This window comes from Aythya marila, assembly GCF_965140915.1.
Source record: "Aythya marila genome assembly, chromosome: 3".
NCBI lineage: Eukaryota > Metazoa > Chordata > Aves > Anseriformes > Anatidae > Aythya > Aythya marila.
The window spans coordinates 1,422,239-1,544,134 of NC_139044.1; the positions used below are offsets into that span (position 1 = coordinate 1,422,239).

General features: G+C 38.8%; 1 protein-coding gene across 1 annotated transcript; it reads left to right on the plus strand.

The window, feature by feature from the left end:
• Positions 1 to 30,169: 30,169 nt before the first annotated feature.
• Positions 30,170 to 118,027, plus strand: SPTLC3 (serine palmitoyltransferase long chain base subunit 3). Its single transcript, XM_082758063.1, has 13 exons — positions 30,170 to 30,248; positions 32,496 to 32,664; positions 63,902 to 64,093; positions 65,317 to 65,471; positions 66,200 to 66,348; positions 77,196 to 77,320; positions 78,804 to 78,897; positions 89,515 to 89,620; positions 96,978 to 97,197; positions 99,362 to 99,488; positions 114,124 to 114,259; positions 115,222 to 115,351; positions 117,729 to 118,027. The coding sequence occupies exons 2-13, from the start codon at positions 32,545 to 32,547 to the stop codon at positions 117,840 to 117,842; spliced, it is 1,668 nt and encodes a 555-aa protein (XP_082614189.1). The 5' UTR covers positions 30,170 to 30,248; positions 32,496 to 32,544; the 3' UTR covers positions 117,843 to 118,027.
• The last annotated feature ends 3,869 nt before the right edge of the window (positions 118,028 to 121,896 follow it).

Here is a 121,896-nt window from a genome sequence, read left to right on the forward strand (position 1 = left end):
TTTGTAGATGTCTAAATTGATGGTTTCTCTGCAACTGTAGGAAATGAGATGGCTCCCAGAGCAATGTCTGATAGCTGCCCTGTTAGCTTGAACTTAGGCAGCATTTTTACTTGGTGCTTGTCTCATTAGTTTTAGGCTCGTTCCTTTGTTTTTCATTGCATATGAGAATACTTCATGGTCACAGTGTGTTTCTACAGGTGTGGTGCTGAGGAAGGTAGGAGATGGGGATCAATCTTCTTTAGCCCTATTTAGACAAAGACTGAAAGTCAAGGAAGGGAAGGATACTTCCCTCCATTTCTGATACTCTGATACAACTCTGATACAGAGGAATTATGTGACTTTTTTTTTTTTTCCAGTCATCCAGGAACTTTAAGGCCAAACCTGGAGATCAATCTAGATCTTTTGCATCCCTGACTAGGTCTGCAATGTAAAACTGTCCTTTGTTTTTCAATATGTATGAGCAGTAATTGATATGTTTGCTAAAGAACAGTGCTATAGCCCAGTTTTCTCTGCTCTGCTGCAGTCAATATGTACTGTACTACTGCCTCTAGAAGAAATAGAGTGCACATTCAACCATTAAAAGCACAGGAATTGATAACTTTATATTGATCTAAAGAATAAGCTTCTTTAGGGTTGTACCTCACCTTCTAACTGGGAATATCTCTAGATTTAATCTTAACCCCATTTCTTCTAAAAGGGGCTAAAGGGTGCTGGTTGAGATGAAGAGCATGGGATTCCTACCTCCTTGGAACCATTTCTGAACTCAGCAAATTTTTTTAATACAAACAGATCTCCTGTGGAGATGATTTTGATGCCTATGATTAGAGGCTGGATGTAAACCAGAAACTCATAGAGTCAAGAACCTCTGTTTTCTGGTCAGCCTCCTGACTGAATAAACTGGGAACGTTCATTTATAAACTTTCCTGTCAAGTGGTAGGATGAAGAAGGATATTCATGATGTTTTCAAAGGACAGCTGATGTTCTTTTATTTCTTTGATTTTTGTCTTTTGTCCATATTCTGACCTAAGCAACAAAATACAGGGTCTTAAGTAGGGAGGATCAAGTAATTTTAATAACACCATGCTACCATCCCTCATTATCCTTTTATTGTCTGGCTTAATAACCACTGTGTTAATGAACCCCAAACCATCCCAGTCTCTGAAACAAGTCTGAAGGTTGTTTTTCCAGATGAACCAATTTAAGCCTGATAAGATCACAGCAGGCCTGGGAATAAGGACATGCTACATTTTCAGGAACAAAAGCCTCAAGAGAACATGGATTACATGAGAGAATATTTTTAGACCTCTATCAGTGTACGTGGAAGTGCACAGAATGATAGGAGAGCAGGATCCTATCTGATCGGCTGCATACAAGCATGCTCTATTAGGAGGCTGGGAATAATTCATGTTTATAATGAATCTGTCATACCAGTGAAGCATATACCTTCTTACAATCACAGTCAATTTCTTATTGTTCATAGCCTTACGTGGAAGAATGCGTAGTGAGGTTTTAATGTTCACTTCACCTTCCCATTTATGAGACAATCCTCAGACAAGGGGACAGCCCGCAAGCTCTTTGTATGTCAGGTGTGTGAGGTTCTTTCCTTTTTGTTTTTGTTTATTTGATTTTTGCTTCCATACCATTTTTCTTCCCTCCCCAACACCACCCCAATGTGCAAGAGTGTTTCATACCAACATTTTTTTTTTAAGGTATGACTTGCTTCAAAATATTTTTATGAACATATTCAAGTTAGAAAATAAGATGTTTTCTCCAGATATGTTTACAGCCTTTTCTTTGGTCATCTAGTGGTTCCTCCAGGGTCAATCTTACTCTCCAGGAGTGTGGAGGGAGACATCCAGAATGGTTCTACTATTTAAGGAAAGGTAAGGGTTTTGTGAAGCTAACCTAAAGTCTGTTTGGTCTTCATGCACCTCTTCAGAAAGAGAAAGGGACTACTTCTTCCTGTGACACCAGTCTCTAGGAGAAATCTCATTCACACAGACCCTCTATGTGACCAAATTCTGGGGGCGGGGGAAGTAATCTTCACCCAGGTAGGTTTCACTGAAGAACCGGCCGGGGTGTAACCACCATGAGAATCTTCCAAGATCACATGGTGCCCAGGAATGGGATTCTTGTGCTTTCTCAATTAATCTGAAATAGTTGTGTGAGGACAGATAAAGCAGAAAAAAAAATCTATTTATAGCAACCTAATATTAACAGCACAATTACAACAAGCATAGAGATAAGTGTACAGAATGATGGAAAGCCACAATTGCCTCTCCTTTACCATTTTAAATCAGCTTCAGTGACAATGCTCTGCTGAAGCTGCATATTATCTCCACACATCAAAAACCGTGAGGAATTTCTTAAAAGGTAAGCGAATGCCTGGGCTAGACTCTGAGTGACTGTAGAAATTCAAGAGCTTGGGGACTGAGGAGGACTCTTTTGAATTTGCTGTGGCATTAAATGCTCTCTCCATCTGTAGAAATGCAGCAGTAGTCTGTTCACTTTCCAGATTGGCAAGTCTCACTGGATTCAACTCAGAACACAGCTGAAATATTATGAAGCAGGAAGAAATTAGGTAAAAGAAGAAATAAAGATGGCAGGGGAAAATCTCCAAATTCAGCCAAACTGATGCAAAAGCAAATTAAAGTGTAACAGTGATTTTAAGAAAGGATTGATGTTTCCATTATGAATATAAATATGAAATGCAGCCTACATTGAAGGAGTTATTGATAATGTCCACCAAAACTGGAATGAATAAGTATTCATATTGATTCCTTTTATTGGCCATATGACCATCCAGGTCCTCGCGACATCCCACAGTGTTCCTCTCCATAGTGTTCATCCTTCAACACAACTATAGAGAAGGCTTATGGAATGTTGGTCTCCTCTGTAGACAATGCTAGAAGTTATTTTTGATTGTCAGGTATTTTAAATTTCATCTAGGTACCAAGATAACCTTGGAGTATGTTAAGGAGATCTGGCTGTGATCATTCATCTAGAGTGATAGCCTGTTTGTGATGACAGGCTATGAATCATATCAGCCAGAGACGCAGATGAGTCTCTCTGAAGATGTCATGGAGCTTCAGCAGAACCCAGCAGTATGGATGATTCCCAGCATCCTGTCTCTAGGTGGTGTGGGGGGGAATTCATCTTTTTAAAGTCATCCTTTTTGTTTGATTTGTTTGGGTTTTTAATTTTCTTAGTAAGCCACAAAATCATGCACTACAGAAAGAAGCCTGCTGCATGCAAGACCATGAAAACATGGATTGCAAGACATGTTGAAAACCTGAAAAGAAATTGGTTCTCAGCACAGATAGTGTTGGTATTCGTTTTGTGAGTCCTTATGTGCAGGGTCTTAGCGAAAACATAAAAGTGACCCTTAGACTATGAGTTGTCAGCTACTGGACTAGAAACAATTTACCTGTGTAAATTTACTTCACAAATATAATGTTTTTAATATACTCAGCTGTCATATAAATATGGGCTAGATATTTTTTCCAGTAAAACCTTGCCCATTGGTTTCTTTTAAATGCCACACAAATATTTGGCCATTGACTATAGCAGATGAAAAATCTGCTGCATAGTAGATGCTTTCAAAAAATACTCATGGTTATCACAGTAAAAGCAAGATTGTCTTCCTTCCATTTTCAGAAGAAATGTAGTTCTGCTCAGGGTACCATAAGATTATAAAAATAGCTATACTAATTCAACCCAGGGGCTGATTATGCACTTTTTTGTTTCCAGTTGTTGCTGAAGGCTGATGTATCAGGATGCATGGAACAAACAGACTTTGTGGGATTTTGACTGCAATCACTGGCACATCCCCTGTCCTCTGCCTGTTCTTTTTCACCACCATGCTGCAAGCAGCAGACCTCCACAGGGAGACTGACCATCCTGGTGGGCTGCTGAGGTCTTCATCCTCTCCCTCGTGCTCTTTAGCAACTTAGTAAACATAGGTGAAAGACTCCAGGCAAAGACATTCTGCCAAATCATTAAGTTTTTCTTCTTTTTTTTTTTTTTTTTTTGTTTTGATTCTGGCCTTCACTGGTCTTACGTTCACATTTGGCCTCTACTATGTCAAAGAAAGATTCTCTGTTAAAAGTGAGTAAAAAGGTAAGAGAAATTGATACCTTGTCACCCCACCGCAGAGAAAGCCTCCTTACTGCAAGTTTGGACTAGGACTCTTAGCTTTCCAATAACACAGTAGCTTTAAAAGAAAAATAAATAACTGTACCCAGCAGCAGCTGCCCATGGAAGGGGAAGAAGTAGAATAGCATGTATGAGAGTACACATGAGAACTGTCCTAGACTCCAGTTATTTTCATATCAAGGGATATCCTGTACCCAGTGTGTCTGACTGTTTAGTAATCTTCAATGGATCTCTTTAATGACTTGAGTGTGAAAAGCAGTTTTTTAATTGTTTAGACAGTTGTGGTTTTTTGGTTTTTGTTTTTTTTTAATTGCAGGGACCTGGCTTCCTTTAGCTTCTCTTGAGGGTCCCAAGTTCTTGCATTAGAAAAGAAAATGAATACTTACTGAATCATCCCAGTAGTTCATCTGCTGCACAGAGTTGTCGGTGAAAATCTGAACCCTCTAAGGTAAGTGACTCTGCAACTTTATTCCTGAGATCCCCCAGGAAGAATGCAATAATTTAAAGGGCATTGAACTTAGAGAAAAAAAAAAAAAAAAAATATATATATATATATATATATATATATATATATATATATATATATATATAAAGTAACACTCCTTACATTTTGATTTCCTACTGTTCATCTAAGCATATGTCACAGATCCTTCATATGGGATTTAAAATAAGCACTATTATGGAATTTTCTTTGGCTCAGTTTATAACTACATCTTTGGTCCTTAACCTGTGAACTTCACAGGTTAGCGCTTATAATCAAAGCAAACAAAAAATTGCTGTAGCTATTCTATGTGGAGCCAAGTTTTCAGGTAGCCACTAGTTATTACAAGTGTGTTAGTTTGTGAATGCAAGAGGCTGTCACATTTTTTGTAAGAAAACTTTTGATTCCAAATGAGGAAATTCACTTTTTTTTTCTGTAGAAATATTTTTAAGTAACTCTAGATTTTTTTTTCTTTTATGACAAGAACAAACGATATTTTTTGCTTTGCTTCATCATCATCATTCTCTTTCACCTTACAGCACTTTTGTATGACCAACAGCTACACGCTGAAGAAGAACAACTATGTGTTGTGATAACGGCAGAAAAATTATTTGATAAATGTTAATTTTGCTTTCTGGTTTTGAATTAGTGGTATTTTTTTCTGAATGTATTTGTTCTTGAGAATGTTTAGCTGAATAACTTTGAGCTATAAGGTCATTCTGAAAACTCTTCAGAGGTGGTAATAGTTTGATGTGATATCTTAGACATCTGATAGTGTTTCTCTTTTCTTAGTGGCTGAGCCATAAAAATTTAAATTATGATTCTAGATTTTATCCCAGAATTCTGCCTATTCTGCCTTTGAATCTATTTTTTGTATGTAAACTGATTCCTATTTTTCATTAAAAAAAAAAAAAATCTTAATGCAAAACAATCTACTTTCCAAGAAAGACTAAGCTTGTGTACAAATAAATAACTGAAAAAGGAATTAAGACCCCTAACTGCTTTTCAGTTTTCATCAAATAATCTCACCAAAACTATAAGCACATTAATGACAAAATGCTATCATGTTGTCCTATATTGTTTTTCTACCTGGGTTCTCAAAGTCAACATTTCATATTGCACTGAATGTATTTCCTAAGAGTGGAATGCTATTTTTTGAATCCCTCCCCTAAAGCAGTGCAAATTCCATGAAACACAGAGAATGTGCTACAAATCCAATATACTATTGCTTTTGGCTAAAACATTTAGAATGGTGAAGTTAGGATTCTTCCATACAGTTTTCTGTGGGCAGAGGGTAATGAAGAAATGTTGATATGTTTTGAAGAAACTACCACAGAAATACTTGTATATTTCTAACATGTATGTTTTCTATGGAATGCCAGTTGCAAACATGAATGCAGTGAAATTTGAATTTGCATCCATGCAAATATCTGTAAGTTTAGTTCTTCTGTCCATTAATCTGTACTAAATACTCTTTCAGGTTGTGTTTTTTATGTTTGTTCAGTAATGGAGTTGTCCAGAATACAGTCTAATTTATTTTAAATCCTAAAGAACACGGGGAATTTGACTCTGACGGTGCTGATTAATTGTAAATCTTTAAGTCCATTATGGACTAGAAGTGTTCAAATTATTCTTGATGAACTATTGAATTGATTAATCTTTTTTTTCCTTTCCTTCTGTTCCTGAACTGATCAGGTGTGCTATGAATGTGTTAATTGCTCAAAAATTCATCTAATGCTTGCTGAAAAAAGAAAACGATTTTAAAGATTTTTTAATGAGCTATTCCCTGCTACTGTTTCTTTAAGTATAGAATATTTTTTCAGGCATCTGATTTGTCTCCTTAGTTGTTTTTTCTTTCTAAATTATGGTTAGATAATTCAATCTGTTAAAATGAGAATAAAACCAAAAACATCTAACCCATGATGACTTGCAATATTATTTTCAGTATGGATGATTATTCACTGACTATTTGTGAATCATTTAAACTCATAAATATCTTCAGGACTAAAAACGTTTCTCATGCAGATATGCATATGGAGTTAATAATAAGTCATAAATAATGCGTGAATGAGCCTACAGTGCTTATCAAAAATTATTCATTTTTTTAACCACATCTACTTAGGTTGTATAAATAACCACTGACTTAAAGATTCTGAAGACCAGGTGGATCTGCTGGATATTTTTTCTGACCTCCTAGGTAGTGTAAGTCGGATACTTTTAACTAGTTGTACTGTACATCTGTCTGCATTTATTCTTGTAATTATGAGTGTAGAAGAGATATAATTTAAAGTAGACAAAAAGCTGGCATAGTAACTGGGAAGGCTTACTGATTAAAAAATAATAATAATAAAAATAAAAAAGTGTAACAGTCTTATATTTAAAGACTGCAGCAGTCATATCACAGTTAAAATTTCCTCCCTATACAAGGTGTGGAAGGGTTTGGGGAGTTTCTTATTCCCTCTTCTTGTAAGATTATGTAGAACCATGATGGGAAGTAGATTCCAGAGAATAGCAACAGTTGTTTCTCTACAGCAAATCTGATTGTTAATGGAAAGAAATGCAAGACAGCCATCTGTTGGATTGCCCAGCAACAAACTTGGCTTCCAGGTCCCGGTGTGGGCAGCCGGTAGCTCGGAAAGGAACAAGTACTGTACTTAGTGCAAGGGCAGATGGTGTTTGTGGCCAGTCTAAATTCAGGCTGAGCAGAACTCCATGAAATGGAAATGTGTGCATATGAATTTTGGTCCTAGAACTAGTGCAGACCTCTGAGATGCGGGCAAGGTGGTGTCATCAGGATGTTTCTGGTTATAGAGAGGTGTTCTGCATCTTTTCACAAGTTACAATCCTGCGGTTCAAGACTACGTGGCTAGCTGCCATCAAAAATGATGGATTCAGCACTAGCCTCTGCTTGGGGAGAGCAAACATGCAGATGATCTCAAAGCACATGTTAGTGCTTAACAGGAGACTAGTGTGTCCCTGGAGTCATATGACACCTGCCAGTATATATTGTAAAGCACTAGTGAAGATCACAATGATATTTCCTTTTAAAATGATGGGTTTAGTGTAAGATTTGGATAGACACCTTGGATTCTCATGTTTTGTGCATCACTGGCTTTTGTTACAAACTTTTTCCAATGTATTGATTACTAAGTGACACAGTCAATAATTGGGTCTTCGGTTGTCCCAGGATAACTTAGCCAAGCTGCATGCCACAGCCATTCATGCTAGGGTCCACGCCAGTATATCTTCTCTCCTACTTGAGATATTGTGCCATACTGTTATTTTAAACTGATTTTTTTATACCTGTTCTGTGGCCACTTAGGTACACTTAGCTCCCCATGTAAAGGAGTTAAGTTCACCCTGCTGTCTCTAGATCTTTTCAGTAAATATAGACAACACAGTGGATATACTGATCCAACCTCAAGTCACAGTCTTCAGTGTAATACTTGAGCATGTTATCACTCCTCTAGGTGACCAAAGAAAGGAGAACTCCTGATATGTTGCCATGGCCTGGGTGTATGGGAAGGCATTTTGTCATGCCTTTCCCATATAGCTGTTGTCACTAGCCATTACAGCTGCATGTTGATACTCAGGACCAAGCCCCAAACCTCTGTGAATTTGATGGAAATATCAGTGTTTGGTTGTTGTTGTTGTTTTAATCTGAAATCTTATCTGAAAGTGATTTATTCTGAGAGTTCCCTGGCTTGCCTGTTTTATGTTCTTGTCCCTGCTGAGGCCAATTATACTTAAAGCTGAAAAAATTGAGCCAGTGTTGAAAATCACACCCTACATGTTCCTCTGAGAACAAAGAGATTGAGTTTCAATTAAAAATTAGAGAGAAGTAAAAGGTCACTTGTTAATGCCAATGTAATATAAGATGGCTGTAAATTAATTAAGTTTGTTTTGCTGTGTTTTTGTTGTTTGTTTGTTGTTTTTTTTTTTAAAGTTCTGTCACATGTTCTTTTGTAGGTCAGTGAAATCACCAGAACTGGTAACGTCCACTGGTTGTAAAAGTTAAAGGGGAGAGGGACAAGGTGTTTGAACCTTAAGAAAGGTATCTGAATAAGTGGCTAGGCTAAATAATGGAGTAGAGAGCTATACTGTTTGGTCTGCACTAACCATTTGTTTGCAACATTTTGTGGCAGAGCTCCATTGTGAATATTTGATACATGTGATTGATTTGGTGGAGATATTCAAACTGTTTGCAAACACAAGGATTTGGTTATTGCATTCCACGTGATCATCATGAGTCTTGCATTCTGAGTTCTTGTTTGTTTTTTGATTTGTTTGTGCTTTGGGGTGTTTTTCTATTTGGTTGGCTTGGGGATAATTTTGTTTAGACTATGACAGCTTCTGCACATAGATTGTGGTGCCTCTATCCAATGTGTTATCATCAGAAAATTAGTATTATGTTCTGAAGGAAGGTTTAGCTGATACTGAACTAATACAGCTGGAAGGATAAGGCTACCAGCTGGGGTGGGCCAGCTCATTAACCCAGAGGTTGCAAATTTTGAGAATTGTAAATTATAAATTTTGTAGCTGCTAGCAGAGAATCCAATTTACTCTTTGATATATGTCCTTGATACCCTGAAATATTCACAATATGTATTGGAGGTAAATCTCATGGTCTCAGGCCAAACTGTTCATAATTTGGTTGGAAAGGCATTCCAGGCTCAGTATATGCAATAGTCAGAGTGGAAGTAATTAGTGTTTCCCACTTGCAAATGACAAGTCTTCTCACCTGAGCACAGGGCCCCAGGAGAATGTAAGAAAAAGGTTATGGAGTTTCAGAGGAGATACCTGGCAGATTGTGTGCTGTTTTGAAGAAAGGCTGGCCTTTCTGCTATGTAAGGTTTATTTTTGCTTAGTCAGCAAACTGTAATGCAATGGTCTAGTCTGGTTCTGATTTTATGTTATATTTAATATAAATTTCATGACTTTGCTTCCATTATAATCTATAAAGCGTGTTGGGTTTTTTTGTTGTTTTTTTGTTTGTTTGTTTGTTTTTTGTTTGGTTTGGTTTTTTGCTTTAATTTAAATGACCTGGTTTTGAAATTGCTGACTACTGCTGTTTGGAGATGCTTACAGAATCTCCTGGGGAACTTCAGAGGAAGGCACAGGTTGTATCTTACATAAAAATTTCAGTCTCTGAAGTAATCTGGAATGGGATATGTAAATGGGAACTGATGTATCGGTTTGTGTTAAAGGCAAGGGAAAGGTATCAGATTCAATAGAAGGAGGTAAAATCTCTGGTATGTGTACTGAAAGCAAAAGAAAACCCCTCAGAAATTTGGAAGCAAAGCAAACCCTTTTTTAAATGGGACAGAACAATTTCCCAGCAATTCCTAATATATTGGATCATTTTAAAACCTTCTGCAGGCTTTGCCTTTGACCCCAAAACTGAAATAGAGGAAGGTTTTGCCTTCATTGCTCAAGACAGATGAGTTCATTAGAGCACGATGACAAATGTGGATTATGTCACTACAAATGTGAAAGAGGAAGATTCAGGCAAGCATTTCAGGTGCTTGCCTCTGGCTAGATATGTAAGGCCAGTGCCTTATTCTTATCTAGGTACAGCCTCGCTGCTTACCTTGCATTAAATTAAACTGACTGCTTGTCCTCACTATGACTGAAATAGCTTTTTTGTGTGTGTGTGTTAGTTACCCTGAGGTGTAAAAAAAAAAAAAAAAAAAAAAAAAAAAGTCAGGGTAACTAAGACACCTTAGCTTTCCTGAAATAAAGCCTAGTGACCTAGTGAAGGCAAAACACAAAACACTTTGCGTTGAGATCAGCGCTATTCATCTGCCTAAGGTTGGCTTAGCTGAATTTATCTCACAGTAAAACTGAAGTACACTGGCATTATTTTTTTTGTTGTTCGTTTTGACTGTTTTTTGTTTTGTGGGTTTTTTCCTTCACACAACTTCATGTGTGTGCTGATTACCCCAGCAGAAATGTAATACTTCTTGAATACTGATTAAATTGTTTTAACCACAGAATTCCTAAGTTATGCTAGCATGGCGATCACAAAGTTGATGGTACAGTACTTATCTTAGAAGTAATTTATCTTTTCCCATAGGCAAGCAATCTTCCTCCTTTTCCTGGCTCATAACTCAATTGTGTATTTCAACGTGACTCACTGGTATGTGGCATTCTGCTGTTCTCCTGACCAGATGCTGAGGCTTAGTTACTTCTAAAGCACTCATCTAGCTGTGGGCTTCCTGTGCCACTGTCAGCTGCTCTCCACTGAAGCAGGAGTACGTAGGAACTGTATTTGAAATTTCTGCACAATTCTTCCACCCCAGAGTGGCAGCCTGAGATTTTTTGATTTTCTTACTCTTAAATAGGACTCAATAACCAGTGATTCTTGTTTGTTTCTATTCCCTGTCAAATGTAAGTTTACAGTAGACGAGGCTCCTGATACTATTCCTGTGCAACTCAGGGTCTTCATTTTGCTGTGTATTGGCAAAAAGTCTGAATAATATTTTTGCACGTCCATGGAAAATAATTTAATTCTTCTTCCATTCCCATAGCACCCAGAATTTCCTAACTATACTGATAAAGAAGTTATAGCAGGATATTTTAGGTGCTAATGTTGATTGATTTATCTTGATGTATTGTGCTTTCCTAACTTGGAAACATCTCTCTCACATGTTTTCCTAAAAATTCAGCTGTGTACTCATTCTTTGATCCCGGTCTTTGAAATGTTCCAATGATTTCAGTTAAGTTGCTTCAAATGCCCTTAAGGGAGCTACAGAATTATAAAATTTTCTAGCATATACATGTAGATTCACTCTATAATATCACAAGGATGACTGTAATTTTGAGGTCAACAAAATACACGAGCTTTTTCTGCTCAAACAACGTTATGGTATTTCTAGAGAACATCTTACCTGTAAGGTTTTTCTCTTTACTAAGGAGGGTGGGGAAGTTTGAGTTTCCAATCCTGTCCAATACAGATTAGAAAGAAAAAAAAAAAAAAAAAAAAAAAAGTGAAAATCTTATGTAAGTATGAAGTGAGTTGTACTTCCTACACTTAAAAGTAAAAACAAAATTTATCTTCTTTCAAAAAGTTTTGTGTATAGATTTGATTAGATGTACTCTTGCAGTAGCATCAATCTGTGGAAAAAAATGGTAGTTCGGCTTCTGCTTGCCTGAATTTTGGTTTCCGGGTTAAGCATGTGCTTGCAAAAACATAACCACATTTTTTTTTAATAAATTGGCCCAATTTCCTGCTAATTGTGTGATTACCCCAGAAAATGAACTGTGATTTGTATGTTCTGTGATAGATTTGTGACACTTTGCTGCTAAAGGCATTCAAACAGTCAATAATTTGACCCAAGATATTTATTTATTTATTATGTTCTATAAATCATTCAGTATTAAGGATGCTCCAGTAATTGAAGACATATGCTTGAATTACTAGTATCAAATCACAGTGTTCAAAATTAATCCACCTTCCAGCTGGCACAATCCATGCCAAGGTAGAAGTTAAAGCCAACATAAAAGATTGTGTGCACATGCGTGTGTCCTTTAATTTTAAAATATCTAGGTGCATTTATGTTACGCTGTCTATTTTCAGGCCACTTTAAACTGCAATTACTATTAAAGTATGAACTGAAACGGGTACACTTTTGGCTGTTGAAGCGTGTCTATGTGTGAACAGGCTGTAATTCAAAGATTTGCTAGCCACTGATGCTTGCTGTCTGTGCAGCAGCAGATCTGCAGTTGCCACCCCGACACCACTTTTCACCACTTCTCTGGCAAAAGGAATTGTGACTCAAGTCACTCCGGATATTATGTTTCTTCACCTGCAAATGAATACTTCCTCTGATTTTAGATTTCACCCAACTGCTGTGCTGAGCCAGCTGTATTTTCTCACTCAATTTATAGTACATAATGTGATCCGCATTTCAAAGCTAAGCAATGTAAGCTAAGATCATGTTCTTTCATGTCTGCTTTGCTCTATCCTTTCTCACACAGAACTCCACCTGCCTGTGTTCAAAATTTGCAAACAGCAGTATTTTAGCATGCTACATAAGTCTGATAGATCATACAAGCAAGGTTCTCAGTTTCAGTACTGCCCAATTTCACTGGCAGTATAAAAAAAAGCCTCAAAGAAGATGGAAATATGTGTGGGGAGTATGATGCAAATTTCCTGAGAGACTTTTCTCAATGGTGGCTTTTTCTCAGTGGCTACTTTAGGTTTAATTTCTTTTGAGTAAAAGTGTTTTATTTGGTATCGGGTTCCATCTAGCCGTGATTAGCAAGAGCTTTTCTGAATGATTCAGATTCTGTGTTCACCCTTTAGAGTCCCTGTCCTCATATGCAGTCAGATTATGCAGTATTGAGACTCCTCAAATTTAAATCAAACACTGAAACAGTCTCCAAATGGCCTTGCATTATCAACAAGAAGTTGACATAAATCCCTTTTGCCCCTTCCCTGCAGAGGAACTGAACATCTGTAACTCAAGAAAGGCTTTTGGCAATGCCTAGGGTATCAGGGTTGCTGTGCCAAGACTGCTGTGACTGCTGCCTTTGTTTCCTTTTGGAAAATTGTAGTTTCATCAAAATAGTAATTTCTCTGCAGATCTATTACCATCACAAATATACTGTTGACAGATATGTTTGTAGAAGTTTCCAAAATCAATGAATTGATTTGTTTGCATTTTCTGGCTTACTTCTGACTTTCTCATTTCCTTTTCTTTTATTTTGACAGCATACTATGCCATATTTTCAGCTTTAATATCATCAAATTATTAAAGTCATTTAATAAAGCATTACTGGTCTGTTTAGTATATCGAGATATTGATTTTTTTCCTAAAATTTAGGGGGGAAAAAAATGTGTAAAGTCAGACTATCCAACAAGATGGAAATTCTGTAGCTGCTTTAATGTTTCCATCTGTGCTTTTGAGCTTCAAGGGCCTGATTCAGTGCCCACACAAATAAATGGGAGTCTTTCTGTGGAATTAAATGATTTGGGCTCAAATTTAAGACCAAGGAGTTTTCAAACCAATTATAGAGGCCAAGAGTTTTTGTCTTTCTCTTTTAATTTAAAATATTCCTGGTGCTGTGTTTTATGAAAGCCCAACTGGCAGGAGGAAATCTATGTTGAACATCCACATTTAATTTAACGTGAAAATGTGAGGGCTCCTGGTTTATACGTTGACTCCTAATTATGTCAGATTATTAGTTCAGTGAAATCTGCCATGAGCTACTAGGCTATAAGGCTCCAATGCCTTATTACTGGATCTCCACAAACAGTGAACTCCCGATTCTATTGAGGGAGAAAAACTCTCATCATCCACCGCTTTCTGAAGTTGTTCCTTCTGCAAATGACATACTTTGCAGTGAGATTCGGAGATCAGGTTACTGTCAGCTAAATGCAGTTCTGTTTATCACTTCTGAAGAATATTGAACCAGTGTCTGGTAGGAAGCTTTGGTGCATATAGAATTGAGATGGAGCACAGATGTGACATACTGGTCACACATTAAGATTCAAGTCTGGCTGTTCTGGTGGCTTTGTGTGTGTGATGCCATTGTCAGTTCTGAGCGCTCCAACAAGTTCAGGTTGCCACCACAAATGCTTCAGGACAGGAGGCCAGCTTACCTACTTTACTACACCTTCATGAACCTGTCTATTGAAAGTACCACGCATAGGAGTGAGCAGAAATTCTGCTGTACAAAGTGCTGCTCCTGTGTCCATTGCTTATGCCCCATCCTGTGCAGCTGTAATGGGGGCCTGTTGTTTGCTCGGCTGTGCCTCACTCTGTGACACCATGAACCAAGAGGGAATAAAGCCTGTCGCTCCTCGACCATTCAAGATAAGCACAGAGAATCAAGCTTCATCTTTTACTTTATATCTTATGTCACCTGAGTCAACAAATGTTACTATGGATGTAGAAAAGGGAGCTGATGGCCCCCAAACAGAAGTTTTTCAGAAAGGTACTACACACAACCCATTTTCTTGCAAACCCATTGGTACATTGTTGAAAAAGGCACAAGAGATTTTGACGATTCACACTGTATTCCATGGCTGCCATTGCACTGTATGTAGGTAGAGTTGCTTTTCTACAGTCTCTGGTAGATACTCGAGTAGATTTTTGGGTTGCCAGCTTCTTTCTGCAGATAGGGAAACTAGGCACTTGTTTCTTTCATTCTCAAAGCCCATTAGCCCTGAGCACAGTTCTCAGGGTTGTTTAGGCTATTTTCACAAGACCCAGGTGGTTTTCTTTGGTTGGTTGGTTGGTTTGTTTTTATCAGTTTATTTTTTAAATAACAAAGAATGGTATTTCCACTTAAGATGCTCTCAGAGTTGCTGCTAATAAGACTCCTAGATAAAGATGGAAGAATTTTCAGAGTTTGCCTTAGGCGCAAACCCTTGGGAGAAAATGTTGCTGGACTGAAAACACTTTTTTTTCTCTCCTGTCCCACCTCTTTTTTTCTTTTTTCCCCTCTGTGGCCCAGGTTGGCACATTCAAAAGATTTCAAATCATTTTCATTTTCTACCCTACTGATGAAGATTTAAGTTCATGTGCTCCCCACACCTTAGGAATCATGTATTTTAGGTGGTTTATTGTGAACTTGGCAGCCATAAACTTTTTGACAGTAGTTTTTTCCTGTTTCAAACGTTTTCTGCTCTATGATCATAAATGATATTTCATTTATAAAGATAGATTGAGGTGAAGGTTTTGTGCTTTTTTTTTTTTTTTTTTTTTTTTTTTTTTTAATAAAATCTGGAGACATTTCTGAAGAGCTGTAAGATAGAAACAGGATTTCCATTGGAAATAACATTTTCTGCAAGCACTTACCTTGGCTTGTACGCATTTTCACCTCACCTTCAAAAGAGAATGGTGGTACAAAGCAAAAATTATCCCAGGACACCCTTAGAAATTATTTGGTTTACATCTTGAAAGAGCCCGTTTCTTGTCATGTCAACATTTATTGTTTCAGAGCACTAGAGCTTCTAGGCACGATTTCAGGACTGTCATACACATTTAAAGCCATCAGAGGTCAGTACAAGCTCGTTCATCTGAGCACTTCTAAAGTATTTTATTCCTCCAATCATAACAGGTTTTTGGTAAAGATGAAAATGAGCCTTCATGTCTGTATCATCTTACTAAATAAAAAGATTCTTGGGAACTGGAAAAGGCTAATAAACACGAAGTGTACACTTACGCTAATATCTTGATGCCATACAGTGTGTCAGAAAATGTTCCATTTCCAGTTTCTACTGGTTTGAGGAATATAACTTAGTAAGTGCCAGAAGACCGGAATAAGTGAAAAAGCTATACCAAGTGCTTTTCCAGACTTTGTTTAATGTTTATGCCTTAATGAGATCTGCTTGTCATTAACCCTACTGGATATGAAGTTTAAGTTTAAGAGTGAGCACCAGGACAGCTACAGCAAAGAGCCTACACTACGTGGTGTGGTGTGCTGTTTTAGTATATATTACTTGGATGCATTGGGAGGGGGTGAGGGGAAGCACTATATTTTATCTAAATAATTTTCAGATAAAGAGAATGAATTTTTGAAGCTTATATCCTCTGAATTTATAACTGATTTTACTGTATGCTATATTTATTTCAACAGATATGCTATGAACTGCTAAAAATGAGAAATATAACAAAACTCTGAGGAGCAAAACTCTGAGGAGCAGAAGATTCAGGAAGTTCAGAAGTTATTTTCCAAAAACAATACTTAATTCTGTATCCTTCTGCATCTGTTTCACTATATTTTTTTTCCTCAGAGGAACATGAATAAAATTGTATTTGGCTGTACTGTGGGAGAGTGAAAGACAGACAATGAACCTGGTGGCTTCAGTCCCTGCTGCATGTAAGGTTTGAGACGCTCTGTAATGAGTCTGGCAGAGAATGAATTTGAAATTGTCTCCCACTGTAAAAATGGGCTATCGATTATGGAATCTTCTCTCTCTGGAGCCAAACTTAAAATATAAACAAAAATTGATAACTACAATGGGTATAAGTGTTTGTTTAGAAAAAAAAAAAAAAAAAAAAAAAAAAAAAAGAAGAAGAAGAAACTTCGAAATGAATTTGGTTTTGGCCCAAAAGAAATATTGAAACAGAGAAAAACTCTGAAAATACGATTATAGTTCCCTGGACAGTAGAAATTATAATGTGAACTGCTTCCTATCTACAACTAAGCTATGAAAATAAAATGCAAGTGTAGAAGGTCAGTTGTAAATGAAAAATGTGATTTATTATCTTGATCGTACTGGGGGAGGAAAAAAAAAAATTACCAAATGCTGCACACCCAGAATTGCCAAGGCTTTGGGTTCAACATAGATCTCACAGTACTGGTTGTTTAATCTGTGAAGTTCCCACAGCCATTTGTCATCTGAAAATCTGTTTTCATTAAGAGAACGTGTTGTTGCCTTTGGGCCATGAACATATGAAAATACAAAAAGCTCTAACTCAACTATTCCTATACTGTCACAAAACAAACAAAAAAGTATAAAGCTAGGTTTACAAAGTCCCAGTGTTTCAGCAGGAATGGCTACAGGGAAGGAAGGAAAAAAATATCATGAATCTATCAATAAAACTGTGACAGTTGACAATGCTGAGTGCAGAAAGAATCCACTCAAAATATCTAGCTCAAATGGGGGTCCAGTAAACAGGAGTCATTTTAAGAGTGCCAGCTTTGAACTGACTAGGCAATCTTCGTAGTCCTGGTGAATGATTTAGCAAATCCTGGTATTGCCCATCAGGACCATCATCATGTCTGCCCTGAGGTCTAAACAAAAATTTAAACAAGGTAGCATCCTGACTTCTGTCTCTACACCAGCTAGTGTTCTGTATGAACAGTATTGGTGTTATCTCAGTAATAATTAGCTCTTATATTATTACAAGATAGCAAAGCAACTTGGATTTTATTGAAGGGGATGCTCAGGGACAGAGGCACTCTGTGAGTTCTTCCGGAGGCTGACAAACCTAGAAAGAAGACTCTCTAGAACCCAAGCTCTAACTATGTTTAATGACCATGATTTGAAATAGGAGAAGATAAAGAGAAATATTATAAGAATGGGCAGGAATTTTACTGTGTCTTACAAAAGCTGTTCTCAGCCTTACAGTTATGTTATGAGCAGCTGTATTGATCTGAATGGAAATACTTGAAGTAGTATAGCTAAGTATGCAACTGTGGGAAGGCTGTGATATTTGCAAGAAGAGCTTTTGGTATTCTGGAAATGACTACAGTTAGATAAAAAAGACTCAATGCAAAGGTGGTTTGTGTTATTGAAAAGTCATGATTGTAAAGTCTACTAACAGCTCTAATTGAGCACATATGTAAAAGACTAATTATATTAATGATTTGCTTGCTGTTCTATGCTACATGGAATCCTGTATTTCTCTTTATTTATGCTACTTCCTAAAGTTCTTTAAAGCATTGCCCTAACAACCATGTGGAAGGTTAGTCTGAAATATTCTGTTTTTGACATCTGGATGGCTGTGTAATTTTCTTGTCTGGTTTCAGAAAGACACGGTGAATTCAGCTAGAGAGAATACAAGCAATCTCTAACTAGGCCTAAATAGATTCTGGTCTGAGTCTTTAAAAAGTGTAAGTCTGAGTCTGGACAGAGTGCCAAAAGCCAACAGAGCTCTGTATATGTCATCCCAGGGCAAGGGTTATGCCTTCCTGCAGAGTTATCACAGATTTTTTTTCATTTTTTTCCCTTGAGTTTGTTTTTACATGGGAAAACCTAGCTTTATGTGTTTGTGGCTTTGTCTTAAACATCAAACTCTGGACATGGGCAATCCTGAATGCTTGCTGTAGCAGTACGTTATGTTTTCCACTCTTGAGGAATTGTGGTTAAGTCAGGGAACTTTTCAGAGAGGTCCTTTAGTCAAACCCAACTCCATAAGAGAGTGCATGCTAGAAGAACCCCGACCTCTCTGAATAAAACTGTACTTATCTAAGATCTGATGATTTAAGATTAGTGGTGTCTCCAGGTCTCAGAAATCTAGTAATAAGGATGTCATTTTTACACTGTTTTAAAAAGGGGTAAAAACAGTATCAGAACTTGGTAATTCTTATGCAACAGGGAGTAGCACATACTCTACTACTGATTTGTTGAAGAACTGCCTTAAATTCTATGATTCTATAAATAACATGAAGCAGAGGCAGTAAGCTAGGGCAAGTGGCACCTGGGACAGTAAAATGGCAATGGCTTGGCTTGGCTTGGTTGTCTGCACTACCAGAGCAAGACATTTGGGGAGCTAAATGGGCCGCTAGAAGCTAAGAGGGCCTGGAGCACCACAGTTGCTGTGGGAAGGAAAGAAGGGTAAGGCCACTCTCCTATTTATTTCACAGAAGTAGAATAGTGCAACCCATTCTCCAGAATGCCAGTTCTTTATCCCTGCTCCATCCCTTTCTACACACCTTTTTTTCAGTGAAAACGGATTCTAGCACCCTTCCCTGCTGAGTATTCAGTTTTGCCTGTCCTGATGAGAAATATTGAGTCATCTCTGTTCTATTTCTAGCATGTTTTCATCCACTGAAGAGATGGAAATGATATGCAAAAAAAACTGCATTAATGCTGCGCTAAATCCATGATGTCAGCTGCTGTTTGCCAGCTTAGTGAACAGCAGGTGAGGAAAGAAACTTTTAAAATAAAACACCGTCTTAGATGTCTGTTAGCTGTAGAGAAAACTCTGGAACTGAGGGACATGTACCAGTGTCAGAGCAAGCTATAGCTGATCATTTACTAGCTTGAAATTTAAGCAACTTTTATTTTATTTTATTTTATTTTATTTTATTTTATTTTATTTTATTTTATTTTATTTTATTTTATTTTAATTTAATTTATTTTAATTTATTTTTATTTTATTTTATTTTATTTTATTTTATTTTATAAGTGTCACATACTGAAAAGGTTGCTTGGAGATCCAAGCTGCAAAAGATAGCTGGAGAAGTCATTTCCCAAGCTAAGGGATGAATGCACGTAGCTGGTGAATGGAATGAGGCCTGGTTAAAAGTGCTCTAAGGCCCCACTTGTTTAGCCTTCTCCAGTGATATTATAATACATGCTTCTTTGTTTGACACGGGGACTTGTTTCAAACGAACCATAGTGACTAGAAAACGCAACACTTGATTCCAGTTCTTTCTTGAGGTCTGTCAAACTTACCTTGCATAATGTAACAATTAAAGGTCACATGGAATATAGGAATGAATGAATGAATGCCATAGGACAGAAGCTTTGTTTTTTCAGTGTCTTTGTGCAACATACAAAAGGCTCCAATCATAAATTTGCTTCCTGTAAAAATGTACACATATTTAATGAAAAAGCCATGACTGAAGTTAATATATTGAAAGAGAACTTGCTGTTTTGGAATTCCTTCAGATGATTTTATTCTCTGGTTTATGTACTGGCTTTGAGCTGAATCTTGGAGTCCTAGCTCCTGAAAAATGGCAGTATTTTTGAAACAACAGGGTTTGTTCAGCTTCCTAAAGCTTCTGTAACAAATTCAGGGTGTTTCAGACTTGTGCAGTAAATCTGAAAAACGCATAACCCCAAGTCAAGAACTGAAACATATTTTTGTTGTTTTTGTTTAAATAAAGTTACAGTGCAATTAAATGCAAGGATTAAATGAATCTCTAAAACCATCTTTTGCAGAACTTTGTGGATTTAAAAGATTTTGGGATCATTTTGCAATATTGCCCCATCTACAAATTGAGACCAGTTTCTAGGATGAATTTGTAAATTCTCATTCGACTCTTATCCTCCCATCTATCCCATGATACCTCTTCAGAGCTTCATTGACTTGAGAGAAGCACAAAATTGGGAAAGGACTACAGTTAAAATAGCAACTAAGTCACAAAGCCATGGATGGAGCAAAACTCTCAAAGTTCAAAAGAATTTCTGCCAAAGTGAAAATATACCAAATTATATTTAAAAAACCTTTTGAAATTTTATAGTAGGTAAGTAAGATGAACAGTAACTTGATTTCTTCTGTCTGTTTGAAATAACTGTCAACAGTAGTAAACTATCATCAGACTGCTGAAGGACAAAATCTTAGTTTTCATAAGGCAACCTACCTACTGGCTCTTTACCATTATGATTGATAAGCAACACAGACATTTTTTTCTCTCTTAACATGTATTTCCCTAAGAGAGAATGGACAGAACTGAAATAATGAATAGCAAAAATACAGGCAATAGAAACAGGAAATGAGACTAAATTTAATCCGTGTATGGAGTCACGTTTAACACAGTCTAATTCTATGCTACGTCTTGAAATGATTTGTTCAATGGCAATGGGGAAGGCAAGTAATTTATCATGTCACTAAGTTTAGTAATGCTAATAAAGAGGTGTTGGAGCATAACAACTATTTGGGTAAGTAGCTCTATTGACTTCACTAGGTCTAATCACATGAAGTGCTTCATTGAATGAGTAAGAATTGCAAAACGTAGCTATTTGTTGTTAGATCAAAAAATATATTTTGGATATTTCACAATGCTACTTTCTTTTAAACTGGGTAGCATTACTAGTCCTCATCTGAGCCTGTATAAATCTCACACTTCTGGAAGCACTGAACAATTACATTATGAGAACAATGAACAATAACCTCTAGGCTTTGTGTGAAATCCCTTTGTAATTTCCTGCTCAGAAACTAGGCTTTGTGTGAAATCCCTTTGTAATTTCCTGCTCAGAAACTGAAATTTCATCATTAAATATATGTTAATGCTACGTCTTTTGGATGAGTTTTGTTACTAATACTGAGGAGATTTGTGTTCCTGGTCCAGTATCAGTTATCTTAAAGTTTCAGATGTTTGTAGCTAAGAATAACTTACCTAGATCGATTCGGTGATGACCCAGAGAAGGAACAGATGGCATAGAGCAGTCCTTGCTCCTTTCATTACATCAGCAACTGGAAATGATGACGATACCACCCTGGCTTATTCCAAATTACGGAGACCAGTGAACAGACTAGCCTGACTGGCAGGAGATCTCGGAAAAAGAGACTCAAGTCTGCCTTGGACAGCTACAGAGGTTAAATGCCTCTGGATCACGTTGCTGATGAAAGAGGTCAGTAGAGAAATGGCCCAAGAAAGAAGTTTTGCAATCACCTTGGTGTTTGTAAAGTTCTTTCACCCTTTGGCTTGGGTGAGTAACTCTATTGACTTCACTGTGTCTAATCACGTGAAGTGCTTCATTTAAGGAGTAAGAATTGCAGATTTGACTTTATGATCATTATGATCAAGTACTAGGTAAGAATGTAGTAGTGGCATGATACTTGTATGTGGAAGAAGCTAGAGCAGAAGGATATACTAGACTTCCTGGTGCTTACTGCTGTATTTTTGCAGTAGAATTCTGGTTACTGCGATATTCTTTTTGTCTTGGTCAGGTTTTCTGTATTACTGTTGATTTTGGCTGACTATGACGTTCCAGTAAGTTTGGTTTTTTTCTTTTTGTACAGTGGGATAGAGACAGAACTGTATCCACTCTGCAATTTATGAAGTCTTAATCCTTACAAAGATTAAATTGTCAGGTGCCGCAACATTTCTTTGGTTTATGTACAGATTCCTACGCAGATATGTGTGCCATATAAAAAAGAAATTCCAGCAATTGCCTAATGTTATGAGAAGTCACAGCTGATTGACATCTCAATACATACAGAGAACAAAATCTGGTAATGTTGCTTAAGGAACCAGGGAGACAGTATTTTCATGTGCATATGGCTTGCAACCATTTTCATTTTGTCTTATTGTACGTAATGAGAGAATAAAGAAGGGCACAATTTGTAACTAAGGAAAAACAAATTTTGTTCCAAAAGAAAGGAAACTTGTTGGGATTTTTTTTATTTGGGCCTGCAGTACAGATTGTTATAGACCACCAAACACAAATTTTTGGTATGAGTTATTTATTGGTATGAGTCTTTATGAAGTTTCTTCTGTGGCTTGGTGAACATGTTTTTTATAAGGGCATACTTACAGTTTGGAAGGAATGAAAGTATTTACAATGCTGAGATTTCAAAAAAGCAAAATGAAAAGAAGCTTTAAAATGTGTAAAAATTGTTTGTTTGGTAAATAAAAAGTGAATAATATTTATTTATTTTTTTTTTCAGACTGGAAAGTGAGATTTGGATAAACTTCAGATCACCCGCTTTCCAAGTGTTTTACTCTTGACTGCTCTATCAGCCTTGAGGTAATTTGCCAGAAGACCACTTGCCTGATGAGTGGAAGAAGGTAAGCTCATAATTCTTGTGCTTCTAGAGGACTCTACTTCATCGTTGTATTTAGCCTAGATTGCTAACGTGAGCACTATTTAATATGCTTGCTACTAAGTGTATGAACAAATCCCCAAATATTAGAGTTTAACCCTTTACCCAACATAGTAATTTCCAATACTTTTTCCCCACAAGTACAGAAGCTTACATGTATATTGTATTTCTTCTTATTACTTGAGGAAAGTTCCATCGGCCCATCTGCAAGGATCTTAGTTTATATGAGCCACTCCCTGATCTCAATAGTTAGCAGAATTCTTTGAAAACTTAAATTCAGAAAAAATATCACTCCTGAAAATTCTAAAGTAGTGCTTGAAAAATATTGCAACAAGATCTGTGCTGCTAAGTATGATTTTGGGGGTGATGGGACTTAAATTTTGGTCAGGAGGTTCCAAGCTTTCAGTAACAAGAGAATATTAAGCGCTAATGGGTTTTGCATTAGTGCTTGAAAATGCAACCCAGTTGCACCTGAAATTTTTGGACTAAAAATCATTATTATTTTAAACATACTTTATGATATTTCCATCGTTAATGTTGGCTGTATCCAGTAATTCAATACAACCAATGGTAAAATAATTTTTAAATCAACATAACTACTGAAAATGGTAAAGCTAAGTAGGTGTTTTCAGAGGAAAGTACAAATGTACTGGATTTCCATTGATCAGGCTATGATAATGGCAGGCTTTTAATACAGAAAACAGGTGGTCTGAGATTTTGGTTTTATGTTAAAAATAATAAAAAGGGAAATAAAAGAATTTAGAAGCTTCATTTCTCAAAGGAAATATTCAAAATCTGTGGGTACGTATGAACTTTTAGAGCATATTAAAGATATTATATACTATTCATCTTATGAACACTGGAAAAAAAAAAAAAAAAAAAGAGATTATGGAAATAATGGTAACAACAGCAAAAAAGCAGAGGTCTTTATCATCAATTTTGATAGATCAAAACAGTTCAGGCAGATGTATCACCCCAAGATTAATTGACATCCAAAATTATCCATAAGCTTCACTTGGCTACCTGGATGCCTGATGTTTTTTCTATGCAAAACTTAGTCTTCAGTATTTAAATGACCAAGTTAGTGCAGACGTAGGCTATTTAAGGTGTGCACTGCTGATTATAAACTGAAAAACTGGGTGTACTTTATAAATTTTATCTAAACCCTGTCTTGAATGGTAGGTTTAATCATTGATGGTGCTGGAATAGAAATTGAACATTTTAAATGTATGATTTCTTTATCAATTCAAGAACAACATCCAAAATGATGTGCACATGCTAATACATGAAATTTAGGTCTGGTTATAGTGTGCCTGTTTGTCATCTTTTACTGATCTACAATAAATCATCTATGGATTTATTAATCTCTTTTTTCACAAGTCCACTACATTAGTAGTTAGAAATTGAATATGTTGGCCATGACTGGCAATTTATTTACACTGCTGTAACTCCACTGATATGTAGCAACTTAAGCAAATAATGTATTACTACAGTGCAAGAGAAGAATGAGATTTTTAACCCTAACTGAAGAAGGAATCACATCTGAAAGTAACAAGAAATATGCTGAATTTATCTAACAGTTATGCATTAAGTGGTAAAATTAAAAAAAAAAAAAAGAGAGAGAGACAGTACACCTAAGCAAAGATCTAGCCATCCAACAATAAGGTGATCTGACATCTGGACATATAATAGTGTTCTGCATAACTCATGTGCATAAAACAGCTGGAATTAGTTCATGTATCACCATTTTACCCCACTGTATACTAAGGTTTCAGCACATCTCCCTGTAGCAACTGGAACATTCAATCAAGTGTGGGTTTTACAGAATGCAATATTAAAATGAGAAATACTATGTATAACATGTTTACTTTGGGATTTTTAGGTATGTCCATTGCAACTTGGGAGTACTTGGGTCATCAGAGTGACGGTCTGGCAATCCATGAGGTAATGTTTGCTTTAAATTAACTTAATTAGTACATACAGCTAGCATAATTCTGGTTGCACTGATATCAACAGCAAAAATCCCTGCTGCAGTCTATTCTGTTTTTCAATTAAAGGTAATTTTTAGTGTTACATAAGCACGTGGAGGTGTGATTGGATCTCCACTATGTTCCATATGTAAAATGGTCTGGAGAGCCTACAACAAATTTGAAACATAAGACATAGAGCTGGTGGGAAGCCAAATTCAGAATATGTTCTGCGCCAGGGGTGTGCAAAGAGCATAAACAGAGCATCTGCTCTAGTCAGCAATGTTTGAGCTTCCCTTTGAAAACAAGTACTTTCGTGTAGGTGCGAAAAACTTTTCCTCCTTTCTCCTCAAAGTGCGCAGTTGCTAGAAACGTATCTTCATTTATTAGCACTTCATCACTTTCAAAAGCAGTTTTTGAAAAATTCTTCAGTTTCATTGCCCCTTCAGTTTCTGAGATAAGAAGGATCGTTTGGTTTTAAAATGTTTTCTGATCCCTTCATGAACCTGGTTAGTGTAATCAAGCTGTTAAACTGAATTCATCCTTGTCTTCATAGGAGTTATAGTCTTAAAGAAAAGTTTTTGAAAGCTTATGAAACTGCCAGTTTGTGTGGTCTAACAAGTGTTCACACAGGGTGCCTAGTTCTCCACATTGTTTCAATGGGTGTATTGGTTTATAACTGTGTACTGTAGATTTCCAGCTCGGATCAGTTCAGTAACTTTACTTACATCAAAGGAAACCCTTGATTCCCAATAAATACTTGTATGTATCATTGCTTTACTGCCAGCCTGCGATCATAACTGGAACTCTCTTCCCTTACTCATTCTCATGCAAACATTTTTTATTATCAACATCTAGTAAGAATTCTCAGAATTTTCTGTGGTTACTCTGCCGTGTTTTTGTTTTTTTTTTTCCTGAAGATTTTGCAGGCAGGCAGAATGGATGAAGGCCAAAAGCTCTTTGTGCTTTACTGAGAGCTTATCCACAAAAATCTGTTGAAAGGAAGAGAAGATAGAAATAATAGATTGTGATAATAAAACAGCACAGATGAAATTCAGATAGTGTAAAAGATCAAGTCCCTGCCTGCTCCATGCTGTTTCCCAAGAGCTTCCCTTGAGCCATCCAGCACAGAATTGGAGAGGATTAATGAGGTGTGTCTAATTATAAAGGTGATATCTGTTCTGGACTGCCCAGAGCTGTTTTGGGGGTTTAAAGATATTATTTTTAAAATTTTCCTTTTAGAGAGAGGGAATCAGATGGGAGGGAAAGAATACAAAAGAGTAGTTCAGTTGGAAGAGGCCCTTGAAGATCCTCTAGTCCAGATAAAGAGGAGGAAGAAAATGCTGACTGCTTGGAAAAAAAAAAAAAAAAAAAAAAAAAAAAAAAAAAAAGAGGAATCTCCTATTTGCTTTGTGGAAGTCCTTTCTACATGCACTTGTGTGCATGTGACTTCCCACAGAATTATGTTATTGTGCCACTTCTCAATCTATGAGCCTGAAAGCAGGTTAGTAACGGTCCACCTCTGCAATAAAAATCAACATATCTTTCTGGGCTGTCACTATACTAAATAACAAAAAATTTGCAAGGGCCCATTTGGGAAAAAAGAAAAGAAAGTCAATTAAAACCTTTTCCTTCCCAGCCTCCTTTGCCAGAGTTGAAAAATTAAAGTTGCAGGGTTGTAGAAACCTCATGAATGAAATTCACAGTTGCAGCATAAGGAATGAAATTAAATATTCAGTCTTTGGTACAGCCTTCAAGTTTGTGGATCTCTGCATAAGGACTGTAAGTTTTCACAATACACCTTCTTTCATTAGGTACATATATCCATGATCCCTAAGAAGTTCTTGTACCCTAGTAGCACACAGGTGAGAGTGAAATTGCTAAAAATGTCTCTTAGGGAAAACCAATGCTGTTCAGAAGCCTGGAGTCATGTTTCCAGCTATGAAGTAACATTTCTCTATGCATTAACCCTTAGAGAGGCCCCCACTCCCCTAAGGATTGAGCTGCAGTCTGAGGTGAGAAGGACAAACTTCTGCCCCCAGAATGGCAACCTCCACGTCCCTTAGAACAGGAGCAATGTTGAGGAACCTGTCAAGACTTGGTATGCACATGGAGGGCAAAAGTTAAATAAAGATGTTTACATAAACAGGAAAAAATGTTCTTCTATCCACACAATAGTCGTTTATTTGTATATGCTGACAGGATAAAGCTGCTAAACCACTGTTCTTGCTTCACCCAGGGAAGTTTTTATAACATACCTTTGTTTTTTTGGCTTCCCAGCCCTTAGTCATGCTTCCACTGGCCTTTTAGACAGGCCTGGAACAGCCTCATCTCCTCTCAGTCTTGAGCTTGGCTCAGCCTGACTTCAGATCCTGACTCCCAGCCAGGGATAGCTCAGCTTTCACAGCTGGACATGGCTTTGTGCTCCAGTGCCCACAGTGCTGGCTGTGCTTTTATAGTCAGAGCACAAACATTTTGTGGTGAATTCAGGGAATTTTATTTTTTAAGTGATGCAGGATTACCTTGTTTGTAGGAGCTTCCTGCTCTGGAGATCTCACAGCCTGTCTTCTGGAATTTCATATAAACCAGCTAAGCTGTAAAACATGCAATTTTTTCCCTGTGGTTGATCTTCCCAAGCAGCCTCCCACTTAGGTAGTCTATGCTACTCCAACCCACCCTTGCCCTTTTGCCCCTGCCTGATATTTCAAGCTGCCAGTAACAATTCCGTCTGAATTGCATGCAGAGAGCATGTCCCAGCCCTCTCAAATGCTTTGGGAGAGGATCTCTTAAAGCTGGTGGAGCTGCATCATCTCTGCAGGACTCTGGAAGACGGCAGTCCTGCAGCTGATCCAGCCCAGCCTGCATACAGCTGGCCTCCAGGTTGAGCAAGGCTGGGTGGGAGTGTTGCCGTAGCAGAGCCCTGCCTGTTGTACCATGTCCTCTCTGTTGCACTGCTGCTTGGGTGCATCTGCCTATGCCATGGGTCTTTGTTCTAAGATGCTCTGGGATTATTTCCTGACCAAATTTTGTATATCCTTCAGGGGGCAGTTGTGCAAGGGCACTTGAGCTGATCCATCAGCAGTTGTGTGCAGTTTTACACCCAGGTTTAGGGTAACATCTCTACCCTTTCCCACAGATGTGTTGGCTAGACAAGGTTTAAAGCAGCAAACATGGAGTAGGGGTTCTTCCACGTGAAAGTTCAGGAAGTTTAGCCTATACCCAGTGCTGGGGAAGTCTGGATGAATCTGGAAAGACACCCAAGAAGATGACTGACCAGCAGATACATGATACTTGCTATTGCTTATTTTGCTTTGTTGCTATAATTCCCCTCTGTCCATTTATTTCAGCCTCACTGATGACTACATGATGACTTTATGATCATGTCTGAGGCAGGAAATGTCTCAGATATCCACATCTCCACAGGTGCCAAACATACTGGGATCCTAATCAGAGAGTAAGTCTTCAGTGGTGCTCAGAATTAATAATATGGACTTCTGTTGTAAGAGAAGTGATCAGGAGAGCAGGAGGACTTCTTAGCTCTGTTCTCCACCACTGGGACATGCTCTGCTGCTAATTTAACTATTACGAAAACTATGGCATTTAACAAATTGAATTGGGTGTTCCAGTTTTTTCAGTCCCTGTTTGCCATTGGTATCTGCCCTGCACAAATAAGCATAAAGCTAGCAGGTGCCTCTGCATAGGTCCTTACTGCTTCTTGTGGCATGTAAATTTGCACCTGTCATGAACTGAAATGATGAGGATCTTGCAGATAGATTGCAAGACCATTTCACAACTATATCATAACTAACTGTTCTCTGGGATAAACAGGAATCCTGTGGAAATCATTCTGGATTACGACATTACAGTTTTCTGGGGATCAGCTCTCACACTTTCTTGCAACACTGCACTTTTGTAATGGTAGATAATCCAGTAGTGCTATTACAGCTGGGGACCCTGTGGCTGCTCTCATGACACCAAATGGTTGGTCTGAGCCAAAACTCTATTGGAAGGTTGAATATTTGTGTCCCCATTTCTTAAATGTATCAGCAGAGGTCAACCGTCTTACCCATCCTGTGTAACAATGGTAGTGCACGACAGAAACGTTTTCCTACAGAACTGAGAGACTGCTTAGACAGAGCCCTGCCCTGTCATTTCTCTCCTCTTTGCTCTTAAACCTTGGCTAAATAACTGCATCTATCTTACTTTTAGTACCATGCTCCTCTGCAATTCATCTCCAAGCATTTTGCAAAGGCTTTTTATCCTCATTTCAAGAGGTGAGTCAGCCAAAACCCAGTGGTGTATGATAACGATAAAACAAGGAGTAATACCTAGATCCTGGGAAATGACTGGTGGCTTTCCTACAGATTTACTGTGATTGTAGCCACATCTTATAAACTTTGTGGTCTGCTAATAACCTTAGGAATTCTCCACCTTCTTACCGGTGTACAAAAATCAACTTTGTTCCTTCTGACTAGTGCCCAACCTACCTGAAGTGAAGCACATGTATGATTTTAATAGGGTTGGGGTCCCCTGCTCTTAAAACACACACAGTTCTTTTACAGTCAGCATAATAAGTTTTTCCTCCCATTTTCCAGAATGGTAAAAAGAGAAAGTGTATTTCTGTTTGTGGTTTTGGTGTTGTACAGCCCACAATTATTGGATCTCTCCTCCAGTGCCCATGCAGGGTAGACCCTCATGCATTTAAATAATTGATTTGTATGCAGCTAATAGGTAGCATGATAGATATGGATGTAAAAGCCTGAATAACAGATGGCTTTGAGTAAGATGGGGCTCTAAAGGGCACAATTCAACATTTTCTTCTCCAGGAGCAATACCACATCCTGTTTACAGATTATCTATGTTTATCTGGCCAGACACAGATGCTATAAATCATTTGCTCCAAATGGAGTCAGGGCAGGAATTTTACTCATCCCCTAGTGGTGCTTGTTTTGTGAGCTTTGGCTTTTAGGGTATGGTTAAAAGAAAACCAAAAGGACAGATGTTCTCTGGGGTTTTTAAAACTGCTTATTTAAATTTGAATTTAAATGTAATCCCCTCTTTTTAGTGCTGCTTGTTTGTGATCTTAAATGTGTTAGACATATTGAAAACTAAGGTTAATATAACATTTTATTCCTGTAAGGGCAGTGTGATTTCATGGGCCTTGAAGCAGATAACAAGTATAGACTGTGACAGTCTGGGACTAGAGAGAGAATTTGCATCATCTGAACTGTTATCTAATCAGAGATTCCCCTCACCCACAAACCTGAATGAAAAAAAATGTAATGCATACATGAGATGTTAATTATATTCCTTTGTGCCCTGGAAGCTACTCAGTCTCCTGGGAAGTGTACCTGGCAGAGGTGTTAGCTGAGTCACTGGAAGCTGCCGAGAGGAAGAACCACTACTGTAGTAAGTTTTCTTGTTTTATCTTTATCACAGCGCAGTCAAGATGATCAGTAAATGACTGAGCAAATTGAATGTTTTGTCATGAAAGACAAAAAAAAGAAATAATGATTTCCAGAAGAATGCTTCTTGGTGGGCATGGGTTGTCAGGTGCAGAGAATATTCTCCTACATCACCTCGTTTGATTTATCAGGGTCTCATAAGTGATAGATACACAGAAAAGTGTTACTTTGACTGTTCATTCCACCTACTTCTGCATTGTCCTCATCTCAGTCTTTTCCTTGCAAACTCCTGGACAATAATTATGACTAGCAATAGATCTTCTCACTACGTATTCACAATTCATCTATGACTGAGTTATACTCACCAATACATTACTGAAGCCTACAAAAGATTGATTCATACAGAAATGAGGCATTCTTCCCTAGGAAAAACACCAAAAAGAACAAAAACTAGGAAATCCGAGTTCTGGTGCTGAATCTGGTGTAACTGTGAAGTTACATAACTATGAAAACATGTCGGTGTTTTACTCTTGCTGTGTCAGTTTTAGTCAGATAGGGAGATGTTGCTTTGGGGTTGTTGGTTGTTTTTTGGTTTTTGTGTTGTTTTTTGTTGTTTTTGTTTTGTTTTTATTTTTTTGACCAAAACTGTTACTGTCTTATTAATTTGAATATGTAGGTAAAAGGTTTCTTTCCAAGGATATCAAAATCAAACCTTATTAAGGATGGGTTTCTTCTTTGGTGGTTCTACTCTGTAGTGTATTATGGATTTTTTCTACAGATCTTACTGGAAGTCTCTGCAAACAACCAAGTGGTATGAAATGAATCGAAATGCAGAAGGAAAAACACACATATGTTTCTTTTAAATACAGTTCATTTCAGGTCTCCCTTGTGTTTGTAAACTTTTGGTCCCTACCTATTAAAGGCATCCCACTTTGCAAATCACTTTAAAAGAGAAAATACATTTTAGCAATTCAGTAGGTGGCTAAGAAGTTTTCAAAATCAATATAATGTGTTTTTCTTATGTATTTTCATAGTAGCTCATTTAACATTTAATCTCCTCCATTCCATATATTCCAGTTGTAGGCTGCATTTTCTGTATATTGCTACTTTTCATTGGCAAGATGAAATCATTATTTTTTCTAATTAAAATACTCAAAGACTTTTACTTTCCCAGCCTTTCATCCTTACTGCTTTCCAAAATGGATAGTATAATACAGCTTTCCTTTAATGTGTCTCTACACTAATTTTAATCATTTTGGGAAGAAGAAATTCCATCACGTGTGGCCAAGAACGTATACACTATTATGTTTTTCAACTAAAATCTAAAACACAAGTGTTCTGTCCAGAAAAGAAGATATATGTGCAAGTATTTCCATAGTCAATTAACTCTTCTAAGCAGAATATATGTTTGCTTTTTAGTTTCACATTTGATCGAAGTCTAGCTGGTTTATACCCCCATTTAATCAACTTTATAAAAGCCCGTTTCTCGTTGATGAAAATATCATGCAATTTAACCCATTATTAGCCAAGGTGAGTTTTAAAGGGACAGTTCACTCTGGTAAGCACCCACGTGCATGTGTCAGTAGGATGGGGCCAAATATATACTTTCTGGTTATAGGTAAATATTTCATTTTAATACTAGAATGCTTTCCAGTTCTTTAAGGGGAGGGGAGTTAATGTTGCATCTACCACTGCCTATATAAAAAGAGATTTAAAAAAATGAAAATGTTCTGTTTTACTCAGCAAAATCCTTTCTTCAGCCAGTATACTCTTCATAAAATGGAGCATGTAATTTTAAAGATTACTTTATTTAAGTTTTCAAAACATTTTATTACTCTCCTCTAAATGGAGTAAAATAGCTCCACATGGAATGTAATTGAGAGAAAAAAAATGTAATGCTCCTCCCTGGGAGGTATTTAAGAGGTAATGTATCTTTAAGTGTCTCCGCCTCTGAATCCACCCACTTCTTGATAGCTGCAGCAGTCTTGTTGACTCATAAAAGCTGTGTTCATACAATAGCTAGCAATGAGCAGTATTTTTCAGAGATTTTAAGAGCACACCTCCTGCTATGTATTTCGCATTCTAGTTTGCTGGGGCTGAAGGTGTATGAAAGAAACAGTTTTAAGTTTCTTAGATATTGCAAAAGATAGTTCCTCCTCTCATCCTGGAAAATCCTGACAGACCAGTTGGATACCTTTCAGGCCTTAACTAAGAAGTTTATCTGCTCATCCCACTGTCTTTTTTACTGTAGAAAGACCTGAGACACCCTTACGAACTGAGAATCTGACTAATTTAAACAGATGGCTAATCCCAGTGCTGTCTGCAATGGACATCTACATCATCATCATCATCATCAGAAACAGAATAACCTCTTAAAAAGTGGAGTCTGTAAGAAAAATGGAATTACCAAAGGAATGAAGGTAAGGCTTAATTGTTTACCACAATTGTCTCAATAGTGAAAACAAATAGTTGCAACATTGCTTATTAAGCTAGTTTTACGAAGGTCTCAGTCTTCATTGAACAGGTGGTATGGCATTGGCTTGTGTGTTAAGTTTTATAATCTCAGAATGTGCTGCTGCATTGTTTTCTGTCATCCTAAACTGCAGTAAGAGTTGTGGATGCTCGCGAACATACTGTTTGTGTACTAACGAGGCTCTAGTTCATATCAAGCTCAGCAAACGCATGCACCTTGAAGGACAGTAGTTTCCTTTTAAAGCTTAACCAACTGTGGAGTTGACTCTGTGTTGTATGAATCACTGGTGGAAAGCAGTTTTATCAACCTGAAGTGTGTGTGGAGTGAGTTTCAATGTATGATTTATTGCTGTACAAATATAACAACAACAACAACAACAACAAAACGTAGGCAGGAGAAGCTGTCTTTTCCTGATGCTTACATTAGTGCAAGGTTAGCTTGATACCTACTTCACTGATGCCTGCTTTCCAGCCTTGAACAGCTTAAAATCCACGTCAGTTTACTTACCATTTTCTCAAGCTGTTCTCTGTCAAACCAACACTTCTCATTTATGTGAACATTTTGTAAAGTAGTTGAAGTGCAGCATGCCAAAGAACAAACCACAAAACCAAAGGTGTTCTTTTGCCAGAAGAGACAAAGTCTTAAATGTTGTCTGTCTGCAATACCTGTTCTGCTTGGGAACGTACTGTCTGTCTTAAAGTATCCTAATTCTGGATCTTAGTGTGGTCATTAGTAGAACCTCTTATAGTGACTAGGAGAAGGCTGGCTTTACAGCATGGTGCCATGGTGAGAGGGGGATGGAGAAGTTGCTTCAGGAGCCTGAGCTCTCACCTGACTGTGTCTCTTTGGAGCCTGTTGAAAGCTTTAGACAAGCATGGCAAGGGCTCCACTGCTTTACAAGTAAACTGCTATCTTAAATCTTTTTTAAATGGAGCTGTCATGCACCTAGCACTCTAATGAAGGCACGCCCAGTGTCAAGCTTAATGATTGTCTGGCTTTAGGTGTCTCCCTTGGTATGGGTGTTTCCTGATCGCTGGCTTGCGTAGGATGAGGAGAGCACAAAAGCTTGTGCAATGACTGAAAAGGCCTTTCCTGAGATTTGCTTCCAGAAACCTAATTTAGCATCCTTTAATATATTACATGTATTTCCTCATCATTTTATATATGAACTATTTGCCACTATGGTATCTGAAATCTTTTCTTTTGGATTGAATAGCAAATTTCAAGGACTAAACCTTGCCACTTGTTCGTTGCTAACTTGCTACAAATGAGCAGTTTTCAAGCAGTAAGCTCCCAGGAGAGTATTAATTAGAATTTCCTTTCTAAATCAGAAAGATATGGCCAGAGAAGTGAAGTAGAATATTACTAAAGGTAAGCAAAAGGGTAGCAAAGGCTGGGCTGAAAGGGATGGTAAAGAAATGAAGTGTTAGTAGAGATAGTGCCCATAGCACTTCACTAATCCAGCAGCTATGCAGTTGGAGGAGAAAGGGAGAGAAGTACTGAACCATTGGTAAATACTTTTTGTGGCTGAGGAAGAGTTGAGGATGTAAAGCCTTAGAAAGTTCAGGAGGGTTATCAAAGACAGATTTGGGAAATCCGGGTCTGGCACTGTGTTATGAATTACATGCCATTTCCCCTGTCTTCCTGCTTCAAATGCAGGTTGAGAAAGAAGGAAACAATAACAGACAAGAGCTCTGTACGAAACAGGAATCTCATTCCCGGTAGGAATCTCCCCATTCCTGTCTGGTCTGTTTCCCCACCCCAGCTGCCTCACCCTGTACAGTACTTATGCTTTATCCTATTTTGAAGGAATAGATATTGTTCCTTTCTACCTGGTCTGTTTACATGGCTTACTGCTGTAGGTGTGCAACATCACCCAGTCTTATACTCACAACACCTTGCTGAGGTGTGCTCCCACCTTTTACAGCTGGGATCTGAAGAGCAAGGAAAATGGCAGCTGGGTGCACAAGGAAACCTGTGCAGGAACCAGACACAAGTTCAGCATGATTCCAGTCGTCATCCTTTTCTCCTCTTTTGTCCTTTCTCCATATTGCCCTGATGTCCCTAATACTGTGTCATGTGCTCACACGCATGTATATATCAATGGTCTCTTCAACAGATTGATTCATAATTAAGCACCTTACACAGGAGAGGAAATAGTGCTAGAATGTTCAGGATGTGGCTGATGATACTGCTTCTAGTACCTGAGACTTGTGGCAGTTCTGAGGTCTTGAGCTTTATAACAGCTGTGTTACTTGCAAGGACAGAGCGATGCTCTGGTTTGAGAGAGTGAGCTGATGTTGCTGAGGCTGCAGTAAGGGCACAGCACGGTGAAGGTTTCTAAGCCAGGAATATGTAGCAATATCTGCACACAATTGGCTGATTGGAACATCAGGCTTTGCAAAACTCAGCTCCATAAACCTCTTTTCTAAGAAGCCCACAGGAAGCACTGCCTTTGGAAGTACTGCCTTTGAAAACACTGGTTCAGGAACAACGTATTTTGCATCTTTATGATGTAAGAACGTTTGTGTGTGTATGTGCGTGACAAGAGAGAGAGAAACAATTCTAATAAAGCAAAGCCTCCTGTTTTCTGAACTAAAGATTTTGTTTAACGGGTTGGGGAGGGTAATTAGGGATGATCAAATGCAGGGGAGCAGGAAGGGAGGCTCTCTTCACTTCTAGCAGTCTGTGGCACACCAAGGGCAGGAAAGGAGGTAGCTAAGCAATAAAGAAGCAGTGAAGCATCCTGCCAGAAGAGATGCTGTTGCTTCTGGCAAAGAGATATGCTTTGCCATGGTGGAGAGGGGACTGCTCATTTGAATAGCTTCTGTGATTATTTGAAGTCTAACTCTCTTGGAAGCTGGACCACAGTTAGACCTTAGCTTTGGGAGGTGGGTCATGGGCCATCTCTTCCATTTAATTACTGCTTGTAACATAGGCATATGCTTCATATTCTTCCAGAACTTAAAACCTGGACTGATCTTCATGTAAGGCGCATTTCAATAGTTAACCTATTTTGTTATCTAACTGCAGTAGACAGGAGAAGGTATTTTCCTAGCTGTGGTTTCTTTTGCTATGTACTGCCGCTGGTTGGGTGTCACCTGTAGGGGACATTGTATTTTAAATCAATAGGTGTTTTTCCCATGGGAACAATATTTTTTCCTGTGGTAAACATTCAACGATTTTATTTCTTTGATGGATCACTTCATTGGATGCCTTAGAAAGCCTCCAAGACAATATCAATCTATTCATGAATTCGTTTTTTCTTGCCTACACTATAATGGCAGTAGCTTGGAAGATACTTGCAGTGAACAGACTATAGCCTTTTCCAGGAGTTCCAAACTTTTTTCTGAAAAAGAAAAGAACATGGAAGGATACCAGACTCAGTAACCTCTGTCTTGCTTTTTTGATGGTCAGAAGACATGATGACCTCTGGCTTTGGGGGCCCTAAAATTCAGAAGCTGATTGTATTTGCCTTCTGTCCTCCAACATCTGGTCCTCCTCCTAACTTTTCTACTCTGCTATTGATTCAATACTCCAGCAGCCACCTTCCATCCCTTCCATGCTTTTTCTTACCCTGCTTTTCTTCCTCTCTTTTCTGCACTACAGCATCACTGCCAAATGAAGATTTTAAAGAAAACATTAAAAAAAAAAAAAAAAGTTATGAAAAGAATATGCCATGCAGCTGGTCTCACTGGATTCATTTTCTTGTATGTTGTAAATGCCTTCTCGAATTGCTTTGTGCTGTGTCTTCTCACACATTTACTTCATGTGCTTTTGCAGTAATTAGTGTAACTGGGGCATTCTGGATGCAAGCTCAATATAAATGTTAATGAGTCCTGTGGGGAAAAAAAATAAGCTAATTCCTGCAATTAGGGTGATGTGATAAGGCTATTAATAAGAGAAGAGAACGGAGGGAGTGCTTAAGGCTGATCAGACTACAGTTTTTCCAAGTTTGTAACCTCATCTGTGCAACAGTAATGATCATAATAACATTTTTTTTCCTCCAAAATATCTTTTGTTGTTGTTGTTGCTTTGTATAAAAAAAAAAAGTGAAAACTGACATTGTTGGCCCCAGCATGGTTCATTTCCAACACCTAAGCCTTTTGGACCTGTTCAATTATGCGTGTTTTAGTCGAAAGTGGAATACCCATATGAGTTTTATAGCTGTAGTGACAGCAGGAAAGTATTAAGAGTTGGTTTCCAGTCTGCATTCCCTACTGATTACTTTACCTGTTGCTTCAGCTGCAGCATAGACATGATCTCCTCATCCTCAGTTCCTGCCTTCTTCTCTCCTCAGTTTCGGGCCCCGGAAATTTGTTGCTTTGTACCAGCACTCTCAGCTATTAATCACAGGTCTCAGATCCACACCCTTGTTTCTGTCATTTGCCCTGCTATGTGATGAGCTCAATGCATTGGAAGCAGGAAATGTCGAAGGCTACCTTCAGCAAACTGAGATGTGACTAGAGTGTGGGCACATGTAACAGTCAAGGACTCGTGTAGCAATGTTTAAAGTATGTTACATGAGATTTTACATACAAGACTGGAGATTGTTTGCATAGTACACTAAGTTTCCAGTAACACTGTAGTCCCACTTCTGTTAATGGCTGGAAATCTCTAAATTCAAGTAATTAATTTTTGGTGGTGATTGGGAATAGCAAGCATGGATTTACCAAAGGTAAATGATGTTTGACTGACTGTCTTCTATGATGAAGTGACTAGCCAAAACAGCATGTAAATATTTGCTTTGGATTGACAGGCCTAGCAAACAGAAAAGCAGATGATAATTCGGGGGGACAAAGGAACTCAAGAAAGATGTCGGGTGTTTCAGTACAACCTCCTCCTAGCACAAGAACAGTTCATCGCTGTATTCGTGAAAACAAGTAAAACATTAGGAGGCTGGCTTAGTTAACCAGGTAACCCATGATTGACCTCCAGTGCAGCCAGGCAGTATAATAAGAGGTGGAAACAGGAATGGGCTACAAAAAAAAGTACGTAGGAGTGGTGTTAGGAAAGCCAAAGCCCACCTAGAGTTGACATTTACAAAGGATATCAAGGGGAGCAAGAAGAGCTCTTACTGCTATATTACTAGTAAATGAATTAACACAGAAAATAAGGCTAGTTTCTGAATGGGGTGGGTGACTTAGTGATGGCAGACACAGGTAAAGCTGAGGTACTTCATGCTGGTTTTGCCTCAGTTTTCACTAATAAATTCTCCTCTGTTGCCTCAAACCACCAGATTTGAGGAGGAGAGGAACTACCAGTAGTGGAAGAAGTTTTAGTCATGGATCTCTTGAGAAATTTCAAACCTAATAAGTGAATGGGACCAGAAGGGGTGCATCCAAGTATGCTGGCTAATGTCATAGCGAGATCTCACCCTATCCATGACCTTCCAAAGATGGTATCAAAGAAGATCCCTAATAACTTTAGACAGGCAAATGTTCCACCTCTCTTCAAGATGTATATAACTTCTAGCAAAGATCATTACTGAAAGCATAAAGGTGGTGGTGATTGGGAATAGGAAGCATGGATTTGCCAGAGGTAAATGATGTTTGACTGATTGTCTTCTACGATGAAGTGAACACATCTGTGAATGAGAGCAGTGATGGGTGTCACCTACCTTGTCTTTATCAATGCAGTCCTTGTATGCTAGTTGGGACATTACGGTCTTGATGGGTAGAGTAGTGTATGGGTTAATAACTGACTGGATCATTGGGCTCCAAGGGTAGTGGTTAGTGGTGCATGATTTGCCTGGAGGCTCGTTACAAGCAGAGTTCTCAGGGGTCTGTCCTGGGATTTTTCCTGTTTAATGATTTTATCAACAAAATGGAGAAAGGAGACAGAACGCCTGCTCGCCAGTTTTGGCGACAACATCAGACAACATGCTCAAGAACAGGGCCATCATTTAGAGAGATCTAGACAGGCTGGAGGAATGTATCAGCAGAAGCATCATGTAAGTCAACAAGCACAAATGCAAAGCTGCAATACATTGGTACAGGCTGGGGACTGACCGACTTGGGAGCAGTTTTGCCAAGAAAGTCTGTGAGTCTTGGCAGACAGCCCACTACATATGAAACAGCAGTGCAGCGTGGCAGGGAGGAAGACTGTCGGTATCCTGGGCTATATTAAAAGGAGCATAGCCAGTGTATTGATCCACTCTTACCTGGCACTTTTCACATGACAATCTAGGATGCTGCACTCAGCTTTGGGTCCACCAATACAAGAAGCTGGAGTGACTCCTGTAGTATAAGGAGGCAGCATTTCTCTGACACTATAGTGATGGACAGAATGATGATGATGATAAAAAAGTCCCGTGGGGCTCCTGCAGGTAATTAATTACCTGGTAAGATAGTTGTATGTGCCATTCAGGCTTCCACATTCTGGAAAATCACTCTTCACTGTCAAATGTCAGAGGGGCTGCCAGCGTTAAAAAACAACAAGGAAATCTCATTCAGTTTCACTAGTCCTATGAACAAAGCTAGTGGAATTTGTCTCCATCTTTTAGCAATTTTTGATCAAATGGAGGTTTTTCAGAGGGTGAAGATTCAGCCAGCTTTGGTAATGATTTCAAAAGAACAGCCAAAGGATTAACCCTCCTGCAGAATTTCAAGTCCTTCCTTCAAAGAATGAATACATTGAACTTGCTCAGTAAAAATATAGTGTGCAATTTTTAGTTGAACTGAAAGAAAATGTGGGTGTGTTTTGTTTGTTTGCTGGGCTTCCCCAATCCTTATTGCTTTAACCAAGCTTTAAAAAATAAATCTGAGGCAGACACTTGGTCTGCAACGTGTCATCCAGAAGGGCTAAAATCTGGGAAATCACTTGCAACCATTACTGTGTATGTACCTGAACTGCACGGCCTGTGAGTGCTTCCAAGCTCCTGAGTTTTGCTTTGACACTGGTGTGAACAGGAGACCAGAACTCCAGAAGGTGCCACAGCACATGCTGGTGCTTCTCTGGACAGTGACTATGTGCCCCGTTACCTTCATATTGCACAAAAACTGTATTACCCCTATCTCCTAGATGGCTGTGGTACACTCATTACAAAAAGCACTGCTGTGCATTCTGTGCTTTTTTGCTGTATTCTCCTGGAGCTCCTTTCTCACTAACTATGTATTAAACTCCCAGATCAGGATTATATTTTCTCCTTGGGTAAAAGACCGCTTTTTTCACAGCAGCTTGTTATTGCTCAGTAGAGGTAACGAGTAAAAAGAAGGCCATGAAGTGGCTAGTCCCATTGCCTGCATACTAATGCCCCTCCAGCGTGAGAATTAATTACCTTTGCAAGTTGTAAGTAGCAGTCTGGCTTTCAGAAACAAGCAAGGTAATACACGTTTTCTACCTGCTGTGTCGGCGAGGGATGTAGCTGGCTGCCTTCCATTGCAGGAGCAAGTTCATGAATATAATGGGCACAATGATAAGGTAATGGTTGCTTAGGGACTGTTCTAGGTGTCTGTAAAACCTGACTTTAGCCAGAATAATGGTTAACATCATGTTGTTTCTCACAGCTTGCTGCTTGCAAGTGTGCAGTGGTGATTCAAATCCTGGTTTATTGTGTACTAGACACTATAAAGAGCCCTTAATTTATCACTGTACACGGGTCTGTTTCTGCTGCCAACAGAATTATGAACTCTCTCAAGGATTATTATTTTTTAATTTCTTTTTGAAGAAAATTAACATTTGTTGTGGCTAAGACTGTGGCACCGAGCAGCAAAACAGGAAATTAAATTTCCTTACAATGACCATTGGCTCAGCCAGAGAATTCCTGCCATTCCTGGCAGCTAACTTTTCCACAGAAAACACTTTCTGAAAGCAACCAAGCCAGAAGTTTTGTGAGGCCATTGTCTGAGAGAGCTGTCATTGTGGGATGGATGTTGAATTGGGAAGAAAAACAGAGCGTAAGGAGCAGAGCAGGCAGGAATAAACAGTTTTCTGGGCCAGACCAGAGTACCAAGGGGGTTTCACACTTTGGGATGCATTAATTCAGCCAGATAGCTAGAGCAACAAGATGCCTTCGGTATGAAACTGTGAGGTGAGCAGCTGAATTCCCAGGGCAGCAATCATCGACGTACACCCATGTTTTCAGCACCAAGGTAATGCTTAACCTGTTCGGGCCAGGTGACTTTCTCCCTTCCCTGTTTCTACAAAGGGGCCCAACACCAGTTTGAGAGGGACCCATGTCTGCCTTCAGTCTGAGGAAGAAGATGCTCCTGCTGCAATTGATCTGAGACTGAAAGCTTTTTGAATTCCTGGGAGATCATCTGGTGTAGATGTAATGCAGCAAAGATTTGTCTGTTCTGATCATCTCAGTCTTTTTGGAAATCATTCAGCTGTATCCTTTTTTTTCGCTCCTTCAGCCAAGCACAGCCTTTGGCATCTGCTATGCTATTTCCCCCTCTTCCATAAAAATCTATTTCCACCCCACTCAGCCTACCAAGAATCGAGGATTTATCGACTGAGCAACAGGAATATGGAAAGGGATATCTGCGGTGGGAAGCTGAGACCTGCAGTCACATCACGCTGCGCTCTGCTTCCTCCAGGAACTTCCATTTGAGTTGCTGCTTTCTTGTCGCTGCTGCTGATTCCTGTGGGCTGAAGGGCTGCCATCCAGCCCTCCCCGTGACTCATGTAGCTATCTGAGACTTCATCCTGGCCGATCTTCACAATCTGTTGGCCTGCGCTTGGAGTCACAGCGGCCATTTGTACGCTCCTGAGCTTCTTGGGGTGTTCTGTGAGAGTGACTCAGCCTGTCTCCATCTTCAAGCTTCTGTCTCTGCCTTGTGCCTTCACAAAACTTTCCGTATTTCTTTTGAAGGGAACATTCTTCCCTTAGTTTGGCCCCTTTAGGTTACCTGCAAGAAGTGCAAAAGCAGCTAGGATCAGGATGTTGTACATGCTGCTGTGGGGCAGATTCATGAAGATCACCCAAACCACTGCCTAGAGAGGGCAGAACACAGATGTTTCCACCCAGTCCTCAGCAGCCGTGAGTCAGTGACTGTAGTGATTTGATACAGGAACCACGGAGGCTGGGGAATATAACTTGAGAAATAAATTAAAGACTGTCAGTGAATGTCAGCTCTTACCTCATTGTCAGCTGCTCCCAGAAAGAATCCCAGCCCTGTGATCTGATCAGACGTATCTCCTGCTCAGGCCACATGCTGAGCAGCCTCACTGCTAGCACTTCAGGTGCTGCACAGAAACCAACACCAAGCAATGAAACAATTCACAGGCACAATTCAACATTAATGAGATTTTGTGGAAGACATTTCATGGTCCAAGAGAATGTTTGAAAAATAAGCATGTTTTTTCAGTTCTTTAAGATCATATTCACATAAATTCAACTGTTTGAGCTTTTGGACTTCTGGCAATCTCTTTACACCAGGCATGCTCAAAAGGATCATTTTATTTATTTTATTTATTTTTGACTGCATGTCTGTTGATGTCGTCTCTTCTTTATATAAGGCATTACTCTCCTGTGTTGTCACTGTACAATTTTTCCTTGCATCATTGTTTTATATAAACAGCTTTTTGGTTTGCATATGTGGGTGGTGAAATTGTATGGGAGGTTCTAGCAGGTACCAGGGAGTGTTAATACCCAAGGGGGAAGTTTTGTTGCTTTTTGTTGTTTTGTTTTAATCACAAAGGAAACAAAACTGTGATTTGATGAAATCGTCACCCCTCTTCCTCTCTTCTAATCATAGTTGTCTCTCACCTAGGAGCTATCATCCTCGGTTGCTTTTCACTTGCTTTAGGTTATGTCAGAACCGATAGTGAAGTTTTTATGAGCCTTTAAGTAGTGAATTGTTGCATCTGTAAGTGAATATATCAGGGGCATTACAAACTGGTTCTGGTTGGTGTGTGTGTGTGTGTGTGTTACAGCACAGTGTAATCCCAGGTTGAGAAATGCAAAATTACTTTATCAAATAATGTATGAAGAATGCCACATGGGTGGAATTGTTTATTAGTCATTTTTGGCTTTAGATACATTTCGTAATAGCATCTCTTTAAGTTGAACTCAGAACCTTTGAGTCTGGTATCTGATTCTTACTCATAAGCAAGCAGGAATAATTAAAGATTCCAAAACAAAGCACAAACATTTGCCACAATCTACAACTTTTAAAGGAAAAAGTTAATGTTTTGTTCATTTGTTGCATTCTGTGACAATTATACTGTTAATACATGTTAAGCCTAATTGTTCTTAAAGTCTGCATTTGTTTTCGAGAGACAGCCTATTAATTCCGTCATCCGACTTAATTTTGAGATGTATACAAATTGAACTGGTATGTTGATATGCATAGTGTGAAACATTGGATATTTTGTGTGTATTTATAAGATTTGGCAAAATAACTATGGGCTGGTTTTCTGTCTTGAGACAGAATACATGGACTTTGGGAACTGAGCATCTTTAACCCAAGATGAAACTGAATTTTAGTAAACCTTTTGTACTAGGAGAAGTATAAGTTGCTGCATTCCTTGAAAAGGAATTAATTGGCCTTCTCATGTGTCATATTCGCTAGCTAAAGAATGAAAATTCTGCAAAAAGATAAGTCTTTAACCTGAAATGCACCGGACCAAGAAGGCCTGCAGTGAGGCTGCCATCTTTTTGTTTGTTTTGTGAGCATGGATGGGTGAGCTGGCAGGCCCCGAAGTCTTGGCTTCTGGGCAGTGGTGCTCAGTGTGCAAACCCAGCAGAGGACTTGTTTTTTCAGCAAAAACTGATGTCTAGAAGATCCTTCTGTTTTCCTTCATGACAAAGTATTCCCAAGCATGCAGGTTCACCTGTTTCCAGCAAGTTTTTCTCTGTACTTCATTGGTGTCTTGGCTCTCCTAAATTTCTCTTCTGTTGAGAAATTTATTCTGTTTACTGACTTACTGGATAAGGGAAGTCCTGCCATCACTTTTTTGATTTCAGAAAGAAATTACCATGTTGGGTTTTTTTTTGGTTTTTTTTTTTCATTAGAGATACATCTTTAGAGGTTATGCAAGAGTGAAAGTCACCAGACTCTTTGCCAGTAATGAACAAGACCATGTAACCAAGAATGACAGATCAAAAATGGAACTCTATCAACTTACGTTCCCCCACACACACTTCCAACCCAAAGTATTGATTAACTGATATATTTGAAAATGTTGACATGGACTTCTACGCTGTTAGGACAACAGAAATTAAGCAAAGGAAGGTAAAAACCATCTTTACTTATCTATAGGTGGAAAACATTCTAATGCTTGCCTAGAAAAGGTACTATTAGTAGTTTTTATATCTGATGTTCAGTATAACTGGAGACCTGTTGAGAACTTCTCATGCACATGGGCTGAGAACTATGTTTTTATGAAACTGAGGTAAAGCATATATTTTTATTTAATTCTTTTATTATTATTAGCAGAAACTCTGGCTTTTTTGGCTGTTACAGTATGTAGCTGATGAGAAACATAGTGCTGCAATCCTCTAATTATGTTGCAGAAATGTTAATGTTTACAGGAAACAATTTAATTCGACAAGTTATTCAGATTCTTAAAGCATGCCTATGCTTATAGGTGTCAAAAATATGTGTGTTTGGGGATATTGTATGGGGGGGGGAAACTACATAGTTTCATAAATAGTATTATACAAACTGTGCCGAAAGTTAATAATCTTAGTTCATTTTGACCTAGTTTTCTATAGAAGCAGGGCATATGTAGCAGCAGTAGCTGTCTGTCAACTCCTTAATAACTTGTGAACCTCTTAGCCATTTTCAGCGGGATTTGACAAAGTCATGTCATCCTTTCTTTCCTTAAAGCAGGCAGCTGGGCACAGGAGAAAAAGCTCTGCATATTCCTTGTTTAAAGAGGAGCTGCTGTGTGAACTCATTTCTCCTGTACCCTTTCTAGTAGAAAGGAGATTTGATCTATGTCCCAAGTAAGAAGGAAGTTTCCATTGGTGTGTTTCTTAATTTGATAGCAAAGTCAGTCTACGTGACACATCTACAGAAACCCAGAATTTATTATTCCCCAGGTCTGCAGATCTCTGTTTACTTCTGCTCTAGCTTATTTCTGTGTGGCATGTACTTTATTGCTTTTCTGTGGAATTTTTTTGGACTGTAAACTTTCTGACTCTGTTTTCTGTTCGAGTAAAATACTTGGTACACATAGGAGTGGTATCTATTAAGTGCCTTTTCAGAGGGCTTTTTCATCAGCCTTCCCATGTTTTGCAAATATCAGTAGCCTATCATCCATACTGTGTAATGTAGTTGAGCTATCTCCTTCTCTAGTTGCTGCAGTTAAGCCAGGATAGGAAAATGGACTTTGGTCTCATTTCTCACAGGACACTTCTCCTCTGCCAGTCTATCTACAGGTGGAACTTGAGTTTAAATTAAATGTACTAAATCACAGTTACTGATTTGCAGTAATTCAATTCTCATTCAGTCATCCATTAGTTCTTCATCTTTAGAGACTGGGTCCAAAGGTAAGCATGTTCGAAGTCATCATTGTCATCTAACTGGCGCTTCCCCAATTCACAAAGGCTGTATGATTTCAGTTTACCTCCTGCTGATCACATATTGCACCTACTCAGCAACAGCATTCTCTAGTGAAGATGTATTTTGAGACATCAGCATAAAGACAGAAATGCAATGGAAACAAAACTCTCACCCTGTGACAGGTAGTTTTTGTAAGCTTGGTCAGAAGTTCGGTAGTTAGGCATTTTGGAGAGCTTTAACTACTTTCCTGAGATTTAGGGGATCATAATTAGAAGATTTTTCTGAGCTACTCACACAATAACTTGATAGGGTGGAAAGTCTGTCAGAGAGCTTTTAACCAGATGCAAGAAAGGCTTCTCCTTAGAAACAAAGTTTGGAAGACTGTCAGAATAGGTATTAAGTGTTCCTTAGTTTTCTTCTTGTTTTGGGTGATGATTTGTTGGCATGGCAATCAAAATATCTCAGCACTGTGACACTTCTCAGTAAATAATCAATGGCTGACTGACAGTAATTTGTCTGCGGACTTTGCTGTTTGCCACTTACTCCTATTCCCCCTTCCTCCAGCTTTTGCATCATCCTGACTTATGGCTAGCATTTCCAGACTGCATTTAGTCACTGTTGCATTTGTGGCTGTGCTACGTGTCCTTTTTTTCCATTTGAATGAAAAAAAAAATTATATTCATTTTCCTCAAGACTCACTCAGGGTTTGCAATGCAACGTTTCCACAAAGGTATGGCAGATGGGCACGTATCATGTTTTGGCAACTGTATTTGCCAACCATACTTTCTTGGAATAGGAAACATTTACGTATCAGATGATGATGGTGATAGCCAGAGTTACAACTCTGATGATAAATCTTCTGGCACAATTTCCTGAAACTTGTAGTAGAAGCACATAAGCCAGTAATACTTTCTATACTATTGGACAAGGCTTTTTTCTTACCTTGATAGAACTGCTAGCTTCTTGTTTCTCTCTTAGATCCATTCAGCCATGGTTAAAACAAGCAATCACACCCATGTTTTGTCCATTTACACATTCTGGTAGGTCATTGCAAATTAGAACAAGAATTAGTGATTTTGGGGCCATATCATTCAGCATGTAGGATGTAGCAGAGCTCATAAACAACATTATTTAAACAACTGAATGGGTAAGAACACTGCCAGAGCTTAGAAATATTCTGTATTTTGAAAATATAGTTAAATCTCTCTCATTTAAAAAAATAAAATAAAATAAAAAAATAATCAAATGACAAGACATTGAAGGAGAAGGATATCCCTAAAGCTGACAGAAGTAGTTTTTACATACTGGTCACTTCTGGAATAGGAAAATTCATTATTGAGCTGCAGGATATCTAATTTATTTAACATTGGTCAGTTCACATATTCAGATTACTGATCAGCTACATATAAAGCTTTGCATGTCATAAACCAGGCAGGTTAGAATTATAATGAGTTGCTTTAGGTCCCACTTTCACATCTGTTATGAGAAAAACGTGCTTGGGAGAAAGACATACCTACTTGGTACAACTTCTAAGTATTCACAAAGCAGTATTATGGACAAGGAATCACACGAGGATAAAGCATGAACTTCTGTAACTTCTTCTCGCTTTCGAGTCAAGTTCAGTAAAATCTGTATTAGTCAATGCAAGGGACAGGTGACAAGTTGCCATGCAGGGTGGAAATTGGGGGGTGAGATAAAGCACTGGTTGAACTGGAGAGTCTGGCTTGTTCGGTTGTCCTGAGGAGCGAGCTCTGTTCAGCAGTGTGGTAGTGCTCCGATGGAGTGAGGTGGAGCTGCCCGAGGCAGCAAAATGCACTGTGAGAACTAGGTCAGGGGTGTGCCGAGCTCCTGGGGTGCCGGCGTAGCCAGAGGCTAGAGAGGGAAAGCCAGGAGGAGGTGAAAGGTGTATGGGTTGAGCCTGTGGCAGGTGATCTCAGCCAGGATGAAGGCAAGGAACCGAGGGGAAGGAATGGTGCAATGACAGGAAGATGTAGGTCAGTGAGCAGCTGCAGTCTTAAAAGGAGGAGGTGATTCTTTTTCACTCCTTTTTGCAAAATAGCAAAGAAGTACCATTACTGAGTAGGATTCATGGGGATGGCTACCAAAACATAAATCATTTGACAGCCATCATATTACTAATGTGTAGTTCTCTGAAAGGAAAAACTTCAGTGTTGACTGAATATTTTTATCTGAGCATCAGTTATAACAAAAGCAGTCTTGCTTACTGTGGCTGCCACAGCCAGCTTTTTACCATATTCCCATTAGGAGAGTTCTAGGATGACCTTTTTGTAACTGTTTGCAACACCTTTGTTCAGTTCTCTTTGTCTGGGTTAGTAAGCATACCATAATCTTCTTTTGTATAAATTCTTCAAGAGTATACTTACATTTTACAATTTTATTTCCAAATCCAAAGTTGAGCCATAGTATTCCAGAGCAAATGTGTTCACCTCTGCAGGATGTCTCTTAAAAGACTAAAAACAGATTTGAGGGCTGCACAGAGAGGGGATGGTGGGGGAAACAGGGATGGATCATAGGAGATGAGGATAGAGTTGCAGGTTTTTGTGTAGAAAAGCAAACCTTCCATGTTCCTTGACTGAGGTGTGCAACACTGGAAAAAGTCAGCAATGCTTAGCTCTTGTGCACTACAGAGACTGAGGGACATGGATGGAATTTCAAAATAATTCAGTTTTGCTTTGCAAACTAAGTGGCCAGATTTTTGGAATGACTCCTACTGAAAATAAAAATCTTTGGAAATTCTGTGGTCTGTGATCCTGTCTCCTGGCACTGTCAGAATGTTCGTGTCAAATATTTTCCATTCTTTGCATGAATTTACCCTTTCCAAGTTTGTGTTCTGTTCTAATGCAAATAATCTGGGTACTTTAAAGATTGGATATTTTCATTCAGTCAAGACAAATGTAATAATTTGAACCTGAAGCATAACTATATTTTTATTTTCTGTACCTTCCTGTATATCTTCACTTACAACTGCATATAACTGAGCTAAACCTGATTACAAAGCCACCACCTCTCACTGAAGCAAGGTGCAACATCTAGCTTACATAAAGCTCTGTGCCAGGAAGAGGTTGGCAGGCTTGCTCAGAAGACAGTACAGATGATCTCCTGCCAATGCGGAGCACTGCTGGTTAAAGTGAGGAATATGAAACATCATTGGAAACATCATGTTCTCCCATAATTCAAGCAATTATATGAAAAGGTAACTCAGGCTACTTACACAGCCTTTGCAGCTGGAAGTTCTGTTTTTCTGGAGGAAAGATTTGTCCTTTTTAGAAGTTTCTCTAGCATTTTGTGCTCCTGCCTCTAGCTGTTTTGTGAGTACTGAGCTTTGCCTTCTTTAGAGCTCAATAAAAGGTGAGTTCCCTAGTCATATTTCCCCACTGTTAGACCCTAGATTCTGCCTTGTAAGTCCTTGCTGTTGGGCAGTTCTACCAGAGTTTTGTTCTTAGAGCTTCAACCTTCCTCCAACTGAGCAGAAAGGGGAGTGGAGGGGGGGAACACACAACATATAAGTACTGCAAATTGTGTTTTATTGCATGTGTTATCTTCCAGAAATTGGTGTGCTTTAAGAGAGTAGCTTTGATCCATGGGAGGGGAAAAAAAAAAAAGAAAAAAAAAAAAGACAACCATACTACCTGGTATGAATTGTTCTCCAGAAGCGGGGCTATATTCTTGAATTGTGATGGTTATTCACCATGTCGCTGTTTTCATCCTTGATTTTGTACCTATTGATCTTTTACACAGATTGAAGTTATTCCATTTGTCCATAAGTGAGATGTCAGGCACATAAAAATTCTTAATTCAGCTTAGGACAATTAATTTCCTGAGTGAGAAGGGGGGGGGGGGGGGGGGGCGGATACAGAACTTTTTTACCCCATGGAATAAGAAGCAATATAAAAGCAGAAGCAGTTACCAGCGTATGTTAGTGTTGTTTCAGAACTCACTATAAAGCATTGTGTCTCACGCATCTAAATACTTAGAAGAGCATCTCCTTAGTTTTTGTGAGGAGGTTATGTGTGAGACCTCAGATAAGTATTTTATTCCCCACTGTAACTGAGCTTTATTAATTCTGTGTCTTGGGACATGATATTGAGATCGTGCTACTTTGCACACATGGACATTAATCAGAAGTAAATGATATTTTTCTCTGTTAGATGGTAGGATGTAAGTATAAACTTCACCCTGACACAGGAGTTACTGGATGAGCTAAAGCCAGAACAAATGGGACACCTCTCTCTACTACAGCTGGAACACCATCTTATTTATCATTGGTTTATCTGCCACATTGCACGAATACATTAGTTGCAGCCACTACAGGAGGGTATGGCCTTAATCTTATATTCAGGTTTGCAATTTTTGTTTGCAGTATAAATTTTGTTTTTTACTACAGTACAAATTTTGTTAAAGATCTTGACAATATGAAACATATCTTCTGAAAATGTGTCTTTTATAGGATTTAAAACCAATTTATGCAAAATCTTACATCTCTTTGAATAGTGATTTACTTGATTATATGACATAGTCAGAATGAAGGAGTTACTCTGCTTGTAGCTGATTTTATCTCCTTATGAGTTCCAGCGTTGGTGTTAATTTTAAGGGGACATTTTGGAAATCTAAGTTAAGCTAAGGGGAAAAGAGACACTGACTTTAGATACAGGATGCAGGAAGATGGTTTGGAATGCTACATCAAAGCATAGTAGCTTTTGTTAAAGTCTTAGATTTCTGCAGGTCATGTTCAGCTTCTATCATTTCCCAAATCATGTTCATGGAAAGATTTATCTTCTGTGTTAAGTTTTACTTTGACCGATGTTTTTACTTATCATGTACACCTTTAAGCAACTTTTTTTTTTTATGTGAAAGTGTTCTTGAGGTAGGAGTAACAGGTTTTCTGTGCCCACAAAATAAATCTGTACAGTCTTTATTAGGTATAACTTTGTTCGCTGATCCGTAAAGTGTACTGAACACATTTAAATTTTCCAAATACAGAGTTGCCAAGAGCCAGGGTCATTTTAATTTATTTTTGTTTTAAACAAAAACTATATATTCGCTTCCTTCTTCTAGCATCCATGGCTTGAAGGTTATCTCTGTCTACTTGCATTTGACTCTTTGGAAAATATATTGGCTATTTTCTGAGTGTTCATTCTTTTCTGTTCCACATTCCACGTCACAGTGAGGTTTTTGAACATAAGGTAAATCTAAATGATGAAATTAACATGATCTAACTTAATGTTTGATTGATTTTTTCAGTAGAAAGTTTTTTCTCATGTCTGATCTAAGCCACCTTGACCGTCATTTTACAATGCTGTATCTTGTCCAGAACATAATTCATTCCCTTCCTCTTGCAGTTACCTGTTACATGTTTTAAGACTCTCAAACCACCAGTCCTCAGGGCTTTCTCTTCCCTTTAGAGTAAACAGTTCAAATTCTTTCATTCGTTTCTCAGAACTTTATTTCCAGTCTTTATCTTTCTCTTCCCAGATCTCTACAGTTAGTTCAAATCTCTGTTCTGTATTGCCCAAAGCTGGATGGAGGACTTCAGCAGAGATCTGTATAGTGCTTTGTAACATTAGAGTGCTTTGTCCTTTTGCCCTTAACATTGTTCTCTTGAAGGATGGCTGTTTTTAACAACTCATTTTAATATCCCTTCCTATGGAGTTGCATGCTATTTCCAAGTACAGTTGTGCTTTCTTGAAATCTGTTATTCTGCTGTTCCATTTCCTGCTTTTCCCAAGTCCCTTGATTTCTACCATTTTATGAGCTTATGATCAGTATAAATGAAAACTTTGAGTTAAGATGCCCTAATGTCTACTTAAACTACTTCCAAGTAATGTTTTCAGTATTATTTTTTAATTTGCCTCACCGCAACAGAGGAAGAAGAAATAATCTTAGAGGTAAGAGAGAGAGAGGCTTGTGAAGTGTCCACAACTGTTTTTTGTGTTTGTTTTTTTTGTTTGTTTGTTTTGTTTTGTTTTCCCATGAGTGATAGAACTACTCATCTTGTGTGTACAGAAACTTCTACTCCAGAAAATTGCAATTTGACTACCATGTCTCTTACTTTCCAGATAGGCAAGAGAAAGCACTTATCAAGGCTTGGCATATTCTATGCAGGTGCTGACTGGTGGGTCGTTACATGTCTATGTGTAATTTACTCCAAGAACCTTCAAAGAGATGAGTTATTACTGTCTTTCCTTCTGTCTGTCGGTTTGGACCAGTTTAAATTATCAAGGTCAGATTTTCCTGAAGCTTTCAGAAAAGTTCATGTCTTGGAAGACCTCAATTCTTCTGTCAGGTTGAAATTGGTCTAACTCAAAAACTCTTAGGGGGGTACTTGCAAACAGAGGGGCAACATGATAACATAACCCATTGTTTTCTTTGAAAAGTTTAAAATTTTTCACATTGAAAAGCTTAATTCAGATGAGTTTTTGCTGCTTGTCATGCATTTGAAAAGACACTTTCCTTTGAACCAAGCAAAACATGCTTCTGTCACTCCTTTCTTTCAGTGTGCTTACACCTGACTTCTGTCTTTTGAATTCCTGGTGTTCTTTTTCTTACTTCTTCTGTCTTCAGCCAAGAACCACAACTCCCAGATGTTTGCCTCTGGCTAGATGTGTATCTACTAATGAAAATTAGTACCACATGTTGGGATGAGGACTTTCCTTGTTGTATATACCTAGACTTCTATAAAACCTGAGGAGAGCATTTATTTAAGTATAATTTCTGCAAATGTAGAGGAGGAAGGTTCAGATGAGAGAATGCAAGCCATTCTGATCTTCAGTGTTTCATAATTACTGGAACAGCTTATAAAAATAATTTTATTGCATGATGTACTGAAAATAACCATGTACAATTTATTTCTAGATTATTTTTTATTAATCTTAAAGTAATTGAAGTAGAATACATTTGACTGTGAGCTCTAAGATTGAGTTAGCCAATTTAATAATGGTTAATGAATGTCATTACAATTAAATAGGCATTAAGCAGTCGTCAAGGAATGGATCATCTTTTCCAATTATACCAGGAAGAAATTGAAATTAGTGGGAATAGAGTGCCTCTTGGAGGACTTATTGTACCACCTCTGGGATCTTGGAGGAGTCCTGTGAGTTCCTCACAAGTATAGAGGTGGAGATCGCTCAATCATAGCAGATTGAAATCACCTTTTCTTAATATTTAAAAAATAAATCAAAATAGAGAAGGGTGTTACTGTTTCTGCTGTTTTTTAGAAAGAAAAAAATATCCGAAGAAAGCAATTCATTGTAATTTGTGAAAATACACAGCTTTTCTGCAATTGGGCACGAGTGTAAAAGAAATATCAGACTGTATTTGTGTTTTAAATGGATGTAAAGATTCTGCAGAATCATGTCAAATTTCTCACCTGGACTTTTTGCAGTATTGTGATAATCTTATATCATTTATTGCTCAGGTACCTCTATTAAGATAGTTTAATTGCTTACTTTCTCATATTTAGCTGTCTCACTCAGCTTTTCAGCATGTAACCAATGTATTTGTACCTTATAAGAAGCTGCAAGTGTAGAATTTGTTATGGTATGTTTCTTCTCACTACTCTTGTGTTATGAACTGCGGGATTTAAATATAGTCGGTGCTAATGTAAACTTCACAGTTTTTTCTGTAGTTCTGTCTCTCATTCAAAAAAAAAAAAAAAAAAAAAAAAAAAAAGGAATCTACCTCCAGTTAAGAGGTTGACATTTCTCTGAAATACACATTTTATTCTACAGAATATTCTCCACAGTCTACAGAAATGTTTATTTCCATTTTTGTAGTACTGAGTTGTTCCGTATCACACTCATCTTAATTAGTCATGAATTCTGTTTCTGATGGGATTTCTTGCTGTAGTCTTGAAAGCAACATATGAAGAGCTTGTGTAAGCTTTCTATAATTATATTGCTTTTTCTGTATTGCTTACAATTCAATCTATTTTTTTATGCAGTGGTACTCAAGTGTTTGATTGTTTTCTAGATCATTCTTCCTCCCAGATATTTTACAGCAATGCTTGATGCTTAGCCTTGCAGCCTCTAAGAATCAATTACATTGGGACTGGTATTATATACCATCTTGTTCAGATTTTTTTTTCCCAAATATGTACTGATTTGAGTTCCTTAGCAATGAATTTCAACTGTAATCCACCTTTGGTGTTGTTCACAATTTATTCAAGTATTTATAGACTAATAAAAATTAGCCAGTTTTCTATACATGTTGCATCTGGGCAGCCCTGATCAGGGAAGAAGAAGAAGAAAAAAAGTACGTGTGGGTGCCTTCACAATAGCACAAGCCAGATTGTTTAATCATGACACTTTAGGCCAGATTGTGGTGCTCAGTTAATTCTAGTCACTTCTCTTGCAAAGAAATCAAGAGGCTATCATAGGATGTGTGGGGGGAAAAAAAAAAAAAGTGTAATGAGTAATTTGGAACAATTTAATTTAGGAAGTATATTTAAAGTATGTAAAGGAGTAAACAGGCTTTAACTTGCATAATTGAAATGGTGGAACCCATTCCTATAAGACTTAAATATCCATGTGAAATATAGCAAGTTGAAAAATTTTTATGGTTGGTATTAGTATTATTTTAAAAACAAAATAGGAGTTTTGAAAGAAAATGTCAGACCTTCAACAAAATCTCACTAGTTGGTGGATCCAGGTTACTCTGTAAACTTCTTCTGGGCTTCTTGCAACATAACTTGGACTGCAACCTATCTATCCTCATGTCATGTTGTTATAGTAGATGGTACACTGATGCGATCAGGTATGCCAGTTCTGATGCTGGCTTTGGTATGATCCATCCCAGTTTAATTATGCCATGAGCTCTACTGCCAAGTTGCCTAACTATTGTTTAAATGAATTCCTTTCATCTTGCTTAAGACAGTTTCTCTTGTGTTTTAAGGTGTCAAGATATTCATTTTCTCAACTTTTGTCACTTCGTGATATAATGTGAGACTATAGCCACCTTTAGTAATGGTTGTCTCTCATCTTCCTCAAATTCTTCTATCCTAAAGTTCTGTTCTTTATTATAAAAATGAAAAGGCTTTTTTGAACTTTTTTCTTTTTCTTTTTTCTTTTACCAGTTTTGCTTTGTTTTCCTACTGAGCTTTTAATTACCCTACATGAGAAGTTAGCAGCACGTCCTGGTTGCCTCTTTTTGTTCTTGAGAAAAATTGTTTTTCCCCATCATTAAATCTGTAACTTTTTGATTCTGGTATTTCATCTCTTTCTTTGTCAGTGGTATGCTAGGAGATTCATATTTAAATACCGTTACAAAAGAAATTAATTACCTTGGAGGATATAGAATAAATAGTAAAATTTGTCTGATTTCATTAAGAAAATTGGCAATGATTTTCTGTCTTCACTTTTCTGAGATATGATAGATAACTCATTGCAATAACAGGAATGTCTTGCAGAGCACGTTTTCCACTTAACTTGTGCATTACACTCAAAATAAGTGGAATAACGTACAAATTATTCTAATGATACACAACTCTGAGGTAGGAAATGTGAATGCTGTAAATTCTGTTCATGATACTTTCACAAAGGACCCAGTGTTCAGTGCCTTCCAAAAGTCTTCATCAAAACTGGTGCTGTCATCTTGGGAGCGAAGGGTGGCCTGAGGCTTTCTGAAGCATTAACACATTAAGACTGAATCTTGTCATGTATTTAGCATGGGAAGTCCAGGGACACGTCCATCCTGATAGGAAATGAGTCTCATTATTAAGCTGTTTCCTTTTGTCTCCTGTACAGAATCCTGGTCCTGTTTGAAGCCACTGTAGTTTATAATGGGAAAGCACTAGGATCCAACGCTGATCCAGTCATGCAAGTTACTGCGCAGCATCTGTCTGTTCACCTGTAATGTTTTCCTCACAAGGGAATTTTGTGGAGAGAACAATCTGATGTTAGTTAAAACACTTTCTGGTGTTCTTTGCAAAGTCTGTACGTGGGAAGCTGAGCTGGTGGATTGCTTCATATAGATTTTATAATAGAGCCTGCACTGGGCAAAATCACTAAGAGTCTGGTTAGATAATATCAAGTATCTTTCTATTCAATTACATTTTCAGTCACAAAAATGTGTAGAGACTCCACTGAATGACTTCCTAAATGATAAATCATTTCTGGAAGAAATTTCATATGTTAGGAGATCACCACTAGTGTCACACAGAAATGGAAACCATTTCAAGTAGTACTACTTTGACCCTTGTTTGTTTTCTGCCATTCATTCTTAAAGCCAAAGCCATGGGATATGAATGATAGGGAAGAGATCCTGATGTGGCCAGGCAGTGTGACTCTTGTAGTTCACTATGAGCTTTGGAAATAATAGCAAACACTTGCTGCAACTTGACGCCAGGAACTGTGCCAGAATTCCTGTAACCTAGGCGTCTCATCTCGTTCTTTTGTCTGATTCAACGTGTCTGGCTTTCTACTCTGTAATTGCTGTAAGGTTAGGAAATACCTTCTGGTATGCGTAACTATCTCCCTGGTTAGTGAACTTCACTGTTATGTCTCTAGTAATTTAAAATTATTAAACTTCATCTTTGCCTTCCCAGTTATATCTTTGCCATCCCTTCTTTCATCTTTGCCATCCCTTCCCATTTATACTGAGTCCCCTTTGAATTCTCCAGCAACAATGGAAAGCAGAATAATAGCTATATCAGGCCTTTTACATACTCCTTTTTCATTTTAATGTTTCTTGCTATTGCTTGTAATGTACAGATGTAAAGTCATTAGAAGAATGTACTATGTGATTTTTTTTCCCTGTGTACTGTTTATGTGTCTTAGTTGGTACTGGATTTTATCTGTTTATACAGCAATTTCGGAAATCTACAGTTCAAAGCAGTGTTTGCTACTGGCGTGAAAGCTCTCCAAAGAAATTCTTCCTGTGTGTCCCAAGTCGGTGTGAATGCATCTAAATTTCTCTGCTATACAGAGATGTATGTGGTTTTTATTTTGACAAATACTATAGTGCAACCATTCTGCAATGTGTAATTCAGCTTACTGGACTAAATTCATTACAGATGAAAATGTACATATCCATAGATTTTGGGAAAACTGCACACAGACAATTTACTTCGTTGCAAATAACCATTCACTGATGCCAGAATGCACAGTGTCTGTGATGTGTGCAGGGATGGAAACACATATCCTGACACACCAGGATAAGAGGCAACTTGAATAAGGATGTCTGCATAAAACTTATAAAAGATGATGAAACATTCATCTTCTAAGTTCATCTCTGCTCTAGCTTAGACTTTTTATGACTGTTGTCTCTGGACTTCTGCCAATTTTTTTTCCTTCCTGAACCTTGTGAGTAAGAAGTCTGTCTTCCAGCTTCCCATGTTGCATTCAAAAGTATTATTTTGTCTCTTTTTATTCCTTATACTGTACAAGGAAGCTGTTTCTAAAATGCTTCATAGTGCCCAATACTAGCTCTACTTTGTGATAGTGTTCAAGGGAAGGTCACTAGTGACATAAAAGGTGAAATTCCAATTTGTTTTGTTGAGAAAAGGTTCAAGTCACACTGAGTATTAATATGCTATGAGATTTTTCTTCTGATGTTAAGTAGCATGTATTCTTCATGTAGGTTATTGTTCTTTCTACAGGCAATATATCTGATAGAAAGGGGATTGTAAAATTGAATATGGAGCAAGTGTTTGTCACAGCAATGTACTTAGTCTAATATCTGCGTAGTAAGGATTTTTTTTATTTTATAACAATGCTTTTTATTTAACAGTATGTTTTGAATGATCTTGTCTTTCACAACAGTAGTTGTCATTGCAGGACTCCATTATTTTGTGCTGTAAAATCTGTTACAAGGTGGATGTCTTGGAGCTCCATTTCTGCTTAACTGAAAAAAAAAAAAAATGGTGCAAGTGTGGGAAATGAAAACCCCATCTTCTCATCTGCTTTTTTTGCTATTTGTCCATACTATGCTGCCATGAATTTGTACAAGGAAGCTGGAAGTTCTCGGTTAGTCATTAGATTTAGATTACAGGTGGTTGTTGGTTAGTTGGTTGTGTTTCAAAGTGATTTCGCTGGTGAGTATGAAAAGTAAGGTGAAAGGACCCAAGCTTCACAAAAGCACAAAGTGACAGAGCAGAACAAGCAGCAGCTCGTACAGCTTATAAGGGAGCAAACTTCTCACTTTCTGAGTTGTTAGATTCTAAACCTCTAGGAAGTTCAATAGCACATGGATTCTCAAGTTACTGTGAAGGTTTCTTAAATTTCCTAAGTCTTCTGAACAGTCCTGGACATTTTGCTCTGTTTTTAGCAATTGCTTCACTACCAGGTGTATTTTTTTTCTCAAAATTTCAGTGGAAATCAATAACCAGTCTAAACAAGGGTTCTGCAGACACAGGAGTAATAGCACACGTGTTTTTTTGTTTTGTTTCTATTTACAGTTCGTGCTGTGTGAAAATTACACTTTCTTCTGGCTTGGTCACATTTTAAGAGGCTGTGGCCTACATTTTAGCACCTTCTAGACATCAGTTTCACAATTATTTTTAATTTAAGACTTGTATGTATAGCTCAGTAAGCTACGAACTCACTGTGTAGCCATTTTTGGTTTGTATTTTCAGGATTTACAGGCTCAGACCTCTCAATGTGTTGTAACAGAGAAGAAACAATATACTTGCAATAAAGGATATCATTGCCAATAACTGCAGAGATTTGTGAAGTGATCTCAGTCTGTTGATCTTATATTCATTATAGGAAACTTCTGATTTTTGTAATCTTATATTTTCCTTTCCGTAACCCTTTTCTTTTCCTGAGGACTTCATGCAATCATTAAGAATTCTAGTCTCTAATGGATACTGAGGGACGGTGTTTCTGTGAGAAAGCACTAGTTGTAGCAGGCTTGTATAGAACAGTTTTATTCTTTGAGACCCAGTCTTCTCATGACAATGTTCCCTAGAGGACAGAGTTGCATATCAGCCACTTCAAAATCTGACTATCCAGTGGCAAGCTCTTGGGGGGGATTTAGGCTGACCATACCCTTCTTATGGCTGAAATGGGACCCCGTATTATCCCATCTTCAGCTTCTGCTCCAGGAGGGTACAAGCCTCTAAAGGTCCTGTGTACTGCCTGCCATCACCATGTAGCTGTCTCACACATTCTAGGACATCTAAAATCACCTGCATTTAGGGTCTTTCCCCAGATTTTTCCTCCACCCCCAATGTTAGAAAGGAAATGTCTGTTTAGAACCAAACCATCTGCAAGCAACCAGATGGTGCATCCGTGATTACCAGTCTGTGCTCCCATCAGTTCTTGGCTGTAGCAATGCACTGTCACAATTTGCTCAGGATTTCAGTGGGTACTTGAAATCTGGCAGGTACTGAGCAAAGGTGTCTTTCATTTGTTTCACAGATTTCAACATCTACCCCTTTCATATTCATATCTGTCACAGAAGTTTTATGTGGATCACTCAGCTTGTGTTGCCTTTTTTTTTTTTTTTTTTATAGGTTTTATGCAACAATGTGATAACATCTGATCCAGACACAGATTAAACTTTCTTCTTAAACTGAGTGAGAGTAAAATAAAGTTTCACCTGTTTCTGGATCACTTTTTGTTTGTTGTGGAGAATTTATATTAAAAGACAGACTTTTTCTTTATTCTCCTAGTAGTTTTGCTTCAAAGATATAGCTATTTGTACTTACTACTGCTGTATTGGAAGTGACCATAGTAGGGCGCACTTTTTTTTTTTTTTTTTTTTTTTTGAGAGGGCTTTCAAAAAGCAGATCAGTTTCTGGATTTCTTTACAGTGTACATGTATATTGCCTCTACAGAACAGACTTGTGTGAAAACATGAGCTCTTGGGTCCTCATAGCTCCAGTCATGTGGGTTTACTCCTAACTCATGCTGGTGTAAGTGGTTACCTCTTTGCCAGCAAATTAGTCACAGTCAGCACACAGATTCAGTAGTGTCACACTATGCCCATGTTGTTCAGCCCTAGCTCTCCACTTCGACATGATTCTGGCTCATGTTGACTAGCACTCTCCCAGAGGCTGCATGACCTAAATGAAATGAAAATGTCTTTCCTCACTTTCTGGGTAGTATAAACAAATATTTAAGTACTATTCACACTATTGCACAGATATATTTTATTTTTCTTTGCTAATGGAAATCTCATGTTTTGTAACTCCTCCTTTGAAAAGTGTTGCCAGAAGTCTGCTTAGACTTTCAGATTAGTTTACATGATTCTAATAGCACTGTTAGATTTGTTGTTAGTGTTAATTTCTCCATTTTAAACCTGAGGGGGTTAAGAGGATATTCCTCATGATGGAAAAGATAGAAATTGTTTCAAAATCATTTTGCTAACTGCAGAATATGGGGATATAAGGTGTATTGCATTTAAAGCTGGTTTTATTGACTGTATTGGCATCGCTCCTGTTGACTTCAATGGCATTAAAATCTTTCCCAGGAATTCTCTTGCTGTGAGTATCTTACTGGAAACCACTTTGCAACTGTGGTTTAAAGCTGCTGCCAAATCTGTCGACATGGATTCTGTATAACTGTGTGCTGCACACAGAGTTATGAGCTGGAGCTGCCAGTACGACCTTCGGTTGAAAGAGAGCAAAAGGCAGCATGTTCTAGTAAACTAAACAGACTCAGCGCAAGAAAGTTGCATATTATAGTCCTGATTGTGCTGTTGGTTTCTGTGAAGCTGATGAAATCCTAGATTTGTCTATCAGAGCGGTAAAATATCTGTTTACTTTGAATTTCTTCTATAGCCTGTCTGCCTTGAGTGTCTTTATAACTTGCATTGGTGGATTCATTGCATTTGTGCCTAGAAAGTACCCTTTCTCTGTAGCAGACTAGTGAGTGACTATTGTGATTTGGAATACTGGCAGAATTTTTTAAACAAGCCAAGAAAATGTGGATTAGCATATCACAAAGCATGTTTACTCAAAATTTGTAAAGGAATCCAAAAATAAAGTTGCTGAATAACTCTGGGCTGCTGCTTAAGATGGCATTTTCACCACAGAAATGGAGTGTTATAAATAAGATACAAATTTTAAAAATGTGACCAAGTAGGTGCAGGGAATGAACTCCTCCTGGGACTGGAGCTGTGCTTTCACAATTTTTACTAACAGTCTGGGAAAAAAAGGGGTGAGGAGAAATAGGTGACAATAGGTGTTGACAGTACAGAATTTTTCAGAGTAGTGGAAGATTAATTCTGGATAACAACACAATGTTCTCATAGTAACATTTGATAAAATGGTAGAAAAAATTACGTGTCACTAATTAAAAAGCAATACATGAATTGGAAGAGGAAAATGATCCTAACATGCAAAAATAGCAGTGTGCTCTAAAAGGTGTTTATTGCAGCTAAGGAAGGATATACTGTAATCACTAGGGATATTTCTGGAACTGTGAACTGTTGCAAAAAGGCAGACAGAATGTCAGAGATATTGACAAAATCAACAGAAAACAAGCCAAAGCATCATTTCCCGGAGTGTAAATTGACACTGTGCCCTCCAGTATTGTATGTAATTTTAATTCCCTTATCCTGCATTACAAAAAGGTATTATTGAACTAGGCAGACTGAAGAGAAAGTTGAACATTATAATATAGATTATTCATTTTTTCCTGTGCAAGAAGAAAGAGACTAATCTAGTCTTAAATAGATTAAGGTTCTTCAGTTTGAAAAGGACAAGTGGAGAAGCAGAAGTCATTTGAGTAAAGAGAACGACAAGTAGCATAATTTCTCAAGCAGAAAAATTGAATAGAGGGCAGTGGTCAGAAAGTAAATTATCAAGTGAAATTTATCAGTTGTATAATAAATAAATATATTTTTTTTACAGATGAAATCAATTATTGAAATTCACAGTTTGTATCCACATCAGTTGCAGGTTCAAAAGTGATGAACAAATTCATAGTTATCCCCTGATGATGCAATTAATTAAATGTGATGACAGAGTCTTGGGTTCATGAAACATCCAAGCCACAAATTGTTGGAAGTTAGGAGAATATACTCAAGAAAGCATCATTCTCTATTTTTGCTTCTAGAACCTTTGTTTTATCTGCTAGGATTGGTACAGGCAGGGGGCTAGAAATCTCCTATTCCCTACAGATGTTCTTATGGATAGTTGTAAGTGTACAATTCAGCAAAGCACCCAGTGTGTAACTAGTGATCTCTGAGTCACTGCAGGTGTTTGTAAGAGATATGTTGTATTAGACTCCGGTGCCAGTAACAACCCAACTACATCAGCCTTTGCAGTCTAGGTGCTTAAAATTCACTGTCTCTGATTCCACCTCTTTCTTTATGATTACACATAGAAATCTAACAGTAACATAATGCAAAATGTCAATTCAGTATTCATCCACTGATCATTTAGGTTGACTGGAATTGTTGATCATGATCAGTCAGTCCTACCTTTACCCCAGTGCTTGGATTTGAAGTGCTGCTCAAAAGCATCCCAATAATCTACTCTCCAGAAGCAGCAAATCTACTTACTTATGTTATTCCAGTGTTTGTACTCTTTTTTTCTTTTTTTTTTTTTCTTTTTTTCCCCCTGGGACTCCAAGGATGGGTGAAATGCCCTCTGTTTTCCCCACTTTAGTTTTTAGATGTCACTGTTTTTCTGAATTTGTTTTCCCAGCCTTGTACTGACCTTGTGCTATCTGAAGACTGTTGGTTTTCATTGTTCATAGACTGTCACGTGTTAGAAAATTTGGGTCACCATTTAACGTTGTGTTCAGTGTTTTACTCCTGTTGATGTGCCATTTACCACTAGCTGTTTGTATTAAGAATAGAAGGGGATGGTGGTTGCATCTTTAAATATATATACCATACCGACTGTATAAACCAGGAGCAGCTGAATGCAGAGCATTTTGTTGCAGAAGAGAGCTTTGCAATGCAGGACTCTGATATAAGCCAAAGCTTCTCTGCTCCTTTACAAATAAAACATATAACTGTAAAGTGTTTATTAATAAAATTGCTAAACATCATGCTAATTCTCTCCTCTGGACTAAGGTTCATTATCACATCGGCACAGCTTGCCAAACTACAACGTCAATGGAATTGCCATAGATGACCATAAGTATGCTCTTAGCCTGTGGCAAACATATGGTAATGGGGCTTAGCTTAGTCCTTGATGGAATAGAGCATTGTGTCGTAGCGTACACACAGCTCTTGTGGCTTACCTGAAATATGACTGGACCAGGTATTTAACTCACTCTCATAGAATGTTTTTCATGGTAAATGGGTTGGCCTAAAAGAATAATTAGCTTTAGGTAGAGGTGCCTATGCAGAATTGCTTCAAAGGTCTACACTCGCATGGGGAGAACCAGCTCTCTATTCCTTCTCCTTCACAAGGTAGTAAGTCTTCCCAAAGGCTAGATGAATTTCTGTTCACCATCACCCTGGAATTTCTTCCTTTTTTGGGTTTCTACAAAATCTTTACATTCTATCCTGTATCCTGCATTTTTTTTTTCTTTTGGGAAAGCACTGTAAATCCAAGATTGGACAGTAAGCTACAATTGAAATCAAAATCATCTGAAGATAAAGGCAACTTAATGCAGTATGCTAGGTCTAGCAAGTGCAGTGAATTTGTGGTTGTTCTTAATGTAATTATTGTATTTCAGCTTGCTGTGTTGCATAAATAATCTTTTATTTTGGCTCATCCATCCCACAGGCAGTAATGGATTAATGCAATTTTTTCATATGGTTGTAGGCTTTGCTTTAGAATAAGCTCAAAAATGGTCCTTTTTTAACAGAAGGATTACATTTTTTAATTATTTTTTGAATTGGCAAGTTGAACGTTACTAGAAAGTAACCGGAAATGCTGTCCTATTTTGTGGAAATGAGGGGTTACTTCTATTTTAAAGAACAATCTGATAAACATTCTGAATATAGGTTGGTCTGAAAAGATTGCAGTTGAAAACTTGAGCTTCTTTCACTTGTGAACTCCCAAAGTTTTAGAATATTTTAAAGACAAATTAATTTTGTCCACGCATGATTGTAAGTTTCTAGGAGTCGGTCACAATAGCATGACGAATTCCAGCAAACAAAGGGTGTGCATTTGTCCATGTGTATTGCCTTTTGTTTCTTTTTTTTTTTCTGTTTTGTAATACCTTTAGAAGTATGGAAGAGGTAATTGGAAGTATAATTAAAGGCATTTTTGAAATTGGAACAGAAATGGAAGGCTGGGATTATTGCTGTTTTGGGTACTTCCTCAGATCTGAAGAACAGCATGGCAAAGGTGCCCTATTTTAGGCAGGATTTCCTGTTTATGGGTTAGCTGCTGTAGCGGGTTACACAAGCGTTTCAGAAGCAGCGTCAGGCCCAGTGTAGGTGAGTTTTCAATGCCGCCCTTCCCTTTTTATAGTTTGGTCTTGCAAGAACAGAGTATTGTGGTTTGCATTTAATCACCTTTGAAATAATTGTCCAATTAAACAGTAATATGTTGCCAGTCTTTCATAAGTTTCCAGTGTTTCAAAATAGACAAGGGAGTGGTGTTGAAGACGCCTGCAATTGAAGACATTGGTGGAGAGGAGAGAAAATTGAATATATTTGCAGTGATCAGTAGCACCAGCAGTGTTAGAAGCCCCCTCCTCCAAGTATAAATTGCATTATCTGATATGGTGAGAGGTCTAAATGCCTCTCCTGCTTTGTTGTATATTAGAGGAAAAGATTTACTTCAAGGTTTAAGGTTTTGGTATAAACTTTGATCATTTGAAGAGTTATTAATCCCAAGTTTCTGTTCTATATTTTCAGAAGAATGGTGTATCAAATGGAACTCTCTACAAAAAAACATTTATTGAGCACTTTGAACAGGCACCAATGTATGTTGCAGTTCTTACTTTCGTGGGTTTTGGAGTGGGCACAATATTTGGCTACCTGCGGGATTTTATGAGAGCCTGGGGACTAGAAAAACGTAACATTGCTGAAGAGAGAGAACAACAAAAAGTACGTATAAAAAAGTATGTATGTATCCACAGCTGAGTTTTCCACTGTCAGCAGAATAGAATCTCAATGTCTTAGGTCAATTCAAAGAAAAAGAAAACTCATAAACCCTTTATTGTTAACTATATCATCTAGCTATATCTCTTCAACCCCTGTCTTTCCATATGCTACCTTATCCTTTCTAGCAATAGGCAGAACTAACATCTTTGTGATTGCTCACTTATGTTTGTCAAACTGCTAGTCACAAAGCACCTCAGCAAGTTCAATTGCATTGTAACTTCATTTAGATTTTTTGCTGCTCCACCTCCTCTGCGCAGTTTGAACTGTGACTTACTATAGCACCTGGCATAATGGAGTAAAACTGTAAATAGTATTACTGTTCCTCTTACAAATAAAATTCCCAAAATAATGTTTTCTGATTTGGCTTCTCAAAGATGCTTGCACTACAAAATGAAATACAATGGTGTAATCTTTATATGAGCATTCTCTTGGAATAACTTTTTTCAATTCACTTATTTTGGCCATTCATGCACTATTTTGATTTCAGATATGCTAGTTAAATCTTGACACCATCCACAATGTATCTACATGGTCAGTTAATTCTCCAGTCTTCTACATATGTAATTACATGCCATGTTATTTTATCAGTCCATTGAATCCAATATCTAACATGGCTATATTTCTGTTTCATATAAAACTTTATTTTGATTCTGTACCTTTCTTTTAGTTTAATTTTCAAATTAAAATCCATAGATAGAAACTAATCATCAGCCAAACTCATTGTCTTAACTGTTTGGATGTCCAGTCTAGACCAATAATGCCCAGATCATTTGGACTAACTTTAATCTAGCATGGCCAATATTTAATGAAATACGGTGAGTTATTTCTCTGTTTTCAATCTGCTCTGCACGTAGCAAAATGTTCAATTTGAAACGTTTAGATTCTCCAAGTGGAAATAGTGGAAATATCATGAATTCATTTTGAACGTTCCAAATATTGGAGTGGAGAGTTAGGCCAACTTGTGGACCATGTGAAGTTTAAGAAAAAAAAAATGTAGTTCAAAGTAATTAAACATATTTGTCGATTGGAATTGTGACATAGGAATATGTGGTTGTTGTAACCCTCTGTTTACTAATGAATCAATTTTTCCTTTGTAATGGGAATGACTTGGGTTCCCTAGCAGAGATTTTCCTAGCAACATAACCCTGTGCATGTTTTCAAACCAGGATTTTGTGCCACTTTATCAAGATTTTGAGAACTTTTACACCAGAAACCTCTATATGAGAATACGTGATAACTGGAATCGTCCAATTTGCAGTGTCCCAGGGCCGCAGTTTGACCTTATGGAACGCGTTACAGATGATTACAACTGGACATTTAGGTGAGTCAGCTTACATTCTGCAGGTGTCAGTTTCTTAAGAATTAATCCTGATACATCTGCAAAGCACAGAAAGGTGCGTCTAGCCCATTATACCTAATCCCCAGATATATCCGTTAGCACTTTTTTTCCGAAATCAGTACAGTTCTGACAATTTGTCCTCTTTCTTCTGAATATTGTTTGGCAATGCAATGTGGAAGACACTGAACTCTATCAGAAGTGAGATTTGTTTGGCAATGTCAGCACACGTAGAACAGCTTATGCTTCATTTATAATAGATCTTTAGTCAGAATATTGCAACTAAGTTTGTTGTATCCCTTGGTTAGGGTTTAAATAATAATTTCTTGCATTGCATAAGTACTCCTTCTAACTTGCATAGTGAGTCTCTGGCAGTGAGTTTTAAGCAGTTTACAGCTTGAAGGTTTCAGTATATCACAACTGTTATTGAGTTAAATGATATGAAAATTTACCATATAGATAATGTGCAGGTTGGCTACACTAACAATAATTTTTTTGGTTTGGTTGGTTGGGTTTTGGTCCTTGAAATTGCCATTTCACCTGGCAAAAAAAGGGAAAGGCTGGAAAAACTTGTAGGATGTTAATTATATAAGGATTGTCAATTCCAAATATGAATCCAAGAGTGGAACAAGATTTGGGATTTTTTTCTTCTGTTTTCATTTAGTGTGCGTGGGAGGGTTGCAGCATTCTTTAAAAATTTTTTTGATTTATAGGTTTACAGGAAGAACTATCAAGAACGTAATCAATATGGGTTCTTATAACTACCTCGGCTTTGCAGAAACAGAACCTAATGCTTTGAAAACTGTAACCAAAGAGTTACAAAAGTATGGAACAGGAATCTGCAGTACCAGACAAGAAATGGGTGAGTAAACAGCTAGATGGCCACCAGTGTTTCTGTAACTATATGATTTTTCATACAGGTATCTTGAAGAAACTGGAAACTTAGAGAATTTTAATCATATCAACAAGTACTTGTTTGACTATTAACAATGATATTTTATTAATTATAATGTAAGGACTTTTTTCAAAGGAGAAAATATTACTCTTAAATATTACTCAAAAAATATTACTATTTTTTTAGAAAAGTAAAAATTTCCAGTGTGCATGTAAGGAAGAGATTCAGGAAGGTTTCGTCTCACTTTTTTGAGTTGATATGTCCTTTAAGAAATAAATGTGTTTTCACTTTCTGGGCTGCATGTGGTGTTATCTTCAATCCTATATTTTTATACAAATCCTTTTACCAAACCATTATTAAATGTGGATATAATTATGCATTTCTAATAGTGCAATCAGCCTGCATTTCAGAGAAAGCAATTTCCATCCAAACTGAGGAGGAGGTGTTCCTCTAAGCTTTAACTTTCTTGGGAGCTGTCAAAAGGGAAAAGTAGGCTTCACAGCATGGAGAAGTCCTTTATAGACTTTTTTTATCCAACAACCTGATTTTTTTTTCGTTTTGTATCTCTCGTAGCAAATTTTTTTCCTCCCAAAATCTCATGAAAAACAAAAACTTTATTATTTAATTTCTTTCATTTTTCATTTCTTTCATTTCTTTCATTTTAAGTCTCATTTCCAGGGAGAAGAAAATAATAATAAAATAAAAATAAACCTTGTCATTACTTATCTTGTCATCATGGTTTGATTTTCAGTAATAAAATTGTCATTGACGACACACTGAGAGGGTTTACAGGTTGACCCTACTTTCTTTTTGTAGGTGACCCATGTGGTGACTGCAATATATTGTTTAACCTGAATTGCATGCATGCTTGAAAGTTGTCACCACTACTAGTCATCTAAGGTATTCAAGGAACATTTCTCTGTCTTTTTGCCTTGAATTCTATTTTGTCTGAGAATGCGTTGGGTTGTTTTCAGTACTTCAAAGAATATGTCTGGTGTTTGTCGGTCTTTATCTTTTGCCTTTGGAATTCTTTAATTTGGAAGACTTGCAATGGCTTTTAGTTTATTAAAAAAAAAAAAAAAAAAAAAAAAGTCTTCAAATATTAAGTCATAGAATCATTTCTGTTGAAAAAGACCTTTAAGATCATCAAGCCCAACCATCCACCTAACGCTTCAAGTCCACTGCTAAACCATGTACCTGTGCACCACATCTCTGTGTCTTTTAGATGTTACTGGTCATCTCCATCTAGTCTGTTTCAACAGCCACAGTGTGCAGATTTCTAGGACTTTCTCTTTATCTGAATTCCTGTTCAATAATCCTGAAGTGAATTTCAGGGAGCAGATGAGCTGGGAGGATTTATTAAAATAGAGAAGCATAGTGTTAAGACCTGGCTTAAGTCACATAGAGGAGCAGTCATAGCATTTTCTCCCAGGCAGCTAGTAGAGGTCCTGTGCTTCTGTGGTCAGTGGAGATACAAAAGCTGCTGTGTGGAGCAGTTCTGCACAATGGTTACTTCCTATCTAGAACCTATCTACCTTAAATTTATAAAACAACTTAAGGAAAATAGCTGCTTGTTACCAGTGTGGATGCCCTCTTTTCTTTTTCTGTTCCCCACATGTGCGCTTCTCCTTCACATTCAAGCAGATTTGAAAAGTTATGTTTAAATTTCTTTGTTTGCTTGTATTATATAATATACTTTTTCAGAAGAAAGGGAAAGGTCTGCTCTCTGGAAGGTTTCTTCTTTAAGTAAGTGGCATCTTCATCTTAGTAAAATAGAACAGAATGATTTTGTTATTGGGCAGATAACATTTCAAAACTTTAACTTGGCCACACAAAAATAACTGAAGTGGTGTGAAGTATGAATACAGTGAGCTGTAGGAGCCTGTAGATTGTAAATTGACTATCCTAATTCAAGGAAGCACTTAAACGTATTAGTAATTTCAAACTAATTGGCTCTAAATGTGCTGTTCTGCTTACGTGCATTTAAGGGTCTGGCATGCTCAGGGCTTTACCAAGATTTCTTTCAGAGCAGTGGTAGATTTCTTTTTATAAGAAGGATCATTCCACTGCTTTGAGAAGATTTCAGAGAGAGGGGAAAATAAAAAAAATAAAAAAATAAATAAATAAAAGGAAAAGAAAAGAAACACAGTGATTACGAGTGATGTTTGAAAGAATACATGATGGTAAAACTGTCCTCTGTGGTCTAAACTCCCCCTTTCCTAACTGTGCAGATTGTGGAATGTTGTCACATCAGAACGTTGTTGCAGGCCATTTGCTCTCAGAATAAGTTAATATAAAAGTTTTAACATATCATATTTATATTTACAAAACACTATTTTATTAAGGAAATGTAGTGAATGTGAAACAGTTACCGTCTCGGAAAAGTAACTTCAGACTGTGTCTAAACATAGTTCAGAAATTAACTTCAGTGAGAACTGTGAAGCCCTGCTCATGTTTTCTCTAAAATAATAGTCCATACGTCAATTGAACAGACATTCCTGATTAAGTACAAAAGCATAGGAACCTGATAAAAATAGCATCTGACCTTCTAGATTTGCTCTCCATAAGAAGATTCTAGGCTTTTTTCACCATTTTTAATCCTGTGTTCTTTTTTAATTATAATAATAGTAAATCACTTTCTTAGCATAACAGTGTCATTTAAGACACATTCCTGAGGCTTTTGTGGGACTTGCAATCTGAAAGAAAAATATTTTTCTTTTTTTTTTTTTTTTTTTTTTTTTTTTTTAGCCCAAGCAAACTATCATCCCTTAGGAACAAAAGATCTTAGGCTTATAAGTAGTAGTTCTGTGAAAGCATTAGCTGCTTGTTTGATGGTCAGAAAGCAAACCAAATCATAGAATCATAGAATCATAGAATATCCTGAGTTGGAAGGGACCCTTAAGGATCATCAAGTCCAACTCTTGACACCGCACAGGTCTACCCAAAAGTTCAGACCGTGTGCCTAAGTGCACAGTCCAATCTCTTCTTAAATTCAGACAGGCTCGGTGCAGTGACCACTTCCCTGGGGAGCCTGTTCCAGTGTGCAACCACCCTCTCTGTGAAGAACCCCCTCCTGACGTCCAGCCTAAATTTCCCCTGCCTCAGCTTAACCCCGTTCCCGCGGGTCCTGTCACTAGTGTTAATGGAGAAAAGGTCTCCTGCCTCTCGACACCCCCTTATGAGGAATACTAGATATAATTAGGAAGTGAACAGAAAGTTAACCATAGAATCTCCATATGCTACTATATAAAAGCATAGTTTATTATAGTTTACTATATAAAAGCATAGTTTATTATAGTTTACTATATAAAAGCATAGTTTGCTGTCATCTTAAGTACTTTGCAAAATTTTGGTCAGAAACATTCAGCAGAACTGGAACGTGTCAAAAAAGGGCAAAAAGTATCATCAAAGGTCTCAAACAGCTTCTGGGTAAAGAACTACTGAGCTAATTGTCTTCAGCTGTCAGAAATGCCAGGCATTAGGCTTGGAAAAGAGCCCAGGGGGGAATTACAGAAGTCTACAAAATGATGCATGACATGGAAGAGTGGACAGATTTGGCTGTTGATTCTCTTCCACTACAAGACTTACAGCACTTTGTATGAAGTTGGTAGGAGATTTCCATCTAAATACAGGAGGCAGGTCTTCAACCAGGGGTCTTGCAGACCTGAGGAACTCATTGCGAATAAGGTTTTAGATGCCAAAACTTAACACTTCATTGAATTCCAGCAGACACAGGCTATGTACAGAGCAGAGATCATTGATAGTCACAAAAAATACCAGAACTCTTATCTGATTAAGGATATCCTTTTGATGAGATTAGTTAGAAGCTGGGATGCTATTTTTATGTGTATATGTGTGTATGTATATGCTTTTCCTGCTTTCATTCTTCCCCAGACATTGATACAAGGTGACTGTCAGATGAAAAGTAATGGGCTAAGGGGACCTTTCATGTGGCACAGTGCATCTAATACTAGTTGCTTAGCACTATTTTATGTAATTAGTTAAGTATTATTGCTGATGTGCCTATGACTATTGTTGTACAATCATTAACACTGCACCTGTGGGCTAGCAAATCATGATACAAATATGACTTGAATCGGGAATGTGCACATATTCAGATTTCTATAAAGTTAGACATCATGATAAGGGAAGAGTGTAAGGAACCAAGGAAGCTGTGTTCATGAGGTTAGTAACCCGTCTGTCTTCAGCCTTTCTGAGGACACAAAGGTTAAAAAGAGATTAAGGGAGGAGACTTGAGAGACCAGCAAGAAAGTGGGGCACATGTACCCAGAGCATGTCTTCTCAGAGCAGTAGCTTGAGTGAATGTGTGAAAGTGGCTATCTGCACTTATCTGACTTTTCTGTTCTGCATGGCATACGTGATGGAAGTAATCCCTGAAGGATTTTGAGGGTGAAAATTTAAGTGGAATTCTTTAGGAATGTTCAGAGGAGGTGGAGATGTAGAATGAGGACCTTCTTGGTCAGAGGGACAGGCTGGGAGGAAAGATAAAAGGATTTGTCTACAATGGTAAGAGTGTTCTGAGGGCATCTGGGAATGGCAAGGTTAAACTCACTGAAGCCAGAGGAAAAGATGCTCCATTAACCGTCTGAGGTGTCAAGGAAGGACACAAGAGAGACCTGCACCCACCACACCAGACAAAACTGACCATGGGCCTAATTTAAATTAAAATAGCTTTTTGTCAGCAGCAGTCTCTTACAGGTGCAGAAAAAGTTCATTTTTCATTTGACTAGGGAACCAGTTTGGACAGGAAAAGTAGGAAGTTCTGTTTTCCACTGTTACAGGAATAAAAATTGGATCTGAGGCAATAATTTTTGAATTCTGAAGGATTTAGGTAACTAAAAACCACCTACTCAAGTAATTGGAGTACTTAGAACATTTAATTTCATGGAAAGTAATTTCATGCAAACTAACAAAAAGCTATTTCATTTGTTTTAATCTTCTCAGAAGTGTTATTTTTAACATACTAAAAACAATAACAAATAGGTATCCAAATAAGTTAGAAATAGCATGTATTCCCTCTATATGGTGAAAAGAATGACAGCTTGAATGTAAAGTCTTTACCTTCCTTGCAAATCAATGCATTTTAATGGCTAGAGTGGGAGTTGGCCACTGCTGGAGACAGTCTCACAAGCCTTTTGTCTGAGCACATCCTGTCATTCTTATGTTTATGGTCAGACTTTTCAATGGAATGTAACTTCAAATTAAGGGGAAATTATGCAAATGTCTGCAAAATGATTATTTAAAGCTCTTTCTTGCTTGCTGATTGCAGATGAGAATAAAATCGGTAATTTAAAACTTTTTTTTTTTAATAAAGCAGATTATTGTGCCTTAACCACTCCCAGGCTTATTGCCAGGGCTGTGATGGGGCTGTCATGTGAGCAGCCAGTAGCTCCAGTGCTCTATTTATCGAACTCACCATGATTCCTTATGGAGATGATATACATGAGTAACAGGAGCAAATGTATCATTAGTGCTATTTAAGCAGCCAAGCAGGATTACTGCCTTTTTGAAATCCTTCTCCTGTGATTAAGTCTTGGACCAAAAGACAAGACGGAGCCTGCACGGAACATTTGCAGGATGATTCATTCTGGAGGACATGGTTAGGAGCTTACCTTTAAATGCCTACCTTGCACTTGGTTGTATGGCTTTTTGTTTGTTTGACATTTTTTGATATTTGATTATCCGATTTCTAAAAAGCAGAACAGAAAGCCTGTGCCAACATTTAAATTACAAAAGTAGCTTCATCCCCTTCACATCCTTCCGTTAGGTTTTAAGGCCTAATAGGAATTTCTAGTAGCAAATTCAAGAAGGTATAAATAGTTGTATTTTCTTTTATACCACTTCATAGCTTTAATAAAAGCAAGGGCACATTTTAAACTCGGTACTGAACACACAGAGAAATAAATGGTTCATTTTTTAGTTAGGAGGAAATGATAAGGAACTAAAGTTCTTATAGTTCAGAGTTTCCAGGTAGAAACTTAAGGAAAAAATGCAGTGATATTAAATGAGAATTAGTGTGTATGTATATTTCATAATCTCAGCTTTCTGGTAGGACAGAGTATAGATTAGGAAACAGTTAATGAGGAATTTTCCTTCTTTGTCATCTCCTGCTACCATCATTTTCCTTTTTTTGCCTATTCTCCCATAAATAACTGATTCAACTTAAAATCAAAGGGCCAGGTTTGCTCCTGGTATTTCACTGCACAAGAATGCTTTGTAAAGTATGATTAAGCTCCAAACAGTCTGACTTCCAGCAGGTAGAACTGAAGGCATCAGGAGTAAATAAGGGTTGTGTGGTCTGTTTTAAACCTAAAAGATCTCCAATATATAGTGTTATCTATGTATGTACAGATATTTATACACTTCAGATGCTGCTGTCCGTTCTCTGACACTAGACAGGTTGGACTTCAGCTGTGTATTTATAAAGGTAGACAAAATCCAAAAAAATGAAAAGATCCAAACTAAACTGGAAGTTTTGTTAAAATCAATCTCTGCTTTTCTGAGAATCAGTAAGTAACACAGGTAAATTACTGGATCTGTGACACCTGTGGTATCTTTTTGGTATGGAAGCCCAGTGAGGTGAGAGCAGAATTAAGAATATGCGAACACTTTCCTTTATTTCAAATGCTTCCTCAAACCCCACTTCTTTAGGGGCTCTTTTCATACACACACAGTCATAAATGAGGCATTTGCATAACACTGCTATGTGCTCCTCTGCCTCTCATCACTGTGTATCATCCAACAAATTTAGGCTTTGCTCCTCTAGTGGACTCTGTGTGACAGTGATACCATCTGGATCATCCAGTCTTGTAGAGTTATGTGAAAAAGTAATACACTTACTGCATCTTCTTTCTTCATCTTCCAGTAGGAACTTATTTGATCTTCCTTTGTAAAAATGTGTATGTGTTTCAGTAATTTATTTATTTATTTATTTTAATCTCTGACAAATACCTTACCAGAATGAGTTTGTGACCTGAAGTTTCCAGTGTAGCAGGGATGTTTAGGTGTCTTGTTTTGTTCCCCATGCAGCTAAAGGTACCTCTGACAAACCATCGATTTCATAGAGTAATGATTCTTATTCGCATTAATGAGTCATATCAGGATTCCCAGTTGCTGTTCATATGTGGAATTGACTTTTATGGGAATCTGTTCTTTTTCTTTCAGTGATAAAAACTTCTGTCTTTATCAGTTTACTCATCTAGCTTTTGTTTATCTTGAAGCAAACATTTTCTTTTATTCCTTGGGTTTCAGAAATCAAAATGAAAAATTGTATTAAAAGATACTGCTGCCAATGTTCGCAGTTTAACCAGTACATGTCATTGGTGTGTAAGAACCTGAAAGACTATATTGGGCAGACTGAACAGTGGTATTACCCACCATATTCAAGCTGAAGGAAGTGTCAAAGCTCAATAGTAAAATATGTAGACTGGGGGAAGTGAATTTTCAAGCTTTTTGTATCCAGTAGACTGACAGTGACCTTCAGTCCAAGAGCATCGGTAAGACTATGAAAGCCTGTCCCAGCAGAGCATGGTTCGTGTTCCCTGTCCCCAAAATGGCGAGTTAAGGGAGGGAACTAGGTCACCAGCATTTGAAAATGAGGGGATTTACTTTGAGAAGGGTGGGAATCTGCGGAGGCAGCTAATATTGTGAAAGTCCCCGCTTTTGATAAGATCTTTGATTTTACTTTCCATAATATTTATATAATCTTGAAACAAAACACCTGCTGTCCTCTATTGCATACAGTTGTTCATGAGGGAGGAATAGCTTTCAAAAGAAACTAATTTGTCTCTTAAAGGTGCAGGTAGCTTTCTCTTTTTCTTTTTCACCTTAAATCTTTCTCAGTAGGATGATGTACATTTAGTTATATCCCATTTCTCAGGTCAAACCAAGCTGTAGTCAATGTAAAAATAAAAAATCAGAGGAGGCAGAGTATGGGCAAAAAATTCGGATGTCTGTATTTATGTATAGGACAAGTACAGAAGGTATCCATTTACACAGTGTACCTGTGTATTAATAACGATATATCTAGTATACCATTTTGCATTCACTAGGTCATAATGCTGGTCAAATCCAACACAACTGAAGACATTTTTCTGATACCTGAGTTGGTACTGATAAGGTTGTGTTTAACAAAGACCACTGTAATTACTGTCTTTCTTATGTAGCTTGAGACATAGCAGCTTGTGCCTGTAGGAAGTTCCTCCAAATCAGATTCACATCAATCTGGTAATGCTGCTTGTGATTTTTGGGGTTGTTGCTGTGACCAACTGGGAATGCTAGTGGACAAGTCCTGTTCCAATAAAGCATATCTATTCTCTCATTTTCCCCCCAGTGGAAATGGTTGTGATATAATTGTTGCAGTTTACATGGTGCCCAAAGATTGACCTGTGATGGAGAAATCTTCTGATATGATTAAATAATTGCATAACTCATTAAATAAATACCCCTTTTCCTCTAAAACTGGGAAAATGCACTCTGGTATGCTTTTTCAGATCTGTTCTTCACAACGTATATGGCTATCACTAACCTGCCCCTGTCAGTATGGGTATTTATCATATTGCTGCTCTAACACCTCACCTTACCCACATACAGTATTGCCATTCTGATTAAAGTAATTCAAACCTAGGGCTGATTTTGCAAATCCTTGTCATTCAGGTTTTGGGGTTGCTAAACCAACCTCTATTGATTCCAATTTGTAGTCCAGGATTTGTAGACAATAGTGATATACGATACCATCTATGTTCAATGTGTTAAGGTTAGTAGACAATAAGTAGGAATAGGTCACTTTCAGAAGTCTGATTCTTCCCCATCATGCAATCATTAAAACTGGGTCAAAAGTGTGCTGTTCCTTTCTGGTTCATCTAATAGATGCTTGACCAGAATAATTTGTAGTGAGTCAGGCACTCCTTATTTGTAAAAACAGAAAACATGTTGCAACCCCAAAAAGCAATTTAACTCCACCCCAGTAGTTTCAGATCTACCCCGGTAGAGTCAGGGACAATTTTCTCATGCTTTAAAATGACTGCCTTGCAAAGCATGCACTGCTTGTTTCTCATGCTTTCACAAACCTACTTCTGATATAGTCTGTCACCACAGTGTGCTTGGCTCCAGAACTTTCCTTTCAAATCTTCATCTGTTCGTAGCCATTCAGTGACAAAATTGCATCTGTAAGGAGCACTGGTGCAGTTGGAGGGAAAAAATCAAACACAAAGCTAACTAGAAATATACGCTGAGACCTACTGGGCTTACAAGTCAAGGCATAGAGCCTCCCGCACACATGGTTGTGACCTGTCCAGCAGACAGCTCAATTCTGAAACTATTTTTGTGTTTTGTGGAGCTCAGCTACTAAGCACTGGCTGTTTACAGGGCTGGCATATACCCATGCACATCCTGGAATCTACGAATACAAAAAGTAGCCATCCTTGAGGACCTTCATGCACAGTCAGCTCACGTTTACTGGAGGTTCTAGATATTTAATGAGGAAAAATTAACAAAACCACTACTTTGCTGCAACGGCTGAGTTAGCATTGCTGCTGCCATTTTGTTTTTGTTGTTTTTACTGAGCTTCCCTCCATGATAAAGGTAAGATCATCTTCGTGATTTGACATTCTTGTCAAGGCACTCAGTCAAGCTTCTGCTTTCCTTCATTCTTCTGCCCTTTGGCCATCACAGTAAACACAGATTTCTTATTCTCACTAATTGTAATTCATTCTACCTATATTATTGTGGCATTGATTTGTGCATCTCAAGTGAAGTGAGATGTTCGCTTCTTCAATATTTTCTTCTGTTCCCTGTTTATTCATAGGAGAAATGCTGTCAGAATCCACAGGCTACTCTTTTCTTTCCCGTGTATCACCCTGTAAGAATTCCTCTTGCCTTGCTACCTGCAATGCACAGCCAGCCAAAGACTAGAGAGTTGGCAAGCTGAGATGATTCATTACTGTTCAAAGTTAGTTGTTATCTTAATATCTTCAACACTGCTCCCCTGTTTGTTCCCCTTTGTATTTTGTTGTCCTCCTTTGTGAGTTGGTGGGGAAAGATACTGCTTTTGTTGGACAGTTGGAGAACATTTTTGATTTGGAGCCTCCAGGCACTAATATTAGATAAGTAAAACGCAATAAGGAAGGTTCTCCAGTTGCTGCCTTGGCATTTGTTTGACTGATGAGAGGGAAGAAAGAAGAACGGCTATCACTTATGAAGAGTGGCATGGCTTCTACCTTCCAAAGTACAAAAAGATGGAAAAAAACTTTCATTTGTCTATCCATATAACAAAATAATTAAAAATTTTGTATACATACAGGCACACAAGAAAAAATGGAAGAATTTAATTGTAGTAACTTTGTGCTTTCTCATCCAAAAAGAACTCAAACATGTTCAAGTTTTTTGTCCTATGCTTCCTGTAAAAAGGAGGAGGGCTTTTTCCTCACTGAGGGAAGAGTAGGGAGAAGAAAATGACTTTTCAAGATAGCAACAACTTTTGATGTAGTTTATGAGAAATTGAAGTGTTTTGTGGGTTTTTTGTTTGTTTTTGTTTTTTTTTTTTCCCAAGGCAACTGCTTTGCTATCTTAACAGCAACAATATTTTTAGCATTAGTAATAGCTTGTTCGCATCCTTTTTCTTGTTGTATTCCACATGCACCAGATACAAATGGAAAAACTTAATTAGAAATAAAAAAATAATAATAAAATAGGTTAATAACAGTCTTCTCGACTGATCTTTTGTATATTTTATGTCCTTAGAATTAAAATCTTTCAGTCTAATGAGATTTAAGATTCTTTGTATATTTCTGCAGGTACCTTAGACAAGCATGTAGAACTAGAGAAACTTGTGGCCAAGTTCCTTGGTGTAGATGATGCTATGGTGTTTGGCATGGGATTTGCAACAAATTCAATGAATATTCCAGCCCTTGTTGGGAAGGTGAGTACTTCCTGAAGGAACACATGGAACTGTTGTTTATTAATTGTATTAAAAGCAGTATTCTGGGCAAGCGTTAAATAGAAAGGCTTGACTGAGGGGAAAAAAAGCATGATATTGGGAACCACTGGGTCATAATGCTGACGACCTTGTGGCGTGTAATATGCTCCTTTGTCATATTTTCTAGCTCTGGGTGTTCCTATCACACACATCTAGCATCTGGTTAGGGATCCAGTTTAAGATTATCCAGGTTCTCTTAACCAAGTCACCTCTTCCTAAAAAGTGAGCACGTTGCCTCCCATGTCTCAGGTGTTATAGGATGAACAATTTGGGACTGGTTTGTTTGTGTTTTGTTTTGTTTTTTTTTTTGTTTTTTTACCTACTTGCACAGAAATTGAGCAGGAATAATTGTACAGGGATATTTAGATACAAGTGGCATAAAGATATTGCTATATGTGTTATGTAGAATATAACTATAGTATCTGTTAATATTATATATCATTATGAAGTGTTATATGTTGCAAGTATTATGTAATTGCCATATGTTTGGGAGATTTATTCTTAAATTTCCCCTATAATTAGCCTAGCAGCTATTATTTTCTTGTCAAGATGTACATACCTAGCTCTTACTGCTGATGCTGTGTAGTAGTATTTAGGCAGATCTGTGTACGTATCTCTCATCCAAGGCATAATCTGTGTTTCCAAAATAAGTATTTGCCTAATGTATTGTCCTTTGACTGGGTAATGAAACAAAACCATAAAAGATATACAATAGAAAGGAGAACTAAATTAGGGTTCCAGCTTGAATTTCAGCTATAAATGCTGACTCTTGTTGATAAAACACACAAACGTACTTCTCCTGCATTTCTTAGATGAAAACTTGTTTTCTTTTTTGGAATATGAGTTAATTAATGAGAAATATGCTACAGGTGAACTGTATATTCATTTACCAGAGGGAGAGATTCTGCCTGGTGCCTAGGCTCCACTTGTGTCTTAATGGACGTGGAATTTATGCAGCAGCAACCCAACCTGATCTTATTTCTGCAGCTCAAAGTGTTGATGTCAGTCCAGCCTCAGTATCACTCCTCCTTACCTTAGTGTTATGCTACTTGGGGTGGTTGGCTGTATTTTTCTGGACACACAACACAGACTTTAGACAGATAATAGAAGAACAAACATCACTTGATTTTCGTATAAAGCAGTTGATCTCTGTTAGGGTTATTCACCACATTCTAGTTACAGGAAATATTTGGCCCCTTTGCACCTCCTGGGAATTCCTGAAAATACAACCTTTTATTTTTTTCTGTCTGCCTTTGCAGTGGGTCTTTGCTCGCTCATAAAAGTGGCAAAAATTCCAATTCACATCTGATACTTACAGTTTAATTGGTGCAGTGCTATATTGTAGACATAAATGTATGCTGAAACACACACACTTGTCAACAGCCTCCCAGTTCATGCAAATGCTGATTGTACTCCTTCTTCACAGGGCTGCCTCATTTTAAGTGATGAGTTGAACCACACTTCCCTTGTTCTTGGTGCGAGGCTTTCAGGTGCTACTATTAGAATCTTCAAGCATAATAGTGAGTATTGAAGTTGGAAATGTTTAGAGACAGATGTTCACACCTCAAAGGCAAGAGTGCTTTCTTTCAATGCATGCTCTGCTTTCTGTTCCCAGATAATGCTTTTATCCAGGCACAAGAATTAACTGTTCAAGATTAAATGGTTTTCAATGGGGGAGAAAATAACGGTATAAGATAATAATTGCCATTCTGCATGATCTGGGACATCAAGTTGGATCTTAATTTTTGAAATCTGGAGTCTTAACCTCCTTGTTGTCTTTTTGACATGCTAAGTGACTGTATGTTGCCATAAATATTGTCACTATGTCACTACAGCAAAATAGTATGAACAAACTTACAGAAATTAACTCTGCGTTTCCTGCCTCTGTTTCTATCAGGTTCAGTGCAACCAGAGTTACATTAATGTAACATTCCTTTGAAACAGCTACCCTGAATTTTGGGGAGGGGGGATTATAGCAAAGATGTAGATGGTTACATTAAGAGCATCATCCAAATATTCTTTGAAGTATGATTTTAGTATAGAAATCATACTAACGTAATGTATTACCTTTGCAATTGCGTAATTATCTTCTAAAATACTCATGCTTTTAACTTTTATTTAGTTAATGCTGCTGTGGTCACAGTCAGAGACCTTGTGACTGGCTTTGATGACAAGAGCTGGTTCTTTTCCCTTAATCCCCATTGCAATTCCTCTTTGCATCCCCACTGCTGCCACCAGGCAGTGATTGCAACAGAGGTTAAGAAGCTAGAGAAGTGGTGAGGAATAAGAAAAGAGGTCTGATCGCCTTTATTAATAACTAATATGGTCGCTTCTCGTTATTGTGTTGTGTTCAGCCCTGAGGTGAGCAAAAATGAATTATACATACACTGTAAAAGGCCTAAGGATCCCTTGGAATGAAAAGCACACTGTAATTATAATACAAGGCGTTGTTATAATTAATATCTATTCATAATTTGGGCAAGAAGCAATTCCTGAAGATCATACAAGAATTAATGATCATGTGTATCAGTATGTTTTTACAAAAGTAATTATTCGTATATTAGCCCACAGCAAGCCCCAACTTGTTCCATTTCCACAAATTTAGATATGCTAGGCATGGTTGCTCTACCGGTCTTCTCTCAACTCTTCCTTAGTTTGTTCGGTACCTTATCCCATTCAAACTTATGTTTGCTTTGCTCTTTGTGGGATGATCTATCACTAACCAAATCCAAATATTCTCAGCTTCTCCACCCATCTAGTGCCGCATGCAGCACAGCTGGCTTATGCTGCTTCCCACAGCATTTCAAAGAATGTTCCAGTTTAAGGAGTGTATTTCTCTCAGCTGCTAGGCAAGCAGTGAAGACATCACTTTGGGCTGTCATTCTCACTTTAAGCAATTCAGTCTTTATCCATCCCTCAATATTTCACTCCTCTCCCAAGAAGCTGTTACCAACCAGCCTTTACTTGAGCTAATGCCAGATGAAAGCTGATGTTCTTTTGTGAATAATGAGTGACCCTAGAAATAACAGTTACTGGTCCAAAAAGCATCAAACCAGCACTGGAAAATTTAGACAGTCCGTTTGAGGGTCTCAGCAAACATCAGTGGATGCCCAGTCAATATTGCTTCAGAAAAGGCCATTGTTTTCTAGATTAGAGATCTGATCTGCCACAGTCAGCCTTGTATGATATTTCTGAGTTAACACCTTATTTTTCAAAATGAAACTGTGAAGAGTTTTGCAAATACTGTTTGAAATTTGAGTGACACCTTTTTTCATCACAATTTTGTAGCCCGAGTCTTATCTGAAGTGGCGCTTAGAGAGCATTTTGTGTGAAGAAGCTTCACACATTCAGGATTTTTCTGTCAGCCCACTGTGAACCTCTCCATGTTTCCACAGTTAGAAAGTTTCTTACTCTCATTTATTTATTTGTTTAATCATACCCATGAGTTACGCATCAAGAAATCATCCTTGTCCAAAACCAAGAAAACTTGGGAGCACCTAATGAAAGTGATTCAAGGTAATTTTAAATGGATTTAAAATGTGCTTCTTTAAATAGTAGCTAGTAAACTTGCAAAAGTTCCTGCTACAGAAGATTGTGGAAATGGACAGGAGTTTCAAAAGGGATTAGAAAAAATCACAAACAGAGATCCATACATGGATATTAAAAAATAAAAAAATCACCAGGGATGTCTTTCAACATCCCTAAAATGTCAGTTGAGATTAATGGAGGAAAATGAGAGAAAATGACCATACAAAGTGCCCAGGCTAAATAGATCTCTGGTTGCCACCATCAGAGATGGTGGCCACTGGGCCAGATGGACCTTGGTGTGTGGGATCCCCCTGGCACTTTGTGGAAGAGAAGCAGAACATCCTTCAGATATCCTTGACCACATCTGGAAGAACAAGTCAAGTCATACTATCCATTTTAGGTACAATTGTCACCTGTTATCATCAGCAAAGAAAAAACGTTGTTTTGTAGCTTTTAAAATTATATGCGGAAATACATTTATGAGCCTTTTGCCTCGGGGAAAATAGGACGTGTGTTGGGGGAGTAGAGCAGTGGAAATGATAATCTTGCAGGACTACCTTTGTGTAGGGTGCGTAGTTTGACACAAAATGAAACAGACAGTATCGTTCTCTATGGATGTGTCAGAGTAGTATAATGAAAGTCAGTAGAGCAAATGACTGTAAGGGGATACATAGCCTAAACTACCGTCTTATGTTGGGAGGGTTCTTTTCTTTTCAGTTAAATAGCTACTTGTTTGTTTTGTTATATCAGAGTTGTGTTGCTTGTGCTCCCAGATGATTATTCTCACTCATGGATATACAGGATATACACTGGTGTGCGAACACACGCCCAAAATGTCCAGCTATGTTAGTACTGTCATTGTCATGCTCACAAACAGGAATTAAGCCATTATCCGTGTCATACTGCCTGATGAGAAAATGAGGTTCCTTATGCTGAATTGGCCCTGTGGATGAATAGAAAACTTTGTACCTTGAGTTATCACATGAAGAACTTTGATAAGCATTAATTTCAGCATCAGGTAGTCGTGCATTTTGTCTTTTTAAAATCCTCCTCTGCATTCTCATAGAAAAGGTCAATACCCTCCACCTCCTCCTTTCGATGGAGAGGGGTTTGATGTGTGCCTTTTCATATAAGGAAATCAATGATCCTTTAAAGAGCTTGGCTTCTGGCATTAACTGCAGGATGTTACTGTGTCAAAGGCTTGGCTAGGGCCCTTTGTTGAGCGGTTGGAACAATTTTCCAGCAAGGCGCAGAAGAAAAGAGTAAATCTGAATCCAATCCCAAAGAGGATTAGGGCTTAATGTGCTTTTCTTTCTGGCTTGTAAGTACGGAGCCAAGTTGTCCGCTGGCATGAGTTGGCTCATCTCCTCTGGAGCTGTGCCAAGCCCCACACGCATGCCACTTGACCCAATATTGCCCTGCGCTGCAGACAACAGAGAGGATGCCAGGCAGTACCACCGCTGGTGCCTGAGACACACTTTTTGTGCAAAAGAGTAAGCAACCAACCAAACAAAAAGTTTAAATCAGGCAGCAGATTTTGAAGTTACCTTTTTGCTGTTAGAATGCACCTTGAGTAAGCAGGATCTTTCCACGCTCCTTATTGCTTATATCAGCCTCTTTTGAAATGCTGTGTAATACCTTTGATAAGGCTGCCTCGAACATATTTACTTTGGCTCTGACTTCCTTAGTTGCGTATGTATAGAAGAGACACTGGGAGAAAGGTGAGGTGTGAATGCTTGTTGCAGGTATTATAAATGGTTAGCAAAATGAGGAGGAATAATTATATAACGAGTTTGCAAAACTGAACCAGCTGCTTCTGAATAGTGTGCAAAAACATGAACAGGTGTGTGCTGGTAGCCTCCCTTTCTAACAAGCTTAACACTAAATCTCTCCCCTCCTTTTTTCCCCTTATAATAGTAAAATTATGTTCAAATAAATTATAGGAAATCATATTCTATTATAAAAAGTATTTCACAGAAAATAGAGTAAAAACTGCTATTTTAAATCTATTACTGCCACGTATTCATCTTTCAAAGGCTATTATGTAGGTGAGAAAGCTTTCAAACCTTAAGGTGAATAATAGAGCAAAGACGAGATGTGAATCTGTAAATCTCTTTTTATTTGGACATAGGAATGTGCCTTGCATCCTGACTGCAGGTGAACAATCCCTTCCTTGTAAACAGACAGGAATTTACAGGCTTGGGTTGAGAGAAATGCACAGGCACATGTCTACAGGTCATCCAGGAGAGAGAAATTCAGGAGAATACCCCAGTCCTATAACTGAGACGTACTGAACGTCCCCTTCCTATGGGCTCTCACTAGCAGTATTTCTAGTCTTCACCCTGCTGGGGTCACAGCAGTGTGCCACAAGGTATTTGGCCCTTAAGGTATTTCTGCTCCAGGGATCTGTGAGGTTTTGTGGATGTTAGAAGCAAAGCTCTGCCTCCTGGAACCCCTGCTCTGAGGAGTGGGAATAGCAGTTCTCTTTTAATGACTATTATTTATTAAATTGGATCACACCTGAGATCCTGGGGTTACATGTCCATGCAGTTGGGCCTGATTTGCACCAGGATCTTTCCCTGTAGGTGGGGACAGCACGGTGGCACAATGCTCAGGAAGAGTCCCGCAGCCATGTGAGGCCATTTGGTGACTCCCAGCTTTCCTGTTTCCTGCAGGCAGTTGTAGCAAAGACTGAAACCTCCCCTCCACTGTCTCCATGGCATTTGGGCAGTAAGAAGGCCCTTCTAAAATTTCTGCTCTACATCAGCCAGCCTTTTGCCAGTCTCATTGAATATCACAGGTTGTGCTGCCAGTGGAATGAGTTGAGGTAGAGAGGCAATCTTGGGGTCACCTGCCACATCACTAGGATGTTTGTTGCTTAAAAATAAACACTCTTTTATCCATTTTCTTTTCCTTTCTTTAATTCCCAACATTCTTCTGTAGAAATAATACTTTTAGAACATTTTTTTAACCCGGTAGCTGGAGCTTTAAATCTGACTAGGTTTAAGATGGAATTGATTGGGTTAATTGATAGGAGTTATAGGTGCATTTCCAGACAGGTAGACTAAGAAGGTTTCTATCAGGCCTCGTTTCCTGGGCAGTGATTTGTTTAGGAAGCTGGAAAAGAGCTGCATTTCTATCCTTGAAGTGAAACTGTGCCGGCAGCATAGCCCAATGGCCAGTGTGCAGTGTGAGGAGGACAGGAGGCAAAAACATCTCCCCACCTCTGTGGCAGTAGTGGCCTGCCCTTGGTTAGGTGTGTGCCAGAAGGATGTTATCCCTACCAGACTTGTGCTCTGGAGAGCGTCTCCCATCCTTCCCAAGTGACCCACGTGGATGTCCCTTCAGTTATGTGGGGGCTATGCTCATGGGTGCTTTTGTTTTCTGGCCCTGGGAAAGATTGACATACTGCCTGTTCTTTTTGTTTTTCAAAGACAGTCTTTTATTTTATGTCACATATTTTAAAGCACTTTTTCAGAACCCCCGACCTTTTTCTTGGATAAATATTTGCTGAAATCTCTTAACCTTTCCAATAAAACTTGAAAAGCAAAACCAAGTAGCTAACCATTAATCAGCTCGTGATTTTTATCAAGGGTTTTCTGTTGCAGCAATTCTGTGCCTTGTACTAGCATCAGGTGAGAGCATATCTTTGTTCATTCAGTGGACAAATGAGGGTGTTCCTGACTAACTACATCCAGGTGAATTCTGTTCGTATGAGCTTGTATAAGGACATGCAGTACGAGACTTAGGATTTGTTTGTTCTTTCTAGTTCTACTGCATTTTTGCCTTATAGCATCAAGCAGCTAAATTGCAGTCACATTTTCAGGGTTAGATTTGCAATTGCTTGAGCAACCTGTGAGAATGTCGTGACTACTCACAGAAATCAGGCCACAGGGGAAAAGAAAATTCCAGTTCTCTTCGTTGCAAAGGCACTTCAAGGTGCAATCAGAGTAAGTGATACTGTGAGGAATGCAGGCAATTGCAAGGCACAACCAAGCACCCTGGGTAGATGAAAATCTGACCTCAAATCTGGCGCTTGAATCCACATCTGAAAAGTGAGGATTGCGGTGGTACATTCCTACCTCCTCCTCATGGACCTTGCAGGAGTGTTGTGAAAATAGTGAGGGTTTTTGGGGGTTCTCACAGCTCAGGTGTTTGTGGACAGCTGTGTGTCATGCAGGCATAAGCTGTTCAGATTTCCATACAAAATGGTTCCTGCTTGGACAACAGGTGAATTTGTTATTCCATATATGTCATTTTTTGGTCCACTCAGTCAAACTAAACTTTGTGTGTGCCACAAGGATGCCTTAGAGAAAGCACAGCTGTCTGGAGTTGTAATTAACACTGAAAGGGTAGCAGAAGGCCCTCATGTTCCAGTGCAAATATATTCTCTAGCTAAAAAATAAAAAAGGGGGTGGGGGGATACAGTTACATGCCTTTAAGCAAGTAAACAAATAAAGTGGAGAGAAAACAACAGGGATAAATTAATAAGTAAAAATTAGTCAAAAATCTGTATTAGTTAACAAAAAAAAAAAAAAAAAAAAGCTTACAGTGTCTTCATATGAGACAGGTCCTTTTGTGTTTTTTGTTTTTTGTTTTTTTTCCTTTGGAGGTGTAATTGGTCCTTGAATTTCAGAAGGGAGGGCTCTGTTCCTGCTATTACAGAGCAGGATGAAAGGCACATTACCCACTAAGGTTTTGTCCTGTTTGAAGCCTCTGGCCACTATCAGAGACAAGATTATTGCGCTAGATAGATCGACCGCGGTCTAATCCAGTTTGACATGTATTTCCCTGTGACACATACAGACGCTGCCACAGAGACAAGACTGGTATATCCTGCTCCTAGTGTGCTGTGTCTGCATTTGCCCTCTCTGACTTGAGAAAGCCATGTCTGACCTGCCACATGTGAGCAGGACTTTTTCCTGAGCGAGTGCTATTCGCTTACACCCAGCTGTGTATTTCTTGGAGTTAAGGAGGGGGATCTAAGACTATTACTGTGGCTGCAGTAACTACCACTTCCCTATACCACCCCCAACCATTCCAAACAAAAATAATCCCAGCTGTGATTTCAGGCAAATGACTCCAAGGGCACTCTTTCTGTTCAGAGCTTTGCCAGCATTCAGAGACTTTTCAAAGTCTAGTTTTCACTAGAATGAAAATTTCACTTTTACAGTCCCAGAGGTAGGTGATGTTTAGCTCAGTGAAAGCCTTGCAGTGGTTTCCCTTTGCTCTAGGGATTTGGAAGGAGGGACAGCATCACAGCTAGGCACTCGAGTCACCAATGAGAGGACAGTGACCAGGAAAGGTATCAGTGGGGAGAGGGCAAGAGAGGAGAGGCAGGAGCTGCAGCAGTGGGGAGCTGGTTGTGTGGGAGACTGGGAAGGGGCAGGTAGCCACAGAGTCTGCATAAAGAACTTGCACAAGAGTGCAAAATGTGAGAAACTGACAACAAGAGGGGCAAGTGCAATAGGAAGGAAAGGAGAATGCGATAAGGGTAGTGGGAGCCTTTTTATCCTAATTAAAAAGGATTCGGCTGACATCACACAGGAGGTGTTCAGCCCACGCGGAGGAATGGTGATGATGTCCCCAGCATTGTAATGTGGAGCTGAGGGGTGGAGACGCCGTGTCTACCTGTGAGGAGGAGGCACATTGTGCCTGGGAGAAGGCAGGGGCCCGTGCAGGAGCCTGGAGTCCCACCTGCACTGGAGGCAGCATGACACACAGCCCGCCCAGGTCCAGGCTCGCCTTGACCCACTGGCAGTTTGTGGTGTTATTTCTGCTGAAGTAACTCTGAAAGATCCTAAACAAGGGTTGTGCAAGTCTCTATTAAATTCTAAAAACCGCAGTGATCCACAGTCCCTGCTTAGGAAACCTTATCCTCTAAATCCAAACACTATTTCAAAGGGATAAGGTGGAAACTGAGGCAAAGGATACGTTTGGTTGTGCTTTGAGTAATTAACTAAGTGAAATTCCTACCACCACCTCCTAGGCCTGGTGAACGGTCATTAGCCTTTACCACTGAAAAGCCTGGGCTAGTGATGGTCAAATGAGGAAGGACAGTTATTTTTCCCATAACTGGTTATTCGAGATGGACTCGTGCAACATCTCCCTCCCCCAGTCAAACCATATTTAATGGCCAAATAATTTGGTAGAAGAAAGTCATCTGGGTTTGCACTATTTCCTGAAACTGAGTATACCCAACAGTATACCCCACTGTCTGGAAAGTCCAAGTGCACAGAAAGCAACTTGACTTTGTCTGAATAACAGAAGCTGCCTTCTGGAGGGCAGATTCAAGGCAATAGATATTTTTTCTCCTTTCAATTTCCCTTTTCCAAATGAAATGTTACAAGCACAGAGTATAAGGTTCAGTAAAATTCATTTGCACCTAAGAAAATTAATGTGTTGGCTGTTAAAGGCTTAAGAAAGGCCCCCCTACATGTTTTTCAGAATGAGACATCAAAAGCAGAGTGAGACAGCCCTGATCCTGAAAGCAGACATGTCCTTAACTTCAGCAGGACTGTCATGGATAAAGTCAGGCAAGCTCCTGCCTTGGAGAGGTTCTTTTATATCTGCAGTCCTGCATTGTACACTCATTGGGACAGAGGAGCTATTTACATCCATGGACTTTTTTCAAATAGCTCTTTAAAAAAAAAAAAAAAAAAAAAAAAAAGTGATATGCGTTTCATAACTCTCTAGCCTCTCCTCTTTCTTTCTGTGGGCTTATGTGAAAACTGAATTTCCAAGCTGTGATTTCAGCTTAGAGGTTGGGTAAGCTGACTTTCCCCAAATCTGGACTGACAAGTAGACAGAATACTGAATTGAAGCACCCTGCATGATTCAGAGGGGAGTTTCAAAAGTCTCAAAGGAATTTAGATGACAAAGACAATTACATTCAGTAGAGAAATTTGATGCTAAAATTTGTGCCTAAATTTGAGTTCAAGACTGAATATCTTATTTCATTTTTGTAACCCATGAACTTTCTGTCATTCTGTGGAGTCCTTTAATTCTCAGAACCAAAAAGGATTTCTGAATATTATCTACCCAGAAGAGAAGGTGAGCAGCTCTCTTTCACAAAATGTGCTCAGTGTGGTTATAAATTCCCTTTTTAAAACACCAAAGAATTTTTATTTCCTTTATTGCCATCTAGTGGAAACTGTGCTGTCTGCATTGCATTATTCATAAAAGCGTTTCCATCTGGGAACCCATCCAGTTGTGCAGGTGATTGCACAGTGGAAATAAGGGCTTATCATGTATGTATCGTGCTTTGCAAGTTAAAGCAAGGGCTTGCTAGGTCAAGAGATCACACTGTAAAGTGCAGAGTAGCACAGATGTTTCTGAGAAATGCACCTTTCACTGAGACCAGGACCTCAGCAAACATCAAGGTACCAAAGCATAAGGGTTCAGGACATATCTAGCCATCTCTCAGCTCTCAGGTTATTCATGGTGATGGACAGGTACTGTGCAAACTGCCTGGTTCCAGTCAGGTGGAAACCAAGCTCTAGGTCAACATTAATATAACTAAGGTGTCTTTGCTTCAGCGGGGAGAACTCTATTTTAAAGATTAGCTTTGTATAATTTTAGGTAACAGTAACTATGTTAAGATGTGTTGCTGAAAAACTGGGTTCATATCAGGAAAAAATGCCATTCATTTTCCCAACCAAAACTTTGAGCTGATCTCCAGCATTCCTTGGTGTAGTGTGAGTCTCTGTAAGGTGTTCTTTGAAAATGTTTTGAAATGTCAGTTCAGATTCCTGAAAAGTAGCATTGTAATTCATTCTGGAGAGAGTTCGTCCATGTGCAGACACCAGAACACTGATTTCAGCTCTGCACTGAGAGTCACATTTTGATCTGACTCTTGTGCCTGTGGTTGTTTTTTTTCTGTGTTTTTGAAAACTTCAGTGGCTTTCCTGTTAGCATTTTATTAGCTTATCTGCAATCAGACCTTCAGAAAGCAGCTAAATTTCTAACATTGCTCCAGGCCTCCTTATATCAAGGTCTTGCCAGTTCCAAGCATTCTGGCACCTAATTAGCGTATCCATGCTGTGTACTTGTACACACTTTTCTCTCCCTTTCTCATCAACGTTTTTTTCACTGGCTTTTCTTCCTGAGAAGGACAGGATTTTTCTTGCTGCTATCCTGATGTACTGCATGCAGCCTGATTCAAGCTTTTGCTGAAGCAGTGCATGTGATTCACGAGCCCTTGGTGATGCGGGAAAGCAACCGAATACTCCCTATTCAAAAGCTTTGTGATATGATGAGTATCAGCAACCCGTACAGAGAATTGCTGCAATTAGTCTCAGTACGTAAGCAAAGTGGTTAAATTTTGTCTTTAAATAAAAATGCGTGCCAAGAATTTTCAGAAATTTCCCAGAAGGGGTGCATAACAGAAAGCGTTTTGTAACTCTACTTATCACAAGATTGCATTCAGGCAAATAAAATCAATTATTGGTTCTTGCCTGCCAGCAAAGGAATTTTATCTTCAGAATAACTTTTTTTTTTATGTGATTTTTTTTTTTTCTGTAGGAAAAAGTAGTAACTGGTAGAAAAAACAAAAATTTAATTTGAAAAATCTTTGTTAATATTCTCCTTTTACTTATTTTTAAATAAAGATATGCAAAGTCTCGAGAAGTTACTGAGAGATGCAATAATATATGGCCAGCCTCGAAGCCGCAGAGCATGGAGAAAAATTATCATCCTCGTGGAGGGCATTTACAGGTATGTGTGTTTTAGAAACATCAGTACTCTTTATCATTTCTGAGGACAGAATGATGTATTGATCATTGACTTAGGTATCTGAAAGAAATCTGAAATGAATGGAGTTTACAATAACATGCTCAGTGATCTTATAAAGCTGTTAATTTTCATTCAGTAGTACCCTGTGGCATTACTCACTTCAGTTAGGTCCTCTGTGGTGTTCTGAATGTTGATTTAGTAAAATCGCTGTGGAGCAGGCTATTATGTACTGTGAGAGCAAGATAGATCATCAGCTGGTGTATGTTGTCACAGATGTGGTAAAATTCATGGAGCTGCAGTGGGTGAGGAGTTTTGCAAAGTTGAGTTTTCCAGAGTTATGTGTTGCGCACTAGCAGATCAAAAGACAACGGTGTCATTCCTAGTTAAGTTCTTTCTGCATGCCCAGTTCTTACCCAGCTGTTGGAAATTAAAACCTCAAACACTGGCCGAGTGATACCAGCACCTTTCCGTTTATCAGTGCTGGATCTAAGGGACTCAAACTTTAACAGGAAAAACAGTAACAAGAGTGACTTTCAAGGAATTATATAGTGGTATTCATTTCGACCTCGGTCCCTGGAGGAATTTGAATGAAAGGTGTCTTTGAGAATCTATCAGGTAACATCATTATCAGCGATATGATGTAATTAAAGAACTTCCTAGTCAGTTTGCTCCAGTTCACTAGTGGTGCATCTTGCACCCAGCCAGAGGGACAAACCATCGCTGGAGTTGGGCAGCGGAGCAGAGGCACCAGCCAGGCTCACCACCTTGGGCTTCATCCTGGCAACTGCTCAAGTCAGAATTCAGATGCTGGGGAGGTGGCATGGGGCTGGTGGACAGCACGGAGAGGGAGCCACTGGAGTCTTCAGAGGCTGGGCAAGGAGCTGGACAGCAGGAACACAGGGAGAGCTGGAGATTTTGAAGAGGGAAGGGCTGAAGAAGCAGGGATCTAGGCAAGGCTACAGCAAGGATGATGAGAGAGGGTGAGTAGAAGGTTTAGGAGTTTTAGAGTGAAGTTTAGGAGTAGCACCTCTAGCACTAGAGAGAAGGGAGGCAAGATCAATCATTCACAGGATGTGACATGGTTTATGAAAGGAACCTTAAACTTTATGTGCAGAGATTATTTCATGTGTTGCTGAAATATAGTCGCTGGAGAGAGACAGTCACACCATTTTATTGAGAAGTGGTAGTGCAGTTTAGCAGCTTAGTCTTTTTCAGAAGATCTCTTTTACAATCTCGTTTCATCACAACTTCATAGTCATCAGCGCTTTCTTTTTACCTAACATTTTCCATCTGCAAAGAGAACAAATCAGTCCTTATCTAAACACCTGTCACTCAGAGCTGAAACAGGTCAGCTGATCCAAAGCAGGCTGAACGTCCCCTTTCAACCAGAATAAACAGAGCAAAACTGCAAATAAACATAGCTTGGTACTACTAAAAGAAAGCTCAGATTTAAGGACTTTGATCATACAGAAATTAAGTGGACCACCAACATTTTACTGACAAATATTGCCATCAGTTACATGGCCTGCAGAAAATGCTCCAGCTGCTGAGCTTTGTTCACTTTTAAATCCTTTGCTCTGGATATTGACCACTAGGGAGAAAGACAGTAGATTGGTAACCACAGAGGCATAGATCCATTTAAGCAGTGGGCCAAACCCACTGTCAGATAGTTGCAATACTTGCAGCTGTCTTTCCAGATGTATGTTTGGTATAGAGCATTGTTTTGCTTTTCTTTTTGCAGTTGATTTTCAAAGAAGATTTCCTTCTCAAAAGTTTGCACATCCATCTGTTAGGATGTGAAATAAAAACATGTTAAACCTCAGACAACCACACCAAAAAGGAATTTTTATTTTAGAGAGGAATTGGTAGTGGTACATAACAGTTCATGAGTTACTGCTTTTCAATGGGATTTGACAATCAAATTACTTACGTTTTATTTCCTTTAGAGTCTCAGCCCTACTATGTCACTTCCTTCTGATTGCCAGAGAAATATCAGACACACAGGGAATCAGATATTATACTTCTTTGTTTCTACTTCATTTATATCACACTCACCCCTAAAGAGCTGAACAGCGTTAAGACCACTCATGTCCTAAGCATCAATATTTGTGAAAGGCATAAAGTAAATAAATAAATAAACCCACAAAGTTCAGCTCTCTAATGTCACTGGAACAAGCCCCAACAGTAGCTAGGTTGGTTGGTTAGTTGTTTTCTTAGTCTAAGCAGATCAGAAATTGAAGATTGTGGTTTGGTTGCAAAGCAAATCTGCCTTGACTTGAGGGAGAATACCTCCACACCCCACTGTGCCGCGTCCCTGCCATCGCTGCCAACCCAAGACACAGGCAGCTGATCTGTCCTTAGAGCGCAGCTGGGAACAGATTCACCAGCCATGTAGTCTAAGTAGTTTAATAACATTTCACATGCTGAAAAAAGCTGGAGAAAGACACATTAGAAGTGCTTTTACTTTTTTTGTGTACATGTTCTGTCCTTTCTTGGCCCATGATTTTTGAAAGACTAAAACTTTCCAACCCCAATATTGGCTAATGTTAATTCTCTTGCAAATTTGCTAGATCAACATTCATCTAAAGGTGTTAAGAGGAGGCAGACTTTTGTTAATGTATTCTTCTTAAAACAGTCAATATTGCCTTTTTTTTTTTTTTTCTTCCCTCCCAAGGACTTAGAGAGGTTTTGCTCTGGGAACAACTAATACAGAATTTAAATAACTTGGTCAGAGCCATTCTCCAAGTTAAAATACCTTGACTTGCAAGTTTGGCTTGGCAAATGTTTACAGAAATGCCTTTTCCAGAGATGCAAAAGAAATGCTAAGCTTTCCTATTTTAAATAAATACTGTTAAATGGGACACCGTAGTTGTAGTATGGTGAAGTTGATGGTACAGAAAAAAATTTGCCTTCTGTTTGCATTAGGGGTATGTTAAAGTGTTTACTCTGCTCATACGCCTGGAGTTACCAGCTGGCAAAATTTGAAAAGGGTCGCTGTTAGCCAACATGAGCATTTCTGGAAATCAGACTTGCGTTTGAAACCATAAGCCACAGATTTTGCTTGGTTACAACCAAAGGCAGAATTGGCCCCTTGACTTGGGAAGCACCCAAGCTACATGTCAAATAAATAGCAATAAGTATATGATTGTTTGCTTTTTAATGTCTCTAGCATCTTAAAAAGAAAAAAATCATCAGAAGTAGATGTAACTACTAGTGAAAGCTAGTTCTTAACTTGGCCTAGCCTAGGAGCAAATATATTTCATTTTCCTTCCAAACAGAGAGACCGTCCAGCCATCAATCTTCAGTACAAAAAGCATGAACAAGTTTTGGCAGTGTCCAGGGCATAAATTAAAGTGACTTGCGAAATCATATTTCTATTATTTAAATATCCAGCTAATGTTTTTCTTGGCTTCTACTATTTCCAGTTCAGGATTAATCAGTTACTATGTTCTTACACGGTTTGTGGTAGACTTCTGCTCTCCTGCACACATATTTACCTAGGAGTCAGATAGGCTAAGGATGAGGGCAGGAGTTATGAGGCACTAGAAACTGATCGAAACAGATTTTTTCCCCTGCTTTTAATTTAATTTGGGTATATTTCTATATTTCCTTCCAGCTCAGAAAATAGCTCTCTGATCAATTGGATATTATCCAGTGCCTTTTCATGTGCACTAGAAGTTCCTGGGGAATCAGTGCCAATACCATAAGAAATTTATCAGGGTTATTTTTTATTTCCTGGGATTAGATGACAGGACTTCAGAAAAGAATGGGGTAACATTTAATGCCTTTGGCCAGGGACCAGCATTAAAGGTTAACATTTCTATCATTTCAGTGTATGGGGTTGTATGTGAGGGCAGTGTTAGAGGGTTTCCTTAAACTATGGCTCTAAACTACAAAATGGAGATTGTAGCATGAATATCCAATGTTTATATGAGAAAAAAATCCCTAAAGTAAATATTAAAATCCAGTGCATATATTTTGGGAGCAATAGGTCAGGAAAGAAAGAGATTTTCCCAAATGCAAACTAGCCTAATAGTAAACAGACAAGTTGTCAAATGTTGAAAGGATAGGGACACTGTAGGGCAGGTTTAGGGAAGTTGAGTGATGCACTTATGAAGATGATAGGTTGAATATTGGTAAATCACTTTTTCTGACAGAAAAAAAAAAAAAAAAAACTGCCAGTGTAGCAAGTCTGTATTCCAGGAGAGGTGACCAGCACAAAAAATACACACCTCCTGTGTCTCAACGCACCTGCCTCTAGAATTCATAAGCTGCATCAGGAAGGATGTCAGGTTTGTTGGGATTGAACCAAGCCTCAAAATTAATTGATTCCCCAAATTTTGGGTTATCTCCTCATGTCTGGAAGTAGATTCAAAATGAATGCATACTTAAGCAAGCTCTTCTGCCACCCTCTGAGCAAGGGAGATGAGGGTCAGCTGCAACCTAGAAGCTGTATATCCCTGCAGCCAAGCTAATAATTTTTACTGTGAGACAGGATGTAATACCACATAATGCTTATGTCTGGCCTGGGCAGAGCCAGCTTACGTTCATCTGCATACAGCTCTTTAGACGTGCACTGTGTGCCTGAGCAGATCTGGAAACAGATCAATAGCTTTGTAAAAGTGACGCAGCCAGACTGAGACAGAGAGATTACAGTTCACTTCTGGTTCTCTGGTTTAAACTCAGTTGACAGCAATATTTACTGAAGGATTCAGTAAACTTTCCATTTGAGCTACCCAAGGGTATATACGAAGTGAGTTTTATCTTGGAGCAATTCTAAACAGAGGGATGTTCGTATCACAAGCAATCTCCCAGGGTCAAATGGCCAAGAATCAAAGAGTTGGGTAGGCACAGAAACAGCTTTCATCTCTGTCATGAGGAGGATGGAGGCCAATTCAAATGGCAGCACAGAAAATGTACCTGAAGCCAGCAGGGCTTTGCCTATTCCAAGGATGTTTCAAAGCCATGTTAGGATCTCTATCAATTATTGCAACATTTGTGTCAGCAGGCATCTTTAAAAAGCATTAACTCATCACTGAAAATGGCAAATATGCAATGTTTGCATAAGATCTGTATTTTTAATTTACCATTATTGCTCTTTTTGAAGTTAAATGCTTTATCTCCCACCTGAATCTCCATGAGCCAGTGTGCTGTGATGCCTATGTAAATGTGGAAAAACTGTTATTCTCTGTTGAGCTGGTCTCCCCAGCTGTTGCTGGAAGGCGAAGGGTGGGATGCCTGTTTGTTTCCTGCAGAGGAGCTCCTTGGCCCCACGCTTGCTCTCTGACCACTCAGCCAGCCTACGAGCTGACCAGGTGGCCAGAAGCTGCGCTCCCTAGCACGCAGGATGCTGCATGCCCCAGCACAGCCGGTGGCTTGGTATAATTTTTAGCTGACTAATGGTTTGACTCTGGGTTATGTGAGGACTGCGGGCTCTGACCTTGTACTCATTAGGAAAATAGCTGTGGTGGTTCAAGTTCCTTCTCCCCAAGCTGTCAAGTGCCGCTTGGCTGCTGGAGGGCTCTGTCCCCAGCACAGGGTGACAGGAGGGAAAGCTCAGTCCTTGGAGCTTGCAGCACAAGCCTGTCCACCCTTTGCTGCAAGCAACAGTGGTGTTGATACACACACCCATAGCTGCCTCTTCTAGGGCTAGGCAAGATAGGCATCACCTGATGGCCAAAAATGTGCATCCAGGTGCACGCAGCCAGGCTCTCTGAGCCTGAACACCACAGGCAACCCCTGTCCCTGGCTGCTCCCCAGTGCTGGTCTTTCAAACTCATGCAGCCTTGCTGATGGGCAGGGAACAAATACCTCCTTCAAAACCAGTTTGTTTCCAAGCTTACTCAGGAGACCAAAGGATGAAAAGGAGGGCAAAAACTGTCAGTAAGTAATGTCCCAAGTGTCCAGAGCCCCTCCTGCCCCTTTCTTGCTGCACAGTGCAGCTTGAGTGTAAGGAAAAGAATCAGTGAAAGCCACTGGTCCAGGATCAAAAAACTGCTAAGAAATTATCCTGATGACACTGCTATTTTTTCACTTGTCACTTGGGAACAAACTTGACATTTCTGCCTATCTGAAGCTCCTGTCGCACATGCAGTTGAATACGCTTTAGGTAGTAGCCACAGAGCACTGGTTTTCCTGGCACACGGTGCATTCACTTTGCGTTTGATAGGAAGTACTTAGCATTTAAAGACCTGCTCGCTAGAGCTAGTGAAGAGAACATGTTTAACTCATTACGAAATGAATGCTGAGTGCAGCAGAGCGTATCCAAGCGTAGCCTTAGTCATCTCACAAAGGTTTTCAAGACATAATAGTCTTCACAGCAATACTATTGATACTTCATCTTTATAGGATTAGAGTGCATTTCTTATGTCTCCCAGGGCTTTCATTTTGCTGTACAGCTCCTCTGTGCCTTCTAACTTACTGATGTCATTACCAACAGCACAAAAGATTTATCATCTTTTCTTATTTCTAGAACTCTCTACGCACCATTAGTACACATTTAGAATATTTCAATTTCCTGCATGGCTGTAAGAATATAAATAGAAAAAGAATGGAAACTTGATTTTCCTTTGGAGTGCTAGGCAGCAGGCTGCATTTCCTTTTTTTTTTTTTTTTTTTTTAAAAAAAAAAAAAAAAGAAAAACTGTCAGGAGCAGCAATTATCAAGAGTAGATTTGAGCTACCTTTTCTAATCCCTGATTCTCTCCACTCTAAAGACTGGGGTGCTTTGAGTTATGGCACTGTCTGTGCATTTCGTGTGGGCCATCTGATATATGTTAGACCCAATTCCTCTGCACTGGAGTAATTTTTCTCTAAAGCTGTTACCCCCAGATATCACCACAGTAGCAGAAGATAGATGAAGTAAGAAAAGACCAGACTGTGAATTATATCATTTCCTTATAATTCATTACAATATATTTTATTTGTAGTGAAATGTAGCATCTTGCTTTGGATGGATATCTCCCCCCTTACTTTATGCCTTTCCTTCTCTTTTCTTTTAGCAATTTACAGATACACGAGAACATTTTAACTGTTCTTCATTACTTGAATTGTAAAACTGCTTGACTGTTTTATACTCACCTGCAGTTGTGAAAAGTTTGCAATATTTCTCTGTAAATAAAGTTTTTTAAATAATAAAATTATTTAAATATTTAAAAAATATTTAAATAAATATTTAAAAATTATTTAAAATTTTAAATAATTTTTTAAACAGAGTTTGCAGAAGATCTTCCATGGAGGAAATTGTGCTATGCAATTAATGTCTATGTTTTCCTGCAGTATTTTAAGGAGAAAGGGTGGTGCTGTGTTTGTTGTTTATCCAGAATTCTCTCCATCCACAGCATGGAAGGGTCCATTGTGCGCCTGCCAGAGATAGTCTCCTTGAAGAAGAAATACAAAGCCTACCTCTACTTGGACGAAGCTCACAGCATCGGTGCAGTGGGAGCAACAGGACGAGGAGTTGTGGAGTACTTCGGTATGAGTCCTGATGATGTTGACGTATTAATGGGAACGTTCACAAAGAGCTTTGGTGCAGCTGGAGGATACATAGCTGGCAAAAAGGTAAAGCAAAACACATATTTAACATCAAGGGAAAGAAAAGTACCTTCTTATTGTGTGATATATTTTATTATCTTTTCACATAGACTGCTTTACAGAAGCACAACTCTAAAGATAGTACCACTTTTGTCTGGATCCCAAATGCACATCAAACAGTCAGACTTTCTTATTTTTGTCTCATGTTCGTATTATGTAATTTGCTTGGGCAGGGTATTTCCGTGCCACCCTGATGATTGTTGTTTGTCTTGGAAATGTTTAGACACTTTGTGGTTGGCTAAATATACTTCACTACATTAATTTGCATGCAGACTGCTTGTTACTTTATTTCACATTTGTAAACAGCGTGTGGAGCAATATTGAGAGATTAAAGCCACAGTTTCATCCACTGATAATAAAATTCCTGAACAGTTGTGGATTGTCATAGTTGCTTTTTTTTTTTTTAGGAGGATGGTGAAAGAGGGTTTACTGAGGGCCTTTTGCAATAGTAAAATCTGTGTCCTCAGTTGCTCTGTGTACATTAACAAAACAACAAAACAATCTTCTTGTCAACAACAGATGTCAATGAAAAGTAGAGCTGAGCTTGTTTTAAGTAGGAGTGTAGTAGAAAAGAAAGCATAATCGGTGCCATTGTGAAATGTCATCATTTTTTTGCTTAGCGGAGATATGAAGTGGTTGTTGATTGTTTACTCTCTTCATACTCCATGAATGTATTTCTTAAGCAGATTGCTAAATGAGTAGGAAGCCTTCTTAGACAGTCCATATGGATGCTGTCGGGATAGTAATAATAATTTTGTTCTACTTGAGTAGAACAAAAGGGATATAAGAAAATATATGGTGTATATTTCTCACCATCTTTAGGGGGTTTTTCATCTTAACAAAGACTATCATGAAGTGTAAAGAATCAACTTTCTTTTGTTTGCTTCCTGAATTCGTATCTAAGAATTAAACTTCTATGAAGGACAATATGGCTAACAGCTAGAAATGAGAGGAAGCCTAGACCTGTGAAAAAAAGGTCTCATTATCTAACCCTAGGAAGTTTTTTTAAATGAAAGTGGTCGCTCTTCTTACGCCTGTGTTTATCACTAAGCTTTGCCTCAGGCTTCTGGGCCTTGGTGGCAGCTGCTCACCTGCATTCATTTCTGCCACCAAAATCTCACTGTGGCATTTTTTGCTGTGTCAGTAAGAGCACAGATGCCTTCTCAGCTATCTGGTTAAACCTTTAGGATTACAACTGCAATGCAGCAATGCATAATGCATATGAAGTTAAATAAATCTTTTTCCCTAGCACTGGAGTTACAGCATAGACTAAAGGATGTTTTTTATTTTTATTTTTTGCAATAATTTGTATAACCACCTTTGTTTATTTGGTGATATTATTATTATTATTTTGTTAATAATAATAATAATAATAATAATAATCAAAGGCCATTTTCATGCAGGCATCACCCCTTTCTCACTACAATGCATTTAACTTTTAGTGTGATGACAGTTACTCTGCAACCTGCACTGTGAAATACGAGTTGTCATAGCAATGATAGTCCTAATCAAGCTCTGAATTCCTTCCCTATCTCTGCATTCAGAAGAGTCGCTGGTGCTTTAGATATGCCTACAGTACAGCAATGCTTTTGCTGAGACCACAGATTGTGCTCTTGCTTATACAAGGAAATGTTAAAGCACCTATACTGATTACAACGTGACAGAACCTGCCACACTGATGGAAAGTTTCAGTTCTAAGAAATGTGTATGCTAATAGCCAAAGATAGATCCTAGTAAGGTTGTTTTTCCTGAGTTAGGTCTTGGGGAAAAAAAACTCTGCTGTTGTCACGTAGGTTTTGTTTCATTCCCATTCGGAGATGGACTGAGCAGTATTTTAAATGCAGCTGTTTTTTGGTCTTTAAATGATTTCGGCTCCTTTATAATAAGTTTCAGCACATAAACAGCATTCTGTTCCAGAGCTTTGTTTCAGCTGTAATTGCCCCACTTAAATTGTAAAGTACTTGCACCTGATATTTCTTCAGGCTGCGTATTAACAGTAGCAGCCAAGAAAGTAAACCAATAACTGGTGAAACGTCTTTTTTTCGCATGCTCTCACTCTGCAGTAGTTAAGAGGGAGATCTGCTATTTGGGCACCTCAAAGCTCATTCATACTTTGTTTTGCTTGTGTAAGGACCTTGTGGACTTTTTACGAACACATTCTCACAGTGCTGTGTACGCCACATCTATGTGTCCGCCTGTGGCAGAGCAAATCATCAGGGCAATGAAATGTCTCATGGGACTAGATGGAACAACACAAGGTAAGCCACCCTCTTTAACTTGCATGTATTTCAGTTACAACTAGAGCATCCACTGTGTTCGGGTGCGCACAAAAGCTCACCCAGCAGCAAACTGGTACAGTAATGTAATCCAAAGGGAATCATTCTACTGTACAATGAATACCCAGATCATCACATTTCCAAGTGCTATCAACTGTACTTCTTTTTCCACACTCATTCACATGCAGCAGAGATGGAAATATTCCTGGATTCTGACACCAAGCTACTACCCATATTCACCAGTCCCCTCTGCTTTGCAGCAGCAAATTGGAAAAGTACATAAATTGCCCTTTAGATTGTGTGACATTGAAGAAGGTGTTTAGAAGGACTTATTTTCATGAATGGGCAAGGTTCTGCCTGTTCAGCTTCTTTCTAAGTGTGAACCTTCAAAACTGCAAGCATATCAAGCATGGCACAGAATTTTAACATGGGTATTGTACATTAAATGCTGGTATGAGAAGATGATTATGATAGTTCTCACTTTATTCAGGCATTAGGTTATAGTGTCCTGAAGCTAGTTTTGAAGACTGTTTTGTCCCTCACCCAAAAAAAATGGGTTAAATCCTACCTCAGAGAAAAGCTCTTGTTTTTGTTGTTTTGTTTTTGTGGTTGGTTTTCTTTTTTGTTTTTGTTTTTGTTTTTTTTTGAATTTATATAGTTTTTGTCAGGCATGCCTGTGGGTCACTTCATTGCGTAACATGTAGATGAAGATACAGATTTTGTTCTGAATTGTAGTCTCTTTTATACTGGTCCAGCAGCGCTGTGTTGTTTTCTCTTACTTTGTGTAGGACTAACAGAGTCATTCTGTGTTAGACCTCCTAATGTGTTATGCTGGGAGTAAGGTGGTAATGGAAAGGAAAAAGGATGCATAAGAGAGTGTAAGACCGCATGACACTGCTCTTCACTGTTCTCTTGCAGTGGCCTAGAGCGTTTAGAGAGTTTTAAGCGAAGATAGACACGAGAATATCGAGATGTTTATCACAGCCCTACACTGAGGCCAGAATTTCCAACGCTTCAGTGTAGAAAAGGAGGGATAGAGAATCCAGTCGCGGTGCCAAATTCTGCTGAGTCCAGTAACAAAGTGCAGCCAAACTCCAGTGCAATATGTAGACGAGGAAATGATGCTTTTGTCATTTTGACAGAGAAGTCAAGTTGGAAACTGTTGTTACGCTCTGCGAGTTGAAGGGTCAGGGTTATGTATGCTGATGTCTACATCCTGTTCGTTCTAAGAGACCACGTCTGACATGTTTCTTCTACCTTGGGGATTGTGTGTGCAGTGCAGCCTGTCCCGCTGTGATACTCCCTGCACTCGCTGTAGGAAATGCTTGCCGTCAGAGGGCAGCCTTACACTGAGCCTTCCCAACAGCTACAGACTTGGGGCTCTCATAGTTGCCGCGTGTAAAGTATTAAACATGCAGAGCGTTTCCAAACCTTCAAAGCCTCTTACAAACGACCTTCAGCTAGCGTGATTCTGCATGCAGTTCAGTGCAGGCTAACAGAAAAACTTGGTTCAATACAGCCTTTTCAGCCGTGCGTGTCTGACTGTCTGAGGGCTAAAGAGGTCGCAGTGTTTTCTCTTTTAGAAGCAGTATTCTTTAATAACATAATGTTTTTATTTGTCTGCAAAGTCTCCTGCAATGCTTTACGAAATAAATGAGTGTTCTATCAGTTCTTTAAAATCCGTCTGGTAATATGAAATGCAAATGAGTAGAAGAACAAATTAATAAATCATATATCACAACTTAAGAGTATTACACAAAGGCTAGCAAACTGACTATGATGTCTAAAAATGCTTCTTGTCCTTCTGAGCCAGACTCATTATTTTAGACCATTGGTTTTTCTTTCATGTGGGCCTTCCTTCATTAGGCTGTCTTGCTGACTACAAAAAAAAAAAAAAAAAAAAAAAAAAAGAGCAACACCAAAACACAGGAAAAAATGTTGTGCTGGACCACACTACAATGCTGCTTTGGCATACAGAAAGACGAAGACGGAGAGAGGAAGAGAAGAGAGAAAGCGCTGTCTCTTCTTAGATAGCTTTGTTTCCAAGGACAACGGTGGTCTTGACTGAGTTCTTCTGGTCTGCTGTCATGGAAAATGGTGAATTCTGTGTGTGAGTTGTCCTCTTGAGAGCATGAGGCATGTAGCAGAGACCTGGTAGTGAAGTTTCAAGTGAACCACAGGGTGATGATGGACCCTCTGTGTAAATGAGATCACGGGGTTTTTCTCCAGAAGCCTGTAGGATTGGTAAAGGGAGTTTAATTTGCAATTTATTTCAAATGGCATTCTCTCCCCAAGGACAACTGGGGGAATCCTTTAGAAGGACAACTACCCTGATGGCCTGTCCTCCACAGGTCATTCCTGTAGGGGAGGGAGCCTTGCAGAAAATACTGACAAAGGTTTTAGAAAAGAATTTTAAAAAAAAAAAATGCTAGAAAGTTCTATGTTAACTAAGAAACTGGCTGCTCTTGGTTTTGACTGGCGCACGCTTCATTGGGTTAGAAACTGGCTGGATAGCCGGGCCCAAAGAGTCGTGGTGAATGGAGTCAAATCCAGTTGGAGGCCAGTCACTAGTGGCATCCCCCAGGGCTCGGTGCTGGGGCCGGTCCTCTTTAATATCTTCATCAATGATCTGGACGAGGGCATCGAGTGTACCCTCAGTAAGTTTGCAGATGACACCAAGCTATGCGCGTGTGTCGATCTGCTTGAGGGTAGGAAAGCTCTGCAGGAGGATCTGGATAGGCTGCACCGATGGGCTGAGGTCAACTGCATGAAGTTTAACAAGGCCAAGTGCCGGGTCCTGCACCTGGGGCGCAATAACCCCAAGCAGAGCTACAGGCTGGGAGAGGAATGGTTGGAGAGCTGCCAGGCAGAGAAGGACCTGGGAGTGATGGTGGATAGTCGGCTGAATATGAGCCAGCACTGTGCTCAGGTGGCCAAGAAGGCCAACAGCATCCTGGCTTGTATCAGGAACAGTGTGACCAGCAGGGCTAGGGAGGTGATCGTCCCCCTGTACTCGGCTCTGGTGAGGCCGCACCTCAAGTACTGTGTTCAGTTTTGGGCCCCTCGCTACAAGAAGGACATCGAGGCGCTTGAGCGGGTGCAGAGAAGGGCGACGAAGCTGGTGAGGGGCCTGGAGAACAAGTCCTACGAGGAGCGGCTGAGGGAGCTGGGCTTGTTCAGCCTGGAGAAGAGGAGGCTCAGGGGCGACCTTATCGCTCTCTATAGGTACCTCAAGGGAGGCTGTAGCGAGGTGGGGGTTGGCCTGTTCTCCCACGTGCCTGGTGACAGGACGAGGGGGAATGGGCTTAAGTTGAGCCAGGGGAGTTTTAGGTTAGATGTTAGGAAGAACTTCTTTACCGAAAGGGTTGTGAGGCATTGGAACAGGCTGCCCAGGGAAGTGGTGGAGTCACCATCCCTGGAAGTCTTCAAAAGACGTTTAGATGTAGAGCTTAGGGATATGGTTTAGTGGGGACTGTTAGTGTTAGGTCAGAGGTTGGACTCGATGATCTTGAGGTCTCTTCCAACCTAGAAATTCTGTGATTCTGTGATAACTAGGGGGTGCTTCTTGAGAAGAGTTTGAAATAAAGGGATGAAAAATACATGTATGTTAACCTAGCTGGTTCTTGTATGTGAACTTCATGACTGACTCTTTTGCAGGTAAATAGAAAAGCAGGGGAAAGAAGATTGATTTGGTCATTTAAGTTACTGTTCTAAAAAGTCTTTATTCTGTGTTTTCAATCATTTCACTCAGTCTTCTCTTATTTTCCCAGATATCATGCTTTTACATTCTCTTCAATTTTCTGACAGTTATTCTCCACAGATCTGTTAAGCAGCTGATTTATGAAAGAGTAGGGTAGTTGAAATTATATAGTGGATAATGCCAGAGGCCAGAAATGCAGGGATAATGTTTGTGCTTTATCCCGGTGTGTATCCAAATGATTGATCTCCCATGTTTTCTTCCTTTATTTTCCATTATTAAGAATATGGTTGTTTGGAAAGTCAATCATGGTATACATTTCCTTGACAGGATTAGAGTATTGGATGCATGACTACAGAATATGAATAGATACATATGTACACAAGGGATACAGCTTAATTACAAAGATGGTGAGGTTTAACACTAAAAAAATAACCCTTAAACCTGAACTGTTTAGCTGGAAATTATCCACGATGACTATGTTTCAGGCTGTACTTTTTTCACAGGAAAAAAAAAATTAATTCCTCAGAACAAGTCTATATATACATATGGGCTTTTGATGATGATTTAAAAAATAATTAAATGATGATTTAATTTAAAAATCACTTCTTTCCCTGAAGAGCTTTGGTTTCTCCAGGCGTTGGGATGAAGATTTGGATTATGATAGCCAAGATTAGCATTTCCACCTTGTTTTTGAAATATCATCTGAGCCCTGTGATGCTATGAGTCCCTAAATATATATATATATATATATGTGTGTGTGTGTATATATATATACTTGAAATGAACAGTGACAAACTTCAAGACCCACCAAGTGAAGGAGTATCTTCCAGCTCACTGCCAGAGGGCCTGAACCACAAATCCCCCATCTGGGACCTGGGGAGGAGACTGGGGCCCTGAGCACCTGCATCCATCCTGCACTGTCAAGCTTTTAGGGAGGTGAGCCAGAAAGATTAAAAAGAAGAGACTCTGGCAAGCAATGGAGACACCACAAGGAATAGATAACAAGTGGTTAGGAATGATGAAGATGGACCAAAATGAGATGCTGAGAAGATGAGCTAGAGAGGCTGTGAACAAAAAGGGCCTGGTGTGGAGAAGGAGGGGAAGAGGGTCTGCAAGTGACTACAGCATGCACACCACTCTGCAAACTAGTTGAGCTAGATACTCCTCTGTTTTCTCTGGTCAACAAACTGCTGTGGAAGTGTGCTAGCAAAATGTGTGCTTAACTTCCTTTGCAGCAAGAGACTCCAGTTTATCTGGGGAAGGTCTCATTTTAAAAGCTGTGTACTGACACTACTAAAAAGGTAAAGAGAAGACCTGGTATTTCCCAAAGCAACCATCTATAAATGTGGAATATGCCTCATGCCAGTATTCATGATTATAATGAAACATTAATGTCATGGTAACGTGATCTGTATCTCCTACAATGTAGTCATCTTAAATTCAGTCAAAGAGATTGGGAGGATGCTGCAGAGACCATAGCCAGTTATTAACATTTCAGTATTTTCCTGTTTTCTGCTGTGCCTTGAGAAAATGAAGTGCAAGAAATGTTGAATCAGGAGAAGGCAGTAGTTCCCTTAAAACTGATAGGCACAGTTGTTCCTGCCTGGCAGGTAGATTGGGGTTAGTATGACTAAGTCCTTTGCTTCCTGAGTGACTTTTAGCAGAAGAGTCAGAGAACAACAGCAAAAATTGGAAATATATTTCCATTTTCATGTAAAGTCATATTTTTAGTAGAGTACAAATCCTGGCATTTTTCAATGTCATGCTTTACAGGACTCTGATAATCAGCAACTGGTAGAACAAGACATTTATTCTTGGTAGTGTAATGTCATAGATATTATCATAGCTGCTACAATAGAGTTGTTCAAAAGTGTATGAACTTCTGGCAGCTGTGTTTCCTTTAGTAATGTCATAAGGCAGCAAGTCTATAAAAAAAAAAAAAAATATCCCTCTTAATCCCTCTTAAAGCTTTGTGGCCTTTTCATCTCAAATGTGTCTCTCCTCATTTATTAGAAGATATGGGAAACAGAAGTTCCCATGGCAGTTACTCTTTATAATTCATAATATAGATACTCTCTATATGTTCTCCTTGTGGCTTCTCGTTACACCACTGGAGATACCTCAGGAAGCTCAGCAGCTGCTTTAGTGGTTTTATCCCCACAATGAGACTGTGGTTGACTCAGAAAGCTTGGACCCTGTGCAAATGTTCATGTGCACTTACTTGCGTGCAACACAGCCTCTCCAGCTGTGACCTGGGACCCTTTTTTTCCCCCACTTCTGCCTGAGAATACCAAAAGCATATTTTTACACTTAAATTTGATAGGTAAAAAATAGAACCACTAAGCAGACAGAGTTAAGACTGGTAGGAAATGTAAAGCAAATTTCTTGATGTGTAATAATAAATTATAGTGACTAAAAAACAAATTATAGCATTTCTGAGTTTTTTTTTTTTTTTCTATTTAATGCATAGCAAAAAACAATTCACCAACAGCAATAGGCAGTTTCATATGTTTTTTATGGGACACTGCAAAATTTAATGCCATATCCTCAGGTATCTACTGTCTTGTTATGTTAAAAGCTAATTCCTGAGGTTGTTTAGACAGAAAGTGTTTAATATGTTAAAGTGCTTTGCCATTTGTGCTGATTGGTTTATCTTCTTGTAGCTACTAGTTTTCATTTTTGTTTGTAGCAGATCTTGAGTTCTTGCATTTGAGCACATTCAGATTGCAAGAAGCTTCAGAATGCTGTTTTCTGTTTTGGCTTGGCATTAAAAGAATCTGCTTTTAAAAGGTTCCTTTTTGAAACATTTCCGTCTGCCTTAGATTTTTGTGTAACTGGAGGACCAGCTTCTTAAAATGCTCAGTTTTCAACATTTTCCACTGCTATCAGTGCTCAGCAATCTTTTGAAAACATTACCTTTGCATCTCAGGGTCCTCTGTAAACTCAAACGCCTTAGTTTAACCATCACTGTAATCGGGCACAAGCCAGCACTGCTGCTGAGAAGGGCAGTCTTGGCCTTTCTCCCCCTGCCAAGCCCCTTATTAGTGCCCCTTTTCCTTACACTAGCATTAGTGCTTGTGCAGCCGTGCGATGAACTGAATCAGGGAACTGATCTAGCTGAAAAAATAACTGAAGCCCCCACAAATGGTGAGCCTACAGCCAAACCGGTTCCCTGAGCCAGTTGACCATATGGCTGGATGAATCCTAGTGCCAGGACTTGAGCAGCTGGAGTCAAGGGGAACGATCCCTTTCTCAGCAAATTAAATTTGTGCCAGACTCAACTGATCATGAAACTAGAGCTGGAAGCTTTAATGCTGCAAGCTACCTAGCGACAGACCCCTTGAACCTGCTCAAAACATCCTGCAGAATCAGTCCCTCTAAAGTACGGCTTTTTACTGTTCCCTCTCAAATTTTCCTCCTGCTGCTTCATTCTGAGATGATTGCTTCTCTGGGGTCTTCATCAAGCAGAATGTTTGAACCATGGCTTAATTTTAAGTAAGTTAATATTCCCAATAAGTATGTGCCTACACTTAGAGCATTTAAGCAGCTTTATTCCCTGTTGGCTCAGCACTGGCTCCGTGGCTAAGGCTCCCAGTTGCTATGACAGTGAAGATGGTAACGATGATAATATGTTGTCATGATTGTTACTTGTCTGAGCCGAACATCACAGATGTTCTCCCAGCAGTGGATGATGAAACAGAGATAAATTCTGCTGTCTCTACTTGAAATGAGTGAGACATGCTATTCTGGAGGAGTCACCTGCCATGTGATCCACCTCCTAGAGGAAGCCAAATGTATCTGCGGAGGGTCAGTTGATCTGCACAAGAAGGGGCTTTGGAGTAATAGTGTCTGCAGTGGGATTTGCAAGAGCTCTGAGGATTGACTGAATCCTGCCTCATTTGAAGTCATTTTTTCCATAGTCAAAGTTAAACCAGTGCCGAGTCCTTTAGCAGATCCTGTCCATGGATAAGTCTCCCTGTGTTCATAAATAAGCTTTAACTGCAGGCAGAGTAAGGATGTGACCAGACTGCAAGCTTTTCTGCATGGCCTGCCGTGCAATCTATCTGATGACTAGCAGCCTATCCCCCAGTAAAGAAAGCCACACCGTCCCCAGGGGCAGCAACACACCGCTCCATGACAGTTTCCTTTTAAGAGTGTCTTTGCTGCTGAGCATGAGGATCCCTCCTCCATTCCTGATGCTGCTTGCCACTGCCTGAGGACTCCAGCACTGTTACCAGCCCGAGGAGCACGAAGGAGAGAAGTGCCTTCTCTAACGGCATTCCTGTCGCTGGCATTTCAGAAGCACCTAATGTGATACAGATGGAGCGTGTTGTGCACTGGCTGGCTTTCAGTGGAGGGACTGATGTGCTTTGTGATTAATCACCTGTGCTGGGAGTAACTAAGGCTCAGCTAAGGCTGGCTGCTCTGTCCCTGCTTTTGTGCAGGACAACAAGTGCTGACACTGTACATCTGAATACAGATAAGGTGCTGGATAGGCACGGTTGGCTCAATTCAGAAATAAGGCAAAAATGACAGTGTATGTGCAATTTCTCCCTTTTCTGCTTCAGTTGTAATTGCCACTTTTTCTTCCTGTAGTCTGCTCTGGAAAGTGTTTTGCAGCAGTTCACAGTTAAAATTGGACTGACTAAATAAGTCCTTAAGGGCTTATTTAGCAGTTGAATTAAGTTGAAATTACTAGGTTTATAGTTGGCATTAGACTGGAGAAGAAAATGTCTTCACTTCTCCCCATTTCATAGCAAAGTTATTTTTTTATAAAGATTTTTTATCTGAGAACATATTTCCTTTAGGCACCCCAGTTTTATAGCATTCTATTTGTGATTTAATGCACATGGAGGTACATGTGTGTTACTCTTATAATGGAACTGGGGGGGGGCATGGAGGGGAGGGAGAAAAAAATCTGTCCATCTGCAACAGTTTAGTGGGGAAGAGCTATTGTTTTCCAATTTTTTTTTTTTTCAGCCTATGAAAGTTTGCTTTTTACTATCTAGTTTTTAGTCAAGGAGGGCAGGGAGTAGAGTTCTGCATCCAAGGAACACAGATTGAAGAGACGCTCTGACACCGGTATGTAGAAGGTTGATTGTGTAACTAATTGTCTAGAAAGGCCCAATGAAACAACAGCTGGAGACGATTAAAGCAGGTGGATTTGTATCTTGAAGAGTCCACCATGTGCCAAGGAAAAGCGTGGTGTGGGATTATCTTTCCTGGAATGAGTTCAGGAAAAACAGCTCTCCTTCAATTAAAATACACCTGAGATCTTGATATGAAAGGCTACAGGTTGCTTATTCCTGTTTTCAATATACTGAGTCAGAATTTCCAAAGTTAGAAGCCTACAGGAAGAGTTCAAAGGTAGAGTGTTTGTGCAAGAACTGAGCGCAGCCAGCTTCTCCGCTTATTAAAATCTTGCAGGAGCGAAAAGCAGACGTCTCTGGAAGAGGAAAACAAACTTTTGTTTCAGAGAGCTGATAGTTTTACTACCTGTTTTGCTGCCAGGATAAGGTCCTCAGCTGGCATAAATAGCAAAGCTCTGTTGAAGAGCGTGGAGCTGCGCCAGGTAACACCCACCTGCGATCAGGCCCTCGGGCTTGTAGTCAGGATGCCTTCCTGCTGTCAGACTCCAGAGCAGCTCCTCACTGACAGCAGGTCTGTAGCCATCGCCCGGCATGTGACCAAGCATCCACCGAGCCTACTACTCCAAGTGGCTCCCTTAAAACATCTGCTGCTTCAAAGAAATTATGAGCAAGCCATCTATCTTTTATCATTTCTTTTTCTATTGCCATCTCTTTGTGTTTTTTTTTTTTTTTTCTTTTTCCCTTAAACTAAACCATATTAATTGTGAGCTGTAAAGCCTTCTAAAAGCTTGCAGAAATTAATGAGCTAGAACTGGCAATACACAATAATGCGTGTCAAATAAAAATGTAATCAGCGTTTTTCCCAGAATTGCCAACACCTTAGAACTTTGCAATAAAACAAATATTTTTAAAGCAGTGGAACAAATGTAATTTCTGAATTTGCCAGCACAGTTGCACTGTCCAGGTAAATACTCCTGTATTTCAGTACAATCCCCATAAACCGGCTATGCAGCACTGTATGTTCCAAGTAGCATGAAGATAACTTGTGAAGTTAAGAGTCCTTTATCCTGCAGTTTTTCCTCTTCGTGTCCCTCTTTAATTCAGCTAGAATTAAATTTAGCTGATGAATCTTTAATTCTACATCTTCTTGATGTAGAGCTCTTAATAAAGTTGTGCTTAACCTCAGCTGTGAAATCTGAAGCATTAGTGGGCTTCATTTTAGTTAGCTAAGGGTCAGTTTTCCCTGCTCAGGCTTTCTGTTTTCTTTGAACATATACTCTGTTGTGGTTCACTTGTTTTAGGGAATATATCTACCTGGCTATCCTGCATGCTGTGCTATATGCTATTTGCATAGACCGTGGATTCTGAAAATCCTCAAGAATTTTGCAAACTAAAAAGTTTTTAACAAATATATTTACTATCTAAGGCTCTTATCCTGTAATTAGTGCTGCACAGGCAAATTCTTGCCCTAAAATAGATGCAGTTATATCATTTTAGCTCTGACACTGCAGATTTTTGCTCATAAAAGGAGGAGGTTAGCAAGAAGACTACAAGACTCAAGATCACAGCCTCAAGAATCAAAGAAAATAGCTCTTAAATACAGTGCCTGTGATTAAACATACCACAGTGAAATTTGGACTAAGATCTGATTCTAAGCTGAATTCCATCACTCTTATGCTGATTTAATCTGCAGTGTGGGGGAAAAATTGGGCCAATGAGACCAAAATAAACATTTTGCTCAGATCTGCCTTCTTATCTGACGTTGGAGGGTCCCATAAAGGAAAGAAAAAAGCGTTGAAATACAGTTACAAACTTTAAGGCTTTTATTGCTCTTATCGGGACAGTCTAGAAGATGGCTGTGTATATGGTGTGTGTATGTGGTCTTTGACCACAAAGCTTAACATGAGAAAGGAAAGTGTTGACACTTGGTAAAGAAGTAGGTTCCTCCCAGCCACCCACCCACAAGTACAGTGTATGTAGCAATCGTCTCCTAATGTGCTTTTTCTCCCTCCAGATATATGTGAATGCTCTGATCTTTTATTTGGCTCTTTAATGCATCTCTGCAAGTGACATTACTATTTTGGGATGTTTCTGAAACATTGAAGTGGCTCTCTTGCATCAAAGTTGGCTTCCTTCGAATGGATTCCATGGGGGTTTTCAAAAGGGAATCCGACCCATCGCAAAATTGGCTAAGGTTATGGATTTAGCAGGGTAGGACTGGAAAAGGAGGGAGGTATTCAACATTTGGGGGGTTTGCCTGAAATTACTCTTTCAGCTCTAAGGCTTCTTTTGCTTTGGAATCTGAGTTCCTGGTACCTAAAATAAGGAGAGACAAAATGATCAACTGTAGGCCGTGAGCATATGGTTTGATAAATACCGAAGGGCCTGGAATCTTGCATGGCTGACACTTTGTTTCCAGCTTTGTGGTAAACAGCTGAATAGAAAGGAGAAGGCGGCAAGTATTAAACTGCATCCGCCAAGAACATCTGCATTTATGAAAACTTTCCCTAATTGAAAATCTAGTAGTTTCAAATGCTGGAGGCTGGGAGTTTGGAAACTAGCTTAGGGGCTGCTAAGATAGCAAGAAGCAGTGGTGATTTCCAGCCCCCAGTTGAGGTCACTCCTGCACCCACCTCCCTGTCATTTGGGTGTTCAGGAGATGCTGCTAAAGACTTTATGAAAACTCTCTCTCCTCAAGCACGTTATTCTGCAGTTCTTCTCTAACCCTTTTCCTTAGCCATTTCCTTAGCCTCCCCTACCCCCATCTCTCCTCCTCCTCCTTAATATTTCCTCCTGGTTCTTTGAGATCTACTACACCAAAAATATTTTTGGAAATACCACAGGCTATTGTTTTTATTAGTGACTGGAAAGCTTTGTAGTAGGATGCTTTTGTGTTTCATTTGTTTTCCTTGCTCTGGCACAGCTGTTTTTGTTTTAGCAGCATTAGAGAGATGGTTAAACTATTTGTGGCCTTTTCTAACCCAGCAGATCTCTTCCACTGAATGTTTTAAGCTGAATGACTGAAACTGTAACTAACAGGTTGTCTGTGTGGGCAGTTTGTGCATAAAGTTACAAATGCACCGGTTTTATGAGATCTTTTAATTTGTTCAGCAAAACACTGATCACTGTGAAGCAAGTCCCAGTTTCCTTATAAATTTCCCAGCCAGAACATTGACAGAACCTTGACTCGGGAAGATACAGAACAGATGAAGCAGTAGATCTTGTTCAAACCTACATGCACTCAGAAATGATTAGTGGAGAAGAGGTTTATGTAGGTGTGGTGATCCCCACCCATGCCAAGAGAGAATAGGAAGAAAAGCCTCAGCAGTAGCTGTGGCAGAGGACGAATCTGCCGAGGATGGTATGTTGCGGATGTCACAGCCTAACTGGCTGTTGTGGTTACAAAGAGGAAGATGGGACATCAGCAAACAGGCACCCAGTCAGAGAATGATGACAGCAGAAAGTAGTGAATGAAGAATGAAGTGAACAAAAGGCAAAGGAAAAAGGAAATGGAGTTGGAAAACAAAGTACGTCTGCACAAAGGCAACTTAAAAGCAAAGGAAAAAAAAAAAAAAGGAAATAAGTTGTACTGGGGACTTCAGTGCTCGTGTCTGGTGACATGATCAAAGTGATAGGGAAAGGATGGGCTGATGAAAAGGAGAAAGGAAAGACAATGATGTAGCAGAGATGTTGTCCCACTAAATCCCACTCCTACCATGCATTCGTACCACCTCTGCTGGGCAGGTGCAAGCACCTGCACAGTGATAATGCTTAGGGAATCGATCTGCTTGACAGTAATGTGGTTCCTTCTGGCTGGGTCAGGCAGGTGAGGGACCTGGCTTGATTCATTGTGTGGCAGTGTGAACCCAGGACTGGTGCTGGGGGCACTGGGAAGTAGCAATGTGTGGGTACCAAGTAGGTAGCACCGTCCAGGTAGGCAAGAGGTACAGCATGAGACGTGCAGCACATATATCAGCAAGCTGGTGAAATATAATGCAGGTAGAGTGAGGAAAGGGCATCCTCTAGCCCCTGTCTGCAGTAATGATGTGTGGCTTCTTCCCTTTTGTATGCAGTGCATAGGGAGGTAACTGCCCTTGTCAGAAATCATCTTAGTGACACTACAAAAGAAACGGCTGAGCTGACTTGTTAAGTATGTCTTCCTTTGCTGGTTTTGGTCTTTTTTTTTTTTTTTTTTTTTTTTCCTTCACTAAAAATAATAGTTTTCAATCCTGCTTTTGGTTTTGCTGGGAGATGCATCTCTGAATTAGCGACTGAGTGAGGCCAGGAACAATGCAGGGAACAAAATTTGTGTCTGAAAGATGTGAATGACTTAAGTTTGTTGTCAGATTGTGATACTGAGGAAGTAATAGTAAAATAAGAGGACACAGGGACTGAACAGCTGATTCTTAGACTCCATATCCTTTCAAGAACTAGCAAGAAAATTCTTAAAGCAAATGTTAAGGTATTCTGTAACTTAAGTTTGTGTCTGGGTAGGTTCTCTTGTTCCCTTCTTTTTCATTCCCAGTTTTCCTGTCTACAATTGCACTAGCTGCTTAAAGGAGGAAGGTAAGGCTTAGTGCTCTGTTTAAAAATACATATACAAATAAACAGCGGTAAAAACATATCTTAGAAACTAGAGATCTGTCATATGTTTTTCTAATGCATTTGTGCAAATAAGGGCCAAAATACAACATTTATTTTTGAATTTAACTCCTTTCTACGCTTTACTACTCTTTTCCTAGTTTTTTTCTTCTCCCCAGTTGAGGGTCTGCTTGACATAGCAATACGTACAGTCATAACTGCATAGAATTCCACAACTTACCTACTCTGTAAATGCTTGCATGTAGCCAAAAGTAGTCCTATGGATGTAAGTGGATGAGTTATTTGATGTAAGTGACAAAATGTATAGGAGAGACGTTCAGCACGGACCTGTAGGATCTGGAGAAAGGAGTAGGAAGCATCACGTGGGATTGCCACACTTTCCACTTCAGCATTCCTCATTTACTTTGAAAAAGAAAATGAGAAAAAATTGTCCTTGAGTTTACTATAGGAAGTCATTCAGAATGAAAAATTAGGAGAACTAAGCAAGGGTTTACACATGTAGATGCACGTTATAATAACTGGAATTATGCTGAATATTGACAGCACACTATAGAATATCAGACTTGGTGTAATAAGAGTTTATTGAATGCCTTGCCTTTGCCTGAAAAACTGAGGAAAAAGGAAGTATCAGTTTGAGCTGATCTAAAATGCAGTGTTTTCTACTTTAAGTTTTATTATGGCAAAAAAAAACAGAAACAATTATGTGCACAGAACTGGCTAAGGTATAAGAGGAGCCCTGCAGAATGTTGTTAATGAGAAAATATATAGATATAGTGACATATGTATCAAGGTCTCTGTGGATATAAGATGTTTTCCCTTGTAGTGAATTGTGTTGGGAAAGTACATACTCTACCTATATGTCCTGTATCCCTAGAGACATGTAACTGCTTCTCTACGGGTGTGTCATTCAGCAGGCTTTATTCAGTGCAATACAATAAAGGGAATTGTTCAAAAATCACATCTCCAGAAGACATGAAACAAGACACTTCTGGCAGTGGAAAGGCACCTCACAAGTATGGAAATGTCAGCTGTCTGTCCTACAATGCCATAATAATCAATATAATTGCACTTTGCTCATTCTATGTTCTTGTTCTTCTTCTGAATCAAATGGTAATATATATATTTCAGCTGAACTTTTTGAACTGTTACGGCCCTCTTTCCAGGCTGTTACTAGATTCCAGTTATGATGTTTACACTGACTGTTCTCCTGACTGACGCATTTCAGGGCTCCAAAGAGTGCGCCAGCTAGGGAAAAACACAAGATACTTCAGAAGACGACTGCACGAAATGGGCTTCATCATTTATGGCAATGATGATTCTCCTGTTGTCCCCTTACTCCTTTATATGCCTGGTAAGATAGGGTAAGTACTGAAAACACCTTCTCAGCAAAATCAACACCATTCAAATTCAAAGTTTATTTCATATGAACTGGGAAAAATGTAGTTATGTTTGGTAGATGCTTCACAAAAGAAACATACTTTGTTAGGTGATTTCATCTTTAGTTACGTTCTATTTCAAATTTACCCCTAGACATAATTTTGAATTGTTCCAGTATGTATCACCTTAAAAACTTTCTATAAAACTCTTTATCTTGCTCTGGAGTAACACTTCTGATTTCATTTTGAACTTGGGTTTTTTTGAATTATTAATTCTTAAAAGAGATATATTGCCTTTGAGATATTAATTGTTTTTGATGGATGCTCTTTATCTCCATCTGATACTGATACTTGAACACTTTGCACAGAGTTGTTTTACCATTCAGTACCATCAAGCAGCACTTACAGACTGACTGAGAAATGTGTAATGCAACAGCCAAACTGTAGAGAGCCTTTGCAGGTAACTTAGGGTGGTTATGTGCTTTAGGTGTAGTAAACACTACGCAAAACGTTCCTATCAGGCAGAGTAATTGTGAGAGCAAGGAAACCATCACACAGATTGGGTCATGTTGTGTGCTGGGACACAGCTCTCACATCTTCTAGAGGCCCAGCTTCTTCAGTGCTTAGGGACTGCTAGTGCCCAGAGGTTTTGATTTGCACTCCAAGCCTTTACCATAACTGAATTGGTTCTCTACTACAGTACACTTTTTGCCATCATACTGCTAGTATTTGACACCCACATGGCTTCGCGAGCTGTTAAACAGCAAAGAATCTCAATCCTACTGGTAAAATTCTGGCTCCTATTGAATTAAATGGGAATATTACCATCTACTTCAATTGAAGACAGGATTCTGCCCATTGTTTTATTATACTTGAATGTTTTCTCTTTGTGGTCAGTTTATTAGCGATAATTTACTCTTGTTTTTTTCTTCTTCTTCCCTCCTTAGGGCCTTTGCAAGACGCATGTTAGAAAAAAATATCGGGGTGGTTGTGGTTGGGTTTCCAGCTACTCCCATCACAGAATCCAGGGCTCGGTTTTGTGTGTCAGCTGCACATACACGGGAGATGTTAGACACGGTAAGCACAGCAGATGTCCTGCTGAAATTAACTTCAGATGCAAAGGGGGTTGGGAGAAGCTGTGTGTCTGTTACTTTGAATCTCAATAATTCATTTTTATTTCTGTTTTTCTGGTCTTGTCACTTGATCTTTAAAGGCATTTTAGCCTTATATATTTTATTTTTAAAAACAGATTATGGGACAGTTAACTTGTTATGTTCTTCTATTTCTAATAGTGACCAAGCCTGCCACAACTAATAAAGACCTACATGAAAAGCACAGCAAGACAAAAGCTAACTGCTAGGTCAAAACTATCAGAGTAGGAAACCTGAAACGATATGGAAATAATTGCAAATCGGTTTTTCCATACCATTTTCCACTCTACATTTCCACGTGTTTCTTGAATTGCAGAAGTACCTGAGACAGCCTTGGGGGTACAGGTAGCAACTGAAAACAGTACTTGGAATGGTTTGAACCTAATGAGGTTTAATTGGTGCTGTCTGGCCTCTCTCAGCTCTGTATCTTTCTCTGACACCAGAAATACTATTAAGATTATGTAGAGACTTCCAAATTAACCCCTCATTCCAACACAGTCAGAAATGTGTTTAAAATAAACTCCTTGAAATTTTCCATCTCCCCTTCTTGCCAAAGATGTTTTTGGCCTGACTTGATATACGTTCTTTCATTCTCAGAGCAAGCCGACTTAGAGGCAGGCAACACAGAGGGTTAACAGTAGATTTCAAGCATTCTTTTTCTTCTCTTTGCGCAAGTACCATGCTCAAAGAAAAAAAAAAAATAAACAAACAAAAAAAAGGCAACAAAAAACTCACACACCTGTGAATACAGAAGGCATTTGAGTAGGAGATGGCGCTTCTTGCGGACAAGCATCTGTGCCTGCAGAGAGCCCCTGGCTCCCATTTGCATCCTGAGATTCATATGGAGGTTGATGAGGGAGCCCTGCCTGGCTGACCAGCTCCCATGCCAGTGTAGACCCCTCTCAGACAACACCAAAAAATCTGCTTTGCACGTGTGCAGTGCAAAATTCCTGCTGCTCTTAAAGGTGCAGTAGTTATTAGCAGAGCATAATACCAGAAAGATAAAATTGTGTAGAGCAGGGCATAGCTATGTCCATGTGTTGGTCATTGTCATCTTTTACTGTTTGACAGTGTGGATTTTGGCTTATGTAACTGGTAACAGGCAATGAGGTTGATGTGAAGGTTAATCTCTTGAGGTTGCTGCTTTGCTTTGCTTCATCACCCTCCACCCTCAACTGTCAAGTCCATTACTTTTGTAAGCCATCACTGCATGTATTCTTCTGCTACCTGCACATCCCTGCTTCCTGGTACAAGTGAAGGTCTGAAACACTCCCCAGCTATCATTCTTAAATGTGCTGTGCTTTTACCTTTGCTATACTAACTCTGGCATTCTTTAAATGTTCTTATGCTATGGGAGAATGGAAATGCCCTGAGTTTAATTACATACAGACGGAAAGGTTTTTTTAGGGCAATCACTTTGTGAACATTCCTAAATCCAGTGTAACAACAGGTAACAAGCACAATGAAAACTTCCCTTTGGCAAAAATTTTTTTGACTCTTGGCTTGGAACTAAGAAAAGGAAAGATCCATTTAAAGGGCAAGCTCCCAATAATAACTTCCTTAATGACTTCAAAACTATCTCTCTGCATTAACCATTACTAAAATACTCCTTTCCGCTCACAATCAAAATTGCTATTTTCCTTTTCGATGCCAAAAGGTTGGCAGCTCTTGAGCATGGTTCAGATGCTACAAGATACTGAGTTGTTTCTCTGTGGTCTAAAGTTCCCTGGCTACTTTTTGAATCTAGTGAGAGCTGAGGACACTGCTCAGCAAGTTGCATTACAACCCTAATGCATTATTAATTATGCCTGTGATATTAACGCAAGAAAACAATGGAATGCACCAGAAATACCTTAAACTGTTCAGCGTATTTATGACGACTGTGATCAGCGCTGTGTGCTGAGTCCCATCCAATAAAACATAGTGACAACTGCAGTCTTCAGGATCGATATAGAAGTGTAGAAGTATTACCTTACATATGCCTTTTTCGCAAGTAATGATAATTTTTTGTCTGGATTATTATCTCACCGTGCTTCTAGAATGTTGTTTTTTTTTAATCTGTGTTCAATTCATGTACTGACTGATAAACCATAACCTTCTGAAGGAGTAAATTCTGTTCTCATGGATGTTATTGTGCATCTATGACTGCATGAACATTCTCTATGGGAGAGTAAAAGCAAAATTTGCCCTTTCACCTTTCTTTAACTGATGCTTTTAGGAAGTTGTTTTTCTTCTGTAACATAAAAGTCAGTAGAACTTCATATCTTTTCCAGGAGAATTGACACAATGTGATGGTCTTACAGGTTTTGAATGCTCTGGATGAATTGGGTGATTTTCTACAACTGAAATATTCCCGGTATTCCAAGTCATCTCATCCTGAACTGTATGAAGAAACTAGGTTTGAACTTGAAGATTGAGTTTTCCACCCATGAAGAGAACATTATGATGCTATGAAAAGGGGGGAAAACCCCGAAACTAAAAAATACAAATGCATTTCTTCCCCTCTAAGGACAATTTTTGTTTCTCAGTTAATTGAAAAGAGGGGAAGCTTTGTTGTTGCATTTTATTGTATCAAATTTCTGTATTCAAGAGACTGAACTATTGATACAGATTTGCCTCCCCAGGAGATCTGTCCTTCTTACGGTATTTTTGATGCAGAATGAATGCATCCATTGATCAAGTTGCTAGTGCACAGCTTTTGTTATGGCCCCTTTTTATGAAGAGGCTTCAGATAGTCGTAATTGTGACTGAAATAATAAAGTTTAAAAACTGAATGGATTCCAGTGTAGTATGATGATGTAACTGAACTTCTTCAGTGAAACTGGATTCTGTCTGTTGAAGAGCATAAATCAAGCCATCGCTGTGGATTGCTACCGAGGAAAGAGCAGAAAGTGACCTCTTAACTAATCTGTCCTATCATGCCTTTCTCCAGAAAACATTAGAAGAAGGCAAATGCTGAGAACAAGAAAAGTAGTTTCATTAGCTGTTTCTGACGGCAGATTATGGGAAAGGGAAACATCTCCTTCCTTCCACAGACCCTTTCTCTGCCACTTGAATACACTATAAGCTTCATAATGTACAAAATTGGGGGCTTAGAAATAAACAAGAATGCTTTTCTTCTAATGCATTTGAACTACAGCCTTCCACATCTCATCACAATGAAAGTTCTTCAGCAGGCTTACTCCCTTTTCATGTAGCAGTAGTAAATTAATTTAATAACTGTTTAACTTTCCCGTAAAAACCTTGATCAAAACAGTCAGATACTTGCAGTTCACAAACTGCAGATGACATTTATGGGCCCATTCCTAAGTTTCTTGAACTACTTACGGGCTTAATAAATTCACTAACAAGTACATAATGCTGAAGCTGATAGTTACACAGAACGTGAAGTTCAGGATGCCGTATGCAGTTCTGCCACCTGTTAAACCGAGAACTCCACCATTTCTAAATGTGCTAAGGTCATCCACTTAATAACATTTCGTGAAATATTCTTGTCTGATTTATGCATATCAGGGGTTGTTTTACTTGTCTGGTTGCAGACTTTTTGAATGGTTTGTTTTTCAAATAATTGATTATGTCATCTGAGGGGAAGATGTCCTTGTTCTCTTTTCCACTGCTTGAGTGACAAATGCTCAAAGACACTTGAAGGAAATGTTACAGCCTGCAGTTTCCCTGCAATGCCTGCAGCAGCATAACCATCAGCCTTATGTGGGCTGAGTTGTTTGAAGGAGGCTTTTTCCCTTTTTTTTGCTGTGTTGAAAAGCAGCTCTGCAGCTTTAAGAATGAACTCCAAACCATTCCACGCTATCAAATGTCATTGTAAACACATCAGATGAGAGATGTTTAGCTTTCTGTTGCACAGATGTACCACACTTTCATGTTCTCTTGAAAGCTATGGTGTAAACTTAACCCACAGCTGCAATATTAGATTTAAGAACAGAACAATTAAATTGCGGAGTACCAATTACACTATATTACTCCCTGCTTGTTAAAGCTGCTTTCAGGATATAACAAGGCTGATTGGTTATGAGGGCCCATTTTTTTGTTGGATTTTTGTTGTTGTTGTTGTGCAAGTTAATAAAAAGCCAGTGGTGCTATAACTTTAAGAATTGATTACAACACATTCCATAATATCAAATGTCGGCTTTAGGAAACATATATCAAGGTCTGGGGGAGGACTAAGTGGTGTCATGTGATTCTTTACTCTGGTAGAAGGACTTGAAAAACATTGCAGAGGTTCAAGGGAGCAGTGTTGGTGGATAAGAGCAAATTCGCTATATAAATATTAGAATACTGAGATACAGGACAGAGAAATTAGGAAAAGTGAACTTTGTCTTTGAGTAACCTGGCAATTTGTGATTTACAGCTTTGTTACATGCAGGGTGAGTGCATTGACTGTGAAGGAGATGGGTTGAGATATTTCTGCAACCTGTTCCTTGAGGAAAAGCACTGAGCGTGATATATTGCGTTTTGATCTCTATTGCCGAACATCTGCGGCCAGATCCTCATTTGACTTCTGACCTTCCATCTTGGGGTATACGGCCATAGTTTATATTTCAGCAAACATTATTGCACATGCTATTGCAGGCAACATGTTATTTTCCTCAAAGAGAGGTCTGAGATTGATTAAGCTACGGAGTGATCACTTTTTGTCCCCCTATAGGGGAATGTTTTCTGTCTAAAGCCAAATTCCTCCTGCCCTCAGAACATTAGTCTCTCTCATATTAAGGAGACAGGACAGCTATTTTTCAGAGTCTGTCAGTTGATTTATTATATGCTCTCTTCTGATTTCTTCCATCCTTTACACATTAGAGAAAGTACAGGCTGACTATCCCTGAGCGTGGGCAACGTTTGGGGAGAAATCCCTGCTCCACTGGTACAATAATAAAACTCCCAGGAACTCCAGACTCTTAAATTTTCCCCATGAGACTTAGTTATGGCCTGGCACTGCCTTTTCCACCAATGCAATTTCAGTGGAGTTTTTCCATATTTACATCAATTTTAATAGATTTAAAGATCAGCACTTGGAGACCCAATTTTAGCTAGCTTAGGGAAAAAAAAAAAAAAAAAAAAGAAAGAAAAAAAAAAAAAGTATTTATTACAGAATTAGCACCTGTAGCCTAAGGATCACATTTCCTAGAATATATTTCCTCTTCAAAAAAGCATGTTCTTATGAGATGTAGTTCTCTATAGTTGTTTTAGGTGGTTTTGAAAAAGAACTGCCCTCCATAAATAAAACTTGTTTGAATCTGGTGGAAATGTAAGTGTGCATATGCTAACTTTCTGTTGGCAAGCTGCAATTCTAGAATCTTGTTATCCTACCTAAAATCTTGATTGACCTTCAGGCTAGGAGAAGACTCAAGTTGTCGTTTTGACAGAGTAACTGAATTGTTTGCTTTTTCCTGTACTTTTATCCCACCTCATCTTTTAGAAAGCCTTCATTTCCTGAGCTTATCTTGCTTGTCAAGTTGGTTCCCTCATCCATTTCTCCTCCCTCCTTGCAATATTCTTCCTATTCTACTAGTTTGCATCCTCTGGGTCTCAGGGAAAGCACACTGGCAGCTTCAGAGGACCTGAAGTGTATCACTTGGCTGTGTAGGCATTGCGTCACTCTGCCTGCTTTTCCTGGTATCCTCATCAGCTCCTGCAGACTTTAATCTTTCATTTTCAAATAAGTTTCCTACTGATGGTGCTAAGTTTCTAAGCTGAACCACATCTGCACTGCGTAAGCTATTGAACCAAGATTGAGTTTGATCTTCCACTCATTCCGCTGTAGATCAGGTTAAATCTTGCTTTGAAGTCAATACCATTGGTTTAAAACTGGAGGAACCTGTCAGTATGAGGTGAGCTGCCTGCCTTTGTTTCAAAGGGAATTGAACACTGACATCTCCGGACTATTTCAAAGTGGCTGTTCTTCACAAGGGACCGTGATATGGGATTAGATTTATTTAAGGTAGGATTTGAATTTTCTTTTATTTATTTATTACCAAAATGTTTTCTGTTTGTAGTTGCATTGCATATCTCCCAGTCCTGCTGAGACAGGGAAAAATAATGATGTAAGAAAAGCAATTTACAATAAAGGTGTTTACTTAATTGTGCATTTTCTAGCCTGCTTAGAAATCCAATAGAGTATCTCTAACATATGATCTGCTTTTTATTTGTGCATAAAGTTTAATTGTTCTTCAAATTAAGACACAGATTGGGACCAAATTTTAAAGAAACCACACCACCAGCTGAGAAATGGCAGATGTCATTCCAGTATTGGCAGATGAACTTTCAAGCCTCCAGATGCCTTCTCAGCAGATCAGAAAAAAAAGTATCTAGGTGTTTCCTTTGTTTACTCACACATCTAATGTTGTTTGTGCTCACTGCAGATCAGTCACAAGATAATGAGATTCTCACTCTGTCCCTTAGTGGGAAATTGTGGGTCTTTCAAACCAGTTAGGAGGAAATTTTTGTCTTTAATATCAG

What these genes read in the sequence shown, in the direction of transcription:
- SPTLC3 (XM_082758063.1), top strand. Translation starts at nt 32,545, where the DNA reads ATGGCTAATCCCAGTGCTGTCTGCAATGGACATCTACATCATCATCAT. An exon ending in TATATGCCTGGTAAGATAGG is followed by an intron (nt 114,260 to 115,221) that starts GTAAGTACTGAA and finishes TTCCCTCCTTAG; the next exon opens with GGCCTTTGCAAGACGCATGT. An exon ending in CACGGGAGATGTTAGACACG is followed by an intron (nt 115,352 to 117,728) that starts GTAAGCACAGCA and finishes ATGGTCTTACAG; the next exon opens with GTTTTGAATGCTCTGGATGA.